Source organism: Emydura macquarii, unplaced genomic scaffold (genome assembly GCF_026122565.2).
Source record: "Emydura macquarii macquarii isolate MOO-44397 ecotype Brisbane River unplaced genomic scaffold, CSIRO-AGI_Emac_v2 contig_1551, whole genome shotgun sequence".
NCBI classification, from domain to species: Eukaryota; Metazoa; Chordata; order Testudines; family Chelidae; genus Emydura; species Emydura macquarii.
Genome location: NW_027131688.1, coordinates 24,026,524 through 24,170,702, shown reverse-complemented (window position 1 = coordinate 24,170,702; position 144,179 = coordinate 24,026,524). Strand labels below are relative to the sequence as shown.

General features: G+C 40.2%; 1 protein-coding gene across 4 annotated transcripts; it reads right to left on the bottom strand.

Annotated features, from left to right (window-relative positions):
• Positions 1–41,116: 41,116 nt before the first annotated feature.
• On the bottom strand, positions 41,117–142,654 carry BCL11B (BCL11 transcription factor B). Of its 4 annotated transcripts, none has more exons than XM_067555082.1 (4): positions 142,597–142,654; positions 128,907–129,275; positions 97,649–97,864; positions 41,117–48,191 (listed from the first exon to the last, which is right to left on the bottom strand). In XM_067555082.1, exons 1-4 carry the CDS (start codon positions 142,652–142,654, stop codon positions 46,180–46,182), a joined length of 2,655 nt encoding a protein of 884 aa, XP_067411183.1. In that variant the 3' UTR covers positions 41,117–46,179. The 4 variants fall into 4 exon arrangements, with proteins under 4 accessions (XP_067411183.1, XP_067411184.1, XP_067411185.1 ...); XM_067555083.1 differs by having other exon boundaries at positions 128,907–129,272; XM_067555084.1 differs by lacking the exon at positions 97,649–97,864.
• Positions 142,655–144,179: the final 1,525 nt, after the last annotated feature.

Genomic DNA, 144,179 nt, shown 5'->3' with positions numbered 1-144,179 from the left:
AATAGAACTGAAGTTATTATAATTAACTCACAACATATTTTGAAGCCTTTTTTCCTACATAGAGTTCAGCTTTTCAATTAGTAGGTCTACTTTGGTCCTTAAATTGTATTTTCCTCATTGAATTGCCTGGTTGTGTGCTCCCTTGCGCCTTTTGTTGTTTATCATTATCATTCATTAATGTCTCAGTTGCTTTCTTTTGTCTACTGCCCTTCTCCTGTTAACAAGAAGTTTCTTTGCTAGTCAAATAAGTTATCCCACTTATTTTATAATGTCTTGGTTTAGGCTTTACAAAAATAAAATGAGGAGGGAACCATATCTTCAAATGGCTTATTATAATTCAGTATGACTGGCAAGTGTCATTTAAGAAAGATATACTGCACCTTTAATAAATTTAATCCATGTCTGATTACAGAGGAAGAAAGCTCTTTTTTAATCTTATAGGGATGGAATATTGCAATAACTGTTCCATCTGATTTTAAAAATAAGATTGCTAAAGGTCAGCGTATCTCCTGGCCACATACGCAGCAACATTGAAATTTCCTTGGCCAGGGAATAAAAAGATTCTATCATTAAAAATGAAAGCGCGAGGACATCTTGCAAGCCCATAGGGTTTTTAGAAAGAGAAGGAGACATTTCGTTATCAAGTAGCAATCATAAGATTTTTAAGCAATATCTCTAATCTGCTTCTCCCCCACCCCCGCTCCCCACAGCCCCCCTTTCCTTTTCACATCAAGGTCTTTTTATCTTCCAATTTTGCATCTAAAGATGAGGTGAATGCCATTAGCTCAATTCAACCTCAAGTGTAGTCAGATGTGCCTGTGATTTCTGAAAAGCACTGTCTAAGGTCACATTAAAATGTATAAGAGCTTTTCTATGCCTGAGAAGGGGGCTTATTATCCATCCATGGTGTAAGGGAGTAATGTCAGTGGCCATAGACTTGGGTGAAAACAAAAGAGATACCAAGGTTTCCGTCTTTTGTCAGTGAGCCTCTCTGGCTTCCTTTCATTGCTGTCTGAAGCCTTGCAGATAGTGCCGCAGACTGCAAACTTAGGCAGCTTTTGGGGGAGAGAAAAACAAGTTCAACGGGTCTCTCCTTTTCTTAACCTTCGGCTTTTAATATTTAACCCTTTATATGAAAGTTAAAAAAGAAAACATTGCCTCACATTCACATATGTTTTTGTAATATTCATTTCAGTGCTGGAAAAGATTTGGACTTTAGTCATCCTGACCCCAATCCTGGAAAGACTCACATGCATGCTTAACTTTGAGCATGTGAGTAGTCGCTTTGAATACTGAGCACAGGATTGGGGCACCAGGGAGTACCAAAACAAACAGGAATTTAGAATGCTGCTTTCACTTAAAGTGTCATCACAGGAAAGTGATTGTCAAATTAATGGGCATAACGTACCTATTTTTCTGCAGTTCAAACAAGGAGTCATGCCTCACACACAGCACAATTCATCAGTAAAAAAATTTTGTAGGATCGACAATTCTGTTTGTCTTTGATTTTTAAAATTAGTAATGGTAATAATGGAAATTCACTCAAACCATGGCCTTGTTAATTATTTAAAAATTTATATCTTATTTTAAAATGCATTTCAGGTGCTGGCTGTCTATTTTAGACAATGTTCCTGTCTCAGACCATTGTGAGGGAATATTATAGTTTTAAGAACATTTCCCAAGTGCATGGTTGACTTACAGAAGTCTGATGTCTTTAAGAGACTTCAAGCATGCTCTTTCTACTGTACAACTCTGAACTGAACACCTGTGACCTGGTACAGAAGATACACTCTCCCAGTGATCATGCTGCTGAACTTGAAGGTAGGCTCTGTACTGGAAAAGCAGCCACTTGCCTTAAGGGATCGGCAAACCAAAAGAATGAGAGAGTTTTTTTAAACAACTGGGCTGTGGTTCATCTCCTCACCGAAGCACATTAAACACAATCTAATTTGCAAAGGTTGGGCCAAATGTATTTTTGGCATAAACCCTTTGAATGTTTCGCCAGGAGTTAATCTGGTCCAAAATTTTCCAGGCTGGTAAATTTTCTCATCTTGCAGCTGTAATGCCAGTTAAGTGATTCACTGTGATGAGATAATGTATCGATTTAATTACCATTGTAAACAGTGAAGTTACCATGCAATTGGTGTACCTTGAAATGGCACTCAAAGTGGAGGGATAATTCCTGTCACCAGTATGTGGATTGGATTTATTCAAAAGATAGCAGGTTGACGTTTTTAATTTTTTTGTGTGAGCAGTGTTGACAGTTTATGGGATGACTCTTTTCCATTCCCCCATTGCAGAAGAAACCAAAATATTCAGTCCTCATCTCTGAATTTGTTGCACCCATTTTTGTTCATGCACGTGAAAAGCCAGGAAAAGTGTGTGCCTGCTTGGAGTATACAAATAGCTATTTGCATCTGCAAGTACAGATTTGCATGGTTACTTTTGCAAGCACGAACAATTGCATGTACCAAAGGGGTTTGCAAAATCAGAGTACAACTAGAGGCTGATTGAAATGTGACCCTGGGCAGGCACATCTCTATTTTTAGTAACTCTGAGCTTGAAAATGACTGAACGTTGCTCTCTATCTCGTGCTTCAACGCTATACCTTGCATCATCCAGATACCATTACTTGAAATTCAATCCCACGTTCTCTCTCTCTCTCTCTCTCTCTCACACACACACACACACACACACACACACACACACACACACAGGCCTGGTCTACACTGGTGGTTTCATTCAAATTAAAGTCCCTTAATTCGAATTAATTACTCCCGAATCTACACTTGCACATTGTTAATTCGAATTAAGGAGCCTTTAAAATCAAATTAATAAAACTACCTCTGCAAGTGGATTAGCACCTGAAGCACATCAGTTAATTCACATTAGTGTGAGTGTGGACGCAATGGGACTTAATTTGAATTAATTGGCCTCCAGACTGTATCCCATGATGCCCCATTTCAGTACCCTCCCCCAAAGCAGCCCCAGGAAGATTTAAATCTTCATTTCCTGTGGTGAATGGGTTTAAAATCCAAGCTACCATCACCCCCCCCCCCCACACACACACACACACACACACACAACAAGCCCGTTGCAGTTTGTGTCTTTAAGGGTTTGAAAGATTTCACCACCCATTCTCCTCCCCACGTGGTGAATGCATTTTAAATGCCAGCAGTGAGAGGAAATTCTTTGCTACATTGTTTCAGTAGCCAATCATGGAAATTGATACTTTCTTAAGAGTTTATTCACAGTACTACATATGGATACATTTATATCATGCTTTCCATCAGTGAAATGAAAACATTTGTATCACTATATTAATATACTAACTGACTCCATTGTTATTTATCTTACATTCTACAGACATGTGTAGAATCAAAATCAAAGGCAAGCAATATACAGGGGTTGGTGGCGGGAGCATAAAAGGCAAATAGCATATAGTTCTAAAGTAATCCAGGATAAGCTGCGATGTATTTGTCACGGTCAAAATGAGAGCATAGTTCAGCTGGCTCCATGTGCCTGCAGCAATGGCTATCGTGGGAGTAAAAAAAACAGCATGAAAATCCTTTTCCTGTTTGTTTGGGGGTGGGGGAAGAGGGTGGGGAAGCAGCGCTGCATCCTGGGATGATGACACTCGTCACAACAGCCTCTATGGTTAGTTGCACTGTGGGATAGCTTCCCATATTGCACTGCTTTCTAATTTGAATTAAGGCTGACCAGTGTGGACGCAAGAAACTATCACGAACACTGTAGTGTGGACAGTCTGCAGCGCTTTCTATAAATCACTTTCTGTAATTCGAATTAAGCTAATTCGAATTAGTGCTGCAGTGTAGACATAACCACACACACATCCAGCTGAGAAATCTTCCTTTGCAGTGTTCCCAAGAACTTCAGCTACTTTGGGAAATGAAGGATGAGCTTAGTACAGAAAGGAAAGGTCAAAGATGATTTAGGCCACTTGGTTGGTTTCCACACGCCATGTGCCAAATAGATCATATAAATGGCTTCCATACTTGTCATTTATATATTTTTGAATTGTAAGGAATAGCTCTCTCTTTCTTTGCCAAATTCCTATATTCATAGAAAGCTGGCATTTCACAAATATCAAAGAGTGCTGTGATGTGAGCCAGACTTACAGAAATGCAGTAAGCATCACTACACTTCACTGTGAAAATATGAAAACAGCTAAATGCCATTTAGCTGTTAAGATTTAAAAATACCTCCTTGTTATCCCTTTGATAACCCTGTAATGCAGTAAATGTTTTGTGTTCCTTCACAGCCTATGAACAATTCCTGAAGTGCTGGGGCAACCATACAGTTTTGACGTGCTTAGAAAATTTCAGTTGGATGTATCAGACTGGGCTTTCAGGTTTCTAGTTCTTCTTTTTAATAGAAAATCTCATAAAAATGTGACCACTCTGTTTTATGACAGCAAGTTGATAGTAAATCATGTTTCTTTTAGTAACCTAAGTCTGTCCAAAGTAGTGCTATAGAACAGTGGTATCTCAGTGACTGATCTTTGGAGCAGCACAGGTCCCTAAGAGCTCCCTGACACAGTTTAGGAAGGCAGCTCTCAGAGTATCAAAAAGGTTGAGAAACAGTGCTATAGAATGTGGACATAGACTTACTATACCGGTATCTGAAGTAGATGAAATCATTTATTTAATAGTCTTCTAATGTTATACATCCCTTTCAAAGCAATCTCTGAATTGGGGAATTGCTATACTTTTCTTCAGGGAAGAGAAGAGACCTCTTTAGAGATCAAGGAAAAGAAACTAAGCTAAGATCAACCCAACTGAATGTTTCTGAGAGCCATCCAGTGCTATGTACTGGAGACTGATACTGAAGCCTAATCAGTGGCATAGAGAGAAGAGTTTTAGAATCAAACAGCATTCCAAATGTCTTCTGTGATTAGAGGTGACTGTTTTGATTAGATGGCCTCCATTTGAATAGATGGGGTGACAACTTCTTCGTTTTAGAAATGACTTGTTACCTGAGCTTTAAACTAAGCTGAAAGGAGAGGAGAAAGAATAAAGAGTATGCTTATAACGCACAAAATAAGAGAAGATGAAATTCTGAAGTAGAAGATGAAGAAGAAGAAAAACATTAAAGTCATAAAGTGTTTGTACAGGAATAGAAATTGCATGGGAAACAAGCCAGAAGAACTAGAAGTGTAACTAAATAATGGAAACTATGAGTATAAGTGAAACCTTGTAAAATGATTTCCCTAACCAGAATATCAGTATGGACAGGTACAATTTAATAGAAGAGATAGAGAAGGAAGAGACAGCAGAGGGATAGCTTTGTATGTCAAAAGCATCTACAACGTTAGAAAACTACAATATGAAAATGGAGCGTGGGTAAGTGAAATTCTTGGATAAGGACAAAAGGAATGAAAATCAAAGAAGAATCAACAGGGGGAAACTTCTACAGCTCACCGGAACTGGAGGAAAGCAGGAATAAATAATTCTTGGACCAACTCTCAAGACACTCATAATCACAGGATAGCTTCACCATTAGGGGATTTAAATTTCCCAGGTATTTGCTGTGGAGATAAAGCTAAATATATGCTCAATCAAAAAGATTTTTAAATTGTATGGGAGACAACTTTATGATCCAGAAAGGAGACATTCCAACCAGGGAGAAGTAATGCTTATTGATAGGTTGCAGTTGTGAGGAGGATAATAGTAAAGAAGCTTGGAACTTATGACCATGATCTTCTTGCATTCAGCAGAATGGGCTCACAGCAGAAAGGAGACATTCCAACCAGGGAGAAGTAATGCTTATTGATAGGTTGCAGTTGTGAGGAGGATAATAGTAAAGAAGCTTGGAACTTATGACCATGATCTTCTTGCATTCAGCAGAATGGGCTCACAGCATGCAATAACACAAGGCATAAGATTTTTAAGATGCCACATTCTGGGAAATACAATAATTTACAGTCCAATCCTACTGTCATTGAAAACTACCATCAACTGCAACGTAAGCAGCAGTAGGACCTTAGTGAGAAAAGTGCAATTGTAAGATGTATTAAAATTCACTGGTGAGGAAGAAGGCAGGGAAATATCAAAGGATGTCATGGTGGCTTGTCTTTGAGGGAGAGAGAGGGGCATCAAGTTTTGGCTTGTCCAAGGCATTGTTTGACTGGCTGGCTCTCTAGGCAATATTAATATTTTTGCATATGAAACTGAAGATAACATATTCAGTCTCTCCAATGGCAGGGCAGGAGCAGAATGCATATCTCTTGAGAAACGTGACAGCAGCTGCTTTAGAGTTTTCAAGCTTTTTTATAAAGCTGACTCTCTCTTTGAATCATTGGCCAAGGAACAGTGGCCATCTCTTCATGGAATGAAGGCCTAGTAAGCAAGGGGGAGTTGTACCTGGAACCTGCTGCAAAGAAGATAACATTTCTTATCAAAATAAAAGTGATCATTTAAAATTTCTCCCATCATTCCTTGGTGATGAGTCACCATGGGTCTCCATCTTCCTTGGACTTAAAGAAAGCAAGTTTACACAAGGTCCAATGGATCCCTACTCTTTACTGTTCTTCCAACCTCTGTCCCCTTTCATCCTAGGTTCTTGAGGCTGTAGGGAAAAATCCCCCAGAGAGACTGATCAAAACATCGCTTTGAAATGGGTTGGCAGAGCTTCCTGCAAATCATGCTGAAGCTGATTAGCCAAGAAGCAAGCAAGCTAAGGTTGTTTCAAAATCAGATTGTGGCCATTGTTCTGGCTGCCGTGCACCATTCTGGCAGAGTGTGAAACAACCAGAAAGTCAGTTTTTCCTAGGTGGGATAAAACCCTGTCCATTGCCCCATACCAATGCTCCTGCACTGGGCAGAACTTGTCTGAGCCAGGCAATATGGACATGGTCTCTTATATCATTGGACCAGCCTCCATACTTTTGTTTTTAAAACCACAAAGCATTTTTCCTAATATCTTTATTGTCTGTAAAATATTTCACATGAATTCTGTCATTGCTTGCAATAGGCATAGGAAATATGATTGCATTCCAAAGGGTAGGGGTGACCCTGCTATAATCTACTCATGTAGCAGTTAGCTGTTAGATGGGATGTAAGTTAATAGAGGAGGCTGTAAGGTGTGGGGAACAGTCAGACTCCTGAAGAAAGAACAGTCCTTTATAATTTAATCACCTACTGCCAAGTCTAGAAAGCAGAAATCTACTTCTCCTCCCCCCTTCATCAAGGACAGAGACAGAAGGACAAATCTGGCAACTGACTGAATATTATCCTATTAAGTAATGAACTGGGATCAAGCACTATTTAATAATATCGCATTTAAATACTGAATTTGTAGTTCTGCAAAAGAACAGTGACCCTTTTGGGAGACACGGAGTCCATTTTACAGTGTTTGCCCCACCTCCAGAATTTCTTGCAGCCTGAAACCTAGTACTGCTTGCAGTGCACAGAATCTAAGGGCCCAATCTTCAAATTACAATTTACACAAGGCTCTAGCCCAAAATCTCTCACACATATTAGTTAGTTAGTAAGGATGGAAATCAAGTTGCCGTTATTATTATTTTGAAGTTCTGGCATTGTTACCCAGGAAATGCATAGGAACAAGGGATATTGCTCAAAGAACAAGCAAAACAAATAAATTAAAACTTCAAATTCATTTGAGGAATTTTTCTAATACTGCCATAAATTACCTGGCTACAGTAGGTTTGAGGCATTAAGTGTACTGGTGATTTTCAATTATACAATCAAATGTAAGGGAAAATATTAGTGTGATCATCTAAATTATAACCACTCCTACTCTGCTTTGAAAATATATTTCATATTCAAGAGTCCAGCACAGATATAGCATATTACTGAGCTGATGGTTTATAAAAGTTAGCTTTTGCAGGTGGAAAAAAGAAAACAAATGGGACACATAGCATCAACGTACATTGCAGAAGTCGGTGACATTATACCAGAAAAATATATTAACACATTTTAAATCAGGGGCCTGATCTTACAAGGTGTTCGGTGTCTCTTACAGGGTTCTCAGTGCTCTTAACTCCCACTGAAGTCCCACTCAATTCAAGGCACTGAGCACCTCACTGGATGATCTTCAAGGCAGCTTTGGATAAGCATCATATTTAGTATCTAAGATGGAACCAATTCATGGTTTCTGGAGGTGAGGGAAATACACTTTCATTAATTGGAAAGAATACACTTTAAATATAATTTATTCTATGCTATATTCTAGTCTATGTATATGTACTTTAATATACAGTATTCTAAATACAGAAGGTGAAATCCCAGCTCTGCTGAACTCAATGAGAGTTTTGCCATTGACTTCAATGGTGCCATGATTTCAACCTATATATACAAAGTTATTCCAGGCTCCATCACTGACCTACTGTGTGACTAAGGGCCTCTTTTGTGCCTCTGTTTCCCCTCCCACATTCTCAGTCTTGTTTATTTAAATTGTAAGCTCTTCAGCACAGGGACTACCTCACAGAATGTGCCTGTATAGTACCTAACAGAATGGGGCCCTGGTTTCAGTTGGAGCCTCAAAGTATTACAATAATATATTATAATATATGATACTACTGGAAGCCAAGATTTACCAGCACTGGACATGAGAACTGTCACAGCACTACTAAACTAATGCTAGTTAGAAAGTTAATTTTAGTAGATGAAACTGTTAATCATTTTCCCTTACACTAATTAACACTATGGTAACCAAGTCAACCAAGTTATTGAGCAGTCCGACAGTGTGACAAAGTCTCTCTTGAATTCCCTTTTAACACCAGAGATAATACTCAAAAGATCCTACTGCTGCAGTCTTATAGGAAGATGTGTTTATTTCTACACACATTACAGTACACTAGAAAATGCAGTTGATGCTCCATGTGGCAATTACAGAGTTCAGCTGTACCACTTCAGTTGAATACTTGCATTATCTCCTAATTAAATGATTCCACTTCACAGGTCAGCCAGATATTCATTTGAGTTAGTAAATAAAGAACCTTACCAGTTTCCATCATCTTAGGCATCTTTGCTTTTTGCATGGTCCCTTTCCTTCTACATTTATCATAAAGTCCAAAACATAAAATAGAAAACAATTTCAAAATTACTAGAAAAAACAACAAAATATTACAGAAAGTAGTGTCTCTGTGACACATATACTTATTAAGAACTTCACTTCAAGAATTAATTATAACTTTAATTTATTATATGATAAATGCCTCCAACCTCAGATCAAGGAAAGCCCCAGCCCTACCTTAAGTTTAACAGATTCTAGTACATGCATCTACTGTGCAAGTCCAGGGAGAGCAGCAATGTAGGAAAATAGGAGGTCACTTCACAGCTCCATCAGCTTCCTGTCTGAGTTGGTAGAAGTGCTGTCAAAACAAATACTAGCATCTTTATGATGCATCACCCTGGGAAACTTCAACACCAATACAGATGGCGCCGCCAAAACATTGCTTGAGATCTCATGTCCACCATGACTAACCTGCACTTTTTCCAGACAATCTTGAAGCCACTCACACAGCAAAACATACTAAACCAACTCACATAGCCAGATGAATTGACCTTCTGCCAAGAGGCTGACCAAGGGATGGGTAATCATACCTTTGTCTTGGTCTAACCAACACTTCCTTCAAGAAATCAGTGGTGAAATTGTGGCCTCATTGAAGTCAACTGGAGTTTTGTCATAGACTCAGTAGGACCATCATTTCACTACATGTCTTTTCCACTTCTCTGGAGACTCATGGACTCAGTTTTCTTCTGGAGCACCTGGAGGAGAATGCGGTCCAGCCATGTAACCAACATGTGCACATTTTGGCAGAAAAGTAAAACTATTTGATGACCATTTTCCATTGTGCATTCTAACAGCTGATAGGCATCGCTGTACTCCTGTTTGAGGAGGATAGCTGTCCTGTAGAACTTTGTGGTAATATAAAAAAATCCATAATATTTTTTGTTGGTACACTCCCTAATACAAGTGCTATTTATTTTTGTTCTTCTTGGTTTATTTTAGTTTATAGCATTTATCTGTTTATATTATATTTATATTTATTATATATTGTTATATTATAAATTATATGTCAAATATACAGCAAACAGAAAAGCATAAAGGGATAATACATTTTAAATTATTATGAATCACTTTTAATATTCCATACTTGTAATATATTACTTCAAGTTATTGTGTGAAATATGGTGGAACAAATTCATCTCTGGTGTAACATCTGGACTTCAGAGATGTTGAACCAAGGATGAATTTGTCCTAACAGCCTTAACAGTGCCCTTCCACATCCATGCACGTCATACTTTAAAGTTTGCAATTATTGGAAATCCCATGTTAAAATGTTCCTTATGTAGTTTGAATGGTGCATCTGTAATTTCACATTACAATTTTTATTGCATAATCTTGGATTGTTAACATCACCTCTTCCTCACAAATTGGAAGAACCTTATAATGAGGCTCTCCCAGTCTGTTTACAGTGGAGAGATGACACATTTCATTCACAGACTGTTTCCCCTGAAGGAGAGCCATAAACATATGAGCGACATGCAAGATTTACAAACTAAAGTCTACTAAAATGGCTTTCCAAGATTCCATGATTAATACAGACCTTCAGAGATTTATTTATTGTGCTGCTTAGTCCTGCCAACTACAGTCTGAGCTCGAGAAGTGTGCATGCGCACATGTGCACAAACACACCCACTTGTGTTGCAACTTGCCCTTAAATTTTCCCTTCCCTCCATTTAGCAATCAGTATAGGAAATTAACCCTTCACTTCTTTCTTTCCTTGCATACTGTGATCCAATCTACAAATTCCAGTAGTTCTCAATATCTTCCTATAAATGAAGATTTCACCAACTCTGCATAGATCAAATGCAAACAGAAAAAAAAATGAAATTACGCTTGGATGCTCATTGTACAATACAAGGACCTCTTTATTTTTAAGTTTTGTGAAGGAGTCATCTCATAAGTAACAATGTCTAGGAACTCAGAAGAAGGAGCTGTGATCCCAGTTGTTGTGACCTAAATTGAGCATCTCTGCAATTGCCTTCAATGGGGTTTGCCAAAACATCATTTTAGACTGTTCAAATGCATTTTACTGTGAAACGATGGAAGTCTGAGGGATAGGATGGCAAGCAAAGTACATGTTATGTCTCTGCAAATTGCAAATGTAATAACAATAATTAAGACAGTGTTTTGCACCTTTAAACATCGTGCAACAGTCCATCCCAAAGGATCTCAAACAGACTTGTCTGAAGTTCATACTTTTTGTTCCACAGAATATCATGTCAACATTTGTCTATTTTGTTCCATGCAATACTATCCATTCTAGCAGCCCCACCCGTATTTCACTTTATGTAAATATTGAGACAACTTGTTTATAAAATAATAAAAACATGAATTACTGTATGATTTCGATACTTTGCTCACAAATCAAGCTTTTCCTTTAGTAGTTTTCAATTTTGTCATGAAAGTTTGCATACCTCTAATTCAAATGTTAGAGCTGTTGGGAAATTTTGTTTTTTGCCTCTCAAAAATGTTGATGAAAACTAAATATTTTTTGTTTGTGTCAAAAGTTTGGGGGAGAGGGCTTGGGGAAAAAACCCAAAAAACTCAAAAACTGATTGTCAATTTTAATTTTTTGATGAAAATTTTGTTTAAAATGAACACTTCTTACAACAATTGCCATTTTACACTGAAAAATCTTTTTGATGGAAATTTTTCCACTACCTCTATTTAATGTGCTGTACAAGCTGATCTAAGAATTAAATACCATAACTTTTTTTAATCTATCACAGAGATGCAGCCATCTGTGAGGTAAAAAACATCAACAGTGTTGAACTAGAGTTGTTTAAAACACAGGGAAAAACCTCTCACAAAATTCCAAAATGATTCCTAATTTTTCATCAAAATTTACAATTCACATTAAAATTTGAAAAATTAAAACAAGCTTTCTAGTTGGTCAAAAAAATAAGGACAAAAGTCTCAAAACTTTTGTCAAAATTTTCCCAATTTTTTTTTTCAATCAATGTTTTAAAATTCAAAATATTAAACCCAACTCTATTTAGGATATGTCTATTTAGAACTTCAGGTGGGATTCATGTAGTCAGAAAATAATTCCTGGAGTTGGAATTTGTCCAGGACGCTGAGAATAGCACCCCTACTGCTGTGAAAAGTGATATGTAAAGGGATAAGGGATACTTCACCATTTAACATAAAATCCTTCATTATAGTCCAATTTCTTAGCATAATACTCAGCCCAAATTGCTGGGCTGAGGCAGACAGGGAAAATGGGGCAGGCATCCTTCTCCTAAGCTTGTAAAACAGTTACCTCAACCTAATGCCATAAGCAATCCTGCAGTCCTTTAATGTGCTCTCTGAAGGGGATTGGAGGACAGTAAGACCAACATGTCATAGCATCACACCTTCTGGCCCTGGCCTAGCTCCCACAGCCCCTCCCTTCACCCCAGCACCATGGATTTCATGTTGTCCAGGAGTGCATGTCCCTGTGTGCCCCACCTCTTTTCCATACAGCATGCCCTGACTCATTGGAACCCGACCAGTTCCTTTTGTGATTCTGGTGAGGGAGCTGGCCAGTGTCTCAGATACTTATTCTTTTCAGTTTTTCTCTCATTTTGTGGGCTTGTTCTGGCCCAGATCCTGAGATGCAGCTGAGCTGCCCACCGTTGGGAAAGGTGAGGGATAAAAAGGTGTCTTTAAGCCCTGATCCTGAGGCCAAGAGGTTGCTTTAATTTACACAGCAAGTTTAAAGACCTAAGGAGCCATTCCTAGCTTGGTCCAGCAAACGGCGCACTAGAATCACCATCAGAAGGCCTAGGTTCTGGTCCTGGCTCTAACCTACTGGGTGATCTTAGGCATATAATCTTTCTGTGCCTCAGTTTTCTTATCTATAAGTTGGGATAATGGTACTTAGCTTCCTTCACAAAGTGCTTTGAGATCTATGGAATAAGAGGTGAGCATTATTTTGACAACTGGAATTGTGAGGGAATAAAGGAGCCCCCGTCACATCCCCTGTGCCAGTAGCAGGGAAAGTTGTGTCATAAAAGTGTGCGTGGTCAGTTGCATTCGTTTTAGGACCACTTTGCACCATCAAAATGGTGTACAGCTGTCTTAATGCGCTCAAGAGTTATTATAAATAGCTTCCCAATAGAGGGCATTATACTATGAGAGCAAGAGGGGACTCAGAGTATGAAACTGTGCATATATATGACATTAATGAAATGCAAAATAGCAAAAAATAAATCATAATATTAATTGGCCAATGTAAATTACAAGCAAAATACCAAGAAAAAGTATACAGACTGAAATTTCAGGTAGGACAGACAACACAGAAGTCATTGCTGTCAGCAAAAACCAATGAATTCATGAACCTGGCAACACTAAACCGGAGACAAACAATTCACAGAATAGACACATAAGCAAAAATAGTCATTTTACTTCAGGAAATAGATAAAACAATTCAGCCTGGATATTCTGCCAGGCAGGCAATGCATATTGTATTAAAAGAAAAAAATAATGTCACTGAGAAGCCCAATCTGTACGGTTTGCATAGACCCAACCAATTTAAACAAGGCACTAAAATGAGAACACTACCAAATGCCTACAATTGAAAAATACTACCTGACTTGGCAAAAGCAAAAATATCAGTACTTGATGCCAAATGCAACTATTGGCAAGTGCTACTGTATAAGGAAAGTAGCTACCTCACCACATTCTGGACACACATACAGATACAGATGGTTGAGTGTGCCATATGAGATCAAACCTGCAGTGGAAGAATATCAGTGCTGCCAGCAAGATGTACTAACAAGACTCACAGGGATCAGCATCATAACTGATGACATTCTGATGTATATATGCAGAGACATTATGGTAGAAGCTGTGGCAGATCAGGACCACATCATCTGTGTGCTAGAAAGAGCCAGGGAAGTAAATCTAAAATTGAATTTAAAAAAAAAAAGATGAAACTGCAGGTGACTAAAGTATCACAAATGGGATGCCTGCTGACCTCCCGAAGGCCAGTTCATAGGTCTCAAAATGTAAATGTAAATGGGGCATCATCATCAAGCAAGTCTGTTTCTAGCGGATCCGGAAGGGATCAGTTCTTGGCCCTACTCTATTTAACATCTTTATCAATGATCCGGAAGAAAACATAAAATCATCACAGATAAAGTTTACAGATGACACAAAAATTGGGGGAGTGGCCAACAACAAAGAGGACAGGTCAGATTCTGAGTGATTTAGATTGCTTGGTAAACAGGACCTCAGCAAACAATATACATTTTAATATGTAAATGTATATATCTGAGAACAAAGAATGTAGGCAATATTTACAGGATGGGGAACTCTATCCTGGGAAACTGACTGAAAAATATTTGGGAGTTGTAGTGAATAATCAGCTAAACATGATCTCCCAATGTGACCCTGTGGCCAAAAGAGCTAATGAGATCCTGCGATGCATAAACAGGGGAATCTAGAGAAGGAGTAAAGAGGTTATATTATCTCTGTATTTGCACTGATGTGACTGTTGCTAGAATACTATGTCCAGTTTTGCTGCCCACAATTCAAGAAGGAAGTTGATAAATTGGAGAGGGTGCAGAGAAAGTTCTTGAGAATGATTAAAGGTTTAGAAAATATGCTTTATAGTCATAGACTCAAGGAGCTCAATCTATTTAGTTTAACAAAGTGAAGGGTACGGGGTGGCTATAAGTCTATAAGTATCTACATGGGAAAAAAATATTTAATAATAGGCTCTTCAATCTAGCAAAGAAAGGTATAACACAATGCAATGGCTGGAAGTTGAAGATAGACAACTTTAGCCTGGAAATGAGGCTTAATTTAACAGTGAGAGTAATTAACCATCGGAACAATTTACCAATTTACCCAGGGGCGGATTCTCAATCAGTGACAATTTTTAAATCAAGATTGGATGTTTTTTTAAGAGATCTGCTCAAAGAATTATTTTGGGCAAGTTCTATGGTCTGTGTTGTACAGGAGGTCACCATGATCATAATCATAATCATCATAATCTATGACCCGGCCAAAAGGTAACAGCAATATAGCAGATGCCGACATCTAAAGATATAAAGTCAGTTCAGAGACTATTAGGATTTGGGAACTATAATTTCTTCCAAGTCTCTTTGATGTGTGCGAACCCCTGAGCCAACTACTGAACGGAGACACAGTTTGGGGTTACTTCAACACAATTTAGTTATCACATATATCAATGAACTGGTGCCCAACTACCCATCCTGAAATACTCTCATGGGGATGAAGAGGCAATCATAAAACATGATGCCTATGAGATGAGGCTCAGAGCAAGACTCCTACAAAAGGGAAAGACAATAGCTTTAGCGTCAAGGTCACTGTCACCAATGGAAGCAGTGCACACAAATTGAAAAGGAATGTCTTGCAAAAATGTTCACGTGTAAACAATTTCACCAATATGCTCAAGGACAGGAAGCCATTTGAATAGAAAGTGACCATAAACCATCAAAGAGCATTTTAAAAAGCCACTATGAGAGGCCCCAAAATGCCTTTAGTACATGCTACTGAAACTGCAGTGCTACAGTTTAGATGTACACTAAAAGAATGGGGTTGTGATGTACATAGCTGACTTCTTATCCAGAGGAGTCTTGCATCTTGAAAATATGATAACAGAACCAGAATATGAGATCTTAAACCTAATAGAAATACAAACGATATAGAAAGCATCAACTAAGCCAGTTCTGTGCTGTTTCAACCAGGTACTGGAAAAAAAAAATCAGAGAATAATCCATACAAGACTAAGATTTTAAAATGCTCACATCCATCTTCCTGTCTGAATGGCCAGATACCAGAGAAGAAGCCCCACCTTCATCTCAAAAATACTGGAACTATTGAGATGAGCTTAGTATACAAGATATCATCATATAAAAAAGGCAGTTGAACAATAATACTCAGATAAATTAGAATAGAAATTCTCTCAAGAATACATTGGAACTATTCTAGAATAGAAGTATGTATCTAGAAAGCCAGAGATGCAATATACTGGCCATACCTGACCATGGATATTACAGATCTTGTGAGCAGATATAATACATGTGGGGAAATTCATGCCAAGCAGCAAAAAGATATAATAAAAATACACAGCATCCCCATCTGACCTTGGAGCAGAATAGAAATGGACCTTTTCATCCAACTACCTTATTACTGTAGATTATTATTAAGACTTCTCAGAACTAGATGAACTTCAGACATACTGCAGTGACTATTGCAGACAAAGCAATTAATTATTTCTGAAAAAAAGGGTGAACAGTGAGGGACAAAATATGCAGATGGTACAAAAACACTTAAGGTAGTTAAGTCCAAAGTTGACTGTAAAGAGTTACAAAGGGATCTCACAAAACTGGGTGATTGCGACAAAATGGCAGATGAAATTCTATATTGATAAATGCAAGGTAATGCACATTGGAAAACATAATCCCAAATTTACATACAAAACAATGGGGTTTAAATCAGCTTTACCACTTAAGAAAAAGATGGAGTCATCGTGGATAGTTCTCTGAAAACAGCTGCTCAATGTGCAGTCAAAAGAGATAACAGACTGTTAGGAACAGGATAGATAATAAAACAGAAAATGTCATAATACTGCTATATAAAGCCCTGGTGTGCCCACACTTTGAATATAGTATGCAACTCTGGTTGTCCCATGTCAAAAAAGATATAGTAGAATGGGAAAAAGTGCAGAGAAGGGCAGTGAAAATGATTAGGGGTATGGAACAGCTTACATATGAGGAGAGATGAAAAAGATCCAGACTGTTCAGCTCAGAAAAGAGATGACTGGAGTGGATATGATAGAAGTCTATAAAATCATGAATGGTATCGATAATGTGAATAGGAAAGTGTTATTTACCTCTTCACGTAACACAAGAACTCAGGGTCACCCAATTAAATTACTAGGCAGCAAGTTTAAAACAAACAAAAAGGAAATACTTCTTCCCACAGTGCATAGTCAACCTGTGGAATTCGTTGCCATGTAATGTTATAAAGGCCAAAAGCATAAAGGTGTTAAAAAAAGAATTAGATAAGTTTATGGAGGATAGGTCTATCAATGGCTCTTAGCTAAGGTGGTTAGGGATGCAACCCTATGTTCTGGGTGTCCCTAAATCTCTAGCTGTCAAAAGCATCTGGCACTGACCACTATCAAAGACAGGATACTGGACTAGGTTGACCATTGGTCTGACTCTACATGGCCATTTTTGCATTCTTATTCTCAGCAGGCCAAGTATCCCAAATTGTATAGTTTCAGAAAATGGACACCATTTTACTTGCATTGAGTTTGTGCAATTTATGTGGGAATGGGAATTCGGTCATATCATATCATCACCATACCCAGTCAAATAGCAGAGGTAAGTAAGCTGTTAAAATTGCTAAAACCATTACAGAAAGCTGCAAAATGCAAAGAAAATATATAAGCCATTCTAGAATGGAGAAAAACTCTTACAGAAGGTCTCAGTAACAGTCTGGTACAGAACTTGATGTCAAGAAACACATGTACCTGAGAGCCTGTCGCCTCAGCATTACTACAGCTGGCTGTAGGGGAAGAAGTAAACAAAAAGGCAGAGACACAAGCAAAGCCAAAGCCTACTACAAACAACAAGCTAAAGATCTCTCAGATCAACAACCCGGAGACCCCATTGGAATCAAACTATATGCTCAGGAAAAATCATACCTTTAGTAGCAAGCCACATGTGTTGAACAGATAAATCCTCATTCATATAACATAGGCTAGACATATATTTCACCAAATTGGCAAATACATTGCCCATTAAGAACACAAGACATAAACATGGACATGGAGAATGGTAAAATTTGCACTCTGCTGAGACTTGATCATGGACATGGAAAGACTATAGGTCAACAGGTATTGGAACAGACTCACAAAACAACACCCCACCAGAAAAACCAAGTTCAAGGCAGTCTCCTTTTATTACAAGAAAGACTTGCACTCACCCCTAAGTCAAACCACATGCAAGGCGCACACAAGACTTTGTACAATATTAAGGCACAAAAGAAAAATCCTACCAAACCCTTCGTTCCCAAACAGGTTAAGAGTTAGTTTTTTTAAAAAAACCTAATAATAATTTGGTGTTAAGTAGTGTTAAGTTAATAAATATGATGAGATAGATTTTAAGGAAATGTAATAAAATGTTAAATATGTAAGCCAGTTATGGTATCCATGTTTAATTTTTCTATCTCAAATTTGACAAAAGATAACTTGCCAATAGGGAGTGTTATAGTATGACAATATGCTTATGTATCGAGTAATGCCTAGGAACTTAAGAGTTATCTGCTTTCGGAAAGTGCTTAATGAGAGGGGACGGTATATATGGAGGACAGAACAAAGTCTGAATGTTGTGGGGGCTTGGCTTTTTCTTATTTAACACCAAGGACATCGCTTCACTTTTAGTCAGCCCGTTTTAACTTATCCTATAACCTCTAACACTTATGTTCAGGGAGGAATAATTACTAGGTATTGTCTGTTCTCCTGTCTTCCCATGAGTGCAGTAAGATTGAAGCTACTAATATTTTTCAAATGAAATGACAATAACTGTGAAGAGCAGGCATTGTCTGGGGTTCTGAAGAAACCCGTTACCTGTTACCTTACGTGTTACCGGTTAGTGCTGTGCTGACTTCATTTCTTTCTCTTTTAAGTGTTTCATATTTTTCTTTAGAAGTTTCCTTGGCTTCTGAGGGGTTTGTTTTTGTTTTCCTTCTTCTGCTTTCTTCTTCTTCATTTTGTTATTATCTACAGAGACAATGCACATCCTTTTATCCCATAGTTCTTGTTCACAGTAAGCCAAGAGTTAAACCCTTCTGTTTCTTATTGTCCACAATGAACTAAGCCTTTTGCTATTTTGAATCATTTTGACATAGTGTTACACACAGGATCTGATCCTACATGGTGCTGAGTGCATCTTGCAAGATTGTGAGTGCTCCTAACACTCCCCTGAAGATTCCTCTCTAGACAGGCCCCAAGTTAGCTTTTGATAGAACTTTTGCATTTTTGTCATTGTTGGGGAGGCAGTGGGCATACCCTGTAATATGAGGATAGGAACTGAAGAAAGGAGGTCAGGTTGCAGAAGGGACCTAGTTTGTTCGGGCACCATGGAGATCAGGAATTTAAAATGTGTGCAGCGGGCCCACTCTCAGACTGTAGCGCTTTAGCATATAGCGCTAGCCATTCATATAGCACAGCATACTTCATAAAGATCCCTTTCCTAGAACCCTGCCTGCTATATCACTTATTACTAATGAACAGATCCCCCTTCCCAGCACATTCATGCAGTATTGGGCAAGGTTACTGCCTAAATCCTGAGAGTGCTGGGAGGGAGGTGGGAGTGGCTGTCCCCAGTGCCCACTAGTATGCCAGGATCTGCTGGTTAAATGCCAATCTGTGCAGTTTAGTTGACAGACAACGTTAGCCAGGATTACATGGTATCCATTTGCACAGCAGCAGCAAGGTGCACCCAGTAGCATGCATCATGGCTCTTTACCCTTACACAGCTGATATCCTTACCTGCATGTCTATGGTATTCACATAATTTGATTAACTAACTGGTGCCACAACAGCTTCTCTCATTCAAAGTGATATTTCTTCTGTTAGGCACTTCTCAGAAAACTTACCATTTCATGCAAGAGAGGTACACTTGTTCCAGGAAGCTAAACAGATTAAAAATACGTGTGTGGAAGACCCAAACCAAAGCATCGAGATAAACACTGTGGGCCAAATTCTGATATGCATGACGTGACCATGAGCAGAGCACAAGAATGCCCAGGTGCATGCAGGGCCTCTGATGCAGATACAGAGCAGTGAATGGCAAAGGGAGCCAGATGTGCACATCTGAGCTTGGAATATGCTCCATCTTGCCCAATGTGCATGTAGGGCATCTGATTCACATACAGTCAAATGGGAACTGGTCATGCTCACCACAGTCAGAATTTTGATACTGTCGCTTTAAGACAATTTCAATCTTGGGGAAAAAGAATCAGATAAAGAAGTTGAAGAAGCCCACAAGCAGCTCTTATTCTAGCTAATAAGTCTGACAGGCAATGCTGAAAGGATGAAATTTTTTCACAGATTTCTCCAGTGTATTTGTCAAAATCATCTTTGTTTCAACCAGCTCATCTCTCCTATATTCTCTTTAAAACTCAGTGGACCTGATTCTTAGCTGCTATAAATCAATGTAGTTCTATTGAAGCTATGCTATTCTATACTGGCTGACGATCTGACACAGTGTTTATTGTGGCAATTGCTAGGAAAAGCCAAGTCTCCTTTATCCTTTGAGTTCTCCTACCGTTCCTCGTGCAGCGATGGCATACTGGATTAAATTATAGATATTAGGGCATGTGGGGTAAATTTTAATTTTTGGATGGATTTTGTTTTGCAAACTCACTTAAGTTTGTTGCTCTTCTCCAAAACAAGTTCCATATTTCAGGAAGTATTGAAATTTATTATTATTCTCTTTGCTTCAGGAAATCATCTCCCACTGACAAGCAGTCACACCAGTTGAAGAGGATATGCAGGCAACAGCTATCTAGTTTTCTCTGCAGGATAGATGACATTTGCTGGTTCAGCTTCACTATGTAAGCTAAAAACATGCCGTCTCCTTTACATAATTACAGGCATGATTTGAACTATGATAATCTATGAGCAAGAGTCAAGGAACTTGGGCCAACTCTTGCAAAACAGCTTTCCTGGAAATTAGCCAGTGGACGAGCAGTCAACTTAGAACAACAGCACAACACATTATTTTAATAAAGCAAGGACTGTTATGACATGTCCAGAGGAATACATGTCTATACTAGTCATTTTGGTGATCCATGAACATTCCATGCAAGCTCAGTAAAATGACACTTGTGTACTCACCCAACATCTTTACTTTCCACTGTAGCCTCATTAAGGAATGCAAGTATCACACAAAACTTCATTCTAGTCTATCTGGATTCTTATATCAGGGTCATCACCGTAGTATTTGAGCACCTTCCAGTAGTGCATTAAGTGACATGACTAAAACCCGTCACATGGTGCTTGGTTTTTCATACTTTCCCCCTGGGGGAGAAGTGTGGAGTGGAATTTTTTGGGTTTTTTTGGTAGGGTTTAGGATTTAGAAATTTTTTTATATACATGTTGCTATGTATTTATGTTAGAAAAGGCAGTCAAATGTGTTTTGCACTTACAGTGGAAGGTAGTATGGTTTGTGATGGTCCTTAGTTCCTGGAAGAGTTCTTTCCACAGTCTTGGCCCAGTCCCCCAGCAGGCTCTCTCCCCTGCTCAGACAAGCTTCATCCTTACTGTAGAGAGTTCCACTGAGCCAGAGGAGCGAAGCTGTCATAGCCCCTATGTGCTCACAATGTTATTTGTGTAAATCAGCAACTTTCCACTGCCCACACTGCAAAAGCTAAGAGGGACATCTGAATTTCCCCAGGGAGGGTCCAGATTGAGTTTTGTCTCAGGATCATTTCTAATCAGGATTAAATAGACCCTGTAAGTAGCCACATAGAAGTCAGTGGGATTACTCACAGTGCTTAAAGTTAGGATCATGCTTTGCTACATCAGGACCAGAACACTATGTAAAATCCAGATGGATGACGAGTTAAAATTGTGAGCAGTAGGAAGCTGAGACCATGGACAAGTTTGTGGCATCTACTTGAGGGAGGGACGGGGGGGAAATAAGGAATTAGTCATATAGAAAATGGAGTGTGGTGTCCAAGTGCTTGTCTAGGGTGTAATCAGATAAGTTAGTAGTTGAGAAAGAGAGCAGATTTGGTTATTCAAGAGGGAACTTGCAGGTGACTTAAACAGTGGCTGAGTTGTGGGAGACTGAGTCAATTGGGAAGAAAAAGGGGATTGTGAACATGCTAGAGATGAGACTATGAGTGAATATACCCAGCTACCATATGTATTTTAATGCTTAAAGAGCAAACAGAGACAATCCATCATTTACAGTTGAAAGTACACAACCAAAGCCTATGGTTAAAGACATATTTAAGACATTTGTTTGTTTTTGCTTTGCTTCTTTTTTATTCTTTTGCCAGTTACCTAAGGTGACTAATACATGTGAAGATTCCAATGGCTGAAGCAAGTGTGGTGTTGCCAATGTACTGTTATGAGAGCAGTTGTGTAAAAGCATTGGGAGAATAATTTAATTTTTTTTAATTATCCTGTAAATTCCTTTGTGAACCTCCCTGAATTTGAACCAAGTAATCTGACAATTAAAACAATGAAAGCAATGTCAGGCCATGGCAGTGCAACACAGAATAACATTTGTAGCATATGCATATCAAGGTTTTGAATGTTATCAGAAAGGAAGTTCTATCAAGAAATATAAAGTATCCTGATTTTGCTCATACACAAATATTCCTTTAGAAATGCTAATTGGCTAGTTGAAGATCTACAAAAGAATATTTTCCTAGATCTGGACAAAACAGGGATAGTTTGATGATATGACACCCACCATGTTCGCCAAATAACAACTCACTCTAGAATCTTTTATAGCTGTTGCACTACCAGTGAAACCATCTGTCCTGCATTTTTTCATTAGTACAGGTGCAAACTCTTTGCTATACATTACAAGGAAGATCAGTTCAAAGCATCATATTTATGTTATGCTGCAAAATGTGTATAGATGTTGTCTGGACAGGGCAATAGGGTTAACTGGAACCTCACCAGTTGTATATTTCAAACAAAACACTGACAATAAAACAAGGGACAGAAAATCAATTCAGTGTCAGATAAATTAATTATCAATAGTAGATGGAGTTAAAATAGTAGAATGAGATCATCCACTTATTTTCAATAGACTACATTGCTGAGAGCCTCTTTTCTGTTTAGAAAATTCTCTTAGGTCTGTGAAACTAGAATAATTACCTGTTCAATAAACATCCTTTCTGTTACCATCTTTCTGATGAAAACTCTCAAATTTACCTTTTCAACCCTGCCTTCTAGTCCTATGTTCTGGCTCACTTCACTCCTATCGCTCCAATGCCTCCTAGTGGGTGTCCCACTGCTTCCTTAAACTAAACATGGCAATAACTGAACTTCAGATATTTCCTCCAGATGCTTCTCCCCTTTTCTGTTTCTCACTAAAGCTTACAGCTTCAATTCCACCCAATCTAGGTTATCACAAAATTGTATTATTTCTAAAATCTTTTTTCTCTGCCAAAAGCCTGGTTCACACCACAGTCTCTCTCACCTGGACGACTCTAATCCTCTTCTTCTCTAGCATTCCTGAGTCTCCATCTGCCCCTTTCATCTATCCTACATTAAACAGCTAAAACAAACCTTCATTTTTGTTGCTCATGTCATCATCTCTTCAATTCCCTTCACAGGATCCCTCTTTCTTTCTACTTACAGTCCATAGTCTAAGGCTCTACACACTGGCCCTTACTCTGGGCAACACCTGATGTCTCAGGCACAGAAGCACAGCTAGTGTAAATCAGCATGGCTCCAACAATGTTGATTTAGATCAGGTGAGGATATGAGACTCAGTCTTGCCCTTAGGTATCATTGTGGAACATCATTGACATCAGTTAATAAGCAGAATTCCCCACTGATTGCAATGAGTAGATCTACTTAAAGACCAATGACACAAAATGGCTTATTGTGTTTTTAAAGTGGTGGGTCATTCACAATTTTGACATATACATAATAGCCATGATAGATGAAATATGTCATGTTCACTTTGCTTGGCTGTGTTAAAAAAAAAAACACAGGTGGTTCAGTTCTGAAGCCAGGTTTAAAAAACAGGATTTTGTTGGGGCTGGTGGTGTTATTTTGTTGGTGGTGGGTTGTTTTTTTTAGGTAGGAGACAGAGTTAGACTGTAATCACTTGCGTCACCAAGGCATAACACACACATTTGTGCATTGGCATAAAATCTGGCATCTCAGATGTACAGGGCCGGGTTCTGATCTGTGTAACTCTCTTGTCTTCAGTGGAGTTAAGCAAGTGTAAGTGACAACAGGATCAGGACCAACTGTTATTTAGAGCATAATGGGACTTCAGGGTCCTGCTTCTTCCAGATTACAAGTTTTTAATTGATGGAGCCCAGAGGTCCTGTTATTCTCTTACATGTTGATGAGTTCCAGAGGGGTAGCTGTGTTAGTTTGTTTTTAGCAAAACAGCTAGAGTTCCGTGGCACCATAAAGACTAACAAATTTATTTGGGCATAAGCTTTCATGGACAGAAACCCATTTCGTCAGATGAAGTGTCAAGTCTGATGAAGTGGGTTTCTGCCCACGAAAGCTTATGCCCAAATAAATTTGTTAGTTTTTAAGGTGCCACAGAACTCTCGCTGTTATTCTCTTAGTAACTCAACACTGTAAATGAGAGATCCCTTAGTGAACAAATTATGGGCTAGATTGTGCCTTCAGGCACAGCCTTGAACAAAAGGTAGATAACTAAGTTGCACCACCTCAACAATAGCTTCGGGAGGCAATGTGCCTCAGAGACCTCCCCTAAGACATAATTCCCTCCCTGCTTCTTCCTTGCTCAGGGCAGGTGGTGATGGGGGGGATGAAGGGGGTGAAGGAATGGCCTATACCAGCAGCAAAATTACAACATTCCCCATGTCAGCTAGCTGCACTGGCTGGTACAGTAGGGCAGGTAGAGGAGTGGAGCTTTGAACTCCATCCATTCCTTGCCATTCCAGGCCAAACCTATCCCACAGCCCACCCACCTACTCCATGGGAGAATTAAACAGATGCACAGCTCCCACCTCATCCTGCATGTCTGAGCCCAAAGTATTAAAGGACCCGTGAAAGGATAAAAAGAGGGTTTTGACTCCCCTACACAGGCATGTAGAGTCCAAGCTACATTCTAGTCCTATAAGATTTCCCTTCCCAGCTTTAAAATTGACTGAAATGTTCTACACATAATGGCTCCAAATATACAAAATCAAATTAACAAGGCCCAGCTCCTCATTTGGGATAAGTCAGCATATTTCCATTAAAGTCAATGGTGCTATGCTAGTTTACACCAGGAAGTGGATTTAGCCCAAAGATGTTCATATTTATTTCCAATAGTGAAGCCATTGTCCAACAGAAGTTTAGGGCAAAAACTCTGGAAAGGAAGCTGTTATTTTGGAAGTCCTCCTTTTTCTTTTTTTTCAGAATCGTATCCTTATTATACATTTTAACCAGATCTGTTTTAAATACAAAACATTATGCAACCTGGCAAAAACCAGGAAATCTCAAGCTCATACCAAGCCCAATCTCAGTGCCATGAATGAAGGAACAGTAGAGGTTTTGCAGACAGTTGCCAAGAGAGGCTGAAATGAAGATGCCAGATAAAAGCCAAGGTTGTAGCTGTGGAAACAAGGAAACTGCTAAAGATAAGGAGTGAGATATAAAGAGATTAAACACAAGAAACAAGGCAGATTTTTGTAAATCTGTATAAAACTATAAAAACAAAGATGAGAGAGGAAACCAGAAAGAACAATATTGAACTTCTCAAGACAACAATGAACAGACAAAACAAAAACTTGGAAGTACAGTAGTTGGAAAAAAGCACAAGAAAGTGACATATCATTTTAATACAGTGCCAGAAAAAAAATGGGACTGAACAACTGGCAGGGCAAAAATCATTAAAAAGACTGAATTATTCTATAGAGAGAATGTTTAGTGCCACTGGCCAAGAGAACAGTCCTTACCATCAAAAGGCACCTCTGAAACCACAACCAAATAAACTGTATGACCTACACAAAGCATATGGTAAGGCCAGGCATCAAGAGCTCCAGCTGCCTGCTGTGTTTATGGAACATTTTGTAGATAGTAGAAAACATCTTTTGAAGCACATTTGGTGTCCTGTATAAGAGGAGTTGTTGGTCCCAGTTCCCAGAGGAAGTTTGTCTAGAAAACCAGTTACCACCAACTGTGCTGATTTTTGCGAGATGGACAAAGAGGTCAAGAACTACCTCAAGTAATGAAGAGAGATAGGGACTAAGATATCTTCCAGGGCTGAATGAACATGAAAACTGTGCTATGCTTTCACCCTTAACAATGGTCCACCCAGGCCAGGACTGAGATACTTTGGTGAACCGTATGAAGAAGCATGTACTGCTGCTGCCTGTATTGTACCTACTCTGTGGACAAATGGACAGTGGCTTCATTTTCCAGAGCATCTTCCAGTAGCACTAAGTGCACTTACATTTTGGGTTTGTTTTTGTTTTGCTTTCTGGGGAGGGTTGAGAGCGGGAAGGATGGGAGAGGAGGAGTGGGGAGAATGGAAATGACTTGCTTAGTGCCAGATTGTGCCTGGCACTTCTGCAAGAGTTCAATGAGGGGCTTAAATAGTGGGGAGGAGGGAACTTTCACAGTCACTATCCGCACCAGGCACCACAGGGACAGCTTTGTCCCAAATCCTTGGGGGTGCATGATGACCCAATGAGGCATAGAGGGGCAAAGAGGAGGTGCAGGCCCACCATCCCACCCTTCTTCCATGCTAACCCACAGAACAGAACCAGCATGTGGGTGAAGAATAAGCTGTACCCCCAGAAAGGGTTTAGTAGCATACACATTCCTCATAATGCCCTAGCAAGTTCAGTGAGGTCTTTCCAAACTACCCCAGGGCCAGGCGACCACTTACTCTGGGCTGTGCCTAACAGACATGATCTAGCCCTAACTCATTCATGAAGGGGCTGATTCTGCTCTGCATACTCCCATTAAGTAGTTCTTGTCCCTGCAATCCCCAGTGCATTACTCAGGGTGCATAAGGGTGGCACCAGCTGGCCCCACTTGCCCAATTTCCTGTTAAGAATCAAAGCCAGTGAGGAATATTTCACAACAGGTGCTTTCTCACGCCACCCTATCACTTTTAAAAGGCTAAAATATTTGTTTCTAAAGCAGATTATGTGAGCGATTTTATTCCCAGACTAAGCCCTTGAGTGCCAAGCTTCCACCTGGAGAACACAACAACATTGGCACAGTCTTAATGATCACATGCATTTATAGTGAAAAAAAATGCTTGTAAATTCATAAACCCCCTTCCAACGTTACCTGTAACACGCTCCTGCAAACTTTGCTGTAATTACTAATACCGTAGGTATGAGCTGTAATTAGACCATTTGAAACACTAAAAACTTGCACCAGATGTTGGAGCTCTGCTGATTTCCTCCCGCTGCAGAGCTAGTCTGTGCTCTGTTGTTTACCAGTGACAAAGGAGAAATAAAGTGTATTTCCTATACTTCCTGTCAGCATTTGAGCAAACATTGTGTTTAATATTAGAAACCAGTACACATGTGGTTGCTTAGGAATGAAAAACATTCCTTGATGCCCTCTGATATGCACCAGGTTGCTGTGGGATGTTTTTGTGCATTCTACTTGAGCAGTTACTAGGGTCTGGAGTCCACGGGAACATGACATTGTAATCTTGGTCATGTTTTATTTATGGGGAGCAATGCAGCAGATAGGGTGTGTTAACAAACAAAGATGATTGCTTCAGGGGCACTCTCTCGTCCTGAGGTAATTAAGACAAAGTAGTTTCACTGGTTGGGGGATTCATACCACAGACAACCTTTTCTTACTAAAATGATCTGCAGCAACCAGGCCAAAAGGGCTAAATCAAAAGCAACGGTGGTAGTGTTTCATCTTTGGTTAAGGGTGCATCATTAAATGGTGCTGGCATAAATTATGCTTCTTAAAAATCCATGTAACATTAAAAACTACTGAGTAGAAAATGTCAGGCTTGGAGATGTGTGGATCAGAGGCTGGAGAAATATACAAAAGAGCATTGCAGTGACCCTGCATTGGTTATAACCTATATTTAAAATATTGACTGTAACTAAAACAACCCTAAATTGCCCTAGGTTAGCCCCTGAGAGGTGTTACGCAGGTGGTTGGTTTTCTGGAAAACCTAAACTATGAATCAAGCTCAGTTAACAATGAAGCTCCTCATCTCATGAAAAAACATCATTGAAAGGTCATGATTAATAGACAAATCTCTGTTCAAATGTATTGATTATTTGTAAAATATAGAGCTGTGATCACTACTGAGTGTTACTTGCTCAGGTAACTTTACAATAAAACAGTAAAGACATAGTGTGTATTAACTTTGAAAATTCACTAGGATCGTCTTCCTTGCATGTCTATTCGATCCCCTGCTACAGGCTTCTCCCCTTTCACCTCAGCAAGTTCAAGCTTCAAGGCTTCTAACAAATTGGCCTTTCCCTCTCTTTTCTCTCCAAGCTTGTCACACACACCCACATCCTCTGCATCTCCTCTGCTCTGTCAATAATGACAGCTTCATGCCCCATTTTTCAGTTTCTCCCCAGCTGTCTCTATGCCATCTTCCATACTGCTCTTTATGCCTGGAATAGCCTCCCTGAATTAATCCATGAGGTCTTCACCTCCTTCAAATCCCTCCTCAAAACCAACCTTTGCTTGATGCCTACAAGGCACCATCCAGCCATTGATAGTTTGGTTCTGTGTCAGCAGGGCAGAGCTGATTTTAATTCCACTTTTAAAGTGATCTGGTATCTTCAGGAAGCACCATTCAGTGCAAAACCTGCTTGTGCAATCATGTGAGTCTTGTGTTACATTTCTCCTTTCCCTCTTCCCTCCTCTTACTTATCATGCTCTTTTGTGGCATATTGTCTCAAGTTAGATTATAAACTCTTTGGATCAAGGATTGCCCCTTCCCATAAATTTGTATAGTGCTCAGCACAGCAGAGCCAGCATATCCATTGAGACCTATAGACACTACCACAATATAAACAGAATTAAACTCACCTATGATAATAAAGGGCTCAAGTTTGGTTTTGCCGCAGACCCCATATATTGGGTAGTGCATGGTTGCCCTGCCCCAGAAGCAGACTGGAGAGGATATAGTGACTAACAGAGTCACAGTCTGCCTCCTAGTTTCCTGCCATGCTCTGTGGAGGGAATAGGAACCTATCCCAACCCTAGATTTGGTGCCGCCTAAGTCCCTGGTGCATGGGCCCAGCTGTGCTGAATGTTGTGCTGAGGGCTTGGAGACAAAGTTCTTCCCAATTCCCACCCCTTCCCATCCACACTTGTGAGCAGGGGATAGAGCAGCCCACAAAAACTGCTTCCCTCCTTTCCTCACAGTATCCATGGTATAGGTAGCCAGCACAGGAGAGTAAGGTGATTCCTCTGCTCAGGTGTGCAGGATAGGCCACAATCAAGTCCCAGATACAGATCTGAAACTATGCCTAGATTCCTGGCTGTTGGCACAGGGAGGTACAAATTGCAAGCTAAACCATCCCCATTCCCAGCCCCATGGGGGAATTTCCATCGTCAGGGACCCTGGTTTACATCAGCAGAAGTCAATGTAAAACAGCATTGATCTGTCCCCTCGTGTCTATGTGTGCACCTCTGTGTGCATCCTGGGGGTTGAGTTAATGGAATGTGTTAAGGAAAAATGAGGAGGTGAGAGCAGGATAAATAGGATCAGAAGCATTAGAGATGAAAAAGACCTATCTGATGATTAAGCCTATTCCTCTGCTTGTGCAGGATATAGTCTCCTTATACGGGATGTTTCAGATATGAAAATGGGACTACATTTGATCCCGTCCAAAAGATGAAATAATAAATATATGTAACCCTTCTGCCAGTCAGAGTCAGCAGCAACAAGGACTGGGTTCAATACCTACAGGTTCCTTTCAACACTACAACACAAAACCAGCTCAAGCCCGCCCCAGTAACCTGGGACAATTACACACCACCCTTTGGGTGCCTCTAGAGGCAATACTTCCCCTCTCGCAAGTACAGAAAAGAGAATTTCAATAAAAAGGGGGAAAGTCACCTGGCATTAACTTGGGAAAACACCACAAGCAGGATTAAACGCATAAAACCATGAACAAAACACCCACCCCAGAGCACATGGGACAGTTTCCTTTTGCTTCAGGTGCTTAAGTCAAGCAACAAGAAGTTCCTTTAATGTGCCCCTCCCTTCATAGCACCCAGTCATAGGTGGTGTTCTTAGTCAGGGCCGACCCAGAGTCTAGAGGTACAGCTGCAGAATTCACCTCCCATCATGGTTGGGATGGGAAGAAAGAAGACACCTTACTTGCTCTTCCATCCGGCCGCCCTGCTGGCCCCTCATTGCTCGCTCTGCCAACCACTCCACTAACGGATCTGCCAGCCATTCTGCTGCACACCATCACCTTCCGCTACCACCTGCTTCTCTGCTATGACCTCTGTGGGTTGGTCTCTTGAGAGTCCACCCAGGTCTCGGATTCCCAACTCTTAGTGATTGTCAGCTCTTAGTGGGAGAACCTCAGTACTGAAGCCGGGAGGAGCGCTGTCCCACAAGAGATGAGTTCAGCTCTAGTGAGCACTTCACAAAACAAAAGATTCCTCATAGACTCTTAATCAGCTCTACCTTCAAACAGTGGGAAGTTAAATCATGCCTCCAGCTCTTAAGCAGAGCCCACACTTCCAGGCAGGAATACCTGTCTCTTCCCCCTATCAACCTTCACACGGCTCTGGCATCCAAGCCCCTTGCTTAGCCAGTTCAATCATGGACGGAGTTTGGAGGGTATGAGGGAGGCAATGGCTTCCGAAAATTTGATTTTTTTAATCCCTGCCCTTCGCACTGCCCAGCACTGCCCCCTGCCTGGAGTCCCGGCCTCAGTGTACTGAGGGAGGGGGCCAGGCCTTTGCGCACCAGCCTGCGGGGGGCGCCGGCCAGGTCCTCGGAGGAGGAGCTGTCCTCCTCCTCCCCACCACTGACATCTCCAACTTGGCCTGTGGCTCCCTAGTCAAGCCCAGCACAGGGCTGGAGGTGAGGGGCCAGGCAGCATGGCCGCCAGGGATGTCAGCGGAGGAGGTGGTTCCTCCGAGGAGGGCCTGGCCAGTGCCCCATCCATGCCGGCTCCCAGGGGCATAACCCCCCCTTGCTCGGTAAGCCACTTCTCTCCCGGCTGGGAGAGCCCCCTGCCCAGCTGCGAGCACCCCCTCCTCAGCCCAAGGCACAGCGGGGTGCTGCCGCCGAGAGGGAGGCGGTCATGCTCCCCCCATGGGATGTCCTAATCTCCCTACCTCTTGCTCCCCCAAATTAAAAATTCTAACTCTGCCTATGAGTTCAGTTCAGATGATAGAGACCCTTCAATCAGAACAGACTAAGCACTGCTCTGCTGTCCTTTGCTCATACAGTCAGGGGAACAACATTTCACTACCCCTGCATTTAACACTGAAGTGATTTGTAACCCAACACCAGCCAAAGGGATCATTTGCGCAAAGCAGCCCCGTCACGCTGAGCACCTAAGCAGGGCGAGTGTGCTCATGCAAATAGCTGCTCAGCAGGGGAGAGGCCATTCAGACCCTGCTTGTATATAAAACGTAGGAATATGTGTACAGAGCGTGTAAGGCTGTATGTGATGGCATGGCAGCCAGGTTGGAGCAGAACTGATGTGCCATGTGCTTGGCATCAGTCTGAAGTGGTTAACAATAAACAAACAGAATTTGGCTGTCAGCCTTTTTAAAGTAGCAAACACAAAAGGTGGCTGCTTTCACAGCAGGGACTATGCAAAGCCCCGGAATTCGGGGCTAGTGCTGAGCTGAATTGAGCTCAGCTCCTCTCCCAGGCTCAGTCAGCACTGCCCATCACCAATTTCCAAAGGAGACAACTGGCCTTCTTACCTGGCCTGTTGCCTCCCTTTTGGTCAGTAGCTCCTCCCAGCCCTTCTAGGCCTCTGGAGGAGTGTCTTGTTGGTAGCCCAACCTAGGGGGGGTGTCAGAGTAACAGTACCTCTAGCAGGGGCAGAAAAGGCCTGATAGACCCTGTCACAGTAGACATGAAGGATGTATTTCCATGCACTTAGGATCATTTTCAGTTCCTGTACACACCCTTCACACTCTAAAAATAGTCATGTAAACAGCGCTTTGAAGTAGCAGTGAGGGCTATGTGCTGTATAGCCATATCCTTATTGTCACTGCGCTGTCTGGGCCTGATCCAGAGCTCATGGAAGTCAATGGAAACGTTTCCACTGACTTCATTGGACTCCAGCTCAGCCCTTCATGAAGAAATTCTTACTCCCTTGGAAATTATTTCCCATTACAAGATTATCTAGGAGAGGAAGGATGATCTTGCAGTTAAGGCATTACATTGAGATTCAGGAGAGCTAGGTTAAATTCTTGACACTGCCATAGACTCTCTGTGTGACCTTGGACAAGTCACGTTAACTTCCTGTGCCCCAATTAGCCATCTGTAAAATGGGGATAATAATACTTCCTTTCTCTTGCCCTTTATTTGTGCTGTCTATTTACTGCATAAGGCTATGTGGCAGGCGCTATCTTTTACTATGTGTCTGTACAGTGCTAAACACAATGGGGCTCCAATCTTGCTTGGGGCTTGTAAGTGCTGGAATTATACAAATAATATCTTCAACCTGCCACATCTTCTGATAACAGGTTAGCCTCCAAGTGTCTTGATTGCTTGAACTGTAAGTTTAATTTGACTAATTTGCATTTTCTCTGAGTTAAATTACCGGTTCAATTCAGGTCTGGTATAAGTAGGTAAAACTCTGTTAAAGACTGAATTACACCTGCTTAAACCAGGTCTGATTTTTTACTCATAAATTTTTACTTACGCGTGATAAATCTTGGGTTTTCACTTAACTTGAAGGCAGGTGTTGATTGTAACTCTTTGGTTCAGCACACATTAAAAACCCATCCTTTTTCTAAGTACCTAAGAACCTCCCCCCATTCATGGGGAAAACTGACCATGTGTTCATGGCCAGTGCATGATTGCCCAAACCTAAAACAGGGTATCATTCGGTGCTGATGAAGGACAACATATAGACAGCCACATAAACTGAAGTCCTCTATTAACATACAGAAGAGGCACAAAATAGGTGGCATGGGTGCAAGCATTGCCATCCTTATTTGCCCAACCAACAGGGACCAACGGCAGGAGTGTCTAATCTCATTGCCCAAAGAATCCTTGGCCTATGTGCAGAGTCTCCCAACAAAGGTATTCCTTGATCATTAGCATTAGTGATGATGCTGGTATCTGTTCACAAGAAATTAGACTAAACCTACTAACTGAATTCACATAAAGAGGCACCAAAGAGCTATAAGAGGGTAAGAGATTTTGCAAACCATTGCAAACCATGGTTTTGCAAACCACAAGTCTGACTGACCCCAGCCAGTTTTCAGGGTCATAACTCACCCCAGGGAACAAACAGTTCTTGAATGAGATCCCTAATGTCCAAGCCACAAACAGATTTTTTCTTTAATTTCAGCCATGTGTTTGAGGAACCCAACTCTTTATTTTCTACAACAAACATTTCTTTTAGCCATTGCAATGGAACTCATTTACTCATGAACATCCCTTCTGAATAGAGGCTCAGGGGAGCAGCAATGTAGCACAGACTTCATTCCCACCCTTGTCTTTTGGTTGGGTTCTGTTTTGCTAGATCCCTATTGAGATTTCAGTGCTCTTAGGCTGGGAGTTTCAAAGGCGCCTCAACGGGTTAGTCAATTGAATTGGGTGTTGGGCATCTAAATGCCCTGTCGTCTCCTTTAAAAATCCTATGTGTAAGTGCTAAGGGTTTTGTTTTATTCTTTTTTTATCAGTCATTCCTGTTTTGGAAGAAACTACGATCAATTCTCTTTTTGACATGTGATTGATGACACAGCCTATAGCCTTTATCTCATGTCCCAAGCATATGCATTGGGGAGAAGCAGCTAGGAGATATCCATGAGATGGTTTGGAGGAGGGGCAATTTCCTCCCCAAAGAAGTGCTCTGCTGTCCCAGTTGAGATATCATGTGTTCGTGTCAACTTTCTGTTTTGCAAGAGCGGCAGCTCCTGTCTGACCTGTTTGCAATTACTTTAGCAACTGTGTCTTATCAATACTTGTATATTGAATAAATTGGGCTAAATCCTCCTGGTCTTACTTGCTGCTGTCAGTAATGGAACTACTTACTGGAGTAAGGCAAGCAGCATTTGGTCCTTAGATGGAGTAATATACAGAGGGACAACAGAGCTACACCTAATTTACACCAGCTGATGATTAAGTTCTACATAAAATGCATCCTAATGCATTGTCTTTAGCACTTGGGGCAGTGACCTTCCTTCCATGGACAAATTCTTTGCTTCCCCAGATACTTAGTCCTAGAAGACTCATTAGAGGCAGCAGTTACTTGCACATCAGAATGAGCAAATTATTCTGATGGAGTTTGGACAGCCATTTCTCACTCATCCAAGCTGTTCCTGTCACTGCTTACTGATGGAGACTGCTCATTGTAGCCTTTGTGTCTTATGTGTTGAATATAGATGGCATATGAAGTGAAGTGCACTTCTCTTTACATGCAAACCAATGGTATCCCATGTCTGAAATCCGCATTCACATACCCCATTGGTTCATTTCTACTTGAGACACTTGGAAAATCAGAGCTTGGAAGCTCACTGCACGGAATGCCTTGAAGGTGCCAGAGGTAAGTCAAATGAACTGGAATAGAGACCATGTTTAGTAGACAAAAACTAAAAGAAAAGAACACTTTATATGTACATGTGTAGGTTGCTCCAAGAGTCTGTTGTGTGTGGGGGATGTCGTGCAGTTGCTCCCAAACTCCCTAGACCAGCAGGGTTTGGGAGTGTTGTAGTGGGAGAGTGCCAGATTTTTAAAGGTATTTAGGCCCTTAATTTCCACTCAGATCAATGGAAGTTTAGTTGCCTAAGTATCTTTAAAAATCTGGTTCAGAACATGTAGCCTCATCATATGATGGAGTGCCTCATCATAACTAAGAAATTCCCCTCTGGTGATTCACAGTGTGGCATGAACAGGCTTAGGAGAGGACAAAGTCTCCTCTTGCTTGGCCAGAGGAAGAATGACCAAGGTGCTGTTCTTGGAAAAATGTGATGGAAAAGAAAAACGATTTGCCTTTGCATTCAAAAAACACTCACCATTTGAATTAAAGTGTTGAAATCATGAAATCATGAAGCATGAAACGTGAAATCATGTCCTGGCATGCTCATAACAAACAAAACATTATCCCCTGCATTTTTAGAGTGGGGATAGTCGTGTCACTTTCTCTGAGCCATGTGGCCAGAGCCCTGCACATCAAGACAAGAACATACCTCTGGGTAAAAATTGCTTTGCAAACTACATTGGACTGAAATGACATGAAAGCTACTTAATTCTGCAGTCTGATCATCTACACACATCATAGAAGTTCAAGCAGACAGACAAAATCAGCCTGACAAATTTAGCACTAATGCTTCTCCGCTGCTCCTTTGAGGACAAGCCTATTTGAGAAGCAGGACTCAGCCTTCAAAGTTTCTGAAGACAAATTCTGAAATGTCCTTCATTGTTTTATCAGGCTATTACACCAAACCTTTGGAAGAATCCATACAGGTTTCTCTGCCAGGTATTAAAACATCCATAGATCTAGTACGTGTAGCACTACATCTTAAACTAACTGCAATCATTGGGTCAGATCCTCAGCTGGCGTAAATCAGGGTAACCCCATTAGATACAACAGAGCTTGCTGATTTATGCCATCTGAGGATCTAATCATAGTGTGTTTTGCACTCATGTAGACTAAAAGGAGAGGATCGGCTTTTCATAACTTGTTTTAGAATATCATAGAAATCAGAGCTGGGGAAGACCTACAATATTCCCATCCTTAAATGTTAAAAGAAATCATGAGTGCCTTAAAAATCATGAGACTTTAAAAAAAAATACATTTTGAGTTATTTTTATTTGCCATCTGGTTTGTTAGCCTTTAGAGTGCTCTTGGGTCATTTTCATGTTTTTGAACATAACCTTAAGGGCTAAAACTTATTCTCACATATATCTAAGGAGATTGGCCTACAGTATGGATCTTGTTTGGAACATCCACAAGTGCTGAAGGGGTTTATGATATTGTTTTCAGTGTCTCTCTTCATGTAACATTAAAAGAACACTGCAGAGTCAAATTTGGCTGAAAATTTAGTTTTCTACGTATTTGAGGGTTTCATCCTGCACTACTGAAATCAATGGGAGTTTTACCATTGACTTGAATGAGAAGAGGATCAGGCCATTAGACCCCAGTTCTTCAGTTGGCTCTGTTTGGGCTCAGGGTGCCACCTGTCTATCGTTCATTGCAGGATCAGGTTATTAGGTAGCAAGACTTTACAATCTTTTATATGCAGTGGAGATATTTCTCTCTGTCTCGACGAGATCACTCTCTACTGGATCTATGTATCTATCTCCACTGGATATAATTATAGCCAATGGAGGGACAAGAGAGAGAGAAAGTCAATGGAACTTAGACTCCTAAGTGCCGCAGGCCCAGATCCTCAAAGATATTTAGGCACCCTAACTGCCATTAGGCCTCAGTCACTTTTTAAATGGGACTTAGACTCCTAAATCAGTTAGCTGTTTTCAAAAATTGTACCCATTGTCTAACAGACTTGATACAGCAATCTGGTTACAAATCAGCTCCATCCGGTTAAAAATCTCAGCTGAAAACTAGTTTTCTCCTTTGCTTATCTGTCTTAATATCTCCCTCACTCTGCTCTTCTTTTTTTGAATTAACTCTGTAATTGTATTATTTCACTCTACAGATCATTTTGGGATAGTTTGCAAGAATGATGCTTTTGCTCAATAAAGTTACATTGTGTTGCATTTGTAATAAAAATTCAAGACATTTTCTGAAGAGTGCTTGGTTTCTGGTTGGTTTGTTTTAGCCAAACAATGACATCCTCACACTGGCAGAACTGCCAATGATATCTGTATCATCTTTCTTGGGTTTTGCTGGTGGGATTGCCTTTGGTTCAAAACGGGAGCCGTCATAGAAAGAGTTTGCTCTCTGGACCCTCTTCCTCACTCCAGAAATGCTTCTTATCCCCAATCCATGGCACACTTAATGAGTAGAGTTTGCTCTGTATAGTTTCCACAGTAGATATCTGATGTCACTGTGGTTTTTGTGCTCCCACCTATCTTAGTTGTTCCTCTGCATCACATAGCAGGGGAACCAGAGGTTTTTAAATTCTGTAAAAGGTAGAGAAAAAAGGGTAATTTAAATACACTTTTCATGTAAACAAGAAAAAAAAAGTAGTGAAAGAGAAATATAAACTTCCCCTTCTCTTTTTCCCCAAAGGAATGAAATGGTTATAGCAGCTTAATTATGTATTTTAATTACACGCATATTAAAAAAACTATTTATAGAATTATGTCTTTAAGAAAAGAACAGAAGGGTAGCATTGCTGCGTGTTTTACAGCTGCCCCTAAATATCAGACCATAGAAATCTCTACTTCCACTTCTTTTTCTAAGGTTGAATTTTTGTGTTAATTTCAGTTTATGTGCTGGCCAGATGATGATTGAATTGTGCAAAATCCAAGAGTAAACAAAATAAGTTATAATCAGCAACTAACTGCATACCCTCCACAGCCTCATGGAAGATCTTTCGTATTGTAAGCTTGAATATGTAAGTACTGCTGGAAGAAATGTTTTACTTACACTCCCACTGTGCCTTACACCTGCACCCTAGTGGGAATTCCAGTTGAAAATGTTCAACTGGATCCTGTTCCCAGCTGGTAACTAGGTTTTGGAACTGAGAAACGGATCTATTAGTCTACTGGTTCCTTGAATTTCTGCTTTCTGAGGCTACTGTTTCCACCAGTAGAAACCAACAGCTGATGAATTTTAATGGTGTCCACCTGGTATTCAGTAGGAATGGATTTACCTCCTTCCAATCATTGTGCAAACTGAGGTTTCTATAAGGTTTCAAATATATATATAGGGATTCACCACTGCCTTGCTCAGTTTTTATCCATTTCAGTGGAGTTGCACCAGCATACAGTTGGATAACACAGGAATGAACCAAAGTGGCCAGAATGTGTGGACTAGAATCTGATCTCAGTTACACAATTGTAAATCAGGAGTAACTCTAGTGAACTCAGTATTCTAGATTTTTGCCAGTATACCTGAGATCTGAATCAGATTTTATATATTATACACACACAGAGACATGCACACAGAGTGCATCACAGGCTGTTAACTGATAGACAATAATTCTCAATGGTAAAACCTTTTTTTTTAAAGAGCACTGTATATTTTTGTTGAAGTTATTTTAATTGATTGCCACTCTGTGTGTAGATATATGTATCATTACACCATGATTGCTTTCCTTCTCCTTTTCATTAGCTTTGATGTGCTCTGATATACCAATGACTTCAACCTTAATCAATGCTGTAGCTTGCCAGCTCCACACAAAAATATCTCCTTGCTGCAGGAGGTAGTCTCAAGCATCTAGGTACATGCACACGCACGCAAACACACACACTCACAGCCAACTAAATCCAAACACATGTCTAAACTGTGTGAAGAAAAGGAAATCTGTAATGAGGTATTTCCTCTCTATGTAGCATACTTGCCTCTTGACCAGCAGTTCATTGGAAAGTATAACTAGAACTACATTTTCCTGAACTAGTTTTCATCCCAAAGCCCCTATGCACCTCAGCACTTAAAAACGTGCATTACTTTGAACAACAGAGTAGTCCCCTATTGTAACTTTCCATGATAAAACCTACAGGGAAAGTGACAGGGAGAGAATGGGGTCACATATCTTTTTTTAACAATCCTGTATTTTTAGAATTAAAATTTTAAATGTTTTATCCTTTTCTGCATAAAGTAACATCTATGAAATGTGGGGAATCATCTTGCATTGGTAAGGGATGGACAATATGAACAAATAGGTCTTTTCCATCTCAAACATGTGTGATCCTCTTCAGAAAAGAATAGTCTGTCAACCGTCAGAAAATGGAATACACATTGTCTTTGAATAACTAAAGGTCAGTGTTTAGCGGCACGGGGAGAATAATTCATAGCAAATCAAACACTAGACAAAATTGTCTCTTTTTTTGTTTACAAACTGATTACAATTTTCTTAAATGTATGTTATTCAGGATTATTTCCGGAATGATTTCTGCAATGAATACTTGGTCTCTTCCTAAGTCTTTAATCACAAGTATTCAATCTTCAAGCTATTTTGATTGGACACATGGATGACATGTACATTTCTGTTAGCTGACTGACCTTGGAATGGAATGTAATCCTTAGAATCCACTTTCAGGTGTGAATACTAGTAATTACATTTTCTGCTAATATATTGTAATATGGCCTTAAAATTTATTTAAATGTGCTGCCAGTAAACTCACTGGCCCAGATTCTGATCTCACATATATTTATGTAATCAGGAGTAAGCCTATTAAATCCATAAAGATATACTGATCTAAAATTAGTGTAAGAATCAGGCACTTCAAAATTAAAGTGGCTTTGTAACATCATGTTTCTTAATTACAATAATGCTAAGGAAGAGGTAGCATAAAGGGATTCTGCAAAAGAAAAACTGAATTGAAAGATTTTTGTTTTTAAGTTTAAAATATTTTTCAGTTCATTGTGTATCAGACCCTGAGCACTACGGGCCTGATTCTGATTTCACAACAGTTTTACTAAACTGGTGTGACTCCACTAATTTCAATAGGGTTCTTCCTTTGCATATATATCCTTATATCTTTGCATATGAAAAATAAGAATACAGATCTAGTTTTGGCAAATTCTGCAAAAGCATTCCACAAATATTCATCTGAACTTGTGAACACATTTGCTTTGCTGGCATTTGTTGTTTCATTTTTCATTAATAATCTAACAAAAAGGCCTAATTCTGATCTTTCATTCACACCAGTGTATCTGAGATGTAACTCCGTTCAAGTTAGTGAAGCTACACAGTGGTAAAAAACTGTAGTAAGTGAGATCAGAATCGGGCCTTATTGTTTAGGGCAAATGCACATTGAAATGAAAAATGTATGAAACTTAAAAATAAAATATAGTATCTTTTAAATGAACTCTTCTGTTGCAGAGTGCCTTTAAGATGCACCTTACTTGGTATTTTGGAAATTATAACAGCATGAACTTTAACCCAATTGAATTGTCAAAGAGCCTGATTCTGATCTCATACTGGTATAACTGTTAGAACATTTTAACCATTACATCAGTCTAGTCCCAATTCAGCAAAGCACTTAAGCACACACGTAACTTTAATACATGCATAGAGATTAAGGGCAGAAGGGCCCATTAGATCGTCTAGTCTGACCTCCTTTATATTACAGGCCATTAAATTTCACCCAGTTACCTCTGTATTGAGCCCAATTAACCTGTGTTTGACTAAAGCATAATTTAAGCATGAGTAGTCCTATTGAAGTCAATAAGATTACTCACAATCTTAGAAATATGGCACCTGTTACATGTTACGTATCAGGACCTAAGTGAGATCAAAGTCTGGCCCTCAAAGCTTCACAAATCAATCTTGAATTATCTAATAGTAGTTTTGTATACAATTATCCCAGACAAGGTTTTCTTACAGTTGTTGAAGTGTTGGCTTGATAGGGAAGAAGAGGATGGTGGATTCCGTGGAGCTATAATTTTCTCCATCCTTATAATACTCTCCAAATTGAGCCTAATTCTGCCTTTAGATGAATAATATAACTCCCACTGCATTCAGTGAGAGGTGGATGTGTGTATCTAAAGGTAAAATTTGGTGTATGTAAAATATTGCTGCATGGGCCAAATTCTGCCCTCAGTTAAGTCAATGAATGGTCTTACTCCATATTTACATCAGAGTAACCAGAGACCCTGATCCAGCAAAGCACCCAAATAAACTTAAACCACTGGGACTGCTCACATACTGAAAGTTAAGTATATTCAAAAGTATTTTGCTGGGTGGGGGCTTGAGAGCAAAGTTTAGCTCAGTGTCTTTAAAAAAACCAGAAACACTCATGCTTACCTTCAAGTACTTTGAGATACTTGTTCTGGGACATTTAAAGTGTTTAAAACATTGCTTCAGCTTGCATTGCTTAAGGCTCCAATTCAGGAAAGCCCTTAAGCACTTGCTTAACTTTAAGCGTATACTTAAGTTTCATTGGCTTTAGTGGGATTTAAGCCCATAATTAAAGTTAAACAAGTGCTAATGTGCCCTTCCTGAATAGCAATGTTTTCCTGAATCCATACCTAACTGAACTGATACAAAAACATTCCATATGTCTTATGAACCATATTGATCATCAGTTTTTCAGGTCCTCCCAAATTTAAAATAAACAGGAAAGACAAGATTTGGAGATCAAGTCAAATGTCCAATTTATTTTTATAACTTGAAACTGGAACAAACGTTGTTTTGAACGAGCGTACAAATGAAATGGTAGACACATGCTGAACTCAACATTGTGACAATAAGGGAAAAAAGAGGCCAAAAATCTTGTACAGAGAATAAAAGGAACAATAAATATTTCACTAAGCCATATTGAAATGACCTCCAGCCATCTCAACATTTTATCCATAATAAAAAAAAAAGTGCTCTTGTTTTTTAAACAGAGCACAAATACCAAGCAATAATAAATAGTTCCAAACTTGTAGTAAAAGACAAAACCTCCAAGTAAACAACAAAAGCTCATACAATAAGTAATAGAAAAAGGTAATAAAAATATTTTGCCTTGCCGGTACAAATGCAAACAACTTAAATCAACATTACTTTGCTTTGCAGTTCTAAAATACAAAGAGCACCATAAAAATGAGTTTGCCTGTGATAAACAAAATCTTGGACTGTCTTGTACTCAGGACTGGGATGAAATGCTGATTTTTGACCCCTTTTTTTAATATAGATATTTTCCTTCCCAAAAATGAGACTACGGGCCAAGTCCTGCTCTCATGGAAGTCAACTGGAATTTTGATATTGACTTCAACGGAACGGAAGCGGGCACTCGAAGTAATACATTTCAACTTAATAAAATGTTAAACTGAATTGTGAATATAATTATGGCAGCATAATAGCTACTGTATGTCTGTGTAATATTGTGCTTATGACCTAGTAAAGCATGGTTCTCCTAAACAGGAAGAAGAGAGTCTCCATTGTCACTACAGTCTGTAGAAACACATTCCTTGTGCTTTTCGGATGACACTATTGGTTTATGATTTAAGTCACATGATTAAACAACTGCTGGTGTAACTACCTCAGTTAGTAAGAAACAATAGGACTAGTGGTGCTCTCAAGCAATTTGCTTTAAAATGAAAGGTGATTTTTTTTTCTTTCAAGGAATTGGTCTTAGACTGGAAACCTAGGGTTCAGTGCTGGTCTTCATTACACTGGTGTATATTTAGGGTATTCCACTGAATTCCATGAGGTTATTCCAGATTTACACTAGTGTAACAAAGATTACAGTTTTCACCATAAAGTGGGATAGGCCTTTCAGGGGCCAGATTCTGATTTCAGCTACACTGATATAAATCAGGAGTAAATGTGATGAGTTATTCCTGATTTACACCAGCGTGACTGAAATCAAAACTTCACCCAATAGGTAAAACCTAGGATAGAATGTATCCAAGCAAAAAGGTGGTATCTGCAAGATAGCTAGGTCAAATTCAGTTCCTAGTTATACCCATGCTACCCCAATAGCTTCAACTGCATTGCATGATGAAAGTGAAGGAAGAATTTGGCATGATGCTTTTTATCAACTTTTTCTGAAACAATGTAATTTCCTCCTTCTCTCCCACCTTATCAAATTAAATAGAATGTCATCGCCACTTCTGCTATTGGTCCCCATCCTAACCAAAAAAGAGAGAGAGAGAATAGAAAAGAGAAATCAAAAGGCACAGAATTTCATCCCAGTCCCTCAAACATTCAGAAATTTATGGAATGTACAATTAGAAGTACAGCAGCAAAGCAGATAATAACATGGACTGGCAAGACCTGTACATGAAATAGGTCCTGTTCTGACAGGGAAAACGAGGGCTGTGCCTGGACCAATTTTACTTCAATCCAATTACAATTGTACCAACAGAAGATCACTTTACCTGTGTCAAAGCAGATACAACAGCTCTGTCTTTTAAAGAGTAAAATTACTTTATTCTGGAGGATGGGAGTTAGGGCAGTGAGTGGGAGGTGGTGGTGGTGGAGAAGATGCTATAAACAGCTTATCATTTGCAAAGGGGGGGGAAATCTCCTCTCTCTCTCTAGAAGGGGAATCTGTGGAATGTTACTTCAAACATCTTTAAAAAACTGAATGTCCCTTAACGTGAATAGGCAATAATCATCCAGCCTGGTTCACCCATACCTGGTAAGACCTTGATGCAAGGGGTCCAGGCAACTTTGCAGTTATGAGAGCCCTGTGGGAACAGCACTTTTTTTTTTTGTAGGCCATTTTTGACAAAAAAATATATATACAACTAAAATTATTTGTGAACAAAATAAAATAAAATAAAATAAAATGAAAAAAGCACTTAATTATTTTGTTTTGTTTCTTTTACTCAAAGGTCATCTAACAACCCACCCACCCCTTTTTTTCCTGTACAATAAGGACTTAACATACAAATTTTTTTTTTTTGCAATATTTTATCCTGCCAAATTAAAAAAATATATTATTGGCAGCCTGTTTGTTTGTTTTTATTTTTATTTCCAAATTCACTAACAAAAAGGTACATTAAATCCCTTTAAAAGGACAAGCGTACAGTTAAAAAATTACAAGCTTCAGTAAAAATACAGCGAGTGCCTACATCATATGAATCAACCAATATCAATATCCATTCCAGAAGGGGGGGGAGGGGAAAGAGAAAAATAGGTATAGGTCAGAAACGTGATTTTTTTTTCTGCAAAGCAATAACAATATTAAGCACTTTTTTCTACATACTTTTTCTACATGGTGTAGCAATCACCTTTTAATCCCCAAATACAAGTTTCTATACATTTTTGAAATAAAAATTCAACACCCAAGGCAGAAAAAAATTTACTAAAACTCAAGACTTTACAGTTACAGTGACAAGAACAAATTTATAGACCCACCATTTAAATTTTACTGCAACATTTTCAAGGAAAAAAGAAAAGGTTTTTTTTTTTTGTTGTTTTTTGTTTTTTTGTTTTTTCTTTCTGGTTTTGTAAAATGCCCAGGCATTCTCCATTATTACAAATACTGGTCCACTTTTACAGTAATCAAGAAATTTTAATATATATAATATATACTAAAACCCCGTCACCAAAAGAAAACAATATACACATGGCCATCATGGCATTTTTTTAATAACCTATTAAGCAAACTTTGAAAAAAAAAAGATTGCTCAAACACACATACACACAATTTTTTTTTACCCTTGTATGTATTCAATACTGTAAACGTATTTTAAGACAGAGTGCACTAAATTTAACTTTTAAAAAAAATTAGCCGTTGTTCCTGAATTGTTTTTTCTCATTCAATGATAACTTGTAATTTGTGTCATATGAGTTTTAATTCAGCAGTAAATCATTTCCATTCCATTTCCTAAGCAGCGTTGTCCTGAAAAAAAAAAAAAGGCTGAGAATAATTCAGCTAATGGATGTCCGAAGTTGTGCTGGGTATGCATCTTCATTTGATTGGGTCTTATGGCATTTTCATGTCCACTATCTTCAACCAGTAATTTTTTTAAGTAAATGTGACTCTTTTTTTTTCCCCTTAAAGAATGTACTTTTCTTGTTTTACTTTTTTAAAAGTCTTTTCATTTCACAAAAACGTTTTGCATTTGTCTCAAGAGACTCAAATAGGAAGATCAGTTTTCAAGGCACTCACGTCAAATTGAATGGCAGTAGAAAAACTGTCCAATAAATTATTTTTATTTTATTTTTCTTTATAGTGCCAGTATTGTGAATGCCATGCTTAGCAACACTGACACTTAATCTCAGCTGTTCCCTTACAGTTTAACCCAACTTTGGGCCAAGGAGAAGAATATCATGTAATTTCTTGTTCAGAAGCCATTTTCTCTTAAACACAAACAAAAGTTTTAAAGTGCGGGTCAACATAATTAAAATGTCTAACCTTAATTGTCCACTCTTTCTTATTATTTGTCCTAATATGCTAAAAAATAAAACAATTGGCAAACAGAGCAGCTGCATTTTTTTCCAACAATGCTTGGCTCATATAGGGCCTCATCCTGCTCCCAATTATGTCAATGGGAAAATTCTCATTTAATTCAGAGGGAGCAGAATCAGGCCAATACAGGTAACATGACTAGTTTCTATATTTCCCCCTTCCTTACAATAACATCGTTGTGAATTATATGAGATAATCCTGATATTTTCTATTCACCATCCAAATGCCTTACAAATAAATTCTAGTCTATTAGATTTGAGAAACTACCAATCAGCCCTTGTTACAATTGCCTTAACTACAGCGATTCTGGTTGCAATATACTACTGAGGTAAGTGAGAGGTATGTACATATATCCCAAACTCAGTTAGATTTTCGTTTGTGTGGTAAACAAAAAGAATGGCATTTCATTCATTCAAGGGTGGAGAAGGATACTACAATAACTTAAAAGAGCTCTTATTACAGCTCTGAGGATTCTTTCAGTTATCTTAATTGCTGAACTTGGAACAAGTGACAAAATGGTGGCATCTCAGTAAATATCATTAACAACCAGAAGAAACTATCTGATAATAATCCACAATTAAGAATGCTATTGCTTTGTTTAATGTAGCTGCCTTCAGAAAATACCTGCACCGATGTCTTTTTAGTTGACATAACTTTAATGTCAAAGTCTACACATAAAAGGCCTCTATCTCTAGCGACATTGTCAGTGCCACATATCAGATCCAATTCCAAAAGAAAGTGCTAATTTTAAAGATTGTTATCCGCTGTACAGTTTTATTTTCCCTAATCTCCAAGGTTATTTTACAAAAAAGAAGAAGAAGAAGAAGAATTCAGTTAAAGTGTTGGCTTCTTCACAAGAAATTACATATGCTTAGCTTAAATTTCAACAAAGCAGCGGCCCCAAAATTATAATTTAAAAAGATATGCTTCTCCCCCTACAATGCAAGTAATCTCAGGCTACTACTGGGTAAAATTAAAAAGGGATACCCAACAAAATTTTAAAAGAAAGAATAAAAAAAAGTACCTGCACATGCCAAAAAATTACAAAAACCCAATAAATACAGAAATTATTGCACAGTTAAAAGGCTCCACAATTTTACTGCCTTAATCAACCCTCGGGTTTAATAGAACTTTGTAGACACAGGTTATATTTAAGTGCCACGGTCTGGCACCTACTATAGTTATGCTAAGTTATGTTTACGGAGGCAAATTAGGTCAGCTTTTCTCAGTTGGCAATAGTTAAACTGTACAAATTAAATGTTACCTAGACCCCTGAATTAACCCAGTGGGGGTCTTAGCTTCTTTCTGCCTGCTCAATTTTGACGTCATTTGTCAGCAAATGTTCTCCATGCCACTTTTTCATGTGTTTCTCCAGGGTGCTGTAAACACTGAAGGGCATCTGGCAAATGTCGCAGCGGTAGACCTCCTTCCCTATCTGGCCATGCGTTTTCATATGACGGGTCAGCTTACTGCTCTGGGCACATGCATAGTTGCAGAGCTCGCATTTGTAAGGCCGCTCTCCAGTGTGGCTCCGGCGGTGCACCGTTAAGTTGCTGCAGTTCTTAAAGACCTTGCCACAGTACTCACATGTATCACTCCTCCGCCCTTCCTTTGAACTGGGTCGACCGGGACCAGGTCCACTGATGTGGGGAGTGCTGCCTCCGCTCGCTGTCCCACTGCGCCCTGAGAGACCCCCATCCAGCATGTCACCTGGTGGAGTGGAGAAACGCAAGCTTCCATTCTCTGAAGAATGCTCAGAAGAAGTTGCAAAGGGGGATTGTCGGGAGTCTGTGAATCCTAGAAACGGATCCTTCATGAAGTGCCTTGATGCTGCATACCCTACCAGCCACTGGGAGTAAACATTTTCAGAAGGTATTATTGTTGCTGGTGGTAAGTCCAAATCTTTCTCTATCTTTATTCTTTTAGAAGAGTTGTTTAAACTGGGGCTCGTGATAGGTGTTGGCTTGCGAGGGAACAAGCCTGGGAAGGGCTCACCTGGGCCAAAGTTTCTTCCATTGACCGTCCCTTCCTCAGTGCGGTCAAGTTCTCCTGCCACTGAGTCTTCGTCACCTGTGTCTCTCTGACAGAGGTCTCGAGGACACAGGTCTCGCTGATCAGAAGACCTTTTCATGAAGCTACTCCTTTTCTGTTTTTCAGCTAGCATGTCATTGTATTGCTGGATGGCACCGAGACTTACATTCTCTATAACTTTTCCAAGGACAAGGGATTTTTCATCTGGTAGCGATTTGGAACCGTTCTCTCGGTTACGACTTAGCTCTGAGTCCATGCTGAAGCTTGACTCTGGCCTGCTCTCGTTTTCAAGCTCCTCTTCCTCCTCCTCTTCTTCTTCCTCTTCTTCATTTTCATGGCCCAGGGAGGGGTCACTCTCATTCCTGAAATCTGTCTCACTGGATTTTAGTCCCTCTCCAGTGAGCTCACTTGTGCCTGGTTCAGGAGAACTTGTGGTGGACAATCCATCATCTGACCTGCCTGTCATGGAGCCAGCTTTGTGCATATGTGTTTTCATATGACGTTTTAGCTTGCTGGCCTGGGAGCAAGCGTGATCACAGAGTTGACATTTGTAGGGCTTTTCTCCTGTATGACTGCGTCGATGCACGATAAGATTACTCTGGAACTTGAATGTTTTCCCACAGAATTCACAGGACTTACTCTTAGCCTGAGGCTGCGGAGGCGTAGTGCTGCTTGGGGGCATGGGTGGCAATGGCGGGGTGCTCAAAAAAGGTGATTTAGGGCTTGGCTGGAAAGGGTTCAACAAACGATGCATAGGGTTGGTGCGATTCGGTGAGACTGGAGGAGGGGTGGAATTGTTTCCTGCCAGTTCTCGAAGCCTTCTGGAGAAATCCATCGCTGGGGACTCAATTGCCATGGGGTTTAAACGCATAACTCTGTCAAAGGCACTGGGATGCTGGGCAACTAACCCCATTTCTTCGGCACTAAGGCGATGTGGATCCAGATGATGGCGAGGCGGTGGGCTGAACAGTGGAGGTGTGTTGGGTAGCCGACCCTCACCAAAGCCAGGGTGATCACGTAGGATGGGGCCTGTCATCCGCAAAAGACTAAAAGGGTTGTTATCTCCAAGGAAATTCATCAGCGGGGACTGTGCAACAGTCTCTGGTCCCAGAGGAGGAGGGATGGTGATGCGTGGAGTAAGGGAACTGTTTGAAGGGCTTGTTTCCAGGTAGATGCGGAATCCATGTGTGTTCTGGGCATGCTGAAGCAAGAACCAAGCGCTATTAAAAGGCTGCTTGCATGTTGTGCAAATATAGCTTGAAGGCTCATCTTTACCTAAAAAAGAAAAACAGAGGGAACACTCAAAAAATAATACAGTGGAGAATATGTAAGTATCATGCACTTTATTTCATTAACAGATTCAGTCCTTGGAATTACTGAAAGGGGGATTTAATTGCAACGTATTGATAGATATAAAATGCTGCACAGCACATTTACTCACTCAACATGTGTATTCATTGAACATGTATGACATACATTACACATACTTGCATTATAAGTATATCTTTATATACTCTATTATATAAAACTTTCCCTTTTAGTATGCCGTAGAGGGATCAAACTCACTTCACACATTTATTCCATGTTAAGGTATTTGTTTCAAGGGATTTAATGTTATGTATAAAATCAAAAGAAAATGTTGTGTGATAGGTAGATCTGTTTTATGGTACCTGAATAGGCTTTGGTACCATATTCTGTATTTAATTTTATATTTTTATACATTTCACTCAGCAGTCACCCCAGTTCTTTGCTGTATTTAATTTATACATGCTTCAGTCATGCTGTCCCCTATATTTTTAAAGCAGTAGCTGGGTATTTAGCTGCACAAGTCCCATTAAAGTCAACAGGAGCTTGGAAAACGTACCCCTGTATAAACCACTTCGACATTCTCTTTGCCAAAACACCAAGAAGCCACTCAAGTGAAATATCCAGTAATCAAAGCTGACAGCACAGTTGCAATTAACAGTAACAAATGTCAGGCAGTGCTTGAACTGGATCCCAAGAATTTCTGAGCCTGAGCCTGCCCTCCATTGCAAAAATGGTAACCAGAGCCAAAAACATGGCTGTCTATTTGCCTTTCTAGCCTTCTTTGAACAACAGCATAAAGGTGGGAAGCATTCCTTTAACCCTGATTCAGCTTTACATAAAAGGCAGGTGTGGACAAGTCTGCACTACAGTCATAATTTTACTAGCTAAAATATTCCAACTCTGAACACAATATAAACTTTTTACTATCTTAAAAAACAGGGTCTTTTTCCCTTCAGTGTTCCTGCAGCAGTCTAAGCTCTCTAAATGCATGAACACACGTCAGCTTGGAAATCACGCTTCAGGACTTTTTACTTTGTAAAAAAGTATCTCTTTTATGGAAAAACTAAAATTGAGTTCTTGGATTTCTCTCTATATTCTGAGCAGTGATGGACCTAAACCAGAGCCCTGATCCCAAATGCAATACACTTTTTCAAGTTCAGAACCAGAACCGAACTTCCTGTCTTGCCTTATCTGCAAAATGAACTGAACCAAAACCCAGCTTGCAATTACTGCAAGAGTTTGGCTCTGGATCTAAATTTACAGCCCACTTCCAGTCGTAAGTATTAAGTTATGCAGAAGCCTGTTGCTCAACCATTATGCTTGAAAACAAAAGTGTTTATAGGTGAATCAACTGCACTATCAAAACTGCATTTTTAAAGCTAAGTGACTCATAGGATATGTCTGCATTGCAATAAAACACCCATGGATGGCCTGTGTCAGCTGACTCTGGCTGCGAGCTATAAAATTGTAGTATAGATATTCGGGCACAGGTTGGAGCCCAGGCTCTGGGACCCATCCCTCCAAGCCTAAATGTCTACACTGCAATTTCAGAGCCCCGCATCCCAAGTCAATTGACATAGGCCAGCTGCAGGTGTTTACTTGCAGTGTATATCTGACCATAGTGACCAAGAAAACTTAAGCCAGAACACACCATGAGAAGAATAACTGCCATTGAATGTATTCCACTGTTCTAAGCTTCCAGAAATGGCTGCTGCTGAGGAAATCTTAGACAGAGAGAAGATGGGGGCTATCTATCTGTCTAGCCTTATCATCACAGCATCTGAGTGCCTACAAAAAGGAAGAACAGAGAAAATTATACCTAATTCTACCTCCTTGATTCACATGAAAAGGCCAATTTTTAACTCTATATTCATTAGAATATTTTGGGGGGAGTAGTTCTTTATACCACAAGCACTGCTACTGATTTTAATAGGCCTATTCATGCGAGTCAAAGTGGTAGAATCAGGCCCTTTACAAAAAGTAAAACTGGAGTGGGATACAGCATGCACCTCTGTTTGATTGACGTGATCTTTCTCCACAGGTCCTTATTTTGTGCTGTGAGGAGATGTAACTAGGAGAAACATGCTAAACTTTTGTGATTAATCTGTAACTATAGTTATTGTGTGGGGGCTATTTTCTCTTTCTAATGTGCATACATAACTCCTGTTGACATTAATAAAAGCTGCATGCACACACCAAATGGAATAGATACAATATCCCTTAAAATCTACTTAGCAATGAGGCAGTTACAGGGTTTTATGTCAACTCTGAAGCCGTAGCAACACTAAATGTCCCCATTATTACTTCAACTATTTAAATTTCTATTTCTTTTAGAAATATGATGAAAACATCTAGACTTTTAACTTTTCTTGCACAGCAACTTGCATAGTATAGAAAGTGACAGAAATCACTGAAGCAGACTGAAGTATATAACATATTCTGTCAAAAGCTTTTTTTAACAATATGTTTTACCTCAGCTCACTCTAGAATGGATTTTAATAAAGCCCTTTCTCAAGTGCGATCTAATAGCAAATGAAGTGCAGCATCTTACAAGGTCATGTATCTTCAAAATAAAGAGTGCTCTGCACCCTTCACCTCCATTTTATCCACTCTAATTAATCGATTTATTACCCACAGCTGTTTGATTCTTTCATTTTTAAAAGTCATACCATGCATTATATTTTATTCTGTTTTTAATTTTGTGTGTGTGCCTGCACATGCACATGTGTGGGTTCTTAAGAGCCTGCTCATCTAATACAAGAACTGAGAAAAGCAAAACAAAACAAACAAACAGCTGTAGGTTAAAAAAAAAAGTTTACTTCAGAAAAGGCACATATATAAGAAAAAGACTTTCTGGGCAGGCTGGGGATGAAGGCTAATCTAAAACTGAAATGGCTGATTAAAAAAATTAGCCTCAAAATGGCAGCTGGCTAAAAGCTTGCTACTACATGTTATATGAAGCTCAGTTTTGTTCTCCAAAACTTCACCTCTGTGAAATTCAAGTGAGGAAAGTTCCTTCTCCCCCATTCCTTTTTAGTTTTCTTTCAAATAGAGCAAATTAGTGTTTACTGCTGAGACAAGATTTACGAGATATCAGTCATAACAGAAACAGTATTCTTTCTCTTTTGGTTTTATTTAGCTTTTATGCCCCTAAACTCTTCTGTTCAGGAGACCCTTACACAATGGCAAAACTGACTGCAGGCTACCTGGCTACGAGGGCTCTGACAGCTTTTTTTTTTTAAATAACTTTCACAACCCTCAAAGGCTCTCCCTAGATGCCTCTTTTTAAAAAAATAAAAATAAAAAATAAAAGAAAATGTTCATTTCCATATTATCACTTCATGGTGATCTTGCCTAGAAGTTGCCCTGAGCAGTGTAGAAGCTCACTTTTAAGAACAGAACAATGTCAAAAAGTCTTTGAAGATCCACTCCGAACATTTTTATAGTCTAAAACTTGCTAAATATTTTAAACGTGCCCAGGAACAGTCATGTATTGCTCAAAAATGATCCTTATATTTAATAATGCAGTGCACCTACATGGCTACTTTTGATATACAGCTACCATAGTCCCTTGCCAATAATGCAGTGCATGACTCTGTTATACAGCTACTTTTGATATATGGCTACCATAGTCCCTTGCCAACTTCACCAAAGTTAGTCTAACCAACCACTTTATAACAGCTAGCTACAATGGCTATGCCATGCACTTTTTATCACTTAAGCACGTGCTTAATTTTAAACCACATGAGTAATCCCACTGAAAGTCAGTGAAATTTAAGCATGTGCTCAACTACTTCATTGAACAGGCCTGGGATTACTCATGCTTAAAGTTAAGCATATGCTAAGTGTTTTATTGAATGGGGCCTGAATGAACACATTTCAAGAATATGGGCACGACTCTATTGTCCTTAAGCAGACAAAATGTCTGATTTCAGTGGCTTTTGGGGGAGAGAAGGAGTCAACTGAGGGTTTGAATTTATTTTATTATCCTTATAGTAATTGGTGAGTATTTATTTATGATGAGATGACCAGTCCTCCATACTGTAATTTATATGGTGAGATGAGAACCCACAGCATTGGAGGGGAATCTATAGACATTTTTTTATATAAGGTGACCAACTGACATGAGTCCAATTTCAGGACAGCATGATCTCATTTGCGGGACATCGTGGGACACAGCAAAATTAAAATAAATAAATCCCTTTAATGTAACCAAGAGCACTAATTTTACCCTGTAGCAAAATAGCCCATTTCAGGAAGCTGTAGTCAATTAAAACAACATATTTAACTAAATTCTGCATTCAGTAGCTAGCTGCTAGCTATCGATATAGCTAGCTTGCTAGCAAGGTAATCAACCATGCCCCACCCTCTCTGCCCAAGGCCCCTTCCCACCTGGCCCTGCCCTTTCTGTGCCCCCCTGCACTCACTTGCCAGCCAGCCCCAAGCCCTCCCAATGACCACGAGCCCAACGGAGAACCAGGCAGCCCGCCCAACTCCTAGCCCTGCATGGAGCAGAGCAGCCCAGCTGGGCAGCCTCCCCAACTCTGACTCTGATCCTGCCCCGCCCCCGACTCCATATTTTGTGGGACATTGTGTAGCTGTTGCAAGACGCAGGGACAAAGGATTCAACTGCAGGACTGCCCCGCAATTTGCAGGATGGTTGGTCAACCTATTTTTATATGCAAAAAAATAATAAAGTAATATGCATTTAGGCCTGGGACAGGGCTGCAGGACTGGGTCCTGTCTAGACAGATGTTTATAGAGTCACAGATATATAAATTTTAAGGCCAAAAGGGACAATCTACCAAATCCCTTGGTAGTCTGTTCCAAATGTTGATTATCTCCACCATTAAAAAATTGTGTCTTATTTCCAGTTTGAACTTTGCTGAGTTCAGTTTACAGCCACTGGATCTTGTTATGCCTCTGTCTGTTAGATTAAAGAGCTCTCTAGTATCAGATATCCCCTCCCCTGAGTAGGTAATTATAGACCGTGAAGTTATTGAACACTTCTGTCTTTTCTGCATATTATAGCTAACGGTGGTCTTTGCCAGAAATATTAACATGTGTTCCCTCCCTTGCTATGCAATTGATTAAGTTTCATTCAAAATGTCGAAACAATAATACGATTTTCTTTTTAATAATGGTACAAAACAAAGTTAAATTCAGCTCCCTCTCCCCCTGCCCACCTATACAATTCTGGTTTTATGTTGGGCACCTCACAGACGGGCAGGTGGGGCAAATTTCACTCACCAGAACTTCTGATTAATGTCCAGCTCAATGCTAGAATAACTAGGTTATGTGGGTCAGCTGCTCCATTGCATATGCATAATCATGGATCCCGCAACCTGCCCTCTGCAGGCCTATACGTGACCAATGCACAGCCCTCTCTTGCAAGGCAGAGACCCTCCCCGTGTGGTCACTTAGGCTCAGCCTTGGGTCCTCAGCAGCAGAGGTGAATTTCCCCCTAAATGCCTTAAGCTCTTCTGTGCCATATTAAACAATAATCATAGTGTGATGAGAACTTGAGAGAATTCATTCTGTTTGGGCTATCAAGACATTCTCTGCCTTACGAACCCTCTCCTTAGCATGACTGAATAATTCCATTAGCTGTAACAAGAGAATATACTCCCCCCTTTAATCATCCACCCATGACCCTCACTAGGACTGTGGCACATACAAAGATGGGTCCTCATAACTACTGCCGTTCTTACCTCTAGCAATACATTCCAGGTAATGTTTCTGGCTTGCTTTACAAAGTTACGACAGCAGCAATAAAAGCATAAGGAATTTTAATGCTGCCTTACTGCAGCTTTAGAAGTTCAGGAAATGTAGAAACTTGCAAACTTTAAAGAAAGGACACCATTTACTGTAACACTGAGGAATAGGCATGTATCCGGTTTCTACAATCATTCCACCAGTGCTACTCTCGCCTTCCGCCACTTGATTTTTTAATGAGCATTTAAATAATTACTCCTTCTTATTATGTTGAATACTCTAATAATACCAATAAAGGTGGCGTAGATGCTCAATAAAAACACACCTTTAATTGAATTATTATTAAATTAAAATGCCATAATTGAAAGCATTGGTTTAACAAGTCTCCTCATAAGACCAGCTGACATTAAAGAGAAGGACATTAAACACAGAAAAGATTTAGTGTTTCATGGTTAACAAGATCTATGGGTACATAACATTCAAGAGCACATCTAGGCTAGGACCAAATCCTTCCTATGGGTTTGCAATGCGAATCTCCGTTGCATCGCCTACATGCCAGCCCTATGGGACACGCCAAAGAGATCTGTGATATGGATCCAAGAACAAGATTTTGCCCTTAGTGTCTTTTCTACCAGAAATAGTTTCATAAACTGTACCATAGATTAAGCTATCCAAAGCAAGCTAGAATATCTATCTGCTTACTTTTATGGCATCTATAGTATTTGAGCATCTCAGAAACGTTCATTAATTTCTTCTCATGATATCCCTGTGAAATAGGGAAGTATTACAATCTCTGTTTTAGATAAGGGCAACTGAGACAGAGAGTCAGAGTCAAAGTCAGAAAGGTGATATGTGGGAGAGCCAAGACTTGGAGCTAGATCTCCAATTTCAAAGCACTGCCAACCCAGTGCTTTAACCAGAACCCCAAATTTTAAAACAAGCCAAGATTGAACCGATGACTTTTACATTTCTTTGAATTTTAGCTCCATTGATACCAATGAAAGCTGCTGAAATGACACAACACCTAAATCATCTGTCCATCTATAGAATTAGTAGAATGCATACTTCCCTACATAACCCAGCCAAAGTCAGCCTTGTTCTGAAGGGATGGCTCTCTGGATGCTACTAGAAAATAGTCTTCATGTCCATTCAAATCTTGCATTCTCTACTGAGTGCTGATGTTTCCTGTAATATTGACACCTGTCTATTGAAAACTGGACTAAGACCACCAACTCATTTCACACAGACCACACAAATCAGCCATTGGATGGTAACAAATATTGGTCTCTTATGACTTAGGCAGGATGTCTCCAGATCTGATTATTAATTTCCTGAACCATTCAGATAAATATTCATTCTGTTTCTTGACTTCCAACCAACCTCCTTGCTTTCCTAAAATCTACCTCAGAGTGCAGCAGGTTAGAGTACTCCTAAGCCAGTAGCTACCTTCAATCTTGTGAGATCTTGGATTAAGAGGGGGAGAACATGGATTCTGGGATGACCCTGTCATAGGGTCGCCTCAGCATCTGTGGGGGGACTTGAAGAGATCACACTGGTTGGCCTCGAAAAGGCCCAGAGTGCCTGATAGACCACTTATCCCATTGCATGTAGAGATTTAAACGGGTGCCCGCTGGAAGGTCAAAGAGAAGGAGTTGAAGGTAAAGGATAAAGAGAGCAAGAATGAGTGTCCAAGAAGTCTGCTGGAACCTGGGGAGAGGGAATTTTGGAATGAGGTCAGCTGAAGGGAAGAATGGGGGATGGAGAAGGAGCAGATTGATTTGGGAGCGGTGGTCCCCAAACTTTTCCTCTCACATCCTCCATACCAGTAATAGAATGCATCCGGGCCCCCTGGCCAGGATCAGAGTTGTGACTAGGCCGGGATCCATGACAGAAGCCAGGAGCGGAGCAGAAGCCAGGAGCGGGGGCCAAGAATGGGGGCCAGCAGCTGAGTGGCAGTTGGGAACTGAGCCATGGCTGGGAACGGAGCAGAACTGGGGGCAGATCAGGACTGGGTGACACTCCCTCCTCGTCCTCTCATGGAAGCTGGTCCAGGCCCTGCTGTGTCCCTCCTCCGCCCCCCCCCCTCCCCCAGATGTTCCTCTGCCCCACAGTTTGGGGACAGTGATTTGGGAGGAAGGAGGGGAAATAATGTTAATGGGTGCAGAAAGAGGAGAAAGGCTGTTTGCTCTCCTTCCCCATTCTTCGCAGTCTCTTCACTTCAGCTTCACTCCAAACCTACCCTCCAACTTTCTATTTCCTTGCCCTATCCTCACCTCCCTTCCCTTCTATATCACCTCTCCCTTCACTTTTCTTCTTCTTTCCATTAGTTTTACCCTCCTAATTAAATATCCTCCTAAAAAAATAAATAATGGAACTAACATGACGTTTGCTGCTATCACATTGTTCACTCTGCTTGTGTGTATTATACGCCTTCCTCCCACCCGCATCTGACTTGCCTATTTAGATTGTAAGCTCTTCAGGGCAGGGACTGTCTACTACTCTGTGTTTATACGGTGCCTTGCTCATACTTTGAGCTTTAGAGGCTCAGAATCTCCAAAGCTATCAAGGTTCCCCTATCTCCAACACGGCCTTTAGTTAACAGGAAAATATTCACAAGAGAATTTGTTTCTACTAGGTGAAAAATTTACAGTAGCCCTAACTGATTTCAGGACTTCCTGCTCCAATATATAATAATATTTTTATGTATAACCAAATCTTTGCTGCATTGACGCCAGTGACAAAATATTGTCCTCAGTGGGGTTAAGGGTTGGTCCACATATAGGGCCTGCTCTCTATGCTCACTGAAGTGAACTGGAGTTTTTCATTGATTTCAAAGGGCATTGTGTCAGGCCCATACAGAGCAAATATTTAGCAGGACACCAAAGTGTCTGCATAGCATTCCCTCAATAGTAAACATTATCTTTTGTCAAATAAACTCTTTTGCACAACACAGTGAAAAACAAAAAGACCAACTGCCAATCACACACCTTACTTGTCACTTTGAACCAGGTTATACTCTCAGATCTGCAGGTTATACTCTGCAGCATCTCCTGCTGAAGTCAATAGGAAGAGAGTGCATGAATCCTAGGGAGAATTAGTGATGTATACTAGCATACACTAAGCCAGATTCTGCTTTGGCTTACAGGGATGTAAATCCAATCACAGAAGCTAAATTACACCAGCATAAACAGATCAGAATCTGACCCAGAGTATACAAATTAACATAGATGCTGATTTTTTTCATTAAGCTTTTTTTTCCCCCAAAAAAATGGTTGAATATGTTTGGTGAAATTTAATACTTATAAAAAATCAGTGGCTATCAGCTCAGGCTACAGCCATGTGTAATGTGGGCAGGTACATGTTGTTTCTTGGTAGATGTAGACAAATCTCAACTAGAGACAACAACTCATTTTCCATGTGTCCAACAACTCATTTTCAGCTGTGCCCTAATCAAACTTAAAGCTTGTACATCCAGAGGCCAGTACATTGAGCCATTAGCTATACATTTCATGTTAATTTTTATCATGCCACTTTATAGCAGTGTTATATGTCCAGATCTCAAATTTCAAAAGTGACCTGTGATTTGAGGAGTCTCAGTTTCTGGGTGCCCCACGTGTGACACATTGAAAGGGCCTGAGGTTCACAGAGTGGATCTTCAGCGCTTTTAAGAATAAGAAACTCTTTTCCCCTTGTTGTAGTAGAAAAAAAAGAAAAAAGAAATAGCAAAAATTGGACCTCATTGTACAGTGTTCCCTGAATGGAAAGCACTGCATAAAATAGCAGAAGACGTTAGTCATCTCTGGACACATTCTTTTAATTGGTGTTAAACTCTGAAATACAAAGCAATTTATAAAACAGAGAAAGGGAGAGTTGTAAGGAAAGGACAGGAAAATCAATATTGAGAGGCCAATAGTGAATTAGTTAACTTTTAAATTGGCCCTTTGTGATACAATAGTTTCAACTGACTCTATATGCATAGCATCTAAACAGTTTCGTGTCTTTTAGGTATGTTCTATGAAACTTACACACCAGTTAGCAGAGTGGATGGATGGATGCATTAGAAACATGGCCTATAAAATAGTGAAAATCATCAGTACCTTAATACTGGCTGGAAAAATGTACCCATTAGTGAAATGAAAAGGCTATCGGATGTACCTATGGTATGGTGGTTTATATATAGGATCCCATTTATAGCATTAATGAAAAACCACTGTACTTCTCAAGGACATTTTTAGGCCTTTTCTTTGCATAAGGCATTCAAATACATTTGAAATAATGTCAGTCTTTTCTATAACATATGAAATATGCCAGCAGCTTCCCTTTAAATCTGTTTCCTATACAGTGGCTTTGTTTGAAAACTGGCAAGTGCTTTTTTTTGCCCAGCAGACTTTTCTGAGGTGCCATTTTCTGATCTTTCAGGCAGCAATTGTGAGGCCAGAAACCTGAACAGGAACTTGAAGGGGAAGACATAAAGGAAATTGTCCATGTCATTTAATGGAAAAATAAAGAGTAAATTAGGAAACAATAAAATAAGCCAAAGGGTGAAAACAAATTTTACATTATTTTTTTCCTTCGGTGCTTGTGTCTGTTTTATTGCAACTATCTCTTTAGGGCATTAGGTGTCTATTCATAGCTAGTAAATGAAATAGCGCTTTTGTTTTAATTCATTACTTCTTTAACAAATGCTAACTCCCATCTCTGCTTCTTTAAATCCACAAAATTTCCATGTTCAATCCTAAGAAGTATTATAAGGGCTGTAAATCTTGTTTTAATGGAATGTACATTTAGCTATGAGGAGATAATTGACGTTATGGAGAGCCTAGATGCTGAATTATATAGGTTATCTAATACAAAGGGGACTCATTACTGAAGCACTACAAACAAGTAGTAATATATGTATATTGTTCTGAGTGGCGTTATAGCAAAAGTGTTCAGGTCTACAGGGATTTATAAAACACAAGAAAACAGCAGACATGCACTTGTAAATTTGTCTCATTTGTCTCTGAAGTTAAAGGTTATTCCCTTGATCTGAATTTGTAATAAAAACATGCTAGACTAAGGTTTGTAGAGAATGTTTGAATATGTAAATTGTGTATAATGATAGGCAATTATAGGGTAAAAACTGGACCTTATGAATGTTACAGAATTGCATGAAGCATCAAAGTATTTTCCTTCAGATGAAATATTTATCTTTTGTGCATGTTATAAGCACTTTTTCAAAGGAATTCAGCAACCTATTTGAGAGGAGAGTTGACAAAAATCAAACCACTACAACAGACTAAAACCGTGGGCTTAAGCACAGGAGAAACCTTGGCTTTTACAAAATATACATAATAAATCTCTTGAACTAATGGTTCTGGAGATGTATCCTCAAGGACAAGTTCCACCGATTTTCATTCGCTTAGATGAAAGCTGGTCAGATGTTTCTGGATTTTTTTTTAAAAAAAGAGGATGTGGGGGGGGGGTAAGAATTTGAATTTCCTTGGACTGATTCAACTAAGTCCCATTTCCCTTTAGTTGATGGCTGTACTCTTAAAAATAAAAAAGGATGATGCATCAAGATAAGAAGGAGTAAGGCAGAGAGATGATATTGCGGTTTATGCCGCTGAAAATAAGGTTTTCTACTTCTCTGAGCATGACAGTCTGTTCAGGTTAACCAACTGCAGTGTTAGAATAACTCCAGCCGACTTGTCACAGAGTACAAAAGTCATCAGCAACTGAATGTTCTTTTCTGCACCGCAATTAAGACGAATCAATACGACGTGCCACAAATGGTATTTTACTCTCAATAAGAACTCGGGCTGAGTTTATTCAGAATATTTTAGCGCTTCCCCAGGGGATTTTGGTCCGACGCAGATGGCAAATAAAGTACTCAGCCTAGGGCTAGAGCACATTATGCTAATTCTAATGTCAGATGTACTTTAATATACAGCTCTATTTAATCACCCCATTATTTCACATTTCCATATGAAAAACCTGCGGCACTTCTGCAGAGCTTTCACTGTGTGACAATGCCAGCTTCCTTCAACTAGCTCACTGCAAAATAGAAAAGAAGACTGGTCATTCTCGCCAGTCAAAATGTTACAGTTTCAAAGTTTCAGTATTTCTGAATTTAAAGTGGATCTTCTAGCGTGATTAGCAAACCACTCTGCTAGGATGGTGATATACGCAAAATGCTAAGGAAGTGTTTAAAAAAAAAAAAAAAAAAAGACTAGCCCTCCCTCTAACCCCCACACATGTGCGCACACACACATACATCCCACCCCCAAATCCTCTTGGAAAAAAAATAAATCTGTCACTCTGCACCAATATTCACAACACTGTCACCAACACAAACGCTAGCATTCTCGAGTTCATAGCTTCAGTTATTTAAAAGAATTGACATGACTGGCACAGCTGCCAACCTACAGATGTCTCTGAATAAAACCCTCCTTGTGTATTGGTAATTTTTGTTATATCAAACTGCTCTGAGTGGAATTAGAAACCACACACCTCCAGCCCAGACCACAGGCCAAATTCTCTTCTTATTTACTCTGACACAACCCTATTGACTTAAATGGGCATGCGCCAGGGCGGGGTGAACCGGGCAGCTGCCCAGGGCACAAAATGGTGAAAAAAATGGTAGGGGGAGCAAATATGCTTGCTCATCCCAGGTGCTAAAATGCCTAGTTACGGCTCTGCAGCAGATGAATGAAAGGAGACTGGCTCACTGGGTTTAAAGGTGAAATAGTTAAATGAAATCTTTGGTTTTATATTGGAAAGGTTTAGTGCACACCCTTCTCTATTGGGTGATTTTTTCATAGCAACACAAGCACTAGATGTGTAGCTGGGTGAAGTGCTACTGGGAATTGTGTACCCAAATCCCCATTACTCAGTCCTTACTCTTTACCTCGGCAAGTCTACTGAGGCCCCCTCCATGAATGATACTTAATTCAGTATTTAAATATAGAAGGGGTTTGGTCACAAGTGAAATGAGTTCCATGGTCTCAACTACCTATATTACCAAACCATTCCCCAGGGTTGGAATAATTGGGGCTCTGTAAAACGGGAGACCCTGTTTGGGAAGGTCAAAAAGAGGATCCAGGTCAGAACTGAATTACTTTGATGTGCTGTTGGAGGATGCACAGTGCTTGAGTCTGTCAGCTTCCCACAGTGGTTCCCAAACATTAAGGGGGGAAAAGCTCTGGGGTTTTGTTGTTTGTTTTTTTCTTCTCTCCTACAACCATACAATCTACATGCCTTGAAAATTGTTCAGCAATGCATGCACAAGCCAGCACCTGGGGCCAGACCTCACCTGGTTCCACTGCTATGAGTCAACATTTAAAGATGCAGAACAGTATTGCTATGACTGGATATGGCATATGTCACACAAATTAAATGTTCTAATTTGAACACAGTGGGTAGCAATCCTTATATTCATGGCTGGAATGACTACTTTTTAATCTTAATTTTTCTCACGGTGAGCACGGTTGCAATACTCCTGAAGAGGGGATGCTGGCACAAGGCACTAGAAGGGCCTCCTAAACTTTTTCTATTCTCCTTTCAAACATGTGGGGTCTGATCCTGCACTCTATACTCTATCCATTCACTCCAGAGGAAGTTTCGCCCAAGTAAGGATTTCAGGATCAAGCTGTGTAGTGGTCAAAGGGACAAAAATAAGGTAAGGGCCTGATCCACTGTTAGCTGAAGTCAATAAGAGTCTTTCCATAGATTCAATGGCCTTTGGATCAGACTTCTTTCTTATTGGGATTTGCTATTCTCAGGCCATCGACTTCAATGCACGGATAAATCTGGGCTGCTGCATGGTAGTTAATTAAGGATACAGGACCCGGTTTATCCCAGCAAAAAGCCCAAAGTTATTTGGAGTTACACTAAGAGTTAATTTGGGTCATCTCTGTTAAGATATTTTTGTTTCTTCAGTAAATGTACACATTGAAAAATAGGAAATGTACTAGCTGAATATTAGTCCCTGGCAAATTTTGCTATCTTTTCTTCAGACCTTATTATGGGGAGGGAGGAGGGTGTCAGAAGGGAGAAAAAAATGCTCTTGAGCTCTCTCTCATTTCTTTTGCCCAGTTTAGATAAATTGACTCCACTCTTAAGTGCCATTATTAAGACTTCTTTGCAGGAACTGTAGCTGAGACTAGCCATTAAAAAAAAAAAAAAAAAGGAACGCATACATTATTTATTCTTGGCAATACACAAACTTGTGGAATCCCAGTCAATTTCCATCATTATGGAAATTATTTGAATGCCAGAATGCCTACAGTCACATCTTATAGTAAAGTTGCTCCTCTAAGACTCTAAGTCCTGTAACAGAAAAGCCCAGACTGAATGAACAGAAAAGCAGAATGAGTAGAAACATGAGAAGTATAAATATTAAAAGAAAAACACTATAAAACGCGACAAACTACAAAAAATGTTCAGCTACAGAGGCAAAGAACTTGGGGGCTGCTCTCAATCAAGCCATTTTGAGGTGATTTATACGAGTGTAGCTGCAAAAGATTAATAGACAAATATATTTCCTGAAGTGCAAAGATAAAAAAAAAAACAATTTCTGCTCCTTAAAACTGCTGTTTTATGCCATTACAACACTGCAGGAAAAAAATACCCATTCAGGCTTTAAAAAAAACCCAAGCCCTACAAACTTCATATTTTATTTCTATACAATCCAGATTGATTACCTAAGAGAATCACAATTAAAGAATGCTAAACATCCCAAACCCTCTGAGAATGTGCTGCCTAAAAATATTTTTAGAACAATCACTGTAGTAATTCTTCTTAGTTGTAGAAACACTCCAAATCAGAAAGTCAATTTTTCCTCTATTTGCAGAAGTGCGCTGGTTTTCACTGGAAAGGCGCCTGTGTTTTGTTTGGCGGCTGTTCATATACTGCCTTGGCAGGATTTCCTTGGATAGCTTACAGTGAATATTGCTCTTGCACACAGTAGCATTCCCATTTTAACCGTCCCGGCCACACGTTTTCTAATAACACACTGAGAGCTGCAAAATTCCTGTAAGTGTCGTTCTTTAAAGCAGCAACAGAAGGCAGGGGGTTGGGGGAGGGAGAAGGGGTTCTCTCCCTTCAAAACTGAGAGCTGCAAATGGAGGATAGTCCCTTTAAAAACAACCAACATGAATTATGTTCAAGAAGCAGTTTTCCAGGAAAAAAAAAATGAGAGAGAGAGAGAGAGAGAGAGAGAGAACAACTCAGTGAAAAGGCCTGATTATGCTGATTCACCGAAGTCAATAAAAGTTGAGTATGCTCAGCAACTCCAAGGATCAGGCCCTAAGAACGATTTATTTTTTCAAATTACTCTTCTTCTTCTGACAGCCCAGACAATATAGTGGTTCCTGGTATCTCCTAACCTGCTACAGATCTGATGTCCAATTCTGCATTCCTTGCGCAACCAAAATTTCCACTGACCTGAGAGGGAGGTTTGGAGGCACTAGGAAAGCAAAACCGAGCTGTTGAAATCAAACAGGCATAAAACATAAAAAGAGGAAGAAATCTACATCACTGAAAGATCAGTAAGAAACTCAACCACTGTATTTCCAACTAAGGGTGAGATAGAAAAAGGGAAAACAAAAGAACAAGAAAACAAGCAGTGATTCTGAATGCACTTTACGAACAGCACTGATTTGTTAGGGAACACCTGCAGTCCTACATCCTTCCCAACTTGCTGTATTTGCTGCCTTGATTTTGGATATAGACAGCAATTTGCATCACCATACATTTAACCTCTTGTTAAGTAAGTTGATTAATATGGGCAAGGAAAGATGTCAAAGAACAAATATCCAGGTACAAAACTGTACTGCATCTAGACACCTAACATTATTTCTGGCTTTAAAACTCCTCCTCCATCATCACTGCCTCCACTTCACACTTCTCTTTTCCCTTTCTCTATCCCCCTCTCTCTCATTCTCTCTGTTGTTTACAAAGGTTTCATTATGTTTTCAACTAATCAGAAAGGCCTGCTAATACACAATTAACATGTGATTATAAAAAAAAATAGCTTCCAGAAGAAAGAGAAGTAATTAAGTAGAGAATTCTCTTCAATAAGTGCTCGCTTTAACCCATTGTCAGAACACCATCTAGGTTGGTCCACAATAGATGGAACAGATGCCAAGGGCAGAATGTTAAAAGCAAATAAAAAAGGACATTATATTCTTTGAGAATAAATAACTATCAACTCCACAAAAATGAACATCGAATTTCAGTTGTTTTTCTCTGACCTCCTCCTCTCTCCTCCACTTGTTTAAAGTGTCTTTTATTGTTTCATTTAATTTAATAAAAAAATTAAGGTATTATTTATTATACCTTGACTTCCAGGGTGAAAGAAAACCAAATAATAGTCATAACCATCAAAAGGGTTTCATCTATTCGGTGTTTCAAAAACATGATTTAGGTCTAATCCTCACCCAGCTTTCCACGAGCCAAACTCCCAGCAAAGTCAATGGGAGTTTTGCCTGTGTAGGGACAGCGGCGTTGGACCCTCTGTGGCTTGTGCTGTGTTACATCCACATCTGTAGCACTGATATAGTTAAAAGGACTGCAGTATTTCTGTTGGTAACCTTGCTTTGCAGGGGTTGACAATGCATCTGTCTGCAGTGTCCTTAGCCCAAGACACACCACACAGGTTGACAGCCTGGAGCCATTGGGAGAGGGGAGGGGAGGGTTGAGTGTTTTTTTGTTTTAACAAAATTTCATCTAAATAGGTTCAGCCATTTTTGATTTAGAGATTGTCAAACACATCCAAATGTATCTTGTGTTCCTGATGCTTTCTGCCGACCTCCACAGCAAAAATGGCTCCCTTTGGAAACAGATAAATTCCTCTGGATGTTTGTCCTTGAAGTGGAGCATTTGGGGGTATTTTTTATTTCTGCTTTTTCCCCCACATGCATTTTGAAACAAATGAGACAAGTACTGGGGTGTCTGCAGCCTGTGTGGTACTCAGTATCTCTCGCCTAGTACTCAGCAGCCCTCTACTGATATTGAAATCAGGGATTCACAGGATCTGGCCCTTGCTTAAGTCAAACCTAAGCATATGCAATAGCAGTTCCACTTCCTTACATTTTTTTGTTGAGTTTATATTCCAAACTCCATGTCAGATCCAGAGTATTTTTACTACTCAAAATCCCATTAGTTTCATTGGCACTTTAGGTAATAAGATTTGCATTGTAAAAATTCCATTTGTATTAGATCGGGTCCAAAGGATTCACCAGCCTGATATGTCAGTGGAAACAGAAGATTTAGGAGCTTGTTTCAATACTAGGATTTGTCTACACATAAATAGGCACTAGTTTAATGAAACATGTTTAGTTAAACCAGTGCAAATCCCTGTGTGGCCACATAATCTTAAAACTGGTTCTGTCATTATAGCTTGTAACAGGGGCTAACTAAACTAATATAAATCCATGTTTACATTGATTTAAGACTGTCCACACACAAAGTTGCACCGAATTAACTAAACCAATCTGAATACATCTTTAGTTAAACTGGTGCAACTTCGTGTGTAGGCCAGGCCTGAGTATTTCATTCATTTTCACTGACAAAGTTACTATGAGATGTAATGGAATATCAGGCCAAATCCCCACATCCTACTCAGGGCCATGTTGGAATCAACAATCTCCTGCTATGCTCATTCATGTTGCCTTCAATGAGAGTACTTGTGCAGTTCAGAACTACTCAACATAAGTAAAGGCGGCAGAATCAGGGTAAAATATTATTCAAAGTAGAGGTGATAAGGATCAGACCCTCAGTTTGTACCAAGAATTTACTCAGGCAGATCTCCTAACGAATTTTAGGGGAGTTTTGTCCGAGTCAGAAAGGACCCGTCTAATTGGGAGAATAGTCCAAATCCTGATATAAATCATGAGCTAATATTCAGCCTAAATTTCTCTTTGCTTAGTTTTATCCATTACTCATGGTAATGGCCCCCATTCAGGAAAACAGTTAAGCACATGCTGAATTTGAAGCATGTGTTTTAATCCCATTGACTTTAAGTGCCCTTCCTGAATAGCAATTCTTTTCTGAATTGGGGCCTTTATGTCCTTGGACCACCCTCAAATATTTTTCTTCTGCAATGCTATTTGCAGAATGCTCCCCAAATATTTGTATCATATTCCCATCCCCTCTCCCCTTAACCACTTTATAGTAATGCTACTTATACATACATACTTAGTTCTTTTTATTTTTCCCACTGAATCAAGCCCTCCAGCCCTTTAATCAATTTTGTTATTGTTCTCTGAATTCCCTCCCATTTGCCAACATCTTTCCGGTATCAAGATGCTCAGAATTATACACTATGTTGGATTACTATTAATGTTTCAAACTCACTTTAAACAAAACCCAAAGGGAATTAAATGCAGAAAGTAATGTTTAAAGTAGCACCATGGATCAGATTCAGATCTCAGTAACACCTGAGTAAAATGGATTTACTTTGGTGCAATTGAGAGCAGACTCTGGCTCAAAGGGTGAAATTAAAACTGACAGAAGCATGTAAATTCAGAGGTAGGGGTACTGTCCATAACTCAACCTCTTTGTTCCTGGATCAAGCAGTGATCAAGAGAGCTCACTCTTTTAAGACCCCTCAAACAGCCAGACATAAGAGAGTCAAGGGATGATTAAGTGACAATCAGTTGCTTAACTCGACATGATCCTACAGCAAGAGGTTACTTTCCATCTAAGATGTGATAGCATAGCAGATTCACAAAGATAAAACTCTTGGACGTAAGAGACAGGCAACTGCAGGAAGAACCCAGAAAATACATGAAGTTTGCAAGAACCAGGCCTAAGTATGAAAAGCACCCCTTTTTGATCACAAAGCTTGGCTAGATGATAACTGTGGGAGCGACAAAGTACCCCACAGGGGTCTGAATGGGGTAAATAGCAAGGACGGTAAGGAATTGTTTTGGATGATCCAAGGGGGAACGACTAGAAATAACAGGCTAAAATAGTGCCAAGGACAAGATAGGAAATACTTTCCTGATAATCAACGTAAACAGTGAGGTCTATAAACCTCCCAAGGGAATTGATGGAAGTCCTATCACTTGTGTCATTTATAACAAAACTGAAAACATGTATTAAGAATACACTGTAGGCAAAAATCCTACACTGGCAGAAGGTGGGCAGCTTATTTTAATAGGCATTTTCTGTCTTACTTATGGATCTGATTCACTAAGATTAAGCATGAGAGTAATCCCATTTAACCCATTAGAGTCAATGGAACTATTCACCTGCTTTAAGTTAAGAACATGCTTAAGTACTTTGCTGAATAGGGTCTCTGAACAACATTGTGCCTTTTAGGCAAAGCCAGAGCAAAGTGCAGAGAGAACCACTTTGTCTCGGGTGCACTCCAGGGGTGAAATCCCAGCTCCACTGCAGTCAATGGGAGAGACTTATCGTACTATATAAATGCTAGGTACCAACAACAATAAATAGGCACTCAGGAGAGAAATGAAAATAATGCATCCTTCACTTGAGTCGTACATCCTTTCTCCCCAAAATACATGTACAAATTTACTATTTAGATATTTTTACAATTTTTTATTTTTTTAAATCAAATAAACTGATTCACATAAACTGATGATTACAAACTTTTAAAATATACCTACTTACAAGAAGATAATCCTTCCCCTAAATCACTGTGTAAAAATAAAGGCATACATATATATTTTTTTTAAATCTACTGGTGTACGTTTTTCTCAAGGCAGGTGTTCTATATCTCAGAGATTTCCTAAATTATTCCATTTCATATCTACAGGCAATGTAATTTCTTATCTGTAAATTTAGTTACTGTCATTTGTATCCATCCATAATGGATGTGAGGGGTTTTTTGTTCAGTGGGCCAAAATTTATCCCTGGTGTAACTTCAGGTGGATCAATCTGGTGCATCGCCTACATACACTGGTCTTTGCACCATGGACTCTGCTCTGCACAAGGCATCCAGTCTCAATAATTCAACAGAACTAGTCCAGTGTCTCTAAGGGCCTGATCCGACATGCATAGAAGTAAATGAAAATACTCCCACTGACTTCAATGAATTTTAGATCAGGCCCCTAATGCATAAGTAAATCCCAGTCTCAGAAGCTAAATTTACAGCTAAGTCATTACCCTTTTTGTGGACTTTATGGACTAATCCTGACGATGAACATTCCAACATAAGAGCCAAACACTAAAACACAATGTCATGCTGTGAGAAAAATTGGACTAATTTCTGATTACAAAAATTGAAAAATGCCACCCCTAAGCCAACTCCTCTGCCCAGGACATGCTCAAGGTCACCTTGGTCTAATAGTTTTTAATCCTAAAATGACAAGAAATCTCTTCCACTTTGTAGGACTCATAAGGCATGAACAAATGTTCTCAATGTACTCTGACACTCAAATTTGAGGGAAGAAACTAAGTGTCACGCAGAAACTACCTTGTCTTCCTGAAAACTATAATGGGACAGTGGCATGAAAGATCCCCTAATTCCCCAGCCTCTAAGCAGAAATAAAAGTGGTCTTGTATCTTTTTATCAAATCAAAGAGGATTTAAATCAAAGTGGTCAGTCCTATTTCAGTCAACTGGCCTGACCTCCCTTTAAGATTCTGAGAGTCTTCTCACATCTTCTTCATAGAATGATAAACTCTGAAAGACTAAAGATATAAGCAGTGAAGGCTGAAGCTGCATTTCACATTGTTCCATCTCTTCGCCTGGTCAGTCCTGAGTTCTGCCTACTGTTTGGGTCAACCATTCCAGAATTTGGAGCTGGAAGCTGGCTGATACAGCGAAAGTTCTCTTGCCTCCCTGCCAAACAAGACTTGCTTCCTTAGTCTAGGTCTAGGACATTCCTTTTTGGGGAAAAGCAGCGCCTATATGATGCTGGAACACAGCAGAAGAGAGTTGAGCCAGGAAATTGCATGAAAATTGTGAAACATGATTGGCTGTTTTTTGCCTGAGTGAGAAAATGACCACAGGGTGAAAAGTGAATCCAAAAAACACAGAGGTGAGATTTCAAAGTTGTCTAGGGGAATTGGACACTTGATTCCCATTGAAATTAATGGAAGTTGCAGGACATGCTAACTAATTTTCTGAGGAAAGTGCATGGAAATCCAAGTGCGTGGAGCAGATTTAAAACACAAACCTATAATAAACATATTAGTGTCAGGTTTCCTATTGATTCCTACATAATTTTAAGCACAATGTCATACTCCCCATTATCCAACTACCACTTTATTTTACCTCCTGTACTCAGGGTCTTTCTGGGTGCCTTTTGTTTATTTTACTTTCACTCTAGTTGGCATCATAAGTAGAATGGACCGATTTTGGCCCTGATCAAAACCCAGTGTTGGTTTACACCAGGGATAAATTTAGCCCTCCATTTACAATAGGATTTATGAAATGGTGGCACAAGGAAAGAAGAGTTTTGATTATTGTAAGAATGCAGGTAGCACTTATATGGTTATTATTATGTATTTCACCCCCTTGTAATGAACAGGCAGAAGTCAAACTTTTGCACTTTAAAGTACTAAAAGGTTTACAAATGGGCGTCTTCCTTTAATGTAAATAATCTTCTTTATTTTTTAAGATTCATCTATCGTATAGTGTTCTCAGCTAACAAGCAATCTTCAGTTGCCACCTCGTGCATCTGCAATGCATAGTACAATTCTTTCCAGATACATATCTGGAAAGAAACAGGAAAACAATTAAAACTAGAAGGTAATAAATGATGAAGAAGCCTATGAACAGAGTTCTGGCCCACTTCCCAGTCTTCATTCATGCATCAAAAAATCCCATCGCTCTGAGTCTTTGAGAGGGCAGCTGGGCAGTAGGGGTGTCCACAGTAATATAAATGGGAATTAGATATGATCGAATGTGCTCCTTGCATTTTCAACAGCACATGTAATCTTCTCCCCCCACACTTCTCGCCCTTCTACCAGAATACATGACAAATGATTCTGTAACCAAGCAACCGGACAAATGAAGAGTTTCAAAGTTCCAGCACATGATAGCTTAGCTTATTATCATTTGGGTGATCAGGATCTGACTAGAGGGGCCATAACCATTTTCTGAGATAAATCCATTCACACATACACAGCCTTGACTCATTCTCTAAGCCTAATTTAATCTGGCAGGTTTGCATGGGATGTGAAGGTAGAATTTGGTTCTCGGCCCTTAACACCTATAATCATTACCTTTGTTGTTCCCTGAGATATACAGGCGTGTGACATCCACTGGTGAAGTAGAGTTGCAGCCGCTTGCCAATCAACTACATGGCATCAATGGAACCACCCCATGTATACCCCTGGTGACATTCCACCAATCAGATTTCACCGCCAGCTAGTTAGCACTCACATTGGAAGTCCCTGGGAATGTTCAAAGTATTTAGTATAACTTAATCCCCCACCAATATTTCTTTGCACAAATACAGCAACATTATTTATAAGGATTTAGTAACCTAAACATTTTAAAACAACTACATCTTTTTCAAAGGCCTATTAAAACTGTAACACCCCCTTCAACTGGGAGATTGACTATGGGATGACTTATCTTGATGCCTCTACATGCACCCTTGTTTTCAGCTCAGGACATATAACTCCCATGGAGGTCAATTATCTCACAGTGCAGTCCCCAATGGAAGGGTCTATTGCTTAAAGAGATCCTATGCTAGCAAAGTATACAGACACTGGTATGTGTTTACAAAATCTTTTTACTGGTAAATCTATCTATCTATCTATCCATAGAAATACATAACGTATGTGTATGTTTTTTTGTGTTCTCTCTCAATATAGGTAGTTACATGGACCTCAGAACTACAGCATTTGTGTATGTATATGTAGAAAAAATATAAAACATCTGTAATACTCAAATTCAGAAAGATAGATAGACAGGTAGATATCCTAAGACCACAAATGATTCACTCTTACTAATTTGGATCAATAAAGCCAAACTGACTAAATGAGCTTTGAAATGCAGTCCAGTGCCTGTTCTGCTGTTTGAATTCTGAGTTATATTAAACATTTAAAACATTAAAATCCATGACTAGCCAGACTATATTAAGCCAGCATTAACATATTACATTTAGTAGTTAATTGGCCACCATAGTAGAAAAATGCTAATAACAAAACAAGAAACTGTGAGGTTGGAGTAAAGTGAAATTCTCTGATCACTGAAATGGGGTGGGCAGGAGAATCTGCATTGGCACCTCTCTGTTCAACTATAAGGAATCAGCAGAATGTGTCGTTATCCTAAATAAAGTTATCCTTCTAGTCAAAGACAGCTAAAGCTCACGTGAAAGCCCTGACAAGGCACTTTAAACTCAGAGGGCCTAATCCCAAACTGGCAGCAGTGACTTCAGCTCCCATGAAAATCTCTGGACCATATTCTTTGGTGATGCAAACAGAGGTTTAAATCCCATACCAGACATAGTTTGATGAGAAAGTGGGTGTAAGTGGTCTAGTTTTCACCACGCTGGCGTACTAGGTTGTGCAGAACGAGTGTAGTTTACTCATCGAAAGGGAAAAGCAGCTAACTGCAGAATGTCAGCTAACGCAGAGCTTTCCTTTATTTTATACCATCTTGTTGGTTGCTATTCCATATGAACACTCCTCTAGCCTCCTCAGCATTTAAATTACACTCATTTTCCATGCCCAGGTGAATGACAAAATTCTCCAAGTTATGCTATTGTAACACTTACACCAATTTTTGATGTTTGACACCAATAGTAGTTCCCCTTAGAATGTTCCTCACAGAATAACGGTAACTGTTTGAAAAATACCCAGAATGCACTGGCTGCCAAATCCCAATCCCAATGAATGGTCAGTGATTTCAGTGGGACCAAGATTTTGCTCAAAATAAAGACAATGAGAGAAAAGAGGGAAATTATATCAGGAATGTGCATTGTTTGGGGTTTTTAAAGCAAACTCACATCCCTATACCTTTTAGAAGTCAGCATATGAACTAAGTAACACTCCAGTAAGTAAATATGGAAATGAGAAGTTAGCACAACTGAAGTCCATCATCATGGTTTCTAGTATGGGTTTTGTAACCACAATTAAGTAGATACAATGGTGTCGAGCAGGGACCATCTACTAAGTGCTCTGATTCGTGTTTGAAAACGTTAGCAGTCATACCTGTGTGCATTATTGCTATTCATTTCATTAAGAACAAGCTCTCCATCAGCATTTGAATTATTGTGATCATAAGTAGTGCAGATATGCTGCAGAAATTTCAACAGTTTATCAGCCTTTCATATAGTCATCATCCCCATAATATCTCACCCACTGAATATGCTTTGTCGCAGCAGACAATAATAATAAGAATTTATTCATTTATTATTTATTATTAATTATTATTATTATTATTATAAAAAGATCTTGTGAACTATGGGAAGTGAAGTAGGCAGGCTCCTAATGGAGTCAGTTAGATAAACAGCAATGGAACAGCAAGAAAACAAGAGAGATATACAAGGCAACCAGAGTATGCAAAAACAATGCACAAAATATAAATCACAGCACAACTGACAAAACTGTGTCAAGTTTTCATCCTTATTCAAGCTAAGGGCCTGAATAATTTGATGCAATATAGGGAGAGGATTTAATGAAACATTATGGCTCGAAAGGATGGCATGAGTAGGATGCTTGGTAGATTATACATTTAGCACGCAGGCAATAGTAAAGGGCAGTACACAGGCTCCTAGGGATAGAGGAGTAATTGACAACATCTCTTTCTAGGGTGCACAATATTTCCTTTATGCTTGATTTCCACTTTGCACGGCCACCAACTCCCCAGACCAGTGTATGAGGCAGAGCCATGACTCCCCCTCCTTCCCACCCTCCCTTCTCCCAGTTGCTCCCAGTAGATTTGGAAGCTTTAACGTGAGCTACATGGAGGAGACATTGCTCCCCCTCCTACTTCCCTGTCAGGCTGTGTTAGATGAAGGCACAACCTAGCCCTACAAGACCAATTATGCCACGTCTATTGATGCTATGTGGTAGTTTACTCCACAAGCAGTCCCACAGATATCAGTGGGACTATTCATAAAGGAAGGAACTACTCAGCATAAGCCAAGGCGATGGCATCAGGCCCTGTAGGAACTGCTCTCCCTGTTGAACATGAGTCACTCAAACTTTTAATCTGATACATCATGTTCAAAAAATTTCCTATTCTGGCTTTGAATATATGCAACTTGCTCGTCCTGTGTTTACTATTGCTTTTCCCATTCAATTTACAAACAACTCTGTCTCCCTAAGTGTACCATGAAGCCCTGTGCACTGCATACTGAACACCACCAGCCCATCAATTTAGCATGACACAAATTCGCTCAGTGGAATGATGTTTTGCACTGGGCTATTGTCCACAAACCATTATTTGTCGAAAAACAAACAAAAGGAGAACATCGCAACTACTTTTACACGATACTTTCCTGGTTCCTGAAAATGTGAGATAATGAATAAAAATGTTCATTACAGAATTATTCACTTTTCTCCATGATTCACGTCCCGGTAATTACCGTGACCAGCCTAATAAAAACTGCTACAAAACGAAGGTCAACTAGCAGTTAGAAGTGTTCATTTTCATTTCAATGTATTCATCTCTGGCTCCTAATGGCCTCATTTTCTCCTATGCTCTTTAATAAATACCACTGAATTACAGGTTAAATAGCTAAATTAAATTATTGCAATTACAGCGTGCAGAGCACTGAAACTGGTTTACCTTTCCCAGTTCAATTAGAGGGGAAGTTTCAACAGCTTGAGAATCCTGATTGCTGTCAATATACTGAATCACTTGGAATCTACACCGAAGCACCAGATATTTGGTTACAGATCCAGTATTTTTACACCCCTCTCTCCTGCTTCCAGGAGAATGACTGGAGCACTCTCAACTGAAACAAACTCAGACAATCAGAGTGTTTTTTGGAAAGCAACCGCAAAGCATAATTGATTTTTGACTGAAAAGAAGGAAGCCTTGAAGGGGCGAGGGCTGGTGCAGAGTAAAAGAAAAGACAATCTTCCTCTTCTAAATAGGGAGGAAAGTACATTTTAATAAATATGAATGCTTAACCTGCCACCGGCCTGCAATTATTTTACATGTACAAATTAAAGAAGTTCTTCATTATTTAAATATATTCCAGCGTTTGTTGATGTTGCCCCCTCCACAGGCTTAATTATTTAGCATCCCTTATAAGAATGAATATCTTAATAATAAGGACAGTAGGAAGAGAAATAAAAAAAGAAAAGACTGTGTATCCAAAAGATCCCATGGCATGTGGCTATATTTGTTGTGGAAGAGCTCCCCCTTACTTTTTCATTCTTGTGTTAGCAGAAACACCAAAAAATATATCAAGGGCGGGGGATTCTTTTCTGCAACGATTACAACACATGAGACCCATGCACTTCAAATTCAATTAGACCCATACCAGAATATTTCGACTTCTCAGGGCTGTTGTCGTTTTTAACATCGGCGGGGGAAAAGAGTCTGTTTGGCTTGCACGATATCAAGCCACATATTCCACATTGCACTGTAATGGAGACATGATACTGTCACTGTGGGAAAACTAAGGAGAAAGACTGCACTGCTCAATCACTCACAGCTTTTTATCATTTTTTCTTATGATGCCTTAGGGAAGCAGGGAGGAGGGGAGCTGCTTTGTGCCAAGTCTGGGAGACATTTTAAAGTGTCCCTAAAGCCGGAGTAAAAATTAATCACAAAGGAAATCAGGAGTGTACACAAAATTATTTACTTTTATTATCTCAGCCCTAATGGGACTCTCAGTTCCATGGGTGTAATTCCCACTGAAGTCAACAAGGTGCCAGTGAGAGCAGAATATGGCCTACAGTGTGCAGCTGAGAAAGTAATGACCTCTCAAGACATTCAAGCAGCAGAAACTGGTGGAGATGCTGCTGTGGGACTTGGTTCTGCCCTTTCACACAGAGGACTTCAAATTATCACCAAACCCTTGGAAATGGGAGGTCAAGGTAGTGAATCATGGACAAGATTCTGCCATTTGGTTTTCGTGGAGCCAGGGGTGGAGATGGCTGAGGAGATCATTTACACATTGTCACCTATGGACTATACTTCAATGTTTGTTCTCTGTAGTATGACCCTTGCTGGATCCCTATTTAATTTTTCCCACAAGTCTTAAATTATAACTACTGATGAACTTGGTAACATAAAGAGAGAGAGAGAAGATAGAGTGTGGTTTTAAAAATATTTTTTCAGGTTTGTGTTATCTAGGGAGGACCAGATCTGAAGTTCTATCATTTAAATTTTGGGGCAGGGTCTCAGGTTCTGAACTTACAACATAATAATAATGATGACAACTGTTAACTCTACTTCTGTAACACCATCTACTGTATCTGAGGCTCTCAAAGCAGTTTACAAGCACTAATGAGTTAAGCTTCATGCAACCTTACTGAAGTCCCATCAAGAACAGAAGATGTAAAAAACAGCTAACCATAGTCCCCTCTTTTTTTCCACTTCCAAGGATAGGAAAGAATATTATCAGGAACTCCTTGAAGACAACAAATCCTAAGTAAGACGTTCTGGGGCTCTGTGAGAGTGAAGGAGAGCTAGGAGGGATGAAGAGGTCTGAAGAGGTCTAAATGTATTAGACCTGAACCTCCAGGCAAACCTGTAGGTCTGGTTCACCATCAACCCCTCATGAACCTGAGCGCAGGGTTTATTCCACATACGTCATTGTGAATGGAACCCTGCAGGGTTTGAACAGTTCTAGCCAAAAAGTGCAACAATGGAAATAAAAGGAGAGTGTGTTTTGTGAGAGCTGACAAATTAAGTTACATCTCTCCAACAGACAAATGCATTCATTCTACCAGGTTTGTTTCCACTATTTCCCTCCCAGGTCTAAGAGGGCATTTTTAACAGCTCAAGGCTGAATGACCCATGTTCTGGACTTTCAGATCCTATTTGGAATCTGGCTAAAATATGCAGGAAATGGGGGAGGTAAATGGCATGTTTTTCTTCTTTTCAGCACATTAAAACAGCTATTTCAGTGCAATTGTATCACCCAAGCAATACAATCTTCATACATTTCTAGATCTTACTACATTCTATTGTACACAATGATACTGACTTAAATGTTCAAATGAACGGCTTTATTTGAAGGTGAGCTCGAAAGCTCCTTACTAGAACTGGTCAGAACATTTCTGATGCAATTTCATTTTGTTGAAGCTGAAATGTTCTGCAGAGATATATTGGTTTTGATTCACTTTTATCTTGAAGATTTTGTGAGCAGGAGAAAGACTCTTTCACACTCTGTGGCCTGGCAGTTGGGGCACTAACTGGGATGTGGGAAACACAGGTAGGGTTCAAGTCCCTGCTTTGCCTCATTCATTGTGTGCTGGGGTGAAAAACTCCACTCTGAATAAGGAAGTGCAGGAGGTTCCAAAGCCTATTCCATTGCCCTAGCCCTCCTCTCCTCCCCATTAAAAAGATCAGGTTTTCATCCAAACATTGACATTTCAACACAATTCCATTTTTGCAAAAACATTTAAAAGGTTTGGTTTTTGTTCCAAAGTGGAGTGAAAACAAATGTCCAAACTCAAAAGATCCTGCAAAACAGAATTACTGTCCTGCTGTCATCTCACCTCCTTACCTGCTAGGACCAGAGTCCTGGAATGAAATCCTGATCCCACTGAAATCAACAGGAGTTTTTGTCATTGGTTTAAGTGGGGGCAGAATTCCACCCCAAGTTTCTGTGTTTCTCCACAGCAGTCAGTTCCATTATGAAGACCTGAAACAGTGGAGGGAGCTAAATTCCTGGGTTATGTGCTGGGGTGACATCAAACATAGCAGGGGAAACCCAGAATCTTGAACTCAGGCATTGGTAAATAAATAGAAGAGGAAATATTTTTGCAAATGACTTGTATGTTTCTTTTAAAAGTCTATCTATTTGCATTGTTCGAGCCTTCACAGCTGTTGTGTTAGTGATTTGAGATCTTTAAACTATTTTATCTAAATAAAAAAAAAAATTCCAGATCACCTTCAATTATTTGTTCTAATGTTCAGTCCTGAGGAGGCAAATAACTAAGGAATAATGCTTAGAGGAATAAGGAAGGAATGTCTTCTTAAATAAGGAAGATGTTTGTCGCTACTGCTGTCTTCACAAGGAGTTACACATACATTTCCATGGGACAGCAGACTCACCACAAGACTAAAGACTGATCATTGATTTGTAATTTGGCCCCAACACTTTTAGTAGTAGAGGAGATGGTGGGTTTAGGATAGATGAATACGAGGAATGCCTGGAGCCACAGACTCAAATCCTGATCCGTTTGAGTCATCTTTCAGAGGAAGATAACTTGATTCTTGACTAGGGATTCAGATGGTGTATTAAAAAAATTAGGTGTGATTGTTCTCTGTGTAGACACTGAAGTGCCCATGTTACCTTTCATAAGGGATGGGGCTCGCCCAATGTCCTTAGCCAAAATTGTATCTCCTCTCACTGTATTGTGTACAGTGCTGTGTGAGACATTAGTCTCCACTCCAGAGGTAGCCACATTTCAGTCATGTGGCATATTTACATTTGGTGAAGTGCTTTAGGATAAAAGGTGCACTGATAAGGTAAAATATTACCTCAAATCATATTATAAGTACATTCTAAAAATGCCAAGCCTGAGTACCAGGAGGTATTTTCAAGAGCAATTTGGCAGGTTTTTTGTTTGTTTGTTTGTTTGTTGAAAAAGGCAACAGGAACAAAAATAATAATCATAATCACAATACCTAATGTATATAGTGCTTTTTAATCAGTAGATTTCAAAAGTGCATGTGCCCCTTCTTTCCTTTGCATTGAATACAAAAACATGTTCTTTTAATCCTTGGATACTTTTGATGACTTTGGGCTACATGAAGTTTTGCTTCCATTCTCCATTTTTAATGCAATTGGGAATGGTTAAAATAAGACCCAGCAGGAACTGTCCACCCAAAACTTGAATTGATTAAACCTTTACTTGAGGCTAAAAGTTTTTCCCCTAAACCTCCAAACCTTCAGGGCCTGGCCAGAGTCAGAAGTGGAAATGCTGAGATACTATGAGAAAAATCTCTCTAGCTCTACTGGTACCAGAAAATACAAGAAATCTCACCTACAATTTCAAGCTCCATTCTGCAGAGTTGACAATTCAGGCAGTTTGGATAAACTTTGACTGTAAACTCTTTAGGGCAAGGATTGTGTCTCCTTATGTTGTTTGAACAGTGCCCACACAATGGGGTACTTACCCTGACTGGAGCCTACAGACATGACCACAATATAAATAATGAACAATAAGGACTAATAATGGTGTGCTTCTCCAAACCGAACTGTTTTTCTGAACCATTCGTATTTCCCATCATTATGATGTCCAATTTCCCTCAGCTGGAAGTCAAATGGGAAGGGATATCAGTACTTTAACAGAAGTACATGACAGAAGGGAAGAAGAAAATATGTATTTCTAGCATTCTTAGAACCTTTCTCACTACAAATCAAATACAGAACAAAGAACTTGGAAACACACCAGAACACATGAACCAATGCTAACATCTTGGATTATTCATTATTTATTTCTGAGCATGGATCATCCCTTTCCAGTGCGCTTCCTAGGATGGGGACATCAGTGTTACAGAGCACCCCACTTCCAAGTAACAAGTGCTGCGGTTGTATTGCCACTCCCTATTTCTTCACGGCAAAGAGAGTGGGTGATCTCAACAGACTACAAATCAATCTGACCGAGTGCTGGTGAAAGAGTGCCCACATTGCCTGATGGAGAGGGTGAAAATTGGAGAGCATCAGGGTCAGCTGCTACATTAGGGCAGTCAGATGCAACTATGGATTGGAAGAGCTAGAATGGAAGTGAGTGATAGTCAGCGAGTGGAAAGGCCTGTGAGAAATAAGACCAAATATTAGTGATGATAAGCCAGTGGCTAGATTACTAGGTTTATGCATTACACAAAAGTCCTGATTTTGCAGCCTTTACTAAAGATGACTAACATTACTCATAATTCCTTCAATGCAACTAATTGCTTCAGAAAGTGCTATCCACTGTGGGTAAGAATTGCAGAATTGTGCCGGAACTTCTTTCTCAGTTCCGCACAGAAACACCACCCAAAAGCAATAGTTATGGATTACTGACTTCTCAACAATCCCTGGGATACACACCGTGGATGCAATCAGTAGAGGCTGCTTCCCTAACAAGTGCAAGTTCACTAGTTCTCAGTGTCAGCAAGGCAAAACCAGCTCTAGTTAAACCTTTAATGGCCTTTTTTACTGAGTTCTCATTTAGTCAATCAGAATAAAAGCTGAATGGATCCCATGATTTGACTATAAACACCACTAGAAACACATCTGTAGAACATAATGTTATTTATTTCCTTCTTTTTAACCCACTGAAGCAGAAATTGTTATATCTCACACATGAGAACAGCTTCTGCTTCTGTATATTTTGCCACATGTGTTGTTTATTGTATATAGAGAGAGATGGGTTGAGCAGAGGCCTGCAAGCTGAGAATTAGTCAATTCTGTGCACAGCTATGCTATTGACTAAGTCTGTGCCTCTGAGCAAGTCACTTACGTCAGTCTGCACCTCTCTTTCCCCTCCTGTAAAATGGTGGTAAAGCTACTTACCCATCTCACCAGGGTGTTGTGAGGGCTGATTATATAAAATTGGCAAAGATGACTGCCAATATATTTTCATAAAAGTTTTGAGGTTTTGAAGAGACATGATCCCATTTCTGAGCTGCCTAATGACCACATTTCAAAGATGAAAAGAAATAAAGAAATGGAGCACACACAAACCACTATCACCCCTCACTCCGCATTTAATTTCAAAAGAATTCACAGATCAACATGATGCCGATTATTTATGAATAATAAACCAGTCTAATGCACATGTATAATAAACTGGTTTGGGGTGCTTTCCAATCAAACAAAAATCACGCCACGCATTACCAAAAATATTTACTAATGAAATGACTAAGAAGGACAGTTGAACTATGCTCCATGGCTGCCAGAGAGGTGACACATTACTGGGAAGTATTATTCTTGTTAGGGAGCCTGATAATGTTTTCTGCTCTTTATGCGTCATGTTTCTTCGGGAATACAATGCCAATCCGCTCTGGTAATTAGCATTTCTCAATCTCGGTTTACTACATGGCGGGGGGAGGGAGGAATTGCTCCTTGAAGCAGCAATCTCCCTGAGGGAAAGGCATCAAGAGCAAAAAAAACCCAACAGCAATAGAGGGAGGGATATAGAACAAGTTTGTCCAACGGAGCCTAATGCACACGCTGCCAAAGAAATGGCGTCAACTGACAGAAGCTGTAAAGAGAATTACAGCAGAGCCCTCTCCGTCTCACTGCTCAAGACGGCTGTCATTATGGACAGAGATATAAGGGAGCACAGAGGAGAGGAACAGGGGAAAGTCAGAGAATGAAATTATAACACTGAACAGAATCTGCCCTAACTACTCTTTGCCAAAAAAAAAAGTGAAGTTTGCTGGATTAGGGGCCTGATCCAAAGCCCAGTGAAATCAGTGGAAATCTTTCTGATGATTTCAGGGGGCTTTGCATCATGCCCTAAGATTGTTAATTTTTTCACTAATTGCCATTTCACACTTTGTATTCTGTACACACTTTTCTTAGCAAGACTTTTTGCTTCCAAATCTCAAAGCACTTTACAAATATTAGTTCATTCTATTTTGTCGAGGTTCTTAGGCTGCTCTCATCGTCGCAGCATCTGAGCATCTTGAAGTAAGCCTCACAACACCACCTCTGAGACAGGTGTTATTACCTTGCACTCTCCACACTACAGATGTACAAACTGAGAGACACCGAGGTGAAATGACTTGGCCAAGCTCACACGGGGAATGTGTGGCAGAAATGGGAAGAGAACCCAATTCCACTTGACTCCCATTTCTGTGTCTCAGCTGCAAAAGTGTCTTTCCCATAATGACTAACTCAGGCTTATTGTTTACACACACACACACTTCAATCAGAAAGTGCTCTGGGATCCTTGGGACGAAAGGTGCTAAATAAATACTACTTATTTTTATTATTATTATTATTATTCACAAATAGAGATGTCACGGTAGTTGCGGAACAAGTTCTGGGTGATTGACCTGAGTGAGACTTACATGTCTTCTAGGCATCTATCCATGTTGTTATATAGCACTAAGGTGTGGATAGGGAAAACCATCTACCTACTCAGCACGGTGTTTAAGTGGACTGCCAATTCCAGCTAATCACCAAGTTATTTACTTGCAGTTTATTAGGCCGAAACTGCCACTAGCCTTTGGCAGCCTCGAATATTTACACCTTGCTTTCCTGGGGTCTCTTAAAGCACTGCTGTAATAAAAAAGCCATTTCTTCCAGATTTAGAAGCTAGAATTAACAAAGAAAACCCAGTGCAATGCCAAGCCAAATTCTGATCTCAGTTACAAATGTGTAACCCCACTGATTTCCAATGAGCTTCATTTGCAATGTGATTGTGCTGTTATACCTGAGAGCGGAATCTGATCCACTGTTTTCACAAAGAGGGCACTAACAGATGTAATTCTATTATGCTTGTGAAGATTATAAAACAATAATAATAGTCAGACAAATATCAATCCCAATCAGTCTCATCAATAGCCTTCAGTCTTGTTTCCATGACATCCAATAAAGCACAGCGAGAGCAGTATCTAAAAACTAACTAAATTTTCCATGTCTGTCTTAAGTCCATCACCACAGTAGATGAGCACTTCACAATCGGTAGTGCATTTACTGACACAGCCCTCCTGTGAGGTAGGGAAATGCTATTATCTCCATTTTAATATGGGGAACTGAAGCACAAACTCTAAGTGACTTTCCCAAGCTCACACAGGAAACATGTGGAGGCACGGGGACTTGAATCTGATCTCCCAAGTCCCAAGGAATAGGAAATAAAAGGCAGAAATCATACATCTGTTTTTTAACACCTTCCATTAGGCAGTTAAACTCAGGACAACATTCTCAAATCCATCCATGATAGATCTTGATGCAGATATTCTGCTCTCACTAAATACAGGGTTTGGTTCTTCCACTGAACTGGAGAGTTTTCCTTCCTCCCAGCTTTAAAGGACAGTGGCTGGTTTGCTAAGGGTGCCTTTCCCACAGATTGGGTTCCAGAGTGTACTATTTTTAGGCCCGTCTTGGTCCCATCATCATCCTTCTCGTAACTCACTGATATGGGTCCAAACACATGAGGACAGAATATCAGAGTCATGATCCACCATATGGATCTAAGAACAGAAATCTGCCTGTAGTGGATTCCCAGTGAAGCTAAGATTTGAGCTTTTTGATGCTGAGCCACTAATTCTATACTATGTGTATATATATAGTTCTTGATGCCTCTACATCACTCTCACAGCCACCAGTGTGGAGTTCCAGCATTCACTGAGGGTCATTTACACTATTCACAGAAAAGCCTTGGAGAGCAATAAAACAAGAGGTGGAACTAAAAGATTCTGATTCGTAGTACACCAGTATCCAGTAAACTGACCACATTCAGGAAATGTGTGCAAACCAGCAATGGGCCCTGCACTGCAAAATCCAGATCCAAATTTGGAAATCCAGACCAGGAACTCTTGAAGGACCAGTGGGTATTTGTATCTGGAGATTTGTTTTGGCCCAACTGAACACTGAGCAACTGCCAAACTTTTTCTTTCTTCGTGCTCCTACTATAGCGACCTGAGATCATCTCACTCAGATTCCAAACCATACAACCAAACACAAGACTGACCTGAAGAGAACTCACCCAGTGCAGCAGAAACTATGCCAGGATTCTGAGGGAGACATTCTGGTCCCATGAAAGTCAGTGGGAGTTTTGCCACTGACTTCAATGCGGCCAAGATTTCATCCTGGACATTAAGTGAGTGCTACTCCCTTACAACGCAGACATGACCAGTTCACTGATGTGTAATTCGCTATTGAGTCTCACTCGCTTAATTTAGACTCAGTAATTGTGTTCACAACATCTGCAGTTGAATATATTTCCCTGAAGGAAAGGACAGCTTAGAAGAGGAAGAAAGGGAGAGGAGGACAGGAGGGATGAAAAGAAAATTTATTTTGAACTAATAGGAAGGTATTGTTATACAACGGAAAGCCTAGCATTTATTCCAGTCCACTGTAAGCCTTACAGTCACTTTGTGAGATATATTGGTGGGAGGCAGTTGAGATTATAACATAGTTGAGTGGAATAAAGTGGGGCATAATGGGCAGGGACTACTAAAAAGGTAAATTTTGTCCTATAATGGGTGCTAACCCTAATGCCACATGGTAAGAATGCAGCTCTGCTGTTCTTAGCTGCTCACTTCCTTGGAAAAGAGTTCCAAGAAACAAAGGTATTTTTAAAAAATAGATTTGAATAATATTAATGTTACAACACAAACAAATGCAAAAGAAATCTCTCCACTGCTCTCACATACCTGGAAATATACTTACATTGCCATGCAAATACCAGATAAACAGAAGGCCACCATGTAAGTCTTGCTCTTTTTTGTAACTTCTGTGCTGCTGCAGCAGCACAGAAGCTGGTAGAGGATGAGTTTGGAGAGGCTAATACCCACAACGTCCTTCAGCAAGACTCTCCTGGCTTCTCTTTCTCTCCCTCACATACACATGCACTCACACACAGACAGGAGCCTACCATACAGAGAGAGAGAGAGCCTTATATTTTACGTTTTACTTTTGGCAATTTGTGATACAGCTTTTCAATTAAATGCATTACATAAATAATGATTTAATATAAAATACATATGTAAAGCCCGTTTCAGGAATAAATTCCAAATTGATAATTATCTATTGAATTATACTTTCTTCTGCTTTTTTTTTTCCAGTCACCCTCGAGAACATTTTAACAGCACATCACCTTTGACTGAAACTTTAAAGAACAAATCCTATCTGTTCTTTGTGAACACTGATGATCCTACCAGTTTTCAAAAGCCTCTACCCTTTTGTTCTTGGCCAAAATTTCTCCTCCCTCATCCTGAGTTGCACTGTACCATTCACATGGCTGCTACCCCAGAGATGGTTGTATTTGACGAGTGAAAAGAATCTGCCTTGTGTATAACTTACAAAGCTGAGATACTCTTGAAGTGAAAAGTACTATAGAATAGGTATTGCTTGTAGTTATTGCTATATAAAATCTGTCTCTCTTTCTGCATGTGTGTTTATGTGTGCATGCGACAAAGCTGGTTGAATACTATAAAAAATGATGCTAGAATCTGTCTCTTTTCTGTTCACTTTTCACAAATTTGCACGCAATTGAGTTCTACTAGCAAATTCCAAAATCACAGGTACACTCATTTGCAGAAACCAATTTTGAGATGTGCATGACTTCCTGTGCCAAAAGCGCTTGTGCATTTGTCCATCCCACAAGTAAAGACCCAGAACGTGAGCCTAATTTCCAGTGACTTCTCCCAACTTGCACTGACAAATTTGAGAACTAAGAGCTAAGCATCTCTGAAAATCAGGCCCCATGTGACTCATCTGACTTGTCAACTAACCAGTGCAACTCGATTAATGAATACTAAAAATTAAATCCTCACAAAGAACTTTATGCAATCAAGCCATAAAGGTTTTTTTTTAAATGACATGAAAGTTTGTCAAGTACTTCTGAATGACAATCTGAGGTTACTCATTTTCGGCTCATGCTAAATTCCCTCGATAAAGTGTTTGTTGTTAACTGTTCACTCAGCTCTTAATGTGTATGTGTGTGTGGCTATGAACTGTATTTGGCATCTAACATCTATCTATTGATAGATATAGCTATATCTCAGCAGCCTGGTCTGTGAGCCTTTGCAGACAGGGAATGGGGAGCACACTTTCATCAAACTGGCATCTGTTTTCAGTTCTCATTTATGGATGTGGAATCCTTTCAACTGGACATTAATCATTCTCAACAGCAGCAATTAGATACTTGAAATACATCAGAACAAATCAAATTAGCCCTATTTATTTTTAAAAAAAGGATTCCTAAGTAGTAAACAAAAAAGGCAATAGACCATCCTGTGTGTAGCAACAAAAAGAAAATTAAGACACTGAATCTCAGGAGTCTGAAAATTTTCGGGTGCTATTTTCAAAGCCTAAACTATAATCAAATAACAGAGGGGTTCTTTGCCAAATGCCTGGTGGATTATTTTAGCAATAAGGTATAATTGAAAGGATTAACTTGAATGTAATATTTCCCTTCCAAAAATTCCAGGAATGCTGAAATAACTCTCATCTGCACTGGTATGACATGTTTTTAATACTGTTTTAAATGTTTTAAATAATTTTCACTTCTGAGGCATTCAGGCTCAGGGAAACATTGCCACAGAAATACTCATTCAATTGACAAAGAAAAATCTCTTTTTAGTGTGGTTAAACCCTAAGAGTCACATCTTTGGAGAATCTGGTTTGGCTTGAATTCAGGTAATGGACATACCGCACACCAACAGGAGAGAATCTGCTTTTATTAGAGAGAAAAGACTAAGCAGGATAGATCACTGTAATGAACTCAAACTTCTTCAAGCAGACCAGACAATGCGACTTCCTATTACTGAGTTTGTCTTTGTCTTATATGGCAGACTACTGTCAGCAGATAACATGGGAGACCCAACCTTGATCCCTTTGAAATAAATATTTAAACTTTCACAGATTTCAACAGGAACAGGATGGTGCCCAAGTCAGTCCAATGTCAGGCATGCAGATGTTTGCCAGCCACAATGAGCTAATAAAAAAATGTAAATGAAGCCTGCTTATTTTTTAACCAGGAAAACCACAATTGACATACTTGTAAGGAAAAGTTACAGAAAGAAGGAAATTTTGGGCTAAGGTAAACTACTGTTCCTATTACCCATACTAATATGTAACCCAACAACTCTTAGTTGCCTTTACACTAGAGGCCAAATCTTGTGCATCCAAGACATTCCACTATAGACAATGGGAATGCTTATGAATCTCGCAAGAATGATTTGGTTCCCTATGGGCAAAACTACCCTCACAGATCCACCTGATAGATCATGAGTCTGACTTCATGTTCCCATTTGGAAAGCTGCCCCATGTCTGGTAGTGCACGTATCTGGAAAGTTTTACCCATTGGAGCACAATATTGGAGGAAAGCCCATGTGCCATGGGAGTCTGAAAATAGAATTTTGCCCTGTGCTATAAAGAAATTTGCTGACGCTGGAGTCTTCTCTCTTGTTAGTGCCCACACAGAGTTCCCATCTGTGGGAACTGGGCTTGCGCAAGGAGGGGGAATACACCCTTTTGAATTAAGCAGTCAATCTTCTCCTTTTCCTTAAGCATCCACCAGTCCAGCCATCACCCATAAAAATTCTCTCCTCCTGCTTTCCCAGCTCAGCATACACCTGTCTGTAATAACAACTGGAATAAACTTTGGGATTAGCCCATTTAAAGTTTACTGCTCCCTTGTTTATTTCTTCATAAATAAAAGTCATTGGTACCTGCACATAGGTCCAGCATAGTTTCTGGTATTTCTTAAAAACCCCAAAATGAAAATAGCCTAAAGATATGAAGAATCAAAGCAATACAAACCAAAAGGCCAGCATGTGAGCAGACGTATCTAGGGATTACCATTGCAACATACCGAATTCATGTATGGTTTTATGTTTAAAATTTCCTTGCTTGGAGGAACTCTACCAGTTAGTTAGATGTAGCTATAAATAGAATTGCCTGCTGACATTAATCACAATAATTTGGCAACATGACTACCAGTGAAATTATGAAAGGGACAGGTAACTTGCAAAGCACAGCCCAATTCCATTCCAATCATTCATCAGCCAGGGGGAAAAGTTTCCCCCATATACTGCGAGCTCATGAGAGCATGTGGGGCTGGAGTCCGTATTTTTTTCTTTTGGGTAAATGTGACTTTAAAAAATATTAATCTGTTCCCTCACTTAATTTCATCCATACCACAGGCCAAGAGAAATACACTAATTTATAAGTTGAAGTGAGCCTTGAGATAATGTCACCCACCATTCATCCAAATTTGTCACTAGCATCCCATTAAAGCTGTAATTATTTTTTAATTAAAACTAAGGAAACTGGCATGCGTGTGCCTACTTTATACATCTGTTATGGGTTAAAATAGCTTTTAAAAAATGTTTTTTTAGACCGCAGTCTTTTGTGGCCATGGCCTATGCCAAAGAAAACGCAAGCTTGCTTATTTTCTCCATGGGGCGCAACAGCGCCTGTGTGTGCCTGAACAGATTCGACTGGCCGTGAAAAGAATTCTAAATAAAACACAAACATGGAATTTGGCAACGCCACAGAAGCAAGCTTAAGACTAATTCCAGCATGCGGACGGCTCTCACACAGCAAGTCTGGCTCCACTATAAATGAAACCAGGCTCTGTAAAATACCCAGTAAAGTTTGAGTTCAGATTTAAAGGGACAGTGGTCTTATTCCAGTTTTTTTTTTTTTTTATCTTATTAAAAAACCTCATGCTGGCTCAATAAATCTGCATGTTGTGAGCTGTGTTTTCTTTCAGCTGATACTTCCATTTAAATACAAATAAAATTAAAACAATTTCACTTTGGGATGGACTTTTATGGAGGAAGTTCTGAAAAATGTGTTTAAAAATAATGTGGGGAGGGTAAATAGAAAGAAATTTTCCTAAGGTGAAAGATCAAAGAAAGTGAAGAATAATTCTTTTTTCAAAAAAAATTAAAATAGGTCCCTAAAATAGGAAATCCCAGATAAAAATTAGGTATGGATTAAGTGTGTGAGACATTCACCCCAAGTCAGGCAGGCCATTGACAGAAGAGCTTGCTCTCATCATATATCAAAGCAACCAAAACGTTGACTCACCATGGGCTGTTGGGGGTCTGTGTGTGTGTGTGTGTGTATGTGCATGGGCGCAATATGCTCCAGCATTCCCAAAAGAACTATAGGATAACTATAGGATAAGAGGTGCTACCCCCAGGGAATACAATCACATGGGCAACCTTCCTCTGATAATCTCAGCAGACCAGATAATTTAACCAGAGATGATAGAGGAATCCATAAAGGGAGGGAGTGGGGAAAAAGAGCTACCACCAATATAAATAACCATAGACAAAAGTTTTATTTGATTTTGCCAATTCTGGTGTATTAAAAAAATTAATCATTAATTATCATCTCAGAGGGATATGCAATGGTACTGGCAGACTTACTGGGAAAGAACAGGGAGAAAATTATACAAGGCAGCCTTCAACCCAACATTAAAAAGTAATGGCCTTTTTCCCAGTACATCTTTATTTTCCCTCGAAGGTCTGGCAGATGCTATGTTGTAGAGTTATATAATCACAAAAAAAACTACCCTCCACTGCCCATTCCCAACCCTGATCATCTGCCTGCTCCTTGAAAAGCAGAGAGCATATCAGCAGACTTGCTGGCCAGTGGTCACTAAACGTTTCAAGAGATTGTACTTTTAAGAGTGTATTAACTTTATCCTAATGCTCTTTGACAATGAGGGTGAAAAAGAGGAATAACAGAGTTCTACTGCCTCTCATTTCAACAGCGTCTTCTACCCTATCCATTATGGCAAAGTCCTACAGAATATATAAGGATGAAACCAATAAGTTTCTACAGAAATTTAATAGGATTCCATCAAAATTATTCTACAAGCCTACTGAATGTAATAGAAAATTATATCCATGCCAGGAGCAGGGAGGAAGGGTTAACCATCCTACAGAATTTTATAGCAGGGACATTATTTAAATTCAATGGAAAGATTTAAAAAACTTATAGAATGGGTTTATTTTCTATTAAATTCTATAGGACTTCTGCATAAGGGTAAAGTTACTCACTTTTATGTTGTCCTCACTATAGGCAAAACCACAAACATCCTATTCCCATCTTAATCAATGGCTCACATATTTTTATAAAGGATTTGGATTAATTAATCTGTAAACACCCAGACCTAATTTTTAGACATCCTTTAAACATTAAACAGGGCTAAGTCATAATATGTGCACTTATTCGCTCCCTGTTCTACTGGAAGGAGAAAAAAAAAAAAAAAGACCTTTTAGATTGGAACTAAAATAATAGTTCTTTTAAAGGTGGATTATATGTAAAGAGGTTTATGGCTATATTAAGAGCCTCTTCAGTTCTGTTAATTTTTATTTCTTACATTACTCATTGTCGATATTTTTAAATGACAGATCCTGTCTAACAATACACTGGTTCATATTTAAAGCTATATACTTCCCTGAGCTCCATAGGCCAAATTCACAGCTCGCATAAGCGGGTGTAACACCACTGATGTTGATGGGAGTGAAAAGCACGAAGGCACCTCCCAGGAAGACACACTCATGGGACTAAGTACCACGTGTGCTACCGCTGCAGTCAGAAAGAATTCCACACGCAGACTCCATGATGGCACTGTATGATCCTTGCTCTGCATGGCTCATAGAGGCTACTGCATGGCTCAGTGTAGGGGCAGAAGAGTGGGTACACAAAAAATTACCCAGAATCCTCCTGGGGATGACTGAGGAAGAGGCTCAATAAAACCCAGAAAATAAACAACATACATGAGTATGCTTTTGCGAGCACTGAATCAGTTTTGTAGTGTTTTATACAAATAGGTTAAAATGCTAAGGTTAATATGCTAAAATGGACCGTTTGTGTTCTGAAAGAATTATAAGAGCTCAAAGCAAGCAGCTCAAGACACTGACAAAGCAAACAAACCTCACATACAATAATCTGTCAATAACACAAAATGTAAAGAGTCAACCATTCATTACAGAAGGAGTGCGATTGAAGGACAAAAAGACAAGGGGCCCAATTCCACTCCCCTTATAGTCCGCCAGGACTGTTTGTGTGAATAATCAAGTGGGATATGGCCTGAAATAAGAAAGTGGTGTTTAAAGGATGTGCGTGTGTTGTGTAATTGGCATCTCTCTACCCAGAGATTCCTTAGGTTCTTATTAGCAAAGAATAATTTAAAAAGTACAGTTTTATGGAACGATTCCAAACGCCCGTGTCTCTTCAGATACTCACTCAGCGCCTGCATTAACCTCATTCCATAAGTCCCAGGACCTCTGACTCTTACAGCTGAATTCATAAAAAATGTAAGCCTTCTCTATGTGAGATTTTTGCCTGTTTCTTTTTAAGTACATATTTTACTGATTCATTAGGCCTTCCTTCCCCAACCCTTGCTACAGTGAATGGCCTTGTCTATAGCACACAGAAAAGGACACTGGTAAAAAACCAACCAAAAACCAAAAACAAGAACATCCTCCTCCTCCACAGAGCAGAAAGAAGAGGATTACATCAGGGACATGCCACACTCCAGCGCACTAGATACACGAGCATGTTACGAAAATGTATGGAAACCACAGAGCAAATAAAGAAGAAAACAAAAATGTATGCTATAAATATATACACAGTCATTTACCTATGAAAAAGTACCATAGTACCTCAATACGTTATACACAGAACACAATGGGCCTGATCCAGCTGCATCAGCATAGTTTCTTTGACTTCAATGGAATTATGTTGTACGGCAGCAGGGAATTTGGCCCAGTTCCTCTAAAAAACTGAAAGTTTCACGAAAAAAGTACACTCACCAATGGTTTTCACACTGGTTTGTGGGCCAAACATTTATCTAAATGATATTTCATACATTAGACTACTTGCCCTTGATTGTGAGAGATATGTATACATACAGGACACTAATCCGCCTTGCCGAGTCTGAAAGGCCTACTTAGCACACTTCCTTACACACATACACACACACCAAATCGAAAGTGCCAGCAAAAGCAATGATAGAAACCATTTCTGAAAGGACAGAATAACTCAGTGCTACACACCCCAGGTGAAGCAATGCAAGCAAATGGTTTGGCATATGCTACGTACAAATGAATGGGATTTTACTGAGGGAAATAAAGAATAATTGCAAACATCTACGTATTGTGAGTGTGCGTCTAAAAATCTCAGTGCTAAAAAAAAAACCTGTGCACTGCACAGCCAAAAGGCAAGCCCAGTGAGTGCAGACAGGCAGTGCGTCTCCTAATTTGGCGCTTCATTTCCTAACAGATTATTGTTTCACACAAGCCTTCCCCTCCTTCATGTTAATATTTTTTATGAAGTGTTTATGAAGAGAATGGCTACATTTAGGGAAAGAGGGGAGAGAGATAGCTGGAAGGTAGCGTGACCAAGCGGTTGATCTTACAGCCCAAATTATCCACAGTAGTTACCCTGTTGCTCCTGCTGCAAAATAAAATGGATTCATTCTCCTTTGTTGAGTAAGAATGTGCACAATCTTTCAACTAGGAAAATATGTCTGCCCTTGCTCTGGAAGTGGAGGTGTTTCCTGATATGTGCAGCTATGTTTTCACCTAAACTCCACCTATATTCCTTTTGGTGTGGGTGTCCCCTTTTTATTTTGGGTCTCCCAAAAAGTATGGCCTGAGCCCCGATTTCCAGAGAAGAAAGTAGAAGTGTAAAATGGGTTTGTTGGTGAGTGGGTCCTTTGTCAGCAACTCCCCCATCAACGGTGCTGCTTCCTAATCCTTCTACTTACTCTCATTCAAACTGACGATGATTCTAGAGAAGAAATTTGGGATATATTTTTATTGTGACTGATGAGATGCCACAAGAAAGAGCTCCTTTAAAAAAAAAAGTGTCTGGAAGAAACTCAAATGCTTCTCCTTTGGTTTCTTTTAACCTCACATCCTACTTTGCCTTTTTCAATAGGCTCCCCATTTGATACTGACAAACTGTGATCGGGCTTTAAGGAAGATGGGTTGCTAAAAAATACTAATCCACCAAACTTACTGCTTAGCCTAATGGTGTTTACCCGCTCTGAAACACTTTTCCCTAAATAAGCCATCATTTACCATACTCGGAGCCCTCCATAATGGGAGAGAAATTCATCCATTCCCATAAGTAAATTAAAAAACACCTCCATCCATCTTCTTCCAATATTTTTAAATTTAATCATGGCCAGAGAACTGCTGGTTAATAATTAGCCCTTCCTCACTCCCTCATACACACACACCACACACCCTTTAAAAATGCAAAATCTAGCCCTCTATTTTAATATTTCTGATGTCGGTGACCGGTGTCAGCTCTCCCCATACAGTAACTGCTTTAAAGTGCAGCATATAGCACTGCATTAAAAATTAATTACACATGCTATTTTATTGATAGTGCATAATGTAATGAGCACCAGCTGTGCTAAACATCCAAACTCCTTTTTAAGACAGCTATAAAAAAAGAAAGAAACTGCACTTCCAAATGCTTCTCCTGTCAGAGGAGAAAAACAGCAACATCTTGTATGGATTTGAAACAGAATTCTTTGATTTAGCTCTACATTTGGAACGTTTGAAGAATTCAGACTCTCAGGCTTGGCGTAGTGGTATGAAATCGAGTTAACTCTCTAAATGTTGGAGCCATTGTCTCTACTGCAGGCAATGTTTCCTTGAACCCCTTTGTCTTGAGACTGCTGGATCCAGTTTCACCAGTTAATATTGCAATTAAGCGCCTTTCTTTTTCCTTGGATGTCTGGAAATTGCAGGCATCTAGTTTTAAGCAACTTTAAATATCCCTGTTGCCCCTGCTGGGTCTTAACTTTACACAACTGGGACTTACTAAATTATACCGATTGGTGTCTTTCTAGAACAAAGCCTAAGCCACGCTTACGTTGCCAGCACCACTGCCTTGTGAAGTGCCCTAATTTTAGCTGCCTCTGTGCTGTCTTATAGTCTCCTGTTTGTCTCTTGGTCAACATAACATCTCTTAAAATATAAGTTTGTGGTGAGGTAGGTCTAGTTTGTGGCTAGATATGAGACAGATAGGTAGATAAATAAATAGATAGATGCAATGCAATTTTTAGTGCATACATCTGTCACATACCTGTGCATACTTTAAACACGCTGAATGAAGTCAATTCTTCAAAATTCATTAAATATTTCATCAAAATAAGCAAATAAAGATAAGTAATCAGTGACTAATAGAGACATCGCTCCTGAGCACAAATTTTTGTCGGTTCTACTCTAACGTGAACCATTTTTTTCACGGAATAATAAGAAACATTTGCAAATGATTTTAATGTAGCTTTAGCTCTTTGTCTGCATTCACACATAAACACACTCTCCAACTCCTCTTTCTCCTTTTCAAAAAGAGAGGGGGGAGAGGAAAGTGGATCTGAAATCTAATTTGGTTGGATTTTTTTTTTCCAGATTCCACTCAGTAAAAGGGGGAGGAGTAACATATCAGCCGTCGTCCTGGGACTTGATGAGTGAGGAGGCTTTTGCAGGATGAGTTTGCATTCTCCATTCTGATTATTGTTTTGTTTTCCATTGATCTTCCAGTGTTAATAAAACCCAGTCTGGAATGAAACAAAAGCTTGCTTCTTGTTTTAGTATGAAATGTGCAGAACACATACCATATCATTAACATAAAAAGTTTTTGAAATAATACTGCTTTCTAGACAGACTGTATTAATTGCATCAAGCTTTTTACAGCAGGGGTGGTCTGTTCTACCGCTTCTCATTGGCTGTCTTGGGTTATAAACCAACACAAAATGAATACTGTGATATAATTGAAGGAGGAAAAAATATTCTACTGTTAAAACCTATTATTTACTTACAGGTATTTCTTTTAACTTTATTGTCACTTTAACCCATGCCAAGAAAACACCAGACTACTTAAACAATACAGTAAGCAAAATTTCAGCAGGAAAGTAAATTGATGTTAACTTTACAAGATTACTGGGTAATTTTTAAAATGTCCAAATGACTAATCTGGCTAATTCCTTGAATTAAAGGAAGATTGTTCTAACCATGTGATCTAGAGCCCCATGTCTTCCTCAGTGTTAAACCTTGAACTTCACAGCCCTGCCCATTAATCACTGCTGTCAATGCCCACTTGCTGTTTTTAAACATGCAGCTAAAGGATTACAATTGCTTTCTACCTCCTTATAGAGGAAGGAAGCTGTTTCACTGATTGACTAGATATATGTATAGTAGACAGATTTAATTATTTTTATATAAGTATATAAAACCTATTCTCACAGGGCTAGCGCCAAAGGATTTAGATCGGGCCCATATGAACACAAGTATAATGGGTAAATTAAAGACCCATGTTGTTTCAATGTGCCTTGCAATGTACCAACTGTAATTCCATATGGAATGCCTTTGGATTGTACCATCATCAGGGCAGGGATCTCTTAGTCTTTGTACAGTATGTCATAAAGTGCCATGTACTCTTGGGCTGAGATTTTCGTAGCCCAATTCTCTTTTATTTTAATGGGAATTGAGCATCCCAGTTTCATAGGCCGCTTTGAAAATCTCAACCTCAGTGTACAATATTAATAAATCAGATCTTGAAAAAGAAGCCAGTATTTATAGTGAAGATGGACTGTGAAAAACGGTTTCAGTGAAAGTTTTCCTGTGTGTCTGTATACACAAACATACATGTTTTTTACATAAAATTATGTCACTCAATAATCGTTTGCATGTCTTTGTTATATATTTTACAGTTAAGCTAAGCTGTCAGAATTAATTTAAACAAAATAAAGCAGATTAAAAAAAGCACCCTGATCTGGCAAGACGCTAAGCAAAGTGAATTTTGTGCCCATTTATATTTTAGATCCAAGCTACACAACCCTCTGAATTTCATGACTCTATTCCAATTTCTAATTAAATAGGCACTAAAAACATTTAAAACAAGAGAGCCCAATTCAACAGACAGAAGCCTCTGAGGCACAAAAGACACTGCTGTGATGTGTAGATATTAAAATAATAATATTTTAAATGTAGGCTCTAACTTCCTAATTCTACATCCTCTGTTGACTTATACACAAAGAAGTTAACAAAAGCATAACAGAATATGCAACTAGCAACCAAAAAGTGGTCCAGTACGCACCACAGCAGCACTTCCATGACATCCCTTTATGGTGGTTATTTTTGACTTCACTGAATATTATCAGCATCACGATTTCGAAAGAGCACAAGCAGCCCTAGATGATGCAGGATGAATTCCCATTTGCACAACTGAATAGTGGGTTGTATGCAAGGCAAATAACAATATCTAGGACCAAATTTTCAACAGCAGCTTTTTACTTGTAGGCGCCCATATGCTGCCAACAATTCAGATATGCCAGCACAAATTGCACAGACTCCTAGGGACCCGATTTGTGACTGACAATCAGAGATATTAGGTGCCCACAGATGCACATGCAATTGCAGGCCCTCAGATTTACAGAGGTGGAGGCTACACTGAAAAATGTGAGGTCCTTACTAAGTGTTTAAGCAAGAGCTGAAAAATACAAAAAGGTAAGAAATGGAGGGAGAGGAGAGAGGAGGGAAATGTTAATGGCTTTTGCTCAAAGAGTGAAACAATTCCTCAGAAACAGGAACAAGACTGACAGAATAAAAAACTAATCAAGTCAGAGACACAAGCAGATCCCTAAAGCTGGAGTAAGTGACTCTCCAGTGTAAATGGTTATATGAAGAGAGAAGAAAACAACATTGAGATCTTAACTGGTATTGTTATACAGTCAACACAAAGAAGAACTTCTTTTTGTTTCATTTCCACAAAACATTTTGGGTGTAAGAAAGACTTTGCTCTATGTTCTCAATGTACACGGAAGACAATAAAGGGTTAAGTAGATATGAGCCTCCTTTCCAAGGGGAGAAAATGTTTCTTTCAAGCAGAACTTGACCAACTACTGTCATAAACACTTAGCGCGTGCTTTGATATAACCTACTCTCTAAGAGCCATAGACTGTAGCAGTAATTATAGGAAGCCATGATAACAGGTCTATCTCCCCACAAAGCTGGCATCACTCTTTTAGCAAATAGATCATTCCCAACACCAACAGCGCACAACTATAAAATGAAAGTATATAAAAAAGAAAAGCCTCCTGTTCCAACCTACTGTAATGAGTTAGTCCTTCCTTCCTTTTCTATTTTTAGTTTTACTTTCTTCTCTCTCCATTAACTGGCTATGTTTGTTTTAGAAGCAATAGGGAATCAGAGTATCAGTTAGTTCACTGTTACAACTACCTACATATCAAAGACACTTGTGTCTACTCCACACCAAAAAAGACAGGGGAACAGAAAATATGAGCTTGCCTCCAGTATGTTTTCCTGGTTACAGGGGGGAAGACAGCCTATCTTCATAGATTGTGTTAATTGTTTATAAGGGCTTGATTATATTAGTTTTATGGCCAGATTTAACAGAGTGAATAATCAGCCTCACAGAGAATGCAACCTGCTTACAGGGAACTTGGATAAAGTGCAACTTCACGTCTAGCTGGCAGACATTGTTCAAATGCCTTGTACTGTGCAACATAAAGAGTTTGTGCTTAGAGCAAAGTTATACAGAGTTTATGCTTACAGCACAGTTGGTGCATGAAAACTAACTGCACTATGGGCCCAATTCAACATCCACTGAAGTCAACTGGAGTCTTTCCACGGACTTCAAGCTTTGGATCAGTCTCCAGGAGGTCATGTTGTATAAGACTCAATGTTTTCACGGACACAGGTTTAAAATACTTGCAAAACCTTTGATCTCTCTTCATCACATTAAATCTGAATTTCCTATCTTTCCCCCTCAGCCCAAGTATCCCCCCAATGAAAGACCACAGACATTTAAGGAAATACAAGCAGGTATTTTCAAATAAACTGAAACATAAGAACCCTGTCTTGATATACAGTTGCTGTTGTATTGTGGTAAGGTTTTATCTGCACATGCTACAATGAAAAGCTGTATGCAAGGAAGCTTATGCTAGCCCTTCCAAGAGGTTATCAAAGGCCAATTCTTGAAGGCTTTACTCATTTCTCACTCTGCTCAGTCCTTCCTGACTGTCCAAATTCTGTGGTCCCTATGCAGTATTTACTCGGCATTATTCTGTGAAACTCCAACTCAGTTTGCCTGAATAGGGACTGCAAAATTTGGCCCACGTGGGAGTTTTGCCTGTGTAAGACTGGAGTAAGCACTTCAGAATTTTGCCTTAGCTGAATTTTCTTTTAGGCCCTTCCCATTTTCACCTCTAGCCCCCTCAGTTCACTACAGGCCTGACCCCTCAACTGAGCTGCACTCAGAACACCCACTGATTTAAAAAAATCCCTGTGTCTGAAATGGCAGGGTCAGGCATCAACTCTTTGGTCACATGTCAGGCCTCTTTCAGTTGGTCTCTTTCAGTCACATGTCAGGGTCCTCCCTGGCTACCTGGTTTCACTAATCTCCATATCACCTTTCCTTCATGGCAGTGACAAGAGTCAGGGTTTAAAAAGAAAAAAAGTTAATGAGGAACATTTTCTCAAAAGCAAGGGAGAAAAGTGCATGCAGCACATACATCCTGCATGCACGTGGACTCTGAGGAAAGCCCTTAATACAAATGATTAGGAAAAAAAGACCTCAGATGTGAAATGTTATCCAATTAAGCTTAAAATAAACAGCCCAGAGAGATGAACTCTTGATTCCAGGGTAGCACATTATGTGAGGATTCTCAAACATTTGCTCACAATGTGGCATAAACAGACCAGCAGCGGCTGGTGGTGACATCTGAAAGTGGGCAGATGGGGTGGGCGGGGCGGGAGGAATGGACACACACCTTTTTTCCCACTTCCCATCCTCAGTGATGGGAGGGAATGTTTATGACGTTTTCACTGCCTCCCCCACACAACCCAGTGAAGACAACTCTCCCACAGTAAAGATGACATCGCTTGGCAGTACTATTGACCTTCAGAGAGCAAAAAAAAAAAACAAACGTTTCTATTACCTGACAACTGACAATGACATCCAAATGTGCCTGAAGTCTCAGTCTGAGTCTCAGTCTGAGTCCCGCCAACTGAGACTGCACGTGCACCACAGCAGGGCAGGCTAAGGCAGGGCGGGAGAGAGGCCAGTGCGCGGAGAGGTGACGTGATCACTGATGTGTGAGGGTGGGAGGAGGCAGCTATGGGAGCCCCCGGCAGCTTTGCAGGCCTGGACGGCCCTGGAGAAAAAACAATAGAAAAAACTGTCAGTAGGATCTAAGTTTGAAGGGATAGAGGAGGCATCAACAGGGAAAACAGGAGGGGCGAAGGGCGACTATGCCTAACTCGCTACATATTTTTATTTAACTAATTTATATGTCAGGCTGAAACTGGTGTGGCTCACTGGAAAGTCGGGGAGGAGAAGCCAGGCTGGGGAGGCTGAGGAGGGGAGGCAAGAGGAGACCTAGGAGAGCTACAAAACCCGAGATTGCTACAGGCAATTTTTCTGGAAGCAAACTCAGACTAGAGGGGCCCAAGGGAGGGGGACACGGAAAGGGGTGAGGTGGCCGGTGAGGGAAGCTAGAGAAGGTCTGAAATGGTGCAGATGAGAATCGGAGGCAGTTACCAGACCCACCAGCACGTGCTTAGGGACCAAATCAAAAGGGGAATTCTTGTTTTATGGCGTGTTAATGCATTTAACTGACACAAAACTGGGTAGGCTTTCTGCCGAGCTGCTGCTGAAACAGTCTCAACCACCAGCGCAGACAAAGTGCAGCGACTTACAGCTCAAATGGCTTCGCAGAGGTGCCAGAAATCAAGCTCCCAGAATAAAGCATTCATGGGCCACTGTGCTTCCTTCCCATTTGAGCTGCAGCCAGTTACACATTTTGCATGCCCCATTTGTGTATTCTGTTTCCCTATCAAGCCTATAAAGAATGCAGCAATCTTTTTCCTAATAGCTGAAAATGATACTGTAGCCTCAAACTGTATTGTTTATTTTTAACACATCTAGAAATCTTCTGCTATTTAAGCTGTATTTAGAATCCTCTCCTGCTTCTGTGGAAACCTTCTCTTCCCCTGGCCCTAGTCAGAAAGGAGCCCTATGACTTCAAAAAGAAAATATAAATCTTAAGCTGTGTGTATACACACATACACACACACACACACCTATGCACAAATGTACATGCGGACACACACACTATATTATAAATCAGCATTACTACACCAAAGTCAGTGGAACTACCCAAACTGACACCAACAGAGGATTGGGCTCTATATGTTTATTTTAAGCCAGGACTTTCATTTAATTACCCAACCGGGAGTTGTAACTAACCAAGGGTACCTTCTAAATAAAGGTATGTGGTGCAGTGGTTGCCATTCAAAAGCTAACATTTGCCTCACAGGAGTACCTCAGAAATTACCTCACAGTGGTATCTCAGAAACCACAGGTTTTCCCCGACATTTTGATCAGGAAATAAGTGTATTAACTGTAGGGTATCTTTTGGTAAATGCTGTTGTTATTTTGTTTTAATGGTGACAACTCTGTCTGTGCATGCATGTCTGTGCATAAATATATACAACCCAGGCATAAAAGCTATTTTTGCCAAAAGCCCTATGACTTTAGAAGCAGCATTTTATAATGCATCTTCTCCATCTGAAGAGTCCCAGTTCGAGAACTATGGCTGCATGTTGATCTGACAGTTACACATGTGAGGCAAATAGGGATACTTCATCTTTGGCACAGCATCCAGAGTGCTAGTCTGCAAGGACTGCATTTGATTTTGTCGTTTATCTTAAATGGCTAAGAGACCACCAGTGCAAAACATTTGTGTGAAGCTTTTGCCAAAACCACAAGTGAAGAGCCTAAATTCCCTGTGTAAATACTTGAACTCCAAGCATCAAGGATAAAATTGGTGCTGTCTTGCGAGGACTGTTTTTAAATAGAAGCCATCTCTGTGGCCCATGGGACTTTTTTTGGAACTGTTTGATCTCACTGCAAACGCTGCACAAACAGGTAAAGATAACCATTAACTGGACTGTAACTGCATTACGTTCTGGGTATGAGTGTGTGCCAGTCAAAAAGAAACAGATGTCAAACATACACATATAGGAGCCGCTTCATTGTAATTTTAAAGCACAATAATAAGGGAAGCATTTTATAGAGCAATAAAGACCTAAGAATGAGGGGAGGCATCCTAAAACTATTGAATAATCGCACTTTTATTTTCAAAAAATAGCATGATGAATTTGGTTGGCTACTCTGCTCACTTGGTTCAGCCGCCGGGTTACTGAGAAACTGGGGAGAGTTGTGAGCTTGACATCGGAGGCCACTGTGTGGCTAACGGGCATTAATATTCAAAATGATACTGCAACCAGTGTGAGACCTCCAATTATCCATGTGCGGCACCACAATCTTTGCACCATGTTTCTAGGAGATAGACTGGGACATACAGAAGGAGCATAGGACACGTGTGCTCCAGTCATTTATACCTTTCAACAGAACCAAAGCTCACAAGGGTGTCTGGGGGTGGCCAAAGTTCTGTCTATGAGCCATGTGGGCCTGGAGAATTCTACACAACCTGTGGCTGAATTCAGCTTTCACACAGAGGTGAGACTTGCAAGGAGCACAGATCCCAGCGTGCAGAATGAGCCAGATGTTTGACTCAAAATGAAGCCTAGTAGCGTTTCCTGTAATCTCAACGGATAGCACAACTCTCTATTCAAGATCAGGGTAGCTACAGCCTGCTCTATTTAGCCACAGCCCTTAGGATCCTGAGAAGATGCAATACGGCCCTCAGATGGGCACAAGCTCTAGTCCAAGGTGTCATGCTCTAGTAAGGGAAGGAAATGAAGGACCAAAAAGAACACTACTAATAGGGGGAAAAGCAGAAGTAGGGCAAAGAGCAGAAAAAGAAGGGAGAAGCAGAGAATAAAACACAACCCAAGCACGTTTTAAATAAATCCCACTACTGCCACATGGATTGGTGCTGTGAGAGGGGAAAACTGCCAGGGATCACAGACCACCACAAGGCCATGCCTTCCTCTTTCAGCAGTTGCAGACCTGGCAGTGCCTTTTTTTTTTCCCTCACTCTTTCTCCCATCATTTTTAATAACTTTCTGAAGCATCTGAGGGTCAGACAAAGTGGCATCTTGGCAAATGCAAAGTGCCTGGAAAATAAAATTCACAGAGAGACCTCATCCACTGAGTTCAAGGGAAGTGGCCAGAGAAAATTAGGGCATTCCCTTTAAACAAACAAAGCTACCTTCTGGTTGTAAAAATTGCAGAGGTGATGCCAGCAGCGCCTCTAAAAGGTACATGAAGGATGTGTCTGGGTTTTGCCCATCAAACCCATTTACAATGGATACCAGGCAGTCCTACCCAAAGAGTGTATTTAAAGATGAAAACAAATATAAGGTAACTCCTCATCAGTTTAACTGCTTTAAGTATAGACATCTGCAAGAAAAGCAGAAGTTTGCCCTTTTAAGATGGTACTGTGAGATGCTAATCAGTCTCAACTCAACCAAAGGTTATTGGTCTAGATGCAGGAATCACTGTGTTGAATTCTGTGGCCACTGTTATCCAGGAGCTCAGACTAGATGATCAAAATGGTCCCTTCTGGCCTTAAAAAATCTATGAACTCCCACCTCAATAAAAAAATCAGATACTCAGCATTTACCCATTTTTTCTTTCAGAAAATCTCCCACTGAGATGAATTCAGTTCCCAACCACACTAGTATAATTCTGGAGTAGTCTCAATGAAGTTACTCTGGATTTACACCAGTGTAACTAACAGCTAAAACTGTCTCATTCATCATTGCAGGATTTTGCCAGAATAGGGACGGAGTGAAAAGAGAGTAAAGACTTCCAGACTGGCCTAATCAGACTAATGTGTAGGTCTGTAGGCTCTGGGACTAAAATTTGATAAGTGCTCAGTCCATAGCTGGCCTGTCAAACTGTGTCCATGCTTCTTCACATCCAAGTTTTGCACATATAAAAAACTCAAACCAGGATGAGGAAACCACATTTACCTATGAAAATCAGCTACTTAGACAGCTAGACACCCAGCCTCTACATATAAGCTCAATCTGGGCTCAACAAAACATGAATGCAAAGAAGTGGATGCAATTTTAGAAGCTACTTTGGAAAAATTGAACTAATTGTTTTAGTATTAAATATATCCCCGCCTAGATGTTTCAGGCATAATTCTCCTCAGCAGTCAGTACAGGGGAATCATTCACCCACACTGCAGATCGCTATGGCATATTTTACACTCATTCTTCATGTGGAGCTCCCAGTGATGTCAATGGGGGTTTGCAGGTCGAATAGTGTGAAACAGGCAGAGAGACCAGAGTCAATAAAAGATCTCCATTGCAGATGGGAGAGGAGATATTTTTCCTACCTCTTTAAAAAGGCTCTACAATGCATATACATCACTGTTGAATTGACTCCCAGATACATCCAGGAGTCATTTTTGCTCCCAACTATTTTTACACTTACACGAAGACTTATTTCAAGTGTCATCTTGCCCACATGCTCAGAGTCTAACTGATTGTCATATTTGGGGTTGGGAAGACCCCAGGTCAAATTGGCAGAGACCCTGGGGGGGTTGCCTTCCTCTGCGGCATGGGGCATGGGTCACTTGCAAGTTTAAGATAGTGTAAATGGTGGATTCTCTGTAACTTGAAGTCTTTAAATCATGATTTGAGGACTTCAGTAACTCAGCCAGAGGTTAGGGGTCTATTACAGGAGTGGGTGGGTGAGGTTCTGTGACCTGCAATGTGCAGGGGGTCAGATTAGATGATCATGATGGTCCCTTCTGACCTTTGAGTCTATAAATCTAAGAAATTAAGGTAAATTAAATTAAATCCCCCAAAATCTAAATGAGTGTAAGGCTCTTGCTGGCAATGATAAAATCCTGGAAAGTCACAATCTCCTTTTGTTGTTCCTTTCACCTTGCATAGGCACTGCTGGACATACTGCATTGTATATGAAAAAAACAATCTTCTCAGACATATCTGTAGAACAGTACCTAAGCACAACAGAGTGGTACAAGGTTGGAGTTGTAGCCTGCCCTTGGAATGGAATGTATCAGAGTTTTTAAGACAGACACTGGATTAAGAGAGATCTTGTTTTATGTATTATATTGGGACACGTGCATTTACATATGAGCATTTTCATATTTCTTTCTCTGTATGTTGTGTTTTGCTGTGTTTTGTACAGTTGTTTAAGCCTCTCTTTCAAGTGCATGCATGCCTTTGTATGTACATATTTGCTTCTCTGTGCCCATGTGTCCAGATAGCTAGCTACATAAACAGATTGATTCAGATAAATTATACAAAATAACTCTTAAAATAATGGCAGATGTCAGTCCCAGGCAGGAAATTCAGAGGGCAGGCTGCAAATCTATCCTTGCACCATCCCATTGTGTTCAGGTACACTCCTGCAGCTGTTTCTGAGAAGTCTGATATTCTACATTTACCACGCAGCACCCATGAGCCAGACACATCTGACAGTGCAATGAGCATCTATTTGATAATCTCTCCAGCTGATCTGAAATCCTTTCCTAAAACGAGTTGTTTCATCTGTGTTACATATTACAAGACGGACCTTTTCCACCTAGTATTATAATCTCTTAACCAGGGATTTTCACACACACACAGATGTGCACACACATAGACAGGCACATGTATGCATAATGGCACACACACATAGGGACATGGAAACAAGCACGCATGCACACACACACACACACACACACACGCAAACACACACACACACAGAGTACCTATAGTACTGAGGCTTACATAAAGAAACAAACATTTTCAATGCTAACACACATAGCAAGGCATGCACACACAGAGAGAGGCAAAATACACCTTGCCCCCCACACACAGAGGCACAAACAGCATATGCAGGCACTCATATGCAAGCATGCACATTCATATGCACAAAGACACACACACACAGATGCGTGGACACCCCAGCCATGCCACCTTTCAAACCAAAGCGCACACACAGCAATTTGTGAATATTCCGTCTCACACATATTGTGGTTTATGTTGTTCTTTCTCCAGCTAAACTTTATTTATCTACAAATATGAAATGCAATATTATAAGGGAGGGGTGTTTTGCTTGGTTTTTTTTTGGCAAAGGAGGCTTCCCTTTGAATAGATACATTTCTTTATCCCAAGGATTCCGACTGATAATGCATAAATGAGTCATAGAAGAACAGCGACGTTGTGAGCACGAAGGAGAAAGAGTGTGAGTGAGGGACACTGGCACAGAAACTTGACAGTACCCTGACTCCCCCTCTTCCTCCCCCCCATGCCAAGACATTAATTCTCACAAGTCGGAGAAAATTACTATGCATGAATGCAAAAAGCATGATCAGGAGTAATTAACATGGCTTCATATGCAAATTTTATTAATGCAGAAGTACAAAGTCATTATGCAAATGAAACTTACGTCAACTCTCTTGACAAATATTCATCTCTAAAGCGCAAGTTTCTGCCTTCTAATATTTTTTTTTTTTTTTTTGGTAAAACAAAAAAAAAAGTGAGGAGGACTGTTTGACAAGTTTGCAAAGTTGTTTTTCAACCAGAGAAATTTATTCTTGCACTGTTGATATTTTTTGTTGTTGTTGTTGGCAGGTACACGACAGCTCATAGAGAAAGGAAGGGGAAAGGTGGGGGGGAGAAAGCTACCAGCAGCAGGCAGCCAATCAAAACGCCAGCGGCTGTAATGAGCGCGATTGATGACTGTTTGGCTTTACTGCAGGGTAATGAACTAGAATCCAGTCTGAGGAGGAAAAAAATATGAATATTCATGAAGCTGTGCTCCTGCCTTTGATGATTAAAGAAATTTTTAATATTCAAATAAGCGCTTGCCAAGTGATTAACAAAGAACAAGCACGCAGGAATATGGAAATGGAGCTGTGGAAGATTTGGGAGTCACAGTCTGTGCAGCAAAGACAGCACAAAATTTCATAAACAAGATAGGCAGATAACCCAATTCAAATTCAAGCAAATAAAGAAAAAAAATAAAATCCGGTTTCTTTTCATGGGCTCAGTATTGTACCAGCCATTTTATTTTAAACTGTAAGGGGGAAAAACTGTATAGTAAGACGGGGGAGTAAATAGCCCATAATTAAATGTACTGTTTGCTTATTAAGTGAAAGTCATTTTTAGTCAAATACACCCTGGAAAAGGTTGGGTGTTTCCTGGTTACAAATCGATAGGAAAATGTAGAATAACTGCCCTGTCTGTTCTGGGGCATTGCTTTTTAGGTATCTGATCCTGCACAGTGTTGTTGAAAGCCCTCAACTTGGATGTGACTCAGGCAGGAGTCAAGGGCACTCTGCCCTAACGGAGCCAAGCCCTGTAGAAGTGTGTAAGGTCCCCACACCACAAAGTCCATCCTTGGGCTGTGGCCATAGTCTGGAAACACAAAGTCATACCAGGTAAGCAGAACTGTGCATCCTTGGGAGCTGGCGGCAAAAAGGATGCAAAAAAGTCCCAACCAACAAGTCAGCTGGTAGGAAACGTGCATGCTACATTCTCCAAGTGAGAAAGGTTCTCCCCTCCCCACAGGGCTTCTGTATAATACTACAAAAATCCAGCAGTTTTACAAAATGTCTGGTAAGTTCAGGCTCTCACACTTCAATAGATCCACCAAGGATTCACACTGAAGCACATAATAACAGTATTAGCTGCTAAAATGATTTTGCAGTTAAAATACAACTAATTAGCAGCCGACAACATCCCCGGTTTTGAACTTTCAAATATGTGATAAGTTGAGGGCCACCTTAATGGAGAACAATATAGCTGAGCTCTAACTGCTGCTCAAGGGAAAAGGCATCTAGGTCATCATTCCATGGGTCTCTCTTAGGACAGCGGAAATCAGACTCACCTTTTTCATTAGATCCCAGAGTTGCAAAGGCCTGTTCGGCTTCTCTGCAGATTTTTACAATCTCAGGTTAATTATTCTCTATTTTACAATCTAAAAAACATATTCTAGGTACCATCAAATAATTAGCTGATGTCTTCAGAGTGTATCATTTCAATTCTACTTTAAAAAAACAACAAGGATGAAACGGCAAACTGCACAAAATCGCCACAGATGAAGTCTTTCTAAGAATGCATAATGGATCTGATGGGATTTTTCTCCCATTGCTGATTCATTTTTATAGAGACAAAAAATATCTGTTTATGCACTATAGGGGGGGAAAGCTTAAATGTAAATAAAGTTAAATTAAACATCATCATTCAGGAAATGCAAAATTATAGCTGAGACTTTGTCTTCTGAACAATGCCAAGCTCTTCCCAAGCATTTGTATGAGTCTGAAGTATTATGTTACGTAACATATATACTGCAGTGGTCAAGCACAACAAAGTTGGTTAATAAAGAGTGAATGTGAGGCTCAGCTTTACAATTCCTGATTTTTGTTAGTTTACGTCAAATTCTTAACACAATGTAAACATTGTCTTGTCTATACATTTCCTTGGTTTTGTTTTAACAGTAGTATTTTTTTAAAGCAACTAACAGCTCACATAGTCAGTGCCTTTGCACTTCTGTCTTTGGAGCTTTAATGCTTTATCATATGAACACATATTTATATGTAAGGTAAAAGATTTACTGAAGCTATCTTTAAAAGGCATCCTATTTACTCTCTTCTAGACAGTAAATGATCTTTCAGTGGATCAGCTGAATGCACATTTGGTACAAAGAGTTAATGTGAAAAGTATTAGGGTCACATTTTTATAAATCACCCTCTAAATTTAAGTGCCCCAAATTGTGCATACAAGTCGCTGGGTCCTAGTGGTTGTCAGTAGTCAGATGCTATAATAAAATAGTAATAAAATAATAAAATAATAATAAACAACTTTCATTTCACTAATGCCTTCCATACAAGGATCTGGAAGCACTTTACAAACATAAATAAACTAAGCTTAAAACACCCCACGTGAGGTTACTAAATGCCCAAATACCCATTTTTTGCTTGCAAATCCTCTTTGTGTGTACAAATCTTTTTTTTTTTTTTTGGAACATCCATATATTTGCGTGTCCTATTTTGGGTGTTCACAGTTAAAAAGCAGGGTGAGGATAAATTTACTTACCCAACAAACCATCTGAATTTTCACAGGTGACCCCTAATATCCCTGAGGATTGCTTATGGAGTGCCAAAACCTGCCCTTTAGAAGGGGTGTTAATTTTGATTTGTCCCACTATTTGGCAACAGCTGATGTCACATGGCATATTCTGTATGCCACTCATCAGTATCCACGTAAAACACACTCTGGATCTCAAGCAAGGGCTCCTGTTACCTTCTCAATAGACATGACTAGAGAACCAGGTCAAAGACTTTACACTCTACTTTGTCTAATGTCGTAATTGGCTCACTGAACCAAACCTGCTCATTTATCTTTGTTATTGTTTTTTTAATTGCTCACAATTAAAATGCAAAATAATTAAGAAATAAACCAATATTTGCTCTTTTAAATTTGCCCCAATTAAATATATGAAAAGAATTACTCACCAAACCCCCAAGTTATCATGGGCCAAATTACACCATGTTCCCTCCTCCTCAAGAAAAAAGTATTTGCAGCAGACTACATTTCTGTAATGGTGTATTAAATATCAGGGAGAGGGCAGGAGGAAGGAGGGGAGGGTAAGTGAGGACAGAGCTGGGCCTAAAGTGTCTAACATTAACAAACAGGACATCAAAACAATTTCTCATTTGAGGCAGCGTGGTCTAATAAAGCAAGCATTGGACTTTGAGTCAGGATAGTCAACTATTCCCAGCTCTGCCACCAACCTCCTGTGACCTTGGGCAAGTCACTTCACCTCTCTCTGCTTCTGTTTCCCCTCCCATTCTTTGTCTGTCTTGTCTATTCAGACTGTAAACTCTTCAGGGTCTCTTAGTATGTGCACATACAGTGTCACAATGGCACCCTGATCTCAGCTGGCGCCTCCAGGTTCTACTGAAATAAAGTAATAAATAACAATAATCACTCCGATTGTGGAAGTTTAAAAAAAAAATACAGGCTTGACAATAAACAGTGCATGAATTTTCCCCTGATTTCATTCCCCAGCTCTCGTAATTAAGTCCTGGGGAGTTTCAATGGTTATACAAATCCTTGTGGGGATTTAAATTTTTACTCCTGATTATACCATGAATATTTCTATATTTCAGCAAATATTCTTGATATAATCATAATTAAAACATATAATCACCCCCAACAGATGATCAGAGCAATTTAACAGATCCTGGAATTAATGACGGGAATTAGGGGGTGGAATCAGGGCTGCTTGTGGGCAAAGATATGTATATGTATATATATTTATATGTATCTTCTCATTTTAAGATGTAAAAATAAAGGGATATGGTTAAGCAGGGGAAGCGCCTTGACTAACCAGGAGTCAATTACGCTAACCTTTTGGCTTCTGAACTTGTCCATTTGGGACCGATTTTTGTTCTCAGCTGCTCACATTTCAATGCACACAACCATGCTCTTGCAGAATCTGGCTCTTAGAGAAGAAAGCAGAAGGAATTTGTTGCTTGGACAAGTTCCTTCCAATTGCCCTTAAATTTGCTCCCATAATGCTCTCCTCCCCCCTTTTTTCCTTTGTCCTCTACCCCCTCTTTTGTATCTGTCTCCCACAAATCACCCCTCACCAGTGAAAAACCTGGCGGCCGAATTAGACTGTTGTGGGGCCTCAGCAGCTCTCTAACTGCCTGGTCTCAAAAGTGGTTTTCTTATTATGGCAAATCTCAGGAGACTTGAGGAACAAGAACTGTGGTGGTGAAGAAACTCACACAGAGAGCAAGACCAAGGAGAAAGAAAAGCTGGAGAGACAAGAGAAAGGCGAAGAGAGAACCGACGAAAGAATACGGGGAATGAATGAGGACAGGAAGTTACAGTGTTCCGTCTTTTTTTTCCTATCCCTCTTTCTTTCTTTTCCTTCTTTTTGACTTAAAAGACATCAGGGAAATGTAATCTGTAACCCTATGTTGATGCAACTGATGCAATGTTAAAGCCAAGAATGGGCACAGGGGAAACACAGATGTTAAAGTGCTCACGACTGAGGCGGAGCTGGAACTGTTCATGGTCAGCAAGTTCTTTGAAGGATACCAACTGGTGCTCCAGAATCCAAGCCTCCATTAAAATAAATAATTCTCTAGCCATTACAATTGCAAAGAAAACTTTCTGCTGTAAATGGAGTGTAAATCAATGCAGTGATGTTTGCCTAAAGCTACAGACATTCTGAAACACTAGCTCTGATTCATCTCAGCAGGTGTTAACTCTGAAGACTAATGACAATAGTTTAAATATTAACAATGTTAACTGTTTCACTGTTAATTTAAGAAAGTGGAGGGAGAACAATCAGCTGATATCACTATATGCAGAGCACAGGAGAAGATCTGAACTATCTTCTGTAAGTGATATATTTACCGTGGCTGAAAGGAACATAGCGTATGGGCAAGGCTTGGTTTATGGGCAAAGTTTGGGAGTGTACCCCATCTTTCTTTTTCCAGTTAGTCTCCTGCTGATCGCAAAGTTAACTTACCCACATTATAAATACTGGATATTTAGCTATACATTTATAGCCCGTAAAGTAGTCAAAAATTGCATACATGTACAAAGTGGATGAGTTAATTATGCTACAAGCAACTTCACTTTTGCTTTTCATGATTTTTTATATACAAATTTATAACCACAGTTTTCCCCCCGTGCATATATGATTCACAATCACCGTGACATTTCACAAAATCAAACTAAAACATAGCTGCAAGTGGCAAGTCGTTACAGGGAAAGTATTCAATACAGATTTTAAAAATAAGGGTTGATAGGTGGATCTTTCTGGTGAGAAAACTCCACTAGTCAGGACCTAACTGTGCCAAAGTCTGACACCTTGAATGTACAAATGAAGTGGATAGAGTGACCAATAGCAAATTGTGACACAATCCACAAAGCTAGAAGAGTCCTGAGGATTTTAAAAGTGCAGGATCTTAAGCTTAATTCTCAATGTAATGGTCAGCCAATAAATCTGAATAAATAACAGAACGATACATAAATAGAAAGTATGCCAGAAAAATAACCAAGCAGGTTGGTTTTGATTAGCCATCTAAGGTGGACAGAAAAAGCAGGGAAAGGCTATTATAGAAATTTTAAAAGATGAGATAATCAAGAAATGAATAAAATTTTATTTGCAAAAGGTGTATTGCAAATTTTGGACCCAATCCTGGTGTTATAGAAATCAATCAATTATAGTTCTGCCTAGTGCTTCAATCAGAGCAGCATCAGGCTCTTTATTAATGTTGACTAGATGAAGACTGCATGATCAAATTCTGTCTGGGAAGGTAAAAGACTAGCACAATCAAGAAACAACTCCATGTCCTTTACAGCTGGTACAGAAGGGTAACAGCAAATTCAGCCTCAAGAAAGGGAGAACCCTTTGACTACAGGACATGCCTCTGTAATTATATTCTCTTTGGGCCTGATTCTACCTTATTTACTCATACTGAGTAGTATCTTACGCCACAAGTAGTCCCACTGTGAGTAAGGACAAATCAGGTCCTTTCTTAGTATGTCTCTGAAACTGAAGCCCAACTGATTTCTCAAAAAGAATGTTTAAAAAAGTAAAATCAAGTTGAGAACAAGACACAAGTACCATACCATCAGAGGGCAAGCAAAAGACCACCATTTTAGCCATGTTTAGCATAAGGAAGTTATACACAATTCATCTTTATTAGCCTAGTAAAATAAATGCCAGTGGATTTTTGTTTTGTTTTTGCTTAAAGTGTCTATACACTCAAACTGGAGCTCACTGCTTTATATTACGCTGTAACAAAATCTTTCTATGGCTTGTTAGGTTTCAAGCCAAGTTTTTGAAATGTCACGGACAAAAAAAAATTAACTGCCCTGTAATTAGTTTCAACAAAGTAGTCTTTTTAACCTTGATTTTCTGCATGTAGATGGCATTTCAATATACGTATTGTGAACCTTTCCTTAAAAGATTAGTGGAGTCAAGACAGCGAAATCACAAACAGTGCTCTGATGTGTCACTCTAAACAACTTCTTTTATTTTTCTAACAGAATTCAATCCACTTTCCAGTCTTTTAACGGGTGATAAGCCAAAATGCGTATGTACATCAGAACTGGTAAAACAAAGTAACACCTTGGATCCCTAATTTGATAAAGACTGTTATAACCTGTTAACACTAGTATCATTTATTCCTTATGATTCAATATTCTAGTGGCTGTCTGAAAGAGAGGTTTCTGTTCTGCTGAGGTCTATGCCTCTGTTTAATGTAATTAAACAAACTGGCAGCAAAAGCCCTCATGGAAATATTATTTTGATCACAGAGAATTCCCACCAGAAATTTGAAGGAATCATAACATACAAACTTTGATTCTGTTTTATTTTTCCCTCTCGTTCAGAAACTGATCAGGCATTTCTGGACTTCATAAAGCCAAGGAAGGAATTAATTTGGCTTCTCGGGACATGTGGTTGTTTACAGTAATAATCTAAGGTGAATAATGAGCTCAGTTAAGGTGTAAGAACAAAGCTTGAGTAAACTAGTTCTGTGTGGGGAAGTGAGTTGGGACTGGGGACATGGAACCCACCATCTCCAACCAATGGACAGCGCACAGCCTTCCAGGGTGCTGTATTCCCAGTCATGGAACCCCAGCATCACCCCTCGTCCGCACCTGCCTGTTCAGAGTTACTATAGAGCATGCACTGAAAGCATGCACAGGAAATGGACTCTCCTCTGAGTGGCCATTCATTCTGTGCCCTATCCCCAAAAAGTTTATCAGGTAGAGAATGCCACATAGGACCCTCCACCCCGCCGTGAATATTAAAATGATGGAGTTTTAGGTATGTCATAGAAATTCCTATTTTCATCGAGGGCCTGATCCCACTCCCACTGAAATCAAAGATAAAACTTCCACAGCTCCCATGGGGGAAGGGACAGACCCCTCCCGTGTGACCCAAGAAGAACTGCATTTGAGGCGTTGGCAGGAAGGAAAGGAGTATTTTTCTAGTTTTTAAATCAAACGGAGGGCAGGTCTACACTTAAAATGCTGCAGTGGTGCAGCAGTACTGCTCTAGCACTTCTACTTTGCTGATGGGAGGGCTTCTTCCAGCAGCACAGTTAATCCACCTCTGTGAGAGGCAGTACCTACATCAATGGGAGAAGCTCTCCCATCGATATGGCGCTGTCTACACCAGGGGTTAGGTCGGTACAATCACGTCTCTCAGAGGTGTGGATTTTTCACACCCCTGAGTGACGTAATTATATCAATGCAAGTTTGTAGTATAGACGTAGCCTGAGTAAACTCACAAGGTGCTGACTCACGTGGAGCTCCATTGGTTTCAACAGTAACTTTGCTGGAATAAAGGACTGCAGGGTCAGGCCCTAAATTAAAATCATCTCAATTCCAAACCAGTGGAGCTTTGCCTGCATTGATTATGCAGGATTGGGTCCACAGCCTGGAGACACAGGCATGTTTGGACCAAATTAATCTCTAATGGATGTTGTTCTACTGACTACAACAGAGTATCACCCAGGATGAATATGGCCCTGTATGTCTTTGTGAAAAAGACATTTACCTTCCTCCTCTAGGCTGTGAACCCAGGCCCCATTCTACAGTCCTTACTCAGGTAAAACCCCTGTGAAAATCATTGGGAGTGTTGCCTAAGTGAAGACAGACTGCAGGATCGAGCCCTTTTCCTGCCATTTGAAATCCAAAAGGAAATGGAATGGTAGTCCCCACTCATGTTCCTTATAGGCACAGTAACAAAAAGACAAACAACCCGCTTCCCCCACAACAGCAGAGCATATAAGGAGAGGATGGAATCAAAACTCAGTTAAAATAAAGGCTTAGTCACCTTTCACTCATGTCTGAAAAAAAACCCCACAGAAATTATAGCCAAACCTGTCCTGATGGGGAACAGGGAATGACTAAGAGAAGAGAAAAATGTCTGGTTCCTATTACTGCTATCTCCAGTCCTTTCACCTCCACAGACACAAATAGTTTGCTTAAAAAAAAAAAAAGCTTCTGTAATATATGTTCTAATTTCCTTCAACTGGTCTCATAAACTGCTAGTATCTAGTTACATCTCTCCACACTGCAGGTTTAATACCCATATTTCTACTTCCTAATTTATTTGGGGGCAAGATATCTCAGTGTCACCGGGAAAAAAAAAAGTCACTGGGTTTTGCAATCCAGCAGCTTACTTGGCAAACCGAACTGCTGGTTGGCATAATCCACTTGTTTGACAAAACTACTATTTCTGGGCACTCACTCAAAAACAGGTAGGAAGCAAATGCTGAGAAATAAGGAAGTAAAAACAGCCAATAGATTTTTCACTACCAAGAACGCCAAGAGTAAACATGATTTATTTAGCTATGTTTAACGTGTCTCTTCTGCACTAGACTGCAGAAATCTGCTTGCATTTAAAGGAGGAGGAAAGGGGGGTTGTGGAGGGATAAAAAGGGAATCCATTACAGAGCTTCGCTGGTGCTTTTGGAATTGTTCAGTCACATAGTTTTATTGAGTACAAGTATTTTCTAACCCAAAATATATTCATGTGTCAGAAGAAAGCAACACTAATCTGCTGTTAATTAACAAGCTGCTGCTAACAAAAGATGAAGGACCCAATTCATACAAACAATATTTACGTGGGCGTCACAGGATTTTGCCACAGATCTTTTCTTTTCTTTTCTTTTCTTTTTTTTTTCTCCCTTAGCACATGAGTTGTGGGTATCTACTGTGCAGGAATCCTGACTCAAGCTTTGGATCGGTGTATGCAGTTGAGGTGAGAACACGTAATCCAATCCTGCCCCGCTGAAGTCAATGGCTAAATTCCCAGTTTTTTCAATGGAAGCAAGATCTAGCTCACAGCTACACGGAGAGGACATGACTGTGTTTGGGCAGTTTTCTTTGACTGCAGAAGAAGGGGCCGAGTGAAATTTACTTAGATCCTTGTTCAATTAAGTAGCAGAAACCATCTTTTCGGCTTTGGGCCCACAGAAGCAACAATGCTTTGGCACTGAGATGTGACACAGCAAGCACCTTCCAGCATTCAACCTAAACAAGTAACCAGCCGAGGGGCTGCAAAAGGGGAAGGAGGGAAAGAGTTTTAAACCTCAGTCTGTGATTTCACCTGTGTTCACTTGTGCTGGGGAGGTGTGTGGGGAAGAGGGGAGGGGGAAATATTATGTTTTCACTATAACAGCACAAAAAACCTGGACGGATATGATCTTGCTGCTCAAAAATAGCAAAACACGCAGATAGGTCTAGCAGGGTGAGCACTGAACTGAAGGCCAGGAACTCTTGAGGTGTAATCCTGTCTTTGACACCAACTGTCTTCTGTGGCTGTGGGCATGTCACGTATGGTATCATGGTATTGAGTTACCTGCATCTCCCCCTGAATTTCACTCAGCGGGAGGGGGCACCTCTGAAAGCCAAACCATTAACATTTTTCTGTCTTGTCTGTAAAATGGGGGTGCAAATACTTCCCTCACACAGGCATCCGTAGTTTATTTGTTAATGTTTGTGAAGAGATGGAAGGCAGGAAGACTGTAAACTCTGGTGCTCCCTCGATGCTCACTATAATGCCCCACCTTTGCTCCGCCAGGGACAGAGCTAGTGCAGAGAAATATCCAATGGCCTCCAGTGTTTCCAAGTGCAAGGCCACATAATCCTGTCTGAGTTTAAACAGTGCTTCAACTGCTGGGGGTTGTATGGAGATCTCTACACTAGAGCTTCCATCACTGCTACCACTGATGGAACTGTCTGGGTGGTAGCCACAGTGGGGGAAATTGGCAAATATATCCTAGTGGCTGCAAGCATTAAGCAGAGGTATTCAAACATGATTTTAAAAGTGCAAAGGTTCTATGTAATTGCATACTGGGGAAGGTGTTTCTGCTATGAAGGTGCTCTGCATATTAGTTAGCATTTCACCCAGAAGGTCACATTGTTCTCTCCAATAAAAGTCTCTCTCTTCTGGGAAATACACACATCTTGCCCTGCGGGCTTTACCTCTGCACCCTAACCCTAATCTCCAACACACTCACTTCTCTTTTAATTCACCGTGATTCAGTCAGCTCATTTTTTAGGTATTCTAGCCACACCCCCTCTCCAACAAGCTCCTCCCACTTCCTAGGCTCCCCCGCTCCTCCAGGCAGACTTTTTGCTGGTAGGGCCCAGAACCTGTGTTTGCACAGACAGAAGCATGTGAGGGTGAACAGCACTGAATATACATTTGTGCATGCTGTTGCACAAATCTATCCCCCTCTTTGCATATACAGCATCTCTGGAGGGCAAGCCGTCTTTGCCATTTCATCAAATCAGTTCAAGGGAATCTAGAGCAGCATTTATAATGGAGCAGCAGTGTTCTGGGTACTCTCCTCATTCCCTCTGTGAAATGCTAAAATAATAAATGTATTGGTGTTTAAAAATTTTTAAAGTCCCAGTTAACATTTTTCAGAAGATTTTCAGAAGAGCTAACTAGCAGCGACAGATAGATTAGATAGATAGAACGAGCTTACATTTCTCCCCTAAATAATACAGCTTTCCGGATGAATAGTGGAGAGAATGGGAATCAGTTCCCAAGTATCCCGAGAGAGGCAATGAAAAGTTGGAGGGGGGACAGAAAGCAAGATGGTACAATACCACACCCACGTAACTAATGCTATAGTTCTTGATCTCTTTGAACAAATTGGATGACAGCTGTACAGGCTGCAACAACGTAAGCCTTTAGATGACAAACACTAGCCCTTCAAACACAAACAAGTGTCTTTACTCATGACCTCTTATGACCATTTCTGTGCATTTTCCCCCCCTCTAATGAATATTTTTAGTGAATTTTAGGAGTCTGAACCAGAGCTCTGAAGACTGAAGTCCACAGAGAAGATACAAGGACAGCATCAGGCTAGGCTTCTTCTGCCAATGTACCCTGACCTAGACAGAACACTGATGGATAATTTTTGGTGGTAAATAAATCCCAGTAAATAAACCAGATCCTGTACATTATCATTAAAATCACATAATGCCTCTGTTTCAAGCAAAATTCCCCCATACAATTAGGTGCCCTTGATCAACTTCAAAAGCACATCTCCCTAAATGATGAATGCTGCAAAAATGGGGTAAAGTTTCTGCCGTGGAGGGAAGAGAGACTGGCGGGGAGGGAAGCTGGTTTAGTGATTTATCTTTTTCTGCAAAGAAACCCTGTACCATAAACATTAATCAAACACTATATTTTGCCTTTTAGTCTTGAACAATTATGAGTACAGTTTTGTGATCTTTAGCCATATTTACTGATATTCAAAGGCAGATTCTATCTTGTTAGATTGTTATAAATGGGACCCCAGGGAATCAGCACACAGGCTTAGACAGATGTGAACGCTTTCTTAGAGTTTGTGTGTGTTTGAGTTTCCAGTGCTGAAATTATAAATGTTTTATAAAGAAAAAAGCCATCTTCAGATTTCTCTACCAGATCATTAAAGAGAGCTGTCCTTAAGACTAAAAGAAGTTCAGTTTTGCTGAACTTGAGATTTTTAAGGTTAACTGTTTGCTAATAAATTTCAAAGTGGTTTACATGTGCTTGCCATTTGTAAACTCAAAAGTTTTAAGAGACAGGTAGACATAGAAAAGGTCTCTGGTTATAAACCATAAAAAATTTAAAAAACCACAGATTCTACCTTCTTCTCTCTTAGTTAAATGCATTGCATCTGGTCCAGATCTATTTCATAATATCATAAAATAGAGACATACTTCCGATGCTAGATTTGAGAAGTTGTCGCATTTAAGGTAAACTTTTAATCTGCTATAGGCAAACAGTGTACCTTTTTATTTCCTGAGTAACAGCTTCAGAGAAATGTTTAAACAAGAATTGAAGAGCTTCTTTGTAAAGATGCATAGGGGGATTCATACAACTGCTGGTTTTGTTTTTTTGGTTCTTTAAGGACTTTTGAGTTCTTTAAAAAACTATTTTAAAGTACTTTCTTTTCTTTGGGAGGACGGCAATAAAGGCCCACAATAAAATGACCGTCTACACTCCATTTTATTTTTGATTAATGTAAAAGATAAAAAGAAATGAAAAACAGGTATGAATTTCCAGACATTCATCCTAGTCTGTTATTTTCTTGGGATACTTTTAAGAACTTAATCGTGTCACAATTAACAAAACATTAATCCTTGGATATTTATAATAGCCGCACAGGTTTTTCCCCAAGCCACTTAAACATGGTGTCCCGCCTACACCTTCCTTTTCTACCACGATGTATTTCCCACACACATTCCACTTGGGCTGAAAAATACAAATTCAGGCCAGAATCCTGCAAACACTTTATGGACATGCTTATGCTAATTCAATGACACTACACACATTCAGAAAGCTAAGTGCACACTGATGAAATTCAGGCCCCACTGGAGCTGACGGCAAAACTGCCATTGACTTCACGAGGGCCAGGTTTTCACACTAAGTCGTTACAGGATCAGGGTCATAACCATTGTTAGCTACCTTTACACAGCTGTCCTTCTGTTGCTGCTGTTTCGACCTATGCCCCTTTCCCACCTTGAGGCCCCTCTTTAAAACCTCACCGTGCAGGAAACCGCGACAGGAAGCATCCTTTGCAGGTAAAGCTGAAAGAAACTATTTCACCCTGCTGTACAAGTTTGAGTAAACAACTTAAAACATGGGAACTTTGGGTCTAAACGCTGCCAAGAAGCCATTGTTAATGGGAGCTGATGTGAAAGAGGAAGCCCCAGACACGTAAAACTAGCTGTGGTAGAATAAGAGAAGGCAGAGAATTTTGGTGTTTTAATGTAAAGACGTTGTTGCACAACTCAGCCCTCAAGTGGTTAAAGCAATGAAGCAGAGAAGGGGGGAATTGCTGCTGAAAAGGAGTGGGGGGGGGGGGGAGGAGCAGCAGCAGCTGCCCTGCTACCTAGGAAGTGATGCAGTGCTGTGAAGAGGAGGCAGAAGTGAGCAAACCAGCTGAACTGCTTGCAGAATTAATCAGTAACAAAGAAGCTGGAGCTGTTGGCGGGCTTCAGCCCTTGAACCTGGACTCTGCTCTATAAATTTCAACTTGGAATGGCTCTTTACTTGTTGAAAGACAGATTGGCACCCGGCCAAGTCTAGCTACCACCATTGGGGGGGGGAAGAAAGAAAGAAAAAGAAAACCTTCTTGATCGGGAAACTTCCCTTCAGTTTCAAACTCTTTTTATGAGCTAGTAACAGGGCACTTTAGAAAATGGGGAGGGAGGTGGGGAGTTAGGAGGGAAAAAATTAGCAGAGTCTTTTTAATAAATAAAAGAAAACAAGTAAATGCTAAATTCTCATCTGGATCTGTCTGAGCAAAATAATAGCAGCTATAATAGAAGACTTCAGGATTCCTAGCCAATAATTCAAATAGCAACTTTTACAGTTATATTAGTTGGCTATTGGCTTGACTCTGAAAATAATAAATGTCTTAAAAGACTGGCAGTTTAATCCCCGGTTGCTATCTTGCTGTATCTGATCTTTCCTCATTACCCCACCCTTTTTTAATGACCAATAAAAAAAAAAATCAGCTTGGTGTGAAAATCCAGATGTCATTTATTAAATCACATTTATTCTTTTTTTAAATGTTCCAAAATGAAGTACCCAGAGCGAGAGAGCAAGCTGAAACTCTCCGTCCGCCATCCGCCTCTGTGCATTGCAAAGGCAGTTTTTCTTCACAAATACCTTTCCACTGTGGTGTTTATAGAATGAGAACAGACAAGGAGTGGGCTGGGGAAAAGTATGGAATAGGGAACGGGCGGGAGCTGTCAAAGTGGAAAGAAAGAAGGCGAACATCTATTCAGAGGCCAGAGGCACGGACCAAGGTCAGCGGCAGAGACACAGCCCCCTTGCAGCAGCTGTGCAGTTATATCCAAATTATGCATGGCCCTGAGGTTCCAAGAGCCTGCATAGTGAGGTTGGACAGGAAGATCTAGGACACCAGGAATGAGGGGTCTAATGATTTTAATTGCTCTGCAAGTTTCTAAAGGATAGATTAGATGCTCTCTTGTTAGAAAAGGGTCTGATGCTCCACACTGTTTGCAAGAATAGATGCAGATAAAAGACCCTAATGAGAGACTGGAGAGAGAGCGGTATGGTAAGTGCCGCCCGTGATCAAAAGGTGAAAGAAAATATAAAAATAAAATGCAGTACAATCAGCTGAGGGGGGAAAAAACAATCTCCTCGCAAAAACCAGCTGCTAAGGTAAATTAGCTTAACTACTGGGAAAAAATCCTCTTTTTGCTAATGTGTTCTTATGAAAGTGCTTGGTCCTGTAATCTTGTCAAGGATGCAATAGACAAAGATTTCCTGCACTTGCAAAGGGGACAGGGATCAACAGCGTGGTCTTTTGCATCTGTGACTTTCTTGACCCTGCTGAAAGACCAAAGAGTAGGGTCCCCCCCACCCCCTCAAGAAATATGCTAAGGAGCACAAGAACACAATACTGAAGGTTCTGAGATGTGGGGCACAGTAGTGGTCTGTGCTGATCATGCTCAAATATTTTGCAAAGGCAAACATGCAAAATGAAAATAAAAAACAAGCAGCAGCCACCAAGAAACCGCTTCACATCTGTGATTAAAATTATTACATTTCTTACAAGTGGCGTCTCCTCCCAATTCCCTCACCCACCCGGACCCCTCCAACATGCCAACTGAGAGCCAAGAATGCTTTGCTTCTGCTGCAACAACATTTATTCCTGTTAAGGGGTTAACGATTCGTTTCCACTACTTCTCTCGAGAAAACCTACAATGAAAACATTGGCTCACGAAAGCGTTCTCACTGCCAGAATGCCACAGCGCGAGTGAAAAGTCCGTTTTGTTTTCATTACATCTCTGGGATTTCCGGCTTAGCTCCTAAGCTCAGACACTAAGTCCCCAGATACCCCACCCACTTTTTTTTAAAAAAAGATTTATACAGCACAGCCCACCAATTACCAATCTGGAGGTGGGAGGGAACGGGGAACAGAAGTGATTCTGAAGACGGTGCTTTTGCTGAAGTCAATGCACACGTCTCTCTCTCAAACTGAGAACTACCTGGTTTCTCTGGGGCTCTGGATTTATTTACAGCCCTGTCAATTAAGCAACACCATTTCACATATATGACTTTTTTTCTTCTGCTTCTTACCCTTCCTGCCCCCAACTCTCTATTTGTCTACATGCTCATAGCTCTCCACTGAAGCCAAAGCTGAAATTCAACCTAAAATCAATGCTCTCTGAGTTATATGAGATGACATGACAGAGAAATCTAAGTCTTTCTAGTATAAAATGTACAATTATTTCATGATTTTTAGCAATGATAGAAAAATGTTCCAATCTCAGACACCCTGGGAAAGGGCACTCTGTGTCACAGCTGATTTGGTCACTGTTTGTTTAGGCAGCACAAGTTCAAACGTGGTCTGAGAAATCACAACAATCCTCCACAAGACATGATGGGAGCCTACTCTTGTGGTACAGCAGCCCTGTCCCAAAAAGGAGCATCTATTTTTATTTATTTTATTTATCTGTCGTAAAGCCGTAATGGTGACTTTTATTGATCATCCATCATTCTCACACTGTCAAAAAATGTGTAGTCACAGGTTGGCCTTTCTACAATACAAGGTGTGCACAGAACTGTCCTCTTCAGCTAGATTCTAGTGCCGCCTCTAATTCCTCAGCAAACTCATTTCTACAGTCAATACTCCACTAATCAAACCAAGTATTTTTATTATTATTTTCTATACAGTAACAAATGCCAAAGCAGTTTTTTATAATTACTGGGCATGTCTTTATTTTGAAATGGACCATTTTTTGCAAGAACATCAGCAAAATGACTAATGATTGGATGACCGGCACTTGTTCATCTTTTGCCACATATTGTCATTAACAATCTATCAACCTGTCAATAGTAATAATTATCAGACATGCTCACTCGTCTCACACATACTCCCTATGTAACAGCAACAGAGGTCCCAGTAAAGGCAGAGGAACATTTTAAATGGGGAGATTTTGATTTTGCTTAGTCCTGGGCAAATCAGGAGTCATTCCACTGTAATCAAGAGAGTAATACCAGTGTAAAGCTGATGTAAATGAGTGGGATTCAAGCCTATTGCTTTTTAAAAGTATGTGCAAATACTGCCCTGACACCAAAGTCACAGAAGATTTACTCAAGACTTACATCGGTATGAGAACAGAATTTGACCACCTGTACAGTACGACCCTCTTTCAACTTGAAAAATCACATTTCTGTCTGAAAAATTTTTACCTAGTATTGTTGCAAGATGACTATATCTGAAAGAGAATAGAGGGAAAATTTGTATTTGTTCCTGTTTTTTCGGTTTTTTACGTTGTGCATTTGACAGCATGTTGGGCTTGTGTCATTGCTCAATTAGCCCACTCAGCTTAGTGAAATGCCACTGGTTTCAACGGAGTTACCCTGTTGTGAAAGTGGAGTAACGCAGTGATGTATCTGGCCCTTTGTGAGCAATCATTTTCACTCTTTCTCCTGCACAGTCAGTCAGATAGCCAGTTTCCCCTGTTGTTTGTGTGGATCTATCATGCTGCAACAGGAGACAAAAACGTTCATGAAATATAGGAAAATGTGATTGTAAAACCACAACAATTGGCAGGGAGAATCTGAGGCAGGCGTTTTACCTGAAACGACTCTTTTTTATTTTAATTGTCTAGATTTCAAATTGACAGACAGCAACAGCCTTTGAAAAAAAATGGTTTCCTCCAAAAGAGCTAAATTTCTGCCACTTTGGCAGAAATTTTGCACCATCCAGGCTAACTCCTTCTCATCTTACTCACCCGTAGCCCCTACTGAAATCAAGAGAGGTCATCGTAGGAGTACGGAAAGCATGATTTGGCCTCCTTGTTTGCTTTGATTGGATGGACTACTGGCAAAAATACAAGACAAAGTGCCACCGAAACCCCTGACAATGAGCGCATTTCACATGGCAGAGGGTATCTGGTCTGCCCATGGGATAGTTGAAAAACCACAACGAAAGACGACATCAGAACAGTGTCAAAAGCAGGTGAGGAGAAGTTTAAGAAAGGGGAAAAGAAAAGGTTTCATAATCAGCAGGTTTCTCACCTTTAACTCTTCCCAGGATTCCTATACTCCCTGTTGTGCTTTTGCTGGACACTTTGTATACTGACAAATAAACCAGAGCAGTTATTTCTGTGATCATGTGTGCTGGAGCTCTGTGGAGTTCTGGGTATGTATCTCCACATACAAACACCTGCCCAAGGCACTATGCCATACAACTGATGCCATAAAACTGCACGTGTGTGTACTTGGCTAAGTGTGAGATTAGATGTATGTGCATGTGTATTTCTTTGCAGGTTTAGGATTAAGGGGCACTGGGTTAATATTTTTACTTTTCACCCATGTTTTTCCCTTTCCTGGTCCGGTGCTAAGTCCTCCTCTCACTCTCTCTGCACTTCTCCTATCACCCAGTCCTCTACCCCGAACACAAGTTATAATGCACTCCTACCCTATAAGCACTATCATGACTGTGGTTACCAGCCAGAAGCTTCCCCACTGCAGACTGTGGCAAACATGGCATTCCACTTCAATAGAAGAAAGTAGCTCAAGAGCATCTCTGATCCCTCCTCATTAGCTTTCCTGTCCCCTCAAGGGACAACTTCTGCGTTGTGTTTAGAAGTGGAAACCCATCCATCAGGAGAGTTACAATTCCTCACCAACCCAGTGGCAGTGGAAACGGAACTAGGCAAAAGGCTTTATAGTATTGAACAGCTAACCTGCCAAAGATGAACCAATAAGAAATCTACTTCTAGGAACACAAGATTTGCCATACTAGATCAGACCCAAGGTCCATCTAACCCAGCGTCCTGTCTCTGACAATGGCCACCACTAGACTACAGAGGAAAATATAAGAACACCACAATAGGCAGACATGGGATAATCTGCCCTCTCACATAAGCCTGATTCTGGTCTCTCACAGTTAGAAATTGGTTTAATGCTGTAGTATATTTCTGCAGTTGCTACTGCCCCTCATTTTGGAGAAATTCCCCTCCCAGAATTAGTGTGTGAATTAACAGCTCACAAAAGAGTGGAACGACAATAAAGGCACTGGTCTAAGGCACAAATAATGCAGGCAGGCCCTGTGCAATCTTTCTCACTTTGCTATATCATTGCACCACTCAGGACTGATTTGCTCATCTTCATTCTGGACTAGAGAGACTCCCCAACATTACTGCTTATTTGGCACTTGTTTTGTGAGGTGCACAAACAGGAATGAGATCATCCAACTTGTTTTTCTCCTCCTGACCCAAGTCAAAACCTCAGCTGGGTCTCCAGAGGCAAAAGACTTGTTCATTAACCCGTTGCAGCACTGCACTTGCTGCTCTCATGGGGTTTGGGCTGATAGGGTGGGGGTGTTCCATGGTTTTGGGGGGTTTTTTGGTTTGGTTTTTTTCAGTTTTCCAAGGTTAATTAGATATACAAATGAACAAAATATATTGATAAATGTCTGATAAAATCACAGTGCCTGATTCTGGTCCCACAGCAGGGTACACTGGGGTAACATCCAACTGACATCATTGGAGTTAAACAAGGGGGAAATGACAAAAATGAGAGGAGAATCAAGACTGTAATGGTTTTCCTAGAAGCCTAAGGAAAAGGTTCCTACCAGTAAGCTGGTTTTCTTAGGCCCTTCTATCGTTTACTTTTGGAAGCCTTTTCTTCCTGTTTAACGCTGTTTCTAGCCATCTTTCCTCACTCTGATAAATTATCCCTGCTAAAGCTACAGTATTGAAGAGCTACTGGTGGTGAGATCAGGTGCCACAGCAGACTTCCTAAAGAGAAGATCGGCCAATGCTGACTGGTTTCCAGTGCCATATGCCAGCTCAGTGTTGCTCAGACCACCTGTTCCCAACCTGTCTGACATCACAGGCGATCAAGCTAGGCTTTCTCAGCTTGCATTTTCCTTTGCTGGCGTACTAAGGCATGGTGACGGCTGGCTGAGTCCTATATTTAATATGGGTGCACGGGTCCATAATGGTACATTGTAAGTGAATGTCTCAGAGTAGACAGCAATAATAATTAGCTGTCATGATTTGAAAAAAGGATAATCCATGCCATTGAGTTAACAATCACTCACACAACACACATGGATTTAACTAATCTTAATTTGGAGAAAAATAACAATTCTAAATATATCAAATAGCCTATTTCATGGCAACCTGCGGCAGTGTTTATCTCTGGCTTCCAGCACATGCCGGTTATTTAGTTTCTCTACAGGCAGTTTTACCATTTAAAAGCCTGAAATGCACATTTGTGGAGGGGGGGTTGCAGTTAAATCCTACATTTGACAGGGAGGGTTTTTTTCACCATGCACAGCTAGTTCGAGTCCATAATGGATGGAGCCCAGCACTGGTGGCCTAAACTGGATGGCTGAGGAATTCAAATTAACTCCCACTCCCAGCACTGTCTTTGTAGAAATTAACTCTACAGTCTTAATGAATTTCTGCTGTGGTTTTCGTCACACTGCCTGGAAATGTATGGCTCCTGGTCTACACTTGTGAAACAGAGATAAAGACCACAGAATCTATCTAGGGAAGGAGAGACAAGCTACAAAACACTACCATATTTCTCGTACTTCTTCCAAAACAACTGACATTTATAAAATACATGCAACAGTGATTGACAACTCCTCGCTAATTCATGGGCCTGGCTTCATTTTGTTGTGGAATAATCTGAAGCATCTGTTAATACTGTGCTTTCTGTAGGAGGGTGAAAACGGGTTTCCAACCAGGTTAGCCAATTTAAAATAAACAAATATTTTGCAGAATAAACTGCCCATAGTCAAGTCATGTCTTTACATTGGCCACATAACATTCAAAAGCATATCTTATAGACAGTGATAACGAAAAGAAAGCTCTTTAATCAATCAAAGTTTGGCCTAACAAATTACAAGTTAAGAGAACATTACAGACTTCAATATCAGAAAGTCTTTAAAACCTAATCCTGATTTAGGAGACAAAGTTACCTCCTCTTCTACTGCAGTCTAGAAACATCAGTTCTGGATTTGTATTATACACATACACACACTTTCCTGCAGATCCTCAGGATCCACCTGTCTCTTGTTAGCTATGCAAGTATTGTAAAGCCACCAGTGATGTGGTCAAGTAGGATTCAATGAGCATATTAAGGGGCTGACTTCAGGTCAAGGCTGTGAAGAAAGACAGAAAGAAAGAACTTGGCTAAGTCATTGGATGTAAAAGAACAAAATTCAGGGCTTTGGCATTTGAGGCCATGAATCCAGCTGGAAATTTGCAATATGGAGCCTTGTAAACCCAACCATTCCAAAAAAGAAAAAAATCTCATAACTATTGCGTGCCCCAAATTAGAATTAAAGTTCTACAATCTGCTGCCTCCCGGCACTCCGGAGGAAACACCCACACATCCAGAGAATAAGAGGGGTCTGGGCTCAGCCAAGCTCGGTGCTTGACTTACCTTAGCTACGCTCAGCCATGGAGGGCTGTAACGTCATGCAGCTTAGTCACGCAGCAGAAGGCCACACAAATCATTTTGACTGAATAAGAAGGTCTACGAAAATAACATGGGATCAAGGAGAATAGCTGAAACCTATTTGAGGGCAGCAGCGGTGGCAGCATATTTCAGGGAGCAGGAGTGGCGAGTGGGTGATTTCTGGTTTCCCTCTTCAAATATAAAGACTCAATTATCTTTGAACAGCTTGCTTTACACATGAATTGATACATTTATTTCACAATAAGTAACTGAAAGTTATCTATGTTTCCTTTACTGTTAATCTACACAAAGAAATAATAAACAGAGCTTGTCTACAAAAATGCAACTACTGCGGTCCTCAGAATTCAATTAAGCTAAAATAATTAACGCTTCCACCATATTAAATTACTTTATACATTTGAGCCACTGAAGTTTTTATTCTTTAATCTTTTCCTTTTTATTTAATAAAAAAAAAGTTTGTTTCAGAGTGTGTGTGTGAGGGAGGGGTTGGTTTAGAGAAAAGAAAAAAGGAGCGTGATTTGCTGTTAAAATGTAATGGTCTCCTTTAGCTGACACAGCATGTAGAGTGTTTTGTGCCTTTGATTAAAATAACATTTTAAATGCTTTGAACAAACATATCTCGCCGTACTTCTAAGGGATTATTTTACATATTTCTTGGTGGAATAAAAAAATTCATTCTTCCTGTCACAGTGCAAAAAAGCTAAGAATATCTTTCGTCATATATAAAATAAAAATACTGTAGGCTGTTGCATTATTACCAAAAAAATAAAAAAATAAAGGAAGGGGGAGGGTGTGGGGGAAAGCTGCCTTAAAGATTAAGTTCCCCTTTTATGAAATCGTATTTAGCCTCTTTTTTTAACAAATCTAACAACAATGCTCTACAGCCTCTCACTGGGAAATACCTTTAATGTTAAATGCAGATTCTGATTTTCTTGGCTAATGCAGAAAGCCTTTCTATTGAAATATAAATAAGGGGCTTGGTATATCCCACTAAAGCCTTTCCAATGAATGACTTCTGTGGGTTTTTCATGGCTACCCTCCATGGCTGTAATGTGAGGCTTTTATCCTACTATTGAAAACTATCCTCTGCTATTTAAAAAAAAAAGAAAAAAGACAGACGGACACCACCTTTTTATCTGAGAGTTCAGTTCCTAATTGAGAAAGCATTATAGCTGCAATGCTTAGTGGTGTGTCCCTATCTGCATGCAGGGCAAAGAAAATCCCAATCAATCTACAAACCCTTTTATTTTTGTAAATTCAAAATATCTCAGACACATTTCCATTTGATCTTAAATTTAGTGTGAAAGAGATTAGGAGCTCTGGATTGGCTTTTTTTTTTTTTTTTTAAACTCTTTTTACTTATGGGTGAATATTTTTCCCTGAGAAGATCTTCCATCTGGCAGTGCACTGGCTCCTCTGAGTTTGACCCAAAGAACAGCCAAAGCGTCATGAAATGGTGCACTGGCTTCTGGTCTGGGTTTGGCCAGTGGTATATTTTAACTATGGATTGCGTATGGTCATGGCAACGTACAGCTACAGAAAAGACTCCAGGCACAATCCTGCCAGGCCCTAAGCATCTCCTACCAGGTGCTGAACACCCTCAATTCCCACAGAGGTTGAAGGATGTTGAGAGTGCTCAGCACCTTGCAACATGGGTTCAGTGGCTGCAGAACTAGCTCCCAAGTGCACACTTTGAGCTCTCTCTTGCTCCCATTGATTTCAATGGGATCTGACCCTTTAATGAGGCATTAGACCACAAAGAAGCCCTATCTGCTAGGAAATGCATGGAATGCATACCTCTTGGAATCCTGGGAAATGGGTGGGAGAACTACCACAGTACAGCCCGCTCACGCCCAGGCTCCTGATGCTGCCACTTCTGATTCCCAAAAAGCTGCCACCCTTCACATGCTCCCGTTCCAAAGCTCCACTCCTGTGAGGAAATGGGCCGAGGGCATGTTCTGACTAATCACCTTCCACCAGGAAAGACAGAAAAGTACCTGCTCAAGATCTAACTCAAGGGCTAAGTGCATTAATTGAAGGGGAGACGTGTGCCTGTTGCAGTGCCTAGCTACAGAGCCTGGCTCCTCAGATCAACTGATAGAGACTCGTGCGTTTAGCTTTGGAGGTTCCCCGATTCATTCTCCAGTGTCAGCCAAGGTAGCAGCTGTCACATGGGAGGCTGCATAACACACACCAGCCAGTGGTTACATACTTCCTCTCAACGCAGGAAGCTCATCTGGATCATCTAACGCCCACAGCAGTTCAAATCCCATTTACAGACAACCCCAGGGTCTGAACCAGGAGCCTCCACTGCTAAAAGCATGAGTGTTTATAGCTCAACTCGACAGACAGCTGCTCTAGCTAGCGGATGTAACCGACACACAATGTCTGTTGTTCAGGCCCAGCTGAGGACACATGACACTCACTGACCAATGGCTTGCACTGTGGTCACTAGCAGAGAAGGGATACTGGACTAGCGGATTTGACCCTGTATGGCAATTCCTATGGAAAGCAGCACGCTGAAAGCAAAGACCACCTCCTGTTGCTCTTCAGTACTGGATGGAGAAAGTGGATTCCACCAAGAAGACAAGATTGACTCAAGTTTGACCATGCTGAAATAGTACAGGAAATCATAGCACAGGAAACCCACACACTAAGGGCGAAAGCAAGTCTGTGCCTACAACTGTCATAAGCAGGGTGCGTTTAGCTCCCGAGGAAAGCATTGGTGCAGAGCAAAGGAACGCGCTATGCATACTTGATGCTATAGAAAAGCTTTCCCATGCCGTGTACGCTGCAGAACAGGTTTCAAAATAGCTCATCCAAGTAGATATAGTCTCTGTAATGCCCTGATCAGTGAGACCACTGGTGGTCTGCTGAATAAGCTACACATGGTGAAGCAGCCTCGGGGCAGCTTTAACCTACACATCCAACTTCTCCAAGAAGTCCAAACATTGTAGAAAAGAAAATGCCTGTAATCTGCTCACCCAGGCCAGCTCATGCTGGTCTCTACTTTCAAAACCCCTTTTTGAGCACGCATTTGAAGGGGCTGTAGCAGAGCTCCCTTCCTTTTGAAGGGGTTGTATATCCAGGATATACAGGGCAGCAGTAAATACGGCCCCATCAATAAGTCATTTGGACAATGAGGCTAAAATTCTCCCCAGGGCAGAGGGAGTGAGGAAGACGCCTATACACCAGATAAACCCCATTTTATCCCTCAGGATCGAATTCTCCTCCCATTAAAATCAATGGGAATTTTGCCATTGATTTCAATGAGATCAGGATTTGGCCCTTTCTGCAGGTGTTAAGTGTTGCATAGGGGTCTCTGCAGTGGAATGAGTGTCCTGAATGTGAAATGTTCTGTGGTCTTTCCTGAGTAGCTACCTCTCTTCCGACTTGGGGGAGATACCACAAAAATTACCCTAATGACTCTGATGACCCTTGGCTTTGAGCTCTTTTTGTGTGTACAGGCTGCACCTCTGGCTATCCCAGAAGACCAACTTCAAACACTGAAAACAGTCCTTTCTCACTGACAGCTGGCCCTTCACAGAAAGGTACTGCCATATTAAAAATGGGTAAATATTATTGCTGCAGCCCTGACAAGTGAGGTTGCTCCAGGCAAATGGCTCCTATAAAGACCTGCTATTGAAGACTTTGTTTCATAGCACTTTCTAGAGGGCTTGCTTTAAAAGATTACTTAGGCAGTTGATTGAGTGTAAAACATGCTGTACCTGCAATGTTCTCCTGCTTGGGGCAAATTCCTTTTGTAGGCGTGAGAAGACGGTCTTCTTCATCGGGTGTGACTTGGATCCCGATTTCCACTGGCTCTGACACTTTCCTGAGCTCGGAGCGGGAGGAAGGGGGAGGACTGCTCTTATCCAGGCTCTTTTCATAGCAGGCGCCACCAGTGCCATTGCACTGTTTCTTCTTGTGCTCTATAAAAACCAAGATGTCTCCCAGGGGGAAGTTCATCTGACACTGTCCACAGGTTAACAAATCAGGGTCTGTCCCACCTGCGGCGATGCTGATGCCACCTGGCTCCGCTAGTGCCAGGCTCTCATCTTCGTCGGCAAGCACCGTTTCCACATGGTCAGCCTCTGCTTTACATGGACAAGAAGAAAGAGGGAAAAGGGGTGGGGAGGAGAGAGAGATTGGTTTGAATGTTCATAGAATCGAAATGATGCACCATGAGGTCAGCCAAAACAGCCTGATTGCATCTTTCTTTTCTTTTCCACGTCTTCCTCCCCTCCCCATAGCGATTTCAATACATTTTGCAAAGACTGTCTGTGAAACAAAATGATAGGCTGACCTGGCATAGCTTTCCTGACAGCTCCTTCTAACTGCTGCCAGCACTGCAATAATATCAGCAAAGAGCCATTTTGCAATGCTCGGTCCTCAAGTTTCGTTCTGAAAGGGTAACTTTTCTGTCCCATCCTCTCATTCTTACCACATCTGCCTGCCATCTAGCACAGGCCTGATCCAGCAATCCTTATACACCCAAAACTCTCACTTGACTTCCATGGGTGTTTTGGGTGCTTTGAGGAATGCACGGCCAGGCTCCCTATGGCACACAAAAATAGCACTTATCCAAACAGATAGACAGCAGTAAGGCGAAGTGGCAGCAAAACAGCACTCATTACTTTAACCTACTCATGTGAGTAAAGTGACAGGTCCTGTGGTGAGAAGTCAGGGACTTTTCAAAAGCATTTGCAGAGAGACAGAGAGAGAGAGAAAGAATCTCACTTATTTCCATGTAGAAATATTAACTGGACTTTAAATCTTCTGCTCATTATTCTACTACCAAATTTCAGTATGATTCTATAGGTTACAGAACATTTTCTTACAAAGTTGATAGAGAATTAAAGTGTGTGGGTTTCGAATAATTACCTTAAAACCTTCAGACTCAGAAAATATTTCTTTACTAGATCACCCAAGTCAGTTTCAAAGAAACATGTTATTTCTAGTTTTTCAATCAATCACTAAGTATTCTACATTAAAAAATGAATATTCTGAAGCTAATTAATACATTTAAAATAATTGTCGTTCACAAGCCACTTCTAAAGCAGAATGGGTTTTTTTGTTCTACAGCCAAACTGACAAATCTCACAAACTTTAGTCTTTACTCAGGCAAAATCTCCATTAACTATTACCTGAGAGAGTTTTGAGTGTCAAATTTGGCCCAAACAGTACATCGGGAACTAGCGGTATGTAAATCAGCAAGCAGAGAGATATCACAGTTGAATGTGGATTAGGGAATAGTAGGGAAAATGTTCTCCATTAGCATCAGTGGTTTGTTTGTCAGTTTCCTGGAGAAGGGATGGCATGCAAAGCTCTCAAAACAGTGGGTCTAGGTAAATAGCATGTCATAATATAGAATTGGATCCTCCTCCCTTAAAGTCAGTGGGAGTTTTACTCAGCTATATAGCAAATTGTAGAAAAATATACAAAAAAGGATGGAGGAACGGGGGAAATACACTCTACAGCTAAGAAGTTATTAACCATTCTGAGACACAGAAAAGTTAGTTTAGAGGAGGATTCTCCCATGCAAGATAAATGACTGATTAGTACTTCCACCAGCTGATCACAAGTCGCATCAGGGCCCACTAACAGCTTTGAGTATGCAAAATGAGAAAAAATACTGTGCTTTATATGTCTACAGTAATAAGAACAGAAATCGCATCCCATGAAACAAATGTCTGAGCACATCCTATCAACAGAAGACGTACACTGTAGGGCTTTGAATTTACTAACTTATAACAAAATAAATCTACAAGGTAACTAAACTCTAAGCATTATACACATTCTGAAAACCATTAATTACTTCCTCCTCCCCCACCCTTTAATCTAAGTTTAAAAGGAGTTTGAAGACAATGCTACATAATTAATTTACCAATTTATTTTCTGAAAAGATGCTTTGCCATAGTGAAAATGTAATCATAACTCTGTGCAGAACAAAGATTGCTGGGGAGAGAGTGAATTTCTGTGAACAGTGTGTCACAATGCAAAAGGTAATTATTTAGTGCTTCTGGTCCCATTAATGATCTAACATTGAGCAATACTGTTTATATTGAAGAAAGGTTGCACCTTTAATTACCAATTACATATACATAATTTTAGAGCCAAACGGAAAGGACTGTGAAAAAGGTCTTTACGAAATATGTGCACCATTTCTGGAAAGAATTCCTATTAAGTGGGAGCAGAGTGTCAAAATATTAAAATACACACACACAAAAGGGAGATGGGACAAAGACCTGGAAAAGACAAAATGAAAACGAGAGCTGAACTGAGCTAAGGAATACAGAAAGGAAAAGTGGTAGGGCGGGAAAAAAATGCCTGTCACCAGGTTCATATAACATCCCTGTTCAGCTTTCAGATTAAATATGCCTCTCAAATTACAAAGGTTTAACTCTGCCATATGTAAGAGATAAATAAAAACATATATAGGTCTCAACTTTATTATCTTTCAGATGCATAGGATTTTTTTCCCCTGCTGTTTCAGAAAATGTAGCAAAACTGCTGCATTTGATAAGGGTTCTCTGACCATGCCTGGGTAGAAAAGATGATGTATCTTTTAGCTGTTAGCTGCTAAAATTATTCAAAATTCCTTCTTTTTAATTCTACAATTATTCTGAATATTAGTTAAATCCACATATGTCTGTTCATTTATAGTGTCTCTCTTTTTCCAAGGATTCTGCCCTGGTATTTTTTAAAATAACATCTGGTATTCTTTCATATTTGGCAGTCTTCACATTACAGAAAATCAGCTTTTCCTTTTCTGGGTGCACTAAGCCCTCGTAATTGGGATCCAAAGTATCCAAAGATGTTCATTCCACTATATTTCTGATTTTAGTTAAACAAATCATTCAAAATACGATCAGTCTGATACCTATCAATTCAAAGTGATGTAAGAAACACACACAGCTTTCTACGGGGCCTGGGAAATGGTCATAAAATAATGTCAGGCAAAACACCGATTATATCTTCAAATGCATTTTATCCAGAGCAACTTGCATATTCATTTTTTACTCAGAAAAGAAAAAAAAAAGGTCCCTCTCAACAACTCAGATAAGCCACTAAAAATCTACATTCAAATAACGTTACAGGACAGACAAACCCCACAAAGCAAAGGACAGAAAAAGCTAAAAGTCCAGCTTGAGCTCATGTGCTAAGGTTGCATAACGCCACAGGTAAAGTCCTCCCCCGTTTAAGATCCCCACAGTTTCAACTGGGCAGTTTAGACCAGACTCTTAATAAAAACTCTGACTCTGCTTGTGCTTGTGGGTTTAAATGAGACGCTATTTCGTGTTATTCGAACTTCGCTTTCTGTGGTTCATTTCTGTTGCTGGGTTTCACCGTTAGTTTTTGTCTAATTGTTATTTATTTAAAACAGAATGTTAAAAAAAGAAAAAAACAAAAACAAACCACAAAAAAAAAAAAAAAAAAAAAAAAGGAACTAAAAAATGCCAGCTGCCCTCACATGGAAAAGGGCAAAGTGAAAACTAGTTGCTTCCAGCCAGCATTCACGCTGTGGTTCTTCGAGGTGGGTTAAGGTGTGCCCAACCTCTCATTACATCCCGATGCATTCTCCAAGCAACCTGTCAGAAATTGCTCAGAGGGAATATTGCAATCCATGGCGCAGAGATGGCATCCAAAGTGGGCACCATCTGAAATTGGTGTCATTCAATTGTTTCACGTGCTTAATGTATTTAGACAATGTTCATTCAAAGCACTATATTTGTCAGATTCCTAGCATCATCTCCAAGCACTGTTATTGTCTATCGCACCAATCCGCATTAAAAATAAAGTGGCTTTTTCATCCAAGACTGTAACGGCTCTACCACAATACCATTAACGCTACAATTCTTAATATGGTGGCATTTATGCACATGTGTATATTATCCACACACATACACACAATACTAAAATTACTACACGTGTAATGGTTTCTGATTTTCAGATGCCTGAAGCTCATGTGGAACTCAATAGAAAGACTCCCACCAGCTTTGGAGGAGGCCTATAATACGAAATGTTACAATTCTTTCTATATTTTAGTTGTAATGAAGTACTAAAAATACAAAAGAATCCAAAAGCAATGAACTGCCCTCTTTCTTATTTTCCCTCCCTCATCATACAACATAAAACATAAGAAATGTTAATATATTTTATTTTGTTTAAAGGATGAGAAAAAAACTGATTGTGGGGCAAGATTTTGCATGTCAAATTTCTTCCCCGTGAACAGTTTCTATAGCTGAGTTGCAAATCCATAAAAACAGAGGTTGATGGAAACACTGCCACAGCCTTAACTATAGAGGCGCTAGCGGGTGCCCCGATTAGCATGGGTACTGTGAGATCGGTTACCATGTAAAGCTTTCACAGTCCCAGATGAGCAGAGCACAGATTAACCAGATCTGACTGCGTCTTGTAATGATGAACTGATGAATCTTGCGGCATTTGCCAGCTGCACCCCATCTAGACGGACATTCTACCTTCAAGGGTATGGCAAACACTCTCTCCTGCCTATGCCCCATGCCTGTGGAGTTACCAGCAAGTGCGGTGCTGCATAATCCATGTGACATTCACTGCACTGAAACACAGGCAAGGCTACAGTGTTTTGAAACCAAATCCCTACTTTTATTGTTTTAGCCATTATCCTGGTAAAAAGCACAAAGGAAAGATGGGTGCTTTAGTCCAGTGGTTTTCAACCTGGGGTCGACAGACTATGTCTAAGATTTCCAAAGATTTCACCTCCATTTGAAATATTTCAGGGGTCCGCAAATGAAAAAAGGTTTAAAATCACTGCCTTAGGGCGTTGCCCCCAGACTTTAGAATGATGCCCCGCTGACAACACCCGCATGTCATACTTACTGTAATACCAGTGCAAGTATGGAAATAGCTCAGATCTCACCCTACAACTAAATTATCAGAAGCACACATTGTCATGATTTTACCTGTTTAAGATTAATAGTTTGAAAGCAGGGCCTTCATCTCCTCACCATCCAAAGTCTAGCAATAACATGCCTACAGATTCTTTTAATCTTCGCAGCTGTGAATTGCAGTGTTTAGATATTATATTATGTCTAAATTACACCAACATCACACAACAGCACTGGCTGGTTTTAGCGGCCATCAATATTTAATTTTTCTGATCCACACGATTAAAAATCAATTCTTCATGAAAAGAAATCTGAGGATGAATTAGTAAAGAAAAAACCAAAGGCAACAGGAAATAAAGCTCTACTGACAGAGAGACTCATATTTTTGTATTACTTTTAAGTGAACCGCGTGCTTGTGAAAAGTGCATGATGACAGCCCAAGAGATTGAATTCTCCACTTATCCACAGAACAGCACGGCAGCAGCTGGATGAGCATCCCCAAGCTGTCCAGCCAATGTACCTTGACCTTGACCTGCAGGGACTATCTCTGGATACAAAGGACAATTTAGTCTCTTTGGTCCGTTCAGTCTGCTAAGACTGTCACACAAGCATGTTCCAACTGTGCTACAGAGGGTTTTTTGGTATGATGTGAACACCTGTCCACTAAGTACTGGACAGAGATCACCACTTCACATAGTCCACTGCACAGCCTTCAGATAGATGTTAATCATTTTTTATCATTATAGACAGTACGGGGACCAGTACGCGGGGAGGAGAGTGGGGAATAACCCATTTAGATATAATGCATTAGCAAACAGAACACACAGCTGTGAGTTGCAGGGCTCTTCTGCAACACAGTACATCAAACACCTATTGCAGAAGTCTCCTGAATCTTTCAGAGCACAGTTTAACCCTCAGTCCACACCTGAGACAAAACAAACCTCTCTGCCACTGCAGAGAATGGAATAAGGATTATAGTATCACAAAAATGCAAATGGAAATGAAATAGTAATAACAATGTAGATACCAAACAAACAAAAAACCAGGAATATTCAAATGTGTACTTGAATCCTGGGCATTTCTCAGATGTTATTTAATCAGAAGCTACGCACACACAATGTTACAGAAAGGGGTGATATATGTTTTCCTAAATAAACTAGATGCTCCTGGGAAAAAAATAAAGATTTATTGCTATTGAGAGCCTAAAATGCATCGGTTCTTTTATAGACCACAAAAGCTGTAAATCTTCACAGATAAAACAAGGATTGTGATGATGCGATATAAAAGCGTTCTTTGTTCCCAAGTGAATAGATTTGTTTTATTTAAAACTAAACACACATCCAAAAAGATACTGGATACACAAAATAAAAAAATAAGCTGTACTGAGGTACAATCTTTGAACTGAATTGGAAAAGAATCCCTAAATTACAGATTCTTTGCAAAATATTTAAAATGCATAAACGAAATAAGGTATTTTGTTTCTTGTGTGGATTTAAACACACAACTATATTGGGTTTTTTTAAATCTCAGTCTCCAAAGAGGTTGAGTTCTGAATGAGCGTAGATCACTGTTACTTGTATACAACTTTCTCGAGCCATTTTTTTCGACTTTCCTTGAAGCATATTCATTATAACATGCAATGAATTTATGGGTTATGCCAGTGGCTTAGTGGAAGGGGTCATAAAAAAGTTAAGTAAACTAGTGATTTTTTACTCCCCCTTAACTTTGAATTTCCTTTTTACAATGTGCTGTCTAGTACTGAGTGTCTGAAAGTACCCTGGGTACATACAGCACACACACAAATTATCAGCTACTTCAGACAAAAAAAAAATTGAATTTCTTCCATTGAGGCAACTACACAAAAGACTTGCATATGTCAAAAATACAGAACTCAGTCCCTGTGAATGCCATACCATTAATCAAATCCCCGATCTGGTGTCACTTTTGCCAGTAAAATGATGGTATTCTTCTAACCCCCTCCACTGGCGCGTGCCTGCGATGCGTGAAGTGCGTCCCTCTGCTTTAATTTGTTTTCGAATAGCCTGCTTTAGGCATTTTTTATATATTCCTTGGGGAAAGCTGCTGCTGCTTAGAGCTCTAGCGAGGGGATACAGTACAGACTAGGCAACAGCTTTTTGGGGAGGGAAGCAGTGAGCAAATTTAACTGATGTTTAGAAGCTGTAACTTACTCTGAATACACAAGTGCCTTTGAGGGTGCAAAGGAACAGTGCGCAATGTGCAGCCTGCATAGACACATTTTATGAAAGTAAATAAACATGGAAGAGGAAGGTGCTGTAGTAGCAGCAGCTGAATGAATCATACATTTATCAATGCTTCACACTCTGTTATTGATGTCTTTTTTCCCCCCTCATTACAAAGATATATATAAATCTATCTACATATAACACTGATACACACTTCACGAGGCGCTTTTATGGCACCCGTAACTTTACTGTGCATTATGATTCAGCCCCCAAAGACAGCTTACTTTTCCTCTTGCCTTCTCTGAGCTAGCCCAACTCTCAAATTCTACAGACAATTCCAACTCAGTGTGGTGGGCATGGTGAACCAGACAGGACTGCTGCACCACGGAACCATTACTAAAAGAAGAAAATGTTCGGCGGAAGTCGAGAGCCATTTTGGTGGTAGTAAGCCTCTACAGTCAGACTTTTTAAAACGTTTTCAATCTCAGGGGGTTTCTACCCAACTATTATGTGTGTTGGGGGTGGGGGATATTGTTTCGCTCAGTAAAAATGTACAGTTGTGGACCTGAAGCAAAGCCACAATCAGCAAAGTGTGAAGTTTCTGCAAAAAAGGCTCTCCCATAGCTGGAGAATTTTAGCATCATCAGTGTTTGAGACACTGTACTCTTCATCTTACAGGTCTGTCAAATGAGCTGGCTGCTGTCTACATGCTTCCAACTAGCTCAATTCAAACATTAAATGAAGTAGAGAAATCATCAGATAAATTGCTGGCCCTCTATACTCAAGAGTGAAGGCTTTTTCTACAGTTGATGACAGCGCTGATCTTTTGTCTGACCTAATTTATTTCTCTTTCAGGTTAGAATAAAACACTCTTTCCTGTCACGGGATAACCTCCACCCACATATTGTGCCCTAAAATAAGAATAAGCCATTGCTATGTTAACAAAACTATAACTTGATGAATTTCTTGAACTGAGTGAGGTAAACATTATATCCTAACAGTCAGTGATCAAAGCTTGCTATTTGTATACCACTAAATTATATGTTTGGCCAAGAAAGTGTCCCACTAAAGTCCATCAACAATGCAAGGCAAACTAAAACAGTGAACGGTAAAAGCCCTGAATAATAGCCTATCACTTATTTCACAGAAAGTTTTATACGTTGCATATGAAATGTTTATTTCTTTAGGGATAGACATATTTTTATTTATAGGAACTGCAGCTTGTATGTTAAAAGAACTCAAGGTTCAAAACCAATACAAACTATCCAAAATTTGATCCAGTCGACTGGGCTTTCAAGCTTTCTAACATGTAAGCACATAAAATTGTATGTGTGCATGCGCATTTTTAATGTACACAATCTTCTTCTTTATCTAACATTATGTGTATGTTTATACATACAGTGGAAGCAGATAAATAGATGCACGTTTATTTTTACAATGAATACATATCTATAACTATCATCAGCATGGTCACTATCTGATAACAGCAAACTAGGCATTTAAAGATTATATGCTGATGATAAAAGACAATGCTAAAAACTAATTTTAATTAAAGATTCTTTCTACCTGCAAGAGTCTGTTAATCAGTCATGATTTGCTTAAAAATAGATTTATCTAACTTTCAATCCCACGCATCTAGTATCAGATAGATCTTTGCATGAAAATCAATACTACAACTTTACACGTAAAATATTTTGCAGCAACCTAAACTGCCTCAGATACAGCTATTATTTCCCAAGCCATTGTATCCCATCTACCAGTACTACTGCATGATTCGAACCATAATCTACTATGATACAGGCTATGAGCTCCCCCTAGTTGTCAACACATGTCACTTAAACCCAGAGGGCACAATTGAGACTTGCAATTCAACTAAAAGCCAGCAAAGTTTATTTTGGAAAGTATTTTATATCAACAAACAATACATAGTGCAAAGCAATCTATATAGGAAATGTGAAAGGGAAATAAATGCCTTGTACAAGGCATTTTTAAACAAAAAGAGTATGCTAAAAGAAAACTCGCTTCTGATAAAAACAACAGAATAAGTGTCAATGGAAGTCAGTAACCGATATCTATAATTTGTACTATTTTCTAAGTCATAATTATTGTCAAATATGCCACAAGACAGCCCTTTGTTCAACATAGCAAGATACATTTTGCACTAGACCAGGATTCAACAAACCGTTACTATTAGACACAGTCACATAGGAAAATCTTAGACTTGTTTGCTAAATGTTTAAATAAGCTTGACAAAATATTCTCTATATTTGTCTACCAACAAAACAACATGAAATGCTTTGTTATCCATGAAACAACTATTTAAATCACTAAGCAGCTCAAGCAAAAAGTAGAAAGCAATACAGATTCATAATACACAGCCACAAAATGATGGGTTTTTTAAATATGGTATTTTTTAAAACCAGGAAGGCTATGAAAATGTGCTGCTTTTTAACTCACGAGTTAATTACAAATAAATTTAAATAAAATGCATCTCAGAGACTGATAAATAACAAATATTTTGTGTTGTCTTATTTAAAGCTGTCATGTAATGTCTTTAAAAAACGTTATGCTTTTGTATGCACAACTATGCGAGTATTAGGAAATACGCAGCCATCTCCAAAAATAATTTCCTAGATAATTCTTTAGTAATATCTTACATTCTCAATGTGTGACACTAGGTGAAATTGTTTTCCTTGATGGCAAAAAGTGCATTAATTTCAGCAAATGTAAACGCATTTTAAGTGGAGTTCTTTGCACTTAGAAGCAATTTGCAAAACTTTTACTAGAAATTCTTTTACTTTTTTCTTTTGTTTAAATTAATTGTACATATAAAAATTGATAGAGTAAATTATTAATCTTCTTAGGGAACCTGTTGACCAGTTACTGAAGAAATCTCATTGCGGAACCCTAGTTCTCTATCTGGAATTGTATCATTTTACTGTGCTTTCTCCCCCATATTTTCTACTGTTTTATTTATTTTGCCTTATCCTTCAAAACTTCTTTTTTATGTGGATTCTCCTTTCACATTTCCTTCAATTCCAAAATACAGTCCTAGTTTAAAAACACATTTCTCTAGTTTAAAAAATTGTTAAACTGGAAAACAAGCAGTTGGAATCAAATCAAAATAATCTTTCTTGGTATGGAACAGTTCCACAGCATATCATCATCTCTTCTGTATAACATCTTTGTTCACTTTGTCTATAAATTTATCTAGATCAGGTACAAGTTTTTGTCTCCATCAATGGATAAAGGTCCAGACTTCTGTTTTAAATGTCTTTCCCCTTTTTTGCATTGCAAGTATATCTATTGCAATACTGTATACAGAACCTAAAGAGAGGCAATTAGGCCTCTCAATTTTGCATATTATAAATAATAATTAGTTCCAACTTTGGAATAAACAAATATAGAGAGAAAGACATTTAGGAACAAATATAGAGAGACATATAGAAACATTTAGATATTGAATATATATATTGCAGTCTGCTTGCTTGTTTCACATTCAGTATCTACATGCTTCTTTGAACACCAACTTGAAACCCAATAAACACCAGTAGAACAGTGTCAGACCCCTTTCCCCCCCCCCCTTTTTTTTTTTTTTTTTTTGCCTGGCACAGGACTCCAATCCACCCTGAAATGCATTTCTCCTGACAGATGCCAAAAATCCAGAGCTAAACATCAAATATATGCAGATCTCAATAAACAATATCAAATTCATTCCAGGTTATTGCTGTTGCTTTTTTTTGGTTTTTAGTTTTTTCTTTTTTTCCACCTACTCTCCAAACTCCCCTTTTCACAGGACGGACACTGGCTCTTTAACAATGAATTAAAGCCTCCTGAAAACTGGTAAGACTACTCCTGTCTGGCAAAACACCCTTCTGAAAGTCTGCAGCTTAGGTTCAGTGTATGTGTGCTAAAATGCCTCCATTTCCTGCTTTTCCCCACCCCCTCCTCCAATTGATACCTTTATTTTTTTCTGCCACTGTTCAGTATGCATCCTGATTTCTCCGCCAGTTTCTTCAGGATGGAGAGAGAGATAGATAAATACAAGAGGGGAGAGAGGGAAACTGCATGCAGCTTTTCCTTCCATTCCTCCCAGGCTCCCCTCTAAACCCATTGTGCACGCTGCTTCTTGGAACCCCTATTTTAATGATTCCCTGCCTCATTATATCCTTTCAAGTAAGGCGATCAGAAAACAAGATGAAATTGAAGAACAAACCTACCTGGCTCCCCTCCCTCCCCCAAAAAATATGTTTCGCCTTTTCAAACAAATTCAAAGATGCGCAACAAACCAGATTATCCACACAGTCCACAGACCCTTTCAAAACCAAATATCTCCTTGCAACAGAAAATAGTAGGAGAAATTGCATTAGATGATGCAAATGTTTTTAAAATCAACAATCACCCCTACCCCCAGAAAAAGAAAAGAAAAAGGAAAATGCAATTTCCAAACCAGATGGGTTTTTTTTTAAATTGTAATTTAAAAAAGGAGGGAGGAGATTCACCTTTTTTTAATGGGCATGCAAATCTGGTTGCAAAATAACAATGAATTAAAAACAACCCCTACCCCCAAAAAAGAATCAAATATCAGATGCATCTTCATTTGTGTTGCACCAGGTACTGTTTGGGGGTGGGGGGAGAAAACGAAGTAACCACATAAGCCAGGAAAAAAAAATAAGAAATTGAAATTTCATTAGGCAAACGCCACCCAAAATATCGAATGGGGGGACAAAAAGTATTCCCAACAAATTCTTACAAACCAAATTTATCAGCTGTAACAAAGGAGAGATCGCAACCACCAAATGCTCCTGGCAGATGGCTTCTATTCTTGGTTTTCAGGGGAGGGGAGAATCTCGAATACATGTATTTATTTATTTATTTATTTAAATTTTTTAAAATATAACATAAATATTCGGATTTGCAGCGTTTCAGGCTCAGCCCTTGGCTTGCTCCATGCGCCACACTCCTTGAAAAGCAAGTTCGGGACTTATTTTGTTGTTGCTATTTGTTGTGTTGTGGGGCTACCTTTTTCTTCCCCCCCCCCCGCCCCCCCACACACATCAGATGGCAGGATTTCGGAGAGCTATGCAGGGGGGGGGGGAACCATCGCACCTAGAAGAGGTTTGATTTTTTTTTTTTTTTTTTTTTTAAACTGCACTAAAAAATTGTGCGTGGCGAATTAGGGAAATAAACGCTGAGGGGGGGGGAGGGGACGTGCACAGAGAAGGTGCAGAGAATTGCAGCCGCTTCTGTAGCGCGCACACAACTGCACCGTCCTTCCGATCTGCACGGAGAGCGTTACATCTTTTACCTTCTCTTTCTTTTACAGTGGGAGCTTTTTGCAAAGTGCAGCTCGCAGCCCCGGCTGCGGGTGGCTGCCCAGCGTGGATCTAACCCTCCTGCCTCGCTGCTTTCCGATGAGGAGGAGGAGGAGGATTATGACTCTTAGTATTTGCAGCCGCTGAAGCCCGGTGGGGTCATTCTCCCCACCCCCACGGCCCCCCGGTGCAAATTGTGTCCTGACTCTCAGCCGAACGCGCCGGCCCCGCTCCCGGCCATGCCTGAGCCGGGGCCCGGCTTCCTCGCCCTATTGTGTGGCGGGGCCGGTGCCCCCGCCTGTGCCTTGGCCGGGGCACCGAGCACCTGGGCAGGTTCTTGGAGAGGGCAGCAGCCTCGAGCCGTGCCAGCTACCTGGAGCCGGCCGGGCGGGCGTTCCGGGCTGCTCTGGCGCCCGCCGCTGCTCCCCTCCCTCCCGGACTTCGCTTCTCCCCCGCCGCCCCATCCCACTGCCCGCCCGGTGCCGGAGACGGTCCCAGCCTCCCCTCCCGGAGCGCGCCGGCCGAGAGGGGATCCCCGGCCGCTCCCTCTCCCCACCGCGGCTCCCCTCCGCGTCCCACCTTGCCCCCCCCCCCCCCCCCGCCCGGCGTTTCGCCCCGGCCGCCCGTCACGGAGCCGCGTGTGCTCGCCAACTTTCCCCAGCGCTCCCGGCTGCCGCCAGCCGCTCCCCTCCGCGACCACCGCCACGCAGGCTCTGCAAACCAAACCGCCGAGACCCCACCGCCAGCTCCTTCCCCTGCCCCTTCTCTGCCCCACGCCGCCTGCTTGCTGCCTCCCTCCGCCACAGCCTGCAAATTCACTGCAAACTTTGCTTTTCTCCAGCCGCCCCCCCCCCCCCCCCATCCTCTCATCCACACACACCCTCCCCCCTTTAATTCCCTTCTCCTGTCCCTCTCTCTCTCTCTCTCTCTCTCTGGCTCTAAAGTGACTTACTAGACTTGGCTTTGCCTAGACTTTCCCCCCTTTCGAGCCTTGATTTCTAATCGCTCTTGTTTCCAGTTCAAACTTACGTGTGATAATCTCTCTTTGTGACAAGTGCTGCGGGTTTCCCTGCTTGCGACGGGACATTGCCCTGGCATTTACACTGGCATCGCCCGGAGAGCTGTACTGGGTTGGGGGGGAGTGGCGGGGGGGGCGATCTTCCTCCTCTTTTTTTCTTGCACTCTTTCTTCTTCTTCTTTATTGATTTTCTTCTTCTTCTTTCAAAAAAAAAAAAACGAAATCAAAACGAGACAAGAAACCCCCTCTTTTTCGTTCTCGTGCACTAGGTGGGGATATCCCCCTGAATTAAAAAATCATCATCAGGAAAAGCTCTTTCTCTTTATTTTCTTTCTCTCTCTCTTTCTCTCACTGTCTTTGCTCCACTGCTTCTGCCACTTGGACTTCCAAATCTCTTCTTGAACTTAGGAGGATTTGCACCAACAGTGACACTTTCTCTCTCTCTCTCTCTCTCTCTCTCTCCAGAGTGCTTGGCAAATTGGCAAGTGCACTTCTTCCACGAGGAGGGTGAAAAACAGGATTTTTTTAAAAAAAAAAAAAAAATTAAAAAAAAAGAGAAAAGTACAGAATGGGGATTGCCCACACACACAAAAAAAAATGCCCCCGGTTTTTTGTTTTTGGGTTGGTTTGGTTTTTTTTTCAGATTGACCCCTGCTGGATTATTTTTGAAAGGGGTAGCCAAAACTGTGTCTCCTCTTGCCCAGTTCAAGTGGCACTGCTTTACCCTAGTGCTTTTGGATTGCCAATGCCCCTGCACCACTTTGCACGGCTCCCCCTCGCCTGGCACTGGGACTGGAAGGAAGGAAGGAAGCCCTCAGTGCAGCCGGGTTGGTGCTGGCTATTACTATTATATATTGCAATGTGAAGATGGCGGAGTCCTGGTTCTCTGGGAGCGCTCTGTCTCTCTATGGCTGGGGCTGCCTCTGTACAATGGGATAAAATTCAAGTTCAAGTGCGGACGTGACGTTTAATCTGCACTAGAGACAAAAAGACCCAGAGAGTAGGAGCACTGGGGGCGACTAGCGGTGGCTTTTTAACATTGTACCCTGCAAGAGAACAAGAAACACACACACACACACACAAACTAAAGCACATGCATGGATCGGGAGCAGCTCCGGGCTTTGTGCATTGCCTCCTTCTCCGGCACTCTGAGTGCCAGCGAAATAACGATGAGAAATCATCATCATCGTGATAAACAACAATCATGCAGCTTCCCCCTACCCTAATCTAGGAATCCTCCCTGTGCCCGGGGGCAGGGGCGGTGAGGGTCTACCGGGTCGTTCATCCTGGCTGGGGACTCATTGTGTGAGGGACTTGAGGGATCCTTTTCTCCCGTGGGCAAAGTGCCTCCATGGGACTTAAATCTGCCACGGCGGAGGTGGTGTTCGTTGTGCCAAGCAGCGTGGCCCCAGAGGTCAGGATCGGCGTCGACCGCTCAGGACGACGCAGCCAGCGGGGCAGTGTTTGCTCCTCTCTGTTAGTGATTCGGACACACGATCTCCAGGGTCCTGGCTCCGATCTAGGTCTTGCTACGTGGTGGTCCGTTTCTATTATCACTCCCCTAAAGGTCTCGGGGCTTCTCTTCCCTTCCGAC

Bases quoted from the DNA above. Each gene is read 5' to 3' on its own strand.
- BCL11B (XM_067555082.1), bottom strand. From the start codon at position 142,654: ATGTCCCGTCGCAAGCAGGGAAACCCGCAGCACTTGTCACAAAGAGAG. The intron at 97,865-128,906 runs GTACAGCATGTT...TTTTTTCTCCAG, and splicing joins CAAGCAGGAGAACATTGCAG to GGCCGTCCAGGCCTGCAAAG. The intron at 48,192-97,648 runs GTAATAGAAACG...TTTCTTTTTTAG, and splicing joins ATGTCATTGTCAGTTGTCAG to GTAAAGATGAGCCTTCAAGC.